At 41.1% G+C, this 127,586-nt stretch overlaps 5 protein-coding genes and 2 non-coding genes across 8 annotated transcripts; all 7 read left to right on the top strand.

Annotated features, from left to right (window-relative positions):
• Window positions 1-13,702: 13,702 nt before the first annotated feature.
• On the top strand, window positions 13,703-23,962 carry mtmr9 (myotubularin related protein 9). The gene is made up of 10 exons (XM_061706908.1): window positions 13,703-13,976; window positions 16,167-16,275; window positions 16,573-16,698; window positions 16,820-16,993; window positions 17,099-17,316; window positions 17,479-17,640; window positions 17,750-17,891; window positions 18,073-18,293; window positions 18,402-18,553; window positions 22,103-23,962. Exons 1-10 carry the CDS (start codon window positions 13,762-13,764, stop codon window positions 22,264-22,266), a joined length of 1,683 nt encoding a protein of 560 aa, XP_061562892.1. The 5' UTR covers window positions 13,703-13,761; the 3' UTR covers window positions 22,267-23,962.
• Window positions 23,963-25,465: 1,503 nt separating this feature from the next.
• Window positions 25,466-35,729, top strand: tdh (L-threonine dehydrogenase). Of its 2 annotated transcripts, none has more exons than XM_061746836.1 (9): window positions 25,466-25,521; window positions 31,588-31,782; window positions 32,058-32,100; window positions 32,214-32,284; window positions 32,826-32,975; window positions 33,202-33,374; window positions 33,536-33,626; window positions 34,270-34,539; window positions 34,626-35,729. In XM_061746836.1, exons 2-9 carry the CDS (start codon window positions 31,596-31,598, stop codon window positions 34,763-34,765), a joined length of 1,125 nt encoding a protein of 374 aa, XP_061602820.1. In that variant the 5' UTR covers window positions 25,466-25,521; window positions 31,588-31,595; the 3' UTR covers window positions 34,766-35,729. The 2 variants fall into 2 exon arrangements, with proteins under 2 accessions (XP_061602820.1, XP_061602819.1); XM_061746835.1 differs by lacking the exon at window positions 25,466-25,521 and adding an exon at window positions 29,938-30,096.
• Window positions 35,730-43,089: 7,360 nt separating this feature from the next.
• On the top strand, window positions 43,090-71,392 carry pinx1 (PIN2 (TERF1) interacting telomerase inhibitor 1). The gene is made up of 7 exons (XM_061746527.1): window positions 43,090-43,139; window positions 45,200-45,309; window positions 47,041-47,133; window positions 47,333-47,414; window positions 48,377-48,466; window positions 54,748-54,830; window positions 70,056-71,392. The coding sequence occupies exons 1-7, from the start codon at window positions 43,121-43,123 to the stop codon at window positions 70,740-70,742; spliced, it is 1,164 nt and encodes a 387-aa protein (XP_061602511.1). The 5' UTR covers window positions 43,090-43,120; the 3' UTR covers window positions 70,743-71,392.
• A 9,692-nt stretch (window positions 71,393-81,084) lies between these two features.
• sox7 (SRY-box transcription factor 7) lies at window positions 81,085-84,521 on the top strand. Its single transcript, XM_061706962.1, has 2 exons — window positions 81,085-81,582; window positions 82,560-84,521. Exons 1-2 carry the CDS (start codon window positions 81,351-81,353, stop codon window positions 83,534-83,536), a joined length of 1,209 nt encoding a protein of 402 aa, XP_061562946.1. The 5' UTR covers window positions 81,085-81,350; the 3' UTR covers window positions 83,537-84,521.
• A 9,718-nt stretch (window positions 84,522-94,239) lies between these two features.
• Window positions 94,240-94,322, top strand: trnal-cag (transfer RNA leucine (anticodon CAG)). The gene has a single exon. It is a non-coding gene; the product is annotated as a tRNA-Leu (tRNA).
• Window positions 94,323-95,464: 1,142 nt separating this feature from the next.
• trnal-cag (transfer RNA leucine (anticodon CAG)) lies at window positions 95,465-95,547 on the top strand. The gene has a single exon. It is a non-coding gene; the product is annotated as a tRNA-Leu (tRNA).
• Window positions 95,548-101,278: 5,731 nt separating this feature from the next.
• rp1l1b (rp1 like 1b) lies at window positions 101,279-122,320 on the top strand. The gene is made up of 5 exons (XM_061746991.1): window positions 101,279-101,471; window positions 104,250-104,898; window positions 108,200-108,365; window positions 109,143-114,398; window positions 116,637-122,320. Exons 2-5 carry the CDS (start codon window positions 104,410-104,412, stop codon window positions 122,318-122,320), a joined length of 11,595 nt encoding a protein of 3,864 aa, XP_061602975.1. The 5' UTR covers window positions 101,279-101,471; window positions 104,250-104,409.
• The last annotated feature ends 5,266 nt before the right edge of the window (window positions 122,321-127,586 follow it).

Below are 127,586 nucleotides of genomic sequence, written 5' to 3'. Positions count from 1 at the left end.
ACTTGAGTAAGAGTACAAATACTACTGATCAAAATCAAAATTTACTCCGTTACAAGTAAAAGTAGCTCAGTCAAAATATTACTCGAGTAAGAGTAGAAAAGTACTTGCTTTTAAAGGTACTTAAGTATCCAAAAGTAAATGCTTTTAAATTTACTTTAAGTAAAAGTAAGAGTAAGAGTAAGAGTAAATTTCTTATTTTCCACATCAGTAAATTACTATATTTTTTCTAAATTAATTTAAGGATCTTTTAACTCTTGTTTCTGAGAATTAACTCTTTGAAACCAGCTGCACTGATGTGCTGCTTTTAGAACCACAATGTTATATAAAACCTGCAGAAACACCAAAAACAAATCAAATGAATGGGATCATAAGAGGACAGCAGATGATGCAGAGTTTATTAACAATCATGAACTGAAACCAAATGAACCTGCACCATCCAACTAAGTCTGGATCCCCCTCAAAGACCACTGCTTTACTGTGGTTTGTCTGTGCCCTCGTTTTTTACTCGGTCGAACTCAAACATTGAGTTAAGATACGGCCAAGGATTTTGTGAAAGTCCCTGCTCCGAGTCCGGCTCATTATCAGACTCAGACAACTCAGCGGATTGTCTTTCTTCTCCTGACGCAGGCGTAGCCATTGTTGCGGCTCTGTCTTTACAAACGCAGGCTACTTTGGCGGTATCGTTTTGAGGAGGCTTGTTGTATTTCTGCTTTACGTACATCCCAGTGGAGAGCGTGCACTGTGATAGGTCTCCTCCTTTGACAAAAAACAGCTTGTGTCCAATAGGATTTTAGGGAAGAAGAAAAAAGAGCAGACCTGAAAGTACCAAGTACTTTTCAGCCTTCCTAGAAATTTACTCGAGTAAAAGTAAAAATATTTGTCTTGGAAATGTATTCAAGTAAGAGTAATAAGTACCAAAGAAATCTAATACTCAAGTAAAGTACAAATCCTCTGGATATGTACTTAAGTACAGTACTCAAGTAAATTTACTCCGTTACTGTCCACCACTGGATGTGCACTTACGTGGTTTGAGGCATAAGTCCTAAGGGATGATGAGTATAACATGGTGTTACATCGTGGTTCTGAAACTGCCAACACGTTGGTGTATTCCACCACTCGTGACCCAGCTCATCCTGATTTTCTTTCTGCACTGGTCCCATTGCTGACTGCAATATTTTATTACAAAAACTTCAGGCGAGATCAAAGCTTCTGCTTTGGGCTGATTTGAATCGTAATTATCTTATGTAAAAAGTGTGTCTTCCACACTTCCCGGAGTTAGGCCTTGTTATGTTGTTCGACCATGCTCTGGGCTTAGATTAATTGATGAGGTACATACAAATGCATCCCCCATACAGTTGTCATGAATGTCAAATCTAACTAAGACCAAAACCGCTTTTTGAACCAGGCTGTAAATATGTTCATGTATGCCTGCAATGTTTAACATTTTAATGCCGGTTTCATGAGATTGACTTTGGAGCCAGTGCCACTGAGCCTAACTTTCAGACTTATTATATCTAAATCCTTTCCTCTGTTCCTGTTGAACCTGAAATATTTATGTAAACTAAATCTGTTTAAGGGGAAAAATAAGAAAACATTTTTACATTTAGCTTTTAGATTGATGGGGGCAATAAGGAGGCATGTTGAGGCTACAGGGAGAAATCAGCTGCTGACTCATGAGGGTTTTCTCATTTTCTTATTTTCAGGCCTTGGTTTTAGATTACCGTAGAGTAAATTCAACTTTATTGTCATTGCACATGTTAAAATACAGGGCAACGGAATGCAGATAGCATCTAACCGGAAGTGCTTGTGCAGTGAAATAAACACAATGTACAGCATATACACATATATACACATATTCAATTCAATTCAATTCAATTCAATTTTATTTATGTAGCGTCTAATACAACAAAAGTTGTCTCTAGACGCTTTCCAGAGACCCATACCCAGAACATGACCCCCGAGCAGTTATTACATAAACAATGGCAGGTAAAAACTCCCCTAGTGGGAGAAAAACCTTAAGCCAAACAGTGGCAAGGAAAAACTCCCCTTTAGGAGGGAAGAAACCTTGAGCAGGACCAGGCTCATAAGGGGGGACCCTCCTGCCGAGGGCCAGACTGGTGGGTCAGGGACGGCAACAGCACAGCAGGCAGGTGGAAGCAGCCACGGGATGACCAGGGGTGGGGACCGCAGGCAGGTGGAAGCAGCAACGGGATGACCAGGGGTGGGGACAGCAGGCCAGCATGCAGCTCCCGAAGCTCCGGCCCAATCAGCAAGTCCCAGGTTGGGGTGCAGGGTCGGGGAAAGGTTGAGAAGGGGCAGGGCCAGGGAGAGGAGTCTTGAGGGACGAACCTTCTCCCCCGCCCAAAAGGGGCCGTTACCCTGCCCCCCTCACTCCCACACTGCAGGTTCCGGTGTCCGGCAAAGGATGCTGCAACATGGACAAAAGAGAGAAAAGGGAGGAGAAGGGGGGGCCAGCACAAGAAACTACAGGAACGACTCTGGCACACTAGAGTTTACACTACCTAGAGATTTACCAACACCAGCTAGAGGTTTACTTAACACTAACTATAGGCTTTACTAAACATAAATGTTTTAAGTTTAGTTTTAAAGGTGGAGGTGGTGTCAGCCTCCTTAACCCAGATTGGAAGTTGGTTGTGTACATATATATAAATATGTATGTACACAGTGCAGATCAATAAATACTGTTGTTATAAGGTGCAGATCAGACATGCATGAGTGATAATATATATTATAAACAGATGAGATGTGATTATATGATTTACAACAGATTTGAGTTACAGTATGTACATGGGTAAATGCAGCATTCCCAGTGTGGAAGTATTTACAGTAGTGCGAGGAGGTAGTTGGTAAAAAAGTCCAGTGCAATTATATTATGTACAGATGTGCAGAATAGTGCAAAGAGTTAGTGGGTACTAGCCCCGTTCACTTCTGGGTGGGTGGAGGAGTTGGTGTGGGGCCTGGGGGGGCAGAGTTCAGCAGGGAGACAGCTGTGGGGAAGAAGCTGTTCCTGAACCTGCGGTTTGTGTGCGGAGACTCCTGTAGCACCTCCCAGGTGGCAGGAGGGCAAACAGTCTGTGTGCTGGGTGGTAGGAGTCTTTGATGATGTTGGTTGCTCTCTTGAGATAACGATTCCTGTGGATAGTATTCATGGCAGGAAGTGAAGCTCTGGTGATGCGCTGGGCGGTTTACACCACCCTCTGCAGTGCCTTCCGGTCAGCGCTAGAGCAGTTACCGTACCAGACTGTGATACAGCTGGTAAGGATGCTCTCGATGGTGCAGCGGTAGAAGTTCACCAGCACGTCTGAAGAGAGGTGGTGTTTCCTCAGAGTCCGCGCTGGTGAGCCTTCTTGACCGGGTTGGAGAGGTTTGTTGTCCAGGAGAGGTCCTGTGAAATGTGGATCCCCAGGAATTTGAAGCTGGTCACACGTTCCAATGCCACACCGTTGATGTGGATGGGTGGATGAGTGATGAGTCCACAATCAGTTCTTTGGTTTTTGAGGTATTGAGCTTCAGGTTATTGTCCTCACACCACGCAGCCAGGTGATCCACCTCCTCCCTGTAGGCCGACTCATCATTGTTCCTGATGAGGCCAATCACAGTGGTGTCGTCCGCAAACTTGATGATGGCGTTGGAGCCATGTACAGGTCTGTAGTCGTGGAAGAAGAGAGTAGAGGAATGGACTCAACACACAGTCTTGTGGTGAAAGCTGTATTGAGCTACAAGTTGATGTAAACAATTTTCCTAGTATTTTCGTGTGGAATTCAAAATTATTCAAAGCACTTTCCATAAATGTTGAATTCCTGTATTTTGTACAGCTACGTTTTAAATGTAATGGCAGACAACAGAGATTAAGCACTCCAGTGAGGTGCAAAGAAGGGGATTCTAGGAACAATGTACAGTATTTGCTTTTGTGTGTAAATGTCTGCTTTGAACATGTTAATGCTGACAGGATCTTTGACTTGTGATCACAAAGTACATTTTTCCATCACAAGAAGGGTGCACGGCGTGGTGCGTTTCTGATTTAACTGCCAAGCACATGGACCTAACAAGTAACATTTTGTTCACTCTTTGCATGCTTTCTTATATAATATAATCAGAAATCATGACGTCAATGTCATTGTTATCCTGTCTCCACTCAGTTTAAATTCTCTCTGAGGTTAAGGGCAAAATCCCCTTTTCAAGGGAATTTTGGAAATATGAGGAAATATGAAAAGATGCAGAAATATGAAAATTAAATATGAAAAGATGCAGTTCTCCTGGAGACTTTCTCCAATGGCACGTTAGTTTCCACTGAGCCCTGGTACCCCACCCCACCCAATCCTAAAATGTCCAACTGTACAGCTTGGTCAAACTGCTAGCGGTCATCACTTTTAGCAGCTTTGGTGAACTTGACTTCTGAGCTGTAAATAAGAACCTTTCGAGAAAATAATTCTTATTCTAAAGAGAAATTGGCTCGTTGTGTTGTTTACTGTACCAACAGACAGTCGAAAAGGATTCTGGGTACGCTTTACAGAGTCCTTGAGCTAAGGTGGTTCTGCAGCCGCCTTTGACCCAACCAAAGACTACTAGGCAGTGTTAGCCAGAGGATAAATAGCATTGGGCTGTTGGCCACATAGACTGTAGAAAACAATGGACGAAGCAATAGGTCACGTGACCCGTTGGTTTCTTTTTTTTCTTTTTTTCTTACCTTGTCTGCACACATATTAATGATTGATACCATGCCGGTAAAAACCTAAGGCATATATATGTGCATTATTACTATATTTAATATCTATACATATATATACGCATACACATACATATGTATATGTTACGGTTAATGTAGAAAAACGGCTATTTTGCAAAATAGCCGGCTAATGTGCAAAATAACCGGCAGGGCAGCTAATGGAGAAAAACGGCTATTTTGCAAAGTACATACATTTTTAAGCTCATGGTGCGCCAGCCTTATAGGTTTGGGAAATGTACTCGCAAATATCAGTGTGACAGTCTTTGTGAGGAAAGATCTATTCCCACCTTCTCTTTGCCACCTCCAAAACAGACAAACAGTTGTTGCGTCTCTCTCATGGAAGGTGCGCTCCTAAACCCGAATCGCGCAAACCTGAAGCGTGCGCATGATGAGATGAGGTCTTTCCTCCTCCTCCATTTGCACAAATTGATGAAACCAAAACAAACTAAGCAAACGTAATTCATTTGGTAGATAGAGTCCAGTTACTACACTACAGAATAGCCTACAGTTCAGTTGAATGGATGAAATTCGCGCTTCAAACCAGTTACTTACAGTCGCCAATCAGTGCAGTTGGTGCGTAACGCAGCCAATTGAAAAAGCCCATATGCTGAACATGCTTGTTGTTGACAAGGCTATTTATGGCTGTTGAAGAAGCCTAACTACACTCCCCGAAAAAGTATCGGGTCTGACACATCCCCAGCATTAACCGGCTACTGCCGTTTTTCTACATTAGCCGTCCTGACGGTTATTTTGCACATTAGCCGGCTATTTTGCAAAATAGACGTTTTCCTACATTAACCGTAACATATACACATACAAACCCAGTGAGTTTTTTTTTTTGGGGGGGGGGGGGGGGGGGGGGTGACATCCACTGCCAATCCAGGAAGCAAGAACACACGGAGGAAAACGTCAAGCACTGGAAATCTGCAACAAAAACTACAAACGAAACACAAAACCGACACGGAGCCGACCAAAACACGAGCAGCAATCGACCCAAATCTCGAGATCCGATCACAGTCTAAGCTAAGCTACCGCTAACTAACCCCAAAAACTACAGAGCCAGCATGCAGGTGAACAACAGGTGTGTATGTCTATGTGTGTGTGTGCGTGTATGTATATGATCATGTGTGTGTGTGTGTATGTGTGTGTGTGTGTGTGTGTGTGTGTGTGTGTGTGTGTGTGTGTGTGTGTGTGTGTGTGTGTGTGTGTGTGTGTGTGTGTGTGTGCGCGCGTGTGTGTGTGTGTGTGTGTGTGTGTGAAGGGAACATGCCCACTGCACGTCAATCAAAGTTAGCTTTGCTCCCAGCTCCCAGCTCCAAACCCCTGCCCAAATGTCTGCAGAACTGCTGTCAGACATTTACAGCAGAATGCACCGTTTAACATGTTGACTCAACAGCAAAATCAAAAATGGCTGTCATGTTTAGCTGACGCTGTGCTAATACAAATGGCTGGTTGCATCAGTAAGCATGATTGTTACGCATGAGGAAATGATAACGGCTAGATGTTGGCTGAGCTGCCTGTCAATCAACCATAATAGAAATAAGATGAATGCCTACGTAAAATCTTCTGGTGTGTATGTGTGTGTGTGTGTGTGTGTGTGTGTGTGTGTGTGTGTGTGTGTGTGTGTGTGTGTGTGTGTGTGTGTGTGTGTGTGTATTGTGTGGGGGGAAATAACAGGAAAATAGCTTTAAAACAAATTAGTTGCCTCCACTTCTGGATGTGGACACTGTGGACTGTAAGAAGGACAGAAGATTGATATCTGACATTTATATTAATTACCTACGCAGAATCTTGTAATTCCTTTTAAACTGAAGAGGCAACAACTGTAGAGAGGCTTGGTGGTACCAGTCACAAATTGGACAGCAGCATTTAGGATCAACTGAAGCATTTTTTTTTTTTTTTTTTTTTTTTTTTTTTTAAAGATTTTTTTTTGGGCTCTAGTGGCCCTTTATTCAAGTGCAGATATGAAGGGGGTAGAGAGAGAGAGAACGGGGATGACACGCAGCAAAGGTGCGCAGGCCGGGATTCGAACCTGCGACCGCTGCAGGAGGAGGACTGTAGCCTCAGTACATGAGCCGCTGCTTAACCCTCTGCGCCACCGAGCGGCCCAACTGAAGCATTTTAATGGTATTATTTGGATCAGTAATCCAGCTTTGATGCAACAAATGCTGGGATCAGCTCTTCTATTTCGTTTCAGGAAAGGATGTTTCTAAATATACTTGACGTATTACACACATGAAAGAGAGTCCCCCTCTGGAAACCTGCTTGTATGACTTAGTCGATAAATCTTTGTTAAATCTGGCTGCAAGGTTTCTCTGTAATACTGCAAACAAAGGTAAGCCCATTAAGAGCGATTCAAATGTTAGATACTAAATTTCTACTTCATATTTACTCTAATTGAAAAGTGTGAAATTATGGGTCATGCACACTTTTATATACCGGTATCTGAGACAGACTTGTAGTTACCTAGAAATGACCAAATGACAGCAAATGAACCTCTTCAAACAACAATGATTAAAAGCTGAGCTCTAATAACCAAAAGACATGTTGGATTCTTCTCTGCAGCCTTTTTTTCTGTGTGGTGGTTAAGGGGCTTAAACATTTGCATAAAAGTGTCACTCTGCGAATGCACATGTTCCCTGGTTGCGTGCGCAAGCAAAGAGCTGGTCAGGCCGCTGCAAAGCTCAGCGCCTGCTACCGTGCCCAGAGTTGCCGTGACGGGTCATATCCAGCATGAGATTGATTGGTTCACGGCGGCTTCACCCCCGCCGCTGTCTGCACTGCTCTGCCTGTTTAGATTTGATGGGAGCTGTCCAGTGCTGAACATCAACAACTTTCTCTGCCTCACTGAGAACCCTTATTAAAAAATGCCCGCTCTTAAACCTACTTCTATTCTTATCTAGCAGAGCCTCAAATGTCAGTATTTCTCTTTAAAATGTTTTATATATTGCACAAGCTTTGGACATCAATGTTGTCAATTTTTGTTGGTAGCTTATTCTTACCATAACAGAAAAATAATTCTTGCACTTATAGGTCCAGTAGAGTCCATGAAAATGAGTTACGTCCTGGCTGCCTGTATTCGCATGCATGGTGTGATGTGACATAAACAGAGAGACAGGAAAGTCATTAGAAATTATTAGTCAATTGTTGTTTCTCCAAGCCAAATAATCTGAAAAAAAACTATTAAATGTGATCGAATAAACATAAGAGGAAATACAGACGCTAAATCTTCTGTCCCAAACCTATTTCCACTTGAACTTCCTTTTCACTCCTTCCTGGGTTGCGCGAAGTCTTCACAAGGCCCTTTAAGCAGCACACTAGATGCAAGCTCAGGGCAGGTGCACGGGTGGTACGAGCAAGCTGATTGCAGAAGTGAGTAGCTTACATGAGAGAGTGAATGGTTGAATCTTAAAGCAGAAATAAAGCCAGGGCTTTCAAGGAAGAGATTAGCACAAAGGCTGGCTAAAGGTTGAGCGTGTATGATTCCCACCCGTAGACAAGATATCCAGAGAGCAGCTTCACTACAAATGTAAGCCCCGCGTCCTCTGAGCACACTTCATGTGGAGAAAATCAGTGATGTAAGGTGGGCAAGGTTATTTTTAGTTTCCAAACCGTGATACACGTGGGCAAGAAAACAACAAAACAGTAGTAGAATCTCTCACACTAACTCAAAGGTAACATAACCTGGAAGTATTATTTGTTAATAATGTGTCGTTAGGTAATAATGTTAAAGGAACCATGTTCCCGTCTCTGAGAAATTTCTCCGGATGCAGCTCTGCGGGGGTCTGTGGTGAAATTACGTTTGTCAGCTGCTGAACCTCTTGTCATTTATTGTAAACATGTACTTGATCAGTCCCAGTGCCACATGTGGTGTTGATGTAATGATGTAATAAATGATTAAAAGTTTTTAGACTTGTCTATTTTTGAGTGTATTTACTTTTAACATAGGGGGTGACCGTCTGGTCAAAGATCCCTGGATCTTTCTCTCCCCAGCCGGCTCCCCAAGCTCTATTGGCAAGACACTGAGGCGTCTCCAATCCAACAGAGGTGCAATCGCTCTATAAAGTCCTTGGTCTGCCCCAATGCCTCTTTCCAGTGGGAAATCTCCAAAACACCTCCCCTGGAAGGCAGCCTGAGCAGATGTCACATCAACTCAGCTCAGAACTCTTGTGATTACAGAGGACCCCAGATACCCCACCAGCGCTTAACCCTGGTACAAGGGTGAACCCTTCGTGGTGAGACCTTTGTTTAAGGAGATGAGGGCGCGTAACAGGAGACAACACACTCGTGGATCCACCTGCAGGAGGCCTCATGGGTCTACTGATGTGCAAATTGGGAAGTAATCCAAGGAAGAGACCTACGTGGTCAGATCAATACCTGTAAAGCCAGATAAATCTGAGGTAATATGTCCAAATGACCAGATACTAACTCCAGTTTTAGTTTTGTGTGTTCTGAAATTTTTCATCGCGCATATAAACTAGACCAGCAAAATTGAGGAGTATCTCTAAAAACAATGTAAAAGGAGAAAAATGTACTGATTTTTAGGCCATATGAACAGTGCATAACAGCAACTAGAGAACCATGTTTGCACACAGCGATGCACAGAAGGCAGGTGCGACTGTACATAGGCTAAAAATGCATGGAGTGGAATGAAACTGGTGAGGAGGTTTTTGGAGAGTTTTCATTGTTTTTGTCTGTGCGTTGCATGACTGCAGCTGCAGCTGTTCGAGGCGTAAAGGGTTTCACTGCAAAGCCCAGAGACACAAACACGGCCACACACATTTACCAAGCAACAAGATCAAGTAGCATTCAATTTAGAAAATCTGAACTCTCACAATTTTATCAGCCCCTCCTTCTGTGTCACTGGCTTGATAAAGATACTAAATAGACTTCCCACACCTTCCGAGTCGATAAGGTAACATTTACTCACAGAGGTGCGCAGCAAATTGTGGTATTCAACCCACTGCTTTATTATTATCTGCAGACTGGTCTGATTCACTGAATATGCCCAAAATAAAACCACATAAACGGAAAATCAACGCTTCGGAACAAAATGTTAAAGGGAAGGCGTGAATCATGGACGAGATTGTTTTAATCAGCATCTGAATGAAAAGCTCGGGTGAGTAATGGTGGAGGTGTGGACCCCAATTATCAGTCCAGAAAATGTATCAGACAACGCTGGAAAATGTTGTCAGTAGATGTCAAAATCAGATGCGTAACATGAGAGTGGGGAGCTGGCATCAACATACAGATCGCCCATGACGGGTTTTGGAAACAGTTTGACAAATTACGTCTATTTGTGTACTTCCTTTTATTTAAAAAAGATATATATGTTTATGTATTAATTATGTTTCACTCAAATCTATATATTTAATCAATTCTTTGGCTCTTATCTTAATAGATACAAATAAATAAATACCATAATATTTGTCCACGAGCCCTGCTTAATAAAAGATAGAGGTTAGGTTTACTGAATTGCATTCATGTAGCTCTAAAGTTGATTTATTCCTTTGAAGCTATTTGTATCATCTTCCTTTTAAGACACACAGTGAAGCATATTTCCAGGGCATTCATTCAGTCTGTGCAGATTTCACTTTCAAGAGAGCTTTGGCATCTCTTCAGCGCTGTCTCTGATATGAGCGGGGAAGGCTCAGAACAAACCATTTATTGGGAAGCTCAGACAGAAACGCAAACACACACTCACTGCTCTCGCAAAAAAAATATGTTTAAAACAAACTGGCTCCCCAAAGCCTCCGCCAAACCATCTGCCTTTTCTTCTCCTCCTCCTTCCAAATGCGCTCACCTCTTCAGGGAGTCGTTCAAGGTCGATGTGGGTCCCTTCATGTACTTTGAGGTCTCAGTGGGCGGGCGTCTTCACTATACCAAGAACTAAGACAATATCTGCAGGCTGCAGATCTTTCCCACTGCTGGCCCTTTCTTTGGAATGAACTCCCAGCTGTGTTTAGGCAGACCAGCTCATTCAAGATCTTTAGGGTTGGAATCAAAACATTGATATTTCTATTGTAAGAGTGTGTCGTTATTCCTTTTTGCTCTGTTACCCAGTATCTATAAAGAGCCCAGGTCATCTCCTTCCCTATTGTCTCTCCATCAAGATATTACGGCCTGGTTTGTCATCACCCACCGCCTCCGGACTCCCTCTCCACAGAAAGGTTATTGCTTCTGTAGGAATGCATCCCCACTCTCTTCCATGGGATTTCCTATACAGCCATCCTTCTCAGCCATTACTACACAGAGATCTAATTGCAGCGATTGCAAAGACATAACAAAGGCTTACTTTCTTTGGGATCAGAAGTCCACTCATCCATTCATTTCCTATACCCACTTCCTCCCCGCAGGGTCTTGTGAGGGCTATCCCAGATGTCTCTGGATGAGTAGCGGGGTACGCCCTGAATCAATCACCAGTCCATCAGGGCAACCTTGAGACTATTGGACTTATTTTGGAACTGTTTCCTTAGGTCGCTCAACAATGTCAAAGATGCTGTTGGTCTCTTCTTCCAGCGTTATCTTGCAGCATTTCTCTCTTTCCTTCACTAATGTCGATCAATATCATACACACTGTTGATTCTTGGGTTTTTCACACACTAACCCTGCATTTTTGCTTAATTTTGAGAAATAATTAACGGCACAGTTTGAAAAAAAGTGTTTGTTCATCTAGAGTTGTGTTTACCTCATTATAATGCATGATGAGCACCACATTATTTTCTCATTAAGCCCTATTATGTCAAACTTTAGAGCTAAAAGAGTGTGTACATTTTTTTCCCATGGTTGTACATGATGTGCTTGAATTTAATGCTAGTAACTTGTCAACATTGTTAGGAAAGAAGGGTGTTTAAGACTGACTTACGTTTCCTCTTAAATTAACATCCTGTAGCTATAAAAAACATGTTTATTTCATGTAAGAATGCAGGTGCTCAACACTTCAGGATCTACTTTGCTGTTTTTCACCTCATAAAGCTGTATGGTTGTGGTCTGAAATGCAGATGGGCCAGTTTAACATCTGGATTGTTTTACAACACAGCCGCACCGTTAATGTAAGAGCGTGAATGTGTGGAAAGTGACTTAGTATTATCTTTCTGCAGTAAAAAAAAAAAAGAAAAAGAAGCTTGCCATGGTATTTTCTGGATGATCAATGAAAAACTTCACAAAGATTGTCAGATTGCCAGAGTCCGTACAGAGATTTTTAATTAATAGATCCAGTCTGTTTTTAATGTTAATATTTTGGGGAAATAAGTTACATGATCTTTGGTGCATGTTAGAATTAAGCCTCTGTCATCAGATTTAATTGATTCTTTTTTTAAAATCTGTAATCTTTTTTCCCTACATGGCGCATACAATGATCTTTTTATTTTTTTATTTTAATGGCACGTGATCAGAATCAGAAACCCCAGAAAAATGTTCCAGTGTCACCACCTAGTGTCCTGAAGGTTGACAGGACCAGTGGTAGAATCTGGGGATAAATTAATAAATAAATACATATAGCAAAGGGCTTGAGACATCCAAATATCTGCTCTCATGGACACAAAAAAATGTGTGTGAGTGCGTGTGCGTGTGCGTGTGCGTGTGCGTGTGCGTGTGTGTGATGAACTCCACATAGTATCAAACAACCATGCAGACACAAGCACCCTCCTATGGTTAATTTAGAAACACTAACTAGCTATCTATGCGATTTCAAAAAAATCAATCCAATTAGTGTAAGTCATCAACTTGGTTTTATGCTTTTTTTTTTCTATCAATTTTGATTTTTTTTTACCTCTTTTTTTGCTTGAAAAATTGTCTTATTTACATGTATTTTATTTTCCTATCTTTCTTATATCAATTTTTTTTTTTATCTTAGGACTATACTGGTGACGTTACCTGAAAAGCACGGTGTTTTATTACTATACAGGAAATACGAAATTTCCTACACCAGCTGTCCGGAACTTCCCCGTCTCTCGTCGTTCGTTTGCAGTCGGTGTATTTTTGCGGACGTACCAGTGTCGCCCAAAAACCAAATAAAAGAACCAGGTAAATATAAGCTAGATCTCTCTTGCATCGACAGAAAACGTTGTTTGCTATTCTCCATATTCACAGTATCGATCATGTCGACAGTCAGATACGTGCATTTGAAGATGACATACATTTTTATACGGCAGATAATTATCCTATTTCTGTTAGCCTGCTAGCTGGCGTTAGCCTCTTCGTTTCCTGATTCAAACTGACTTCAAGCAGCTCGGAGACGCTTCCAGCTGTTCTCGTTGTCATATACCTGCAGTTATTAGTAATTACTTAAGTGCGTTACAAGAATGATTGAGTGACAATAGTAAATCCGCTGTGGATTAAAATTAAAATCCCTCCTCTGTGTTTTTTTTTTCAATTATGCTTTTTATTGTTTCCTTCAGACATTCATCAAGACAGTCCAAAATATAAAATATACAAAATATACAAATAAAGAGGTATATAAAAATAAGTTAAAAAATAAATAAATATACATACGTATCATAGCAGATGCAGCTGAATTCACAAAAGGTTGACATTGATGATAGAAACTAAAGACACAGCGAAAGGAAATAATAATAAAAGATCAAAATTAAATGACTATTCTTCTGTGGTTTTTGATTGATTGATTGAAGTGTTTATTTCGAACACAAGGAAAAAAAATATATAAAATGTTAAAACAAATTCAAAACATACAGAAAAAAAGCAACAACCACAAAAACGTAATACAAACAGGAAAAAAAAAACAGTGTCCGAAAAGGAGCAGGTTGAAGTAAAACTTATTTAACCCTGCCCCTTTGTTACCTCTATCATAAATTAAACATAAATATTAATAATAAATAGCTGCTTGTAGTGGCCACTCACGAGCAGGATACTGTTTAGTTTCAGTAGGTTAGAATTCACAAGAATCTAGTCGTTATTAGACGGTCAGTTAGAAACTAGAGACTGGAATAAACGACACAAGTTTTTTCTTCGTCCACAAAAAGCGTTTCTCTGCTCTTTTGTTCCCAAACTCCTACATGCTAATGGTTGTGGTTCTGTCAGGTGGGATCATGGAGTTCGCAGAGCTGATAAAAACCCCCCGAGTGGACGGAGTCGTGCTGCACCGACCCTTCCTGCCCACCGTGGAGGGGACTCTCTGTCTGACCGGCCACCACCTGATTCTCTCCTCCAGACAGGACAACACGGAGGAGCTGTGGCTGCTGCATTCAAACATCGACTCCATCGAGAAAAGGTGGAACTTGTCTTGTTGTGGGGGTTGTTAGGATTTTATGAAATTGTTTAAAAGTTTCAAGCGTTTTTAGAATTAGAATTAGAATGTCATTTGTACAGGTACAATGAAATTGGATGCTATCTTCTTTAAGGTGCATGGTTTAAAAAATAGATATATTAAAACAACAACTACTATAAAAATAAATAATCTCTAAAAGGACACAAACAGGAAGACAACATACAGGTATTGCACGGTTCGGTCAGTATTGCACATGGAAAAAGTCAGTTTGATTATTTAGCAGTATTGAGTGTAGTTATGTCTCTGGCATAGAAACTGTTCTTGAGTCTGTTTGTGCGTGATTTCAGTGTCCTGAAACGTCTGCCTGATGGCAACAGTTCAAAGAGTGAGTGTCCGGGGTAGAATGGGTCCTTGATGATTTTCCTGGCTTTCCTGAGACACCGGGTGTTGTACAGCTCCTCCAGGGAGGGGAGAGTGCAGCCGATTATTTTTTGGGCCGTGGTGACGACACTCTGGAGTGCCTTCTTATTTGCCACTGTGCAGCTGGAGAACCACACACATATGCAATAAGTGAGGATGCTCTCTATGGAGCAGCGATAAAAGGACACCAGGTCTTTTTCTATAAGATTCTACACTGGTGGTTTTTCTCTATTTGCAGAGTCACCTTCTGTTCAGGAGTTTAGCTATATTTCAGTTATTTTCTCTATTTGCAGGGTCAGCTCCTGTTTTATGACTAGGCTGTTAAAATAGTTCAGATATTGAATCTTCGTTAGGTGAAGACAATGAAGAGAAACAGATTTTTTAACACTGATGGGTCTCATCCGTTGTCTGGGTTGACATCTCAAGTAGGAAGCAATAGACAGGGATATACGGCTGAAGGTCTGATATGTTTGTCAGATGGGGTTCATGTACAAAGAACACCTACCTTTTTAGTATAAATACGACTGGATCGATGACCACCGGGTGCATTTCTCTCCTACCTCTGTGGTTTGCGAAAGGTGTACCTCTGGCTGGAAGATATTGTGCATGATATAATAAAAGCTTGTATTAACATTTCATTCTGTTCACTGGTTTTCTTACGGTGCACCAGACAAACGAACACAGGTGTGACCTGAGAGATGCAGGTCACACTTTGGCTAAAGGCACGGTAGTGAACAGGGAGGGTGCTTAGTGAAGGTATACTCATGATTCGCCTATCCCTATCCCCTCGGGCGATAGTATTTACTATTTCTACCTCATACTGCTGCACCTTTCACTTTTTTTAAATTGTATATATGTTGATAAGAGCCATTTGTCTATTACTGTTTTATCTATTTAAATCTGGGTTCAGTGAGCGAAACAACCGAAGACAAATTCCCTGTCTGGCATGTTCATTCTTGGCCAATAAAGCTTATTCTATTCTATTGTTGGTGAAGTTTGTGTTATAGTTTTCACCCCTGAATGTCCATTTTAATGGTTTTGTTTGAATAGTCAGATAAATTACATCTTATTCCTTAACAGTCTTCTTTGACCATAAAGGCAAATGTGATTTCAAGAACAGATGCGAGGCAAAATTTATAAGGTTCCGATAGTAAGACCAGATTTTCATATTCCTTTCATAAAGAGCTTTGCAGTGTGAGAAGCATTTGTGTTTGTACTTATACATCTCTCTATGGGATACATATTTTCACCTTTTTGTTTGGAAGTTCTTATTTTTAAATTTTTTTGTAAAACTATAGATAAAGATGCAAATGATCCAGTGAATTCTGAGAAAATAAAGCTCCTCTCCTCAGCATTTATAGAATCCAGTCAGGTCCTGTGAAAACTGCCACTTTCACATTCCCAAAGCCATTTCACTTATGAAATAACAAAAAGAAGACATACCATTGACTCACTAAACCGATTAGAGGAATTGAAACAGTTTGACGGGAACTTTAAGCCTCCTACAGAGCTGCTGTTTTCAAGGATGGGGGTGCACAGAAGTAAAGCACAGAGCAGGTGGATGCAAGAATCAGAACAGTCACAGAGTGTATAGTTAGACTGACGGTTATCCAGAGACTCAGGAAAGGATGCACATGTTTTACAGAAAGGGGCCACTATTATCCTCGGCACGATGCTTGAAGGTCATTTTCAGTTCCTATGCGGTCACTGTTTGTCTCACAGTGATTTCCACAGTGATTACCTTTTTGAGCCAATCTTGATTTTGTCTTTTAGATTCATTGGGTCTTTGGGAACTATCATCGTTAAATGCAAAGACTTGAGGGTGATCCAGCTTGACGTCCCTGGCATGGAGGAATGTCTCAACATTGCCAACTCTATTGAGGTAAAGGATTAAGATCATATTTATGCTCAACAAGTGAGGATCTGAAACTGTTGCCAAACATATTCTTAAATATTATTATTTATTCATTAATTATGCATTACGTAATTTGGTTGGTCCGAGGGGAGGAGGGAGGGTGGGGGTAATGATTGATTTGTATTTTATTTTGTTTTTCTGTGTCATACAAAAATATTATGTATGGAAAAAGACTATTATGGTTATCGGTTTTCAACTACTAAACGTTACATACATAAATAAAATAATTAATAACAAAAAAAATATTATTATTTGTCTTTCAAGGCTCTGTCCACGCTCGATTTGGTCTCCTTGATGTACCCTTTCTTCTACCGGCCCATGTTTGAAGTCATAGAGGATGGGTGGAACTCGTTTCTTCCGCAGGACGCCTTTAAAGATTTGGAGTCTATGGTACGGATATGATTAGTCCTGATGGGTTACGATGTCAGAACGTGATTCGTGTTGTCTATGGTTATGAGTCCGTGGCACTCCATCGTCTAATCTCCTAATATGAATCTGTCCCTTTGCTCAGACAGACGAGTGGAGACTGAGTGAGGTCAACAAAGACTTCAGCGTGTGTCAGTCGTACCCCCCTCTAGTGGTGGTGCCAAAAGACATCGACGACGACACACTGAAGAAAGTGGCCACTTTCCGCCACGGCGGCCGTTTTCCAGTGCTTAGCTACTATCACAAGAAGAACGGCATGGTGAGCGCTCAGAAACATGAGCTACTCTCTGGCTCTGTTGTGTTTGCAGTTAGTATTTTTTAGTTTGGATTGAATAAAAGGTCTTCAAATCATTTCTGCTCTAAGGTGATGATGCGAGCGGGACAGCCACTGGTGGGGACCAACGGGCGGCGCTGTAAGGAAGACGAGAAGCTAATCAATGCCACTTTGAGACCTGGGAAACGGGGATACGTCATTGATACGCGCACCATCAACGTTGCCCAGCAGGCCAAAGCCCGAGGTGGAGGGTTTGAGTCTGAGGGAAACTACCCACAGTGGAGAAGGATCCACAAAGCCATTGAAAGGTAGCACCGTTTTCTCTGCATGTTTGATAGTAGGGTTATTCATGAGACTGTTAGAAGTGTCCTTTTATCCGGTGTGATGTGTTTATATGCTAATGAGTTGTCCCATTATACAGTATGAACTACTCAGACTTTTTTTTTGTGCAAAATATCTGTCACTTCCAGGTCTAACATCCTCCAGGAGAGCCTGATTAAGCTTGTGGAGGCATGTAATGATCAGTCCCACAGCATGGACCGTTGGCTAAGCAAATTAGAGGCCTCCAGCTGGCAGGCTCATGTCAAGGAGATCCTCACCACCGCTTGCCTCGCTGCTCAGTGCATTGACAGGTCAGGCAGTAATGTTGTTTTTGGCTTATTGCAAATTGTGCGCCAGTACGTATTGACATAGTAATTGGGAGACTTGTTGACAAACTGCGGTCATGTGCCTTCGACTCAGGGAGGGAGCATCGGTGCTTGTCCACGGCTCGGAAGGGACAGACTCCACTCTCCAGGTGACCTCCTTGGCTCAGATCATCCTTGATCCGACCTGCAGGACCATCAAAGGCTTCCAGAGCCTCGTGGAGCGAGAGTGGCTGCAGGTGAGCTTCGCTTTACTTGTTCTTTTAACACCTTTTATTGCAAAGTATTAAAATACGTTAAATAAAATCCATTTTTGGGAGAGCATATTTGTTAATGAAGTTGCAGAAATGGTTTCTGGACACAGTTGTAGTATTGCTCCTCATGGTTCTTCTCCTGCTTTCCCTTTGACCACCTGCTAAGGCGGGTCACCCGTTCCGGCAGCGCTGCGCCCAGTCCGCCTACTCCAACAGCAAGCCTCGCTACGAGGCTCCCGTCTTCCTGCTGTTCTTGGACTGCGTGTGGCAGATCCTTCGCCAGTTTCCCTGCTCCTTTGAATTCGGCGAGAGCTTCTTGGTTCTGCTCTTCGAACACGCTTACGCCTCCCAGTTCGGGACTTTTCTCGGCGACGGTGCAGCCGAGAGGTAGGTCCACATCTCGAACTCGTGTCACTGTTTGTTTTTCTGTGAGTGTCCAAACAAGCCAGTTTTATCCTCCTTCTTCTTCTTTTTCTTCTTTTTTTTATGTATTAGAGCCAGACTGTCTCTGCCTGAGAAAACTGTTTCCCTTTGGTCGTGGGTGAACCGGCAGCAGGAGCTTGAGCGTCTGACCAACCCGCTCTACGAGGCCAACAGTCTTGTAATCTGGCCCTCCGTGGCGCCTCAGAGTCTCCTGCTGTGGGAAGGTAAGCAGCAAACTGCACCAAGAACCCACAGTAGATGGCAGCAGTTCATTTTGTATAAATTATAAAGCCAGAAAACCTTCTGGAACATACTGAAGCTGAAGTCAATTAAAAATGTAGATTATTGAACCCAATTATCCATATATCTTACTCTAGATCAGTGTCTCCCAACCTGGGGTCCGGGCCCCCCTGGGGGGGCGCCAGAGATCTCTGGGGGGGCGCGAAACTTTGTCTGCTTTGAAATTATGCAGTTGTAAAAATTATATTTGCGAATGAGTCATTCATAAGACATTGTTAGGAATAATTTATGAATGTCTTGAATATTTTTTGTGTTTTTTATACACTGGTGACAAACACAGGAAATTATTTAATTCCTTATTATTATATCATTACTCAACATTTAATCTACTCCGACAGGTTGTTAAAGGAGAAATCTTAAAAATTTTGGTCTCATATTAAAAGAGACATTTTTCAGAAATATTTTTATTTCCTTTTATGTCCTTTTGTGCGTATTTTATACATTGGTGACATTGGAGAAAAACAAAGTCATATGTATACAGAGTAAACCAAAGAGAAATGTATCAAAAAAAAACATAATTAATGTTCATTTTTTCAATTAAAGACTATTTTGGTGCTAGTACGTACGGGTCGGGGGGCCTGGCTGGTCTTAGACACAAGTAGGGGGGGCTGCAAGGAAAAAAGTTTGGGAACCACTGCTCTGGATGATAAAAGTGAACAACATGAGTAACCAATCATGTATGGATTAAACAAATTAACAGGATTAGTGCCACACAAACACTGTCTCAAGAATGTTACATTTGAATTTTATGTCACACTTCTTCAGCGTTTGTCACATTTATTTACGTATTTAAATTCAACTTGTGAAATAATTTTTTAGGTTTAAAATAAACAGACACATGTTGTCTGTGGACGTGGAAAATCAGAGAGGAGGAGTTGTTTTATAAGACTGACTGCATTCCTGGTGTGCCCTCATTCCGACGCACATTAGTTTCATCTGAGAAAGTGTATGCGATCCCCACACCCCGTCACCCGGCCCTGCAGACGTTCCACACTCCTACCAGAGGGAGGCACTATCGATCGTTGCCACGTGCATCCTGAGTTGACCCTGTGAGACGCCAGTAGATACTGCTACATGTGGACTTGATCCCCCTTTTCACGGGTTCTTCTCTGCAAAGTTACAACCATCACGCATCAGAGAGACACAAACCTCTGAAAATATAACATTACTACAAAACTGTGACACTGCCACCATGCAAACTGCTATTTAATGCAAAGATAAACATTTGGTTTGAGGAATATTATAGAATTTGAAATACTCAGCAGCCTAATATCTGACATTTTTCTAACCTCTTGAGCCTTAGTGAGCTTTAATCTGCCTCGTGAGCCTTTTGCATTTTCGCCGTTGCTCCGGTTGCTCTGCAGTTCAGCCTGCCTGCTTAACTTATTATGGGCTGTGTGAAGTCCTCCGTGTCCTCCGTGTCCTCCGTGTCCTCCGTGTCCTCCGTGACGCCTGAGCACGCTGACGCTGGACATTGTAGAACATTTTACAACCAGTCCTCAGCGAGTGGTCACATGCAGCCTAATCTTAGTCCTGTAGCGCGCTCTCAGATTCGGCTGTCAAAACCTTTAGGTAACATCTTCATTTCAGTTTAGCAACATTTTATTCATCCACAAGATGATGAGATGAGATGAATTCTTACTTGGATTCTCAGTCTTTTTTTTGTCATGCTTAGCTTGAGGTCTTTGGGAGGGTGATCCGACCTGCCCAGACCTGCGTGTTAATCTGTTATGTCAGACTTACACCAGCCAGTCTGGGAAGACGGCCTTCAGCTTTGTCTTTTCTGTCCGATTCCCCCCTGACTTTCTCTCTTTTAAAGCCTTGTTTTCCCTCTCGTCTTCGCCACCATTGTAACAGAATATAAAGCTCTTTTTCTATAACTACATGGCTTCCAAAATAAGAAACCTCGACTGTCTGCAATACACTCTAACTACATTTCTAAAGCTTAAAAACATGTGTGTAACCCTGTATGACAATTTATAAAAATGGTTCTATGCAAGTATAATAAATTAACTCGGCATTCATAATGTTTATAATACCCGTCTTAATTTACACAATCTTTACTATAAGGTTAATAGATATGAAAAAAAAAAAAATTCTGTAAAGTATCATAAAAGACTTCCTTTTTTTTTTTTTTTTTTACCTTGTCTGCACACATATTAATGATTGATACCATGAAGGTAGAAACCAAAGGTATATATATGTGCATTATTACTATATTTAATATATATACATACGCATACATATGCATACACATACATAAATATACACATACAAACCCAGTGATTTCTTTTTTTTTTTTTTTTTTTTATTAAATAAAAGACTTCCTTAATATTACAAATTTTCTAAACCTTTTGTACTTGTACTTGCAGACCTATGATCAGCATGTCTACAGCTCACACTAGAACATACTTTGATGTTGTTGTAAATTACGGTTACAAACATTTAACAGTGTTTCATCAAAGCTAAATGAAGCTAATCGAGCGTCACATGAAAGCGATTAAAACGCGCCGTAGGTGTTGACGTCAAAGCGTTCCCGAACTTGTTGAATCCGAGTCGTAGATATTTCATGGACAGAAACTGAATTTAATGTGCTATAGCTTTGAAGGACTAATAAAACTGGAAAAATATTTTGTGTGCAAAAAAAGAAAAAAGCACATAGCTTCTTGTTGGTTGGATTGGTTTTCAGAGGTTTAGTGTGTCAGCGTCTAAAAGTATCCCGGGGGAATCCGTGCTGGGCCATTCATAAAGAAAAGTTGGGGGATGGTTAGGTGTCACCGGGTTCAGGCATTCTTTGTGAGGGGCCTCTCTTGCCGCCTAAAGCTATACACTAACGATAAAGTGGAATCAGACAGTTGAGAACTCACTGGAGCACATGACATCCTGCTTACAGAGCACTTTCCTTAAAAATGGTACAATTCTGGGTTAACTTAAAAGAACTAATGACAGGGCAGATCTCGCTGGCAGGCCCGATGACATGCGTACAATCTTTGCATTTCACTTAAATATTCACAGCTAAGTGGTTTGGTTTGCTGCAAAATCCCCACACTTCACTTTGGCATTTCACCGTATTTACTAAGTATTACCGGTTAAGATATTAACTTATTGTGGCGTTAATTGGTAGAAATTCAGAGAATCGTCATTCAGCTTTTGATCATTTACAAAATCGGCACAGTCCAGCCGTTCGGAAAACTTCTGTGGTTACAGTCGCTCCTCTGTCAGGGTGGCGGTCCGGCAGCCATAAAGCAGGGTTTCATAGTCGTTCACACAATCTGCGCCCTGTTTCAACGCTGCTCAAGTTAGATTCACTATAACACAAATGCGTTAGTGAAACCTGTGGAGTTTCGCATGAATTTCACTCAAATCCTCATCAGATTTTCCTCCTAAAACGTGAAGAAGTCGTCTTCGACACGGACAGAAACGCTGCTCTTACTGTATTACTTACTGTACTGTCTCTTTCTCATCTGTTTCAGGAGTGTTCCTTCGCTGGAACCGGTCCTCCAAGTGTTTGGATGAGGCTCACGATGAAATGGTACATATAATTGAGTACAACAAGGAGCTTCAGAACAAAGTAAACAGTCTGCGCAGGCAGCTGGCACAGCTGGAGACAGAAGATCCTCTGTTGCAAACGCCTTAGAGTGTGTCGGGGGGGGGAAGAACCTGCAAAAGATGGTGGAAAAAAGCGGCAAATGTTGAAATAATTGTCAAAGAACAAACTTATAGGCAACACATTAGTTTTCAGGCTTGTTCAAGATTAGATTATTCTCATATATTTCAAAACATGACATATTTATTTTATTTTCAACACCGTGGCTTACATTAAACCATGTTGCCTCATTAAAGTCTGAGCTATAATGAAGGTGAATGTTTTGTCTCATATTCCAAAAATATCATTTATTTTACCAGGAAAGACAAAACAAAAATCCTTTGAATTTCATTGACTGGTCACTTGGTTTTACAGCTCAGCCTCATCAGAGCCTCTCGCTGTTTTTTCATATTAACTCTACATATTAGACGTGTGTGCTATCTGCCAGCATTTATCTTTTTAAATTAGACATTTGGGAGACATGGCGCGTTATTAAGAAAGGGTTCACACTCTCACCAATATCCTGCTGAATCTATACAGCCCTGAAGCACTGCGGAGTAACTATGGCAACATATGGGGTGCTATAAGACTGCGGCGTGTTGAGATGGAGTGTAGGTTGGGTCAGCATCTGTTGTAGTGTACAACCAGGGAGCTTTGCATAATATACATCTGACCAAAATGTGTTGACCAAATAATCATGACATGATATTCTGGTTAGTCGCGTCGCCAGAATTTACTCACTAATGCTTTATTAACTACATCATCATCACACAGCAATGATCTTAAGATTCCAACCTCTTTGTGTGGGAAAACTATTTAAAAATGCTGCAGAGTGATGGAAAATAATTGTAACGGTGGTACGAAGGGACTGGTTGTCATAGCGATGGTAGAAAGATCCTGTTACAAGGGAACCTTAACTGAGTTTATCGCTTGGAGGATAGGACCAATCTTTATTTTTGGTAAAATTATGTAGTAAATGTTAATGTACATTAAGAAACAAAATACATGCCTGAGGTTTATAGTTTAATATTCAAAAGTAATGCACTTTTTGTGAAAATTTTAAGTTTCCTTTATATGAAATATACACCATGTAGAAAGCCATGCTCAAGTTAATGGAACGTTCAGGCGTTTAAACAACACTATAGTCTATTATTAGACGGTTAGGAGTGAAAGCCTTTGTTAGGAAACAAAATGACTTGAATCAAAGCAGTTTTGAGTAAAGACTGAGGTTAATGTCCATGTTACACTTCTGACAAGACTCAAAGATGTCGTTCCACTGGTGACGTTGTGCAGACTAACCAAAGGGATTTTAAGGTTGTGTGTGATCTAGCTGGACAGAAGCAGAGACCATGAACTCTCATCCCTTCCCTTTTATTGACAGTAGTTTGTGCAACGTCAGTAGTCAGCTTGTATGATTTCACAAGGCTATGACTGGGTAGAAATTCCTGTACAAATAGTTTTTGGGTCCAGTTTTTGTATTCATGCAAAGTTGAAATTACTTTGGTTTGTCTGCAGTACCCTACCCATAGTACTACTTAATTAGAATTACATTTGTGAGTCTTGTCAGAGACTTAAAATAGCTACCTGGTATTTATTTCGATATTACTCCATAGCCTGAAGCGCCAACATTGATTGCCATATTGTTGCAAACATATATATTTTGATTTCACTGAAAACTGCTTTAATTTAAGTTGTTTTGATGCCTACCAAAAGAGTTACCATCTAATAATCAACATAGGAATGTTTAACTCTTCCTTCTAAACACTTTGAATCATATATATATATATATATATATATATATATATATGTATATATTTATATATATATATGTATGTTTATTTAAACAAATATCTGTTGTTAGTCACTACCTGCTGCCATGTTAGACCACATTGAAATGAGCATGCCAACGTTTCAGAGAAAATCACAATGCAGTCAGTCATGGAAATGTCTGTCTTTGTCACCCTCTTGCATTCAGTGTACTAATTTTCTGACCAACCTGGGACTCATCAGAGCAAGTCAGTGGTCAGCAAAGCCACAGAAATATCATAGCTGCGTCAAAACCTTTAATTATACTGTCATCCAGAATTTTAGGCTTGTTTTCCATGATGTCCTTCAGAAAGCTCCATGCAGCACTCTTATTAAAGTAAAATAGCAGGTTGAGGTTAGAATTAAATGCACTGTTGGCCAATTTTGTTTGTTCATTACAAAATGCATCATCTCTACTTTTAAATGTCCTTTCAGTGTGTAAATTGTATTTGATCTCGAGCATTATATAATAATCATTGAACTACTTTAAACTGCATGATTAAAAAAGAAAAGAGGAAAACAAAAGGTGTGTGCTATTGAAGTTGTCACCTTAAGCCAAAAAGACAGCTTACCAAGTTTATTTTTGCGTGCATGAATGGAAATGTCTGTTTAATCATTTTCTTTGTGGGAGCCTGAATGGACCAGTGCGTTCAACTACACCTGTGGTGTGATGCATTAATAATCATACAAATTTATGCTTGCACTAATACCTCTAGAGGATTTTCTTTGTCAAAGTCAACAAAATTCTAAAATATATATATATGTATATGTATATATTACCCCGCTGTAGACAAATGCTTCTTTTGTCTATTGTGCAATGCCTTACTGTAAAACGGATGTGTGTAAGTGTACATTTATCACTGATGATTGATGCTTGTGAAAATCTATTTCTGCTCAAAAGATTTAAATGTTTCTTTTTAAGTTTTCAACCCATTAAAAAACATGAATCTAAAAAAACAATCACTTTTATTTATTTATTTATTTTGTTTATCATTTGAATATCTGAAATATTTTAGTGCCTGTTAATACTTTGTCAACATTTTACAGTGCATCCGGAAAGTATTCACAGCGCTTCACTTTTACCACATTTTGTTATGTTACAGCCTTATTCCAAAATGGATTAAATTAATTTTTCTCCTCAAAATTCTACACACAACACCCCATATTGACAATGTGAAAAAAGTTTTTTTGAAAGTTTTGCAAATTTATTAAAAATAAAAAACTAAGAAATCACATGCACATAAGTATTCACAGCCTTTGCCATAAAGCTCAAAATTGAGCTAAGGTGCATGCTGTTTCCACTGATCAGCCTTGAGATGTTTCTACAGCTTAATTGGAGTCCACCTTTGGTAAATTCAGTTGATTGGACATGATTTGGAAAGGAACACACCTGTCTATATAAGGTCCCACAGTGGACAGTGCATGTCAGAGCACAAGCTCATCACAAAGAAAAAAAAAGACTTCTTAGGCTGCTTTTTTTTTCTTATTGCCTTTTAACTGGTAAGTACAATTTTACAAACCCTCTCACATTTAAAAGATAAGCACAAGCATGAAGTCAAAGGAATTGCCTGTAGACCTCCAAGACAGGATTATCTCGAGACACAAATCTGGGGAAAGGTACAAAAACATTTCTGCTGCTTTGAAGGTTCCAATGAGCACTGTGGCCTGCATCAACCTTAAATGGAAGAAGTTGGGAACCACCAGGACTCTTCCTAGAGCTGGCCGGCCGTCTAAACTGAGTGATCGGGGGAGAAGGGCCCTAGTCAGGGAGGTGACCAAGAACCCATGGTCACCCTGTCAGAGCTCCAGTGTTCCTCTGTGGAGAGAGGAGAACCTTTCAGAAGGACAACCATCTCTGCAGCAATTCACCAATCAGGCCTGTATGGTAGAGTGGCCAGACGGAAGCCACTCCTTACTAAAAAGCACATGGCAGCCCATCTGGAGTTTGCCAAAAGGCACCTGGAGGACTCTCAGACCATGAGAAACAAATGTTTCTCATGCGTCGTGTTTGGAGGAAACCAGGCACTGCTCATCACCGGGCCAATACCATCCCTACAGTGAAGCATGGTGGTGGCAGCATCATGCTGTGGGGATGTTTTTCAGCGGCAGGAACTGGGAGACTAGTCAGGATAGAGGGAAAGATAAATGCAGCCATGTACAGAGACATCCTGAATGAAAACCTGATCCAGAGCACTCTTGACCTCAGACTGGGGCGACGGTTCATCTTTCAGCAGGACAACGACCCAAAGCTCAGCCAAGATTTCAAAGCAGTGGCTTCAGGACAACTCTGTGAATGTCTTTGAGTGGCCCAGCCAGAGCCCAGACTTGAATCCCATTGAACATCTCTGGAGAGATCTGAAAATGGCTGTACACCGACGCTTCCCATCCAACCTGATGGACCTTGAGAGGTGCTGCAAAGAGGAATGGGCCAAACTGCTCAAAGATAGGTGTGCCAAGCTTGTGGCGTTATATTCAAAAAGACTTGAGGCTGTAATTGCTGCCAAAGGTGCATCAACAAAGTATTGAGCAAAGGCTGTGAATACTTATGTACATATGATTTCTTTGTTTTTTATTTTTAATAAATTTACAAAAAACAAAAAAAACTTTTTCCACGTTGTCATTATGGGGTGTTGTGTGTAGAATTTTGAGGGGAAAAAAATGAATTTAATCAAATTAAGAATAAGGCTGTAACATAAAATGTGGAAAAAGTGAAGCGCTGTGAATACTTTCCGAATGCACTGTAGATTTGTAGAAACTTTACTGTTTATTTCAGTGGCATCTCTATTTTTAGTCATGTTACACAGCTGTTTTTAATTAAAAACTGTAAAACCCTGTGAATGTAAGGGTTTATTTTCTTAAAAACAACAAATATTACTAAAGACTTTGATTAAAACAACAACAAAAATCAAGTGAAGTGATCACGCGTTACAGAGGAGCGTCCATTGAGCGTACATGTGGGATGGATTTCAATGTTCTGCCTCCCGTCCTATTATAGTTTGTTCAGGGGTTAGTAAACATCCAACAGATACACTGCTGCTGCTGTGACGAAACAATCATCTGATGACGGGAGAGAATAAATAGACCGAGATCACCTGCTTCGTGGAGGTATGTAATGGCACCCGTGGTGTCCCGGTACAGTTGTCAATTCCTGTTTATTTTCAGTTCAGAATCTGGAAATGTGCTGATTTGTGGCTGAAAATCCTTTAAAACACGCACACACAATCACAAAGCATCCCTGATAACCTCCTGTAATCTTCTGAAAGTCAGGGTTTTTTTTACTCTTTTTTTGTGGGGGTGGTGCTACAGTCAGAGAAAAGCAAGGGTGTGTACACATTTCAGCGCTGACACTGATGTGTCATCTCACTTATCGGGTATCATGTTTTTGTCATGCGTCCTAGAAACGAAAGTTGGAGAGGGCTGGGGTTACCGTAGGTCACACATTCTAATTAGGTGTAATCTTAGTTTTTTCTCATTCTTTTGTGTGCAGTTTATAGATTAACTTGTACTTTGGGTTAATTTTGTCATCTCAACTTTAGTGCAAACAAAGCTCAAGGACAAACCGGGGCTTCGTCCCCTCCCACATCACAATCTAACGTTAAGCAACAAGGGATTCCAGTCAAAAACAGCACACCATCTAGCAGCGCAGTCTGAAAAGTTTGGTTTTTGATCCTCTGACTAAATGACTGACGGGATCACACTTTATCTTGCCTCGTGTTGACAGCAGCTACTTTTAAATGACACACGTGAGCTCTCCTGGTACAAGTTGGTTATTGGGTGCCCTTTCAATGCCTGGGACATTTCTGTTATATAATTTCTGGATGACATTTACTACACAATAATGGTATTATAATTCTTATTTTTTTCTCTTAAAAGTAATTCTTGATGCAATATATTTGTAAGCCTTGACATTTTATCAATATTTTACACAGATTTAGATTATAACTGCATTGAAGTGGCCTGCATTTGATTAAACTGAATAGGAATTAATTTGTACTCCATTACATTAGATTTTAAATCGTCTGCTTTCTCTTTGAAGTCCCTCCATGGGGGTAGTTTTGTTGTCGAATACAGCTGATTGATAACATAAATAGACTAACAAAGAGTGGTAAAATCACAGGCAAAACGGAAATCAATTTTTAAATATTCAAAAAAAAAAACATGCCTGTGCTTTTGTTTCATTGTTTCAAAGTAAAAATATGGAAGATCTGTGTTCCCAACAAATAACATGAAACAGACACAAAAGGCAACCAGTGAAGATTTTGAAGATATCTAAATCCGGCATTTGCATTAATAAAAAAAATAAAAGTAAGTAGGCCTAAGTAAAGTTTATTTATATAGCATATATTATATCGCTATATAATCAGCTGGTTGTATAAAAGCAACAAATCAGACTACTTGGTGTATAATCTAAAATTATTCAAACACATTTGTGCTTAATTCAACAAAACCGTTCTCTTAAGGACGCATTTTGCACTATTATTGCGCTCAAGAGGAGAAACAAGTCCATTAAAATTTATTTTCTTTGATATAACCAATATTTCTGACAAAGGTGAAGCACTGAATGCAGTCCAAACGCTTCTTAAGAACAAAGACTGCTTGCCTTTTCATTGTAAACCCTCCATTAATTCTTATATACCTTATTTAACACTGCCACATCACTGCATGCACACATTAGTCCCCAGTGAGTAAAGTTGTTTTTCAACAGACGCGTGTGCAGGATCTTTGCAAGCGCAACACATGAAAGTGTGAGATTTGTCAGGCATGTATCTTCGTCACCCTCGCTTATCTGGTGGGGAGCAGGGTGACGGATGCCTCTAAACTTCAGCTTTGTTTCACCCTCACAGCAAGAAGCCACCTACCTAAACCCCCCCCCCCAGAGGTGTCAAGTAACGAAGTACAAATACTTCGTTACCTTACTTTTGGTAAATTTTGGTTATCTATACTTCACTGGAGTAATTATTTTTCAGACGACTTTTTACTTTTACTCTTTACATTTTCACACAATTATCTGTACTTTTTACTCCTTACATTTTAAAAACAGCCTTGTTACTCTATTTCATTTCAGCCTTTAAAAAAAATAACTATCCAGTTAAATTGCTCCATCCGGATAGAGTGAATTTGGTTGTGGTTGTTTCAGATGTTCTTGTCCAGTTTTGTTCTTACATCCGTTGCCCTCAGATTCCTGCAACTAAACTTGGATGTACATTCCAATAAAGGTTAGGATAAATGATAACAAGCCTCTGAAATTTAACTTTTTGCACCATTACAATACTTATAGGCAACTAGTCATCATATCTCCTGCTCTCTGAAACACATGTTAATGCTCAATAGTACACATATATGGTTCTTTAATATATTTGCATTATACTAAGATGCATTCATTTTCAATGGCTTTTGTCCATTGAATGACAGAGCATTAAAACATTAAAACATATTAAATCCTACATTAACTTCTCACATAGTCATTTTCACATAAGGTCAGGTATAATTTTTGAAAAAACCCTAACCTGCAATATGCTCTTTAATGGCTTTTTTCCCCCTTACATTACTTTTACTTTTATACTTTAAGTAGTTTTGAAACCAGTACTTTTATACTTTTACTCGAGTAAAAAACTTGAGATGATACTTCAACTTCTACAGGAGTATTTTTAAACTCTAGTATCTATACTTCTACCTGAGTAATGAATGTGAATACTGTTGCCACCTCTGAGCAGGGTGACGGATGCCTGTAAACTTCAGCTTTGTTTCAGCCTCACAGCAAGAAGCCACCTACCTAAAACCCCCCTCACATGTAGAAAGCCAACAATTCATGACGTGGCTTCATGGGAGGGCGTGGCCTGGGAGGGGGGACCGCACCTCCGCGGCTCCGCCAATCAGAGCCGGGGCCGGCGGCTCCCGGAGCCGGATGGCCGCTGATATATAGTTGAAGGCGAGGCTGATGCAACACTGAACGGAGATAAAAGACGCATCACGTCAGAAAGCTGTAAGAGCAGCTCGAAAAGCAGGGAGCCCCCAAACACGAAGAAAAAAAAAAGACTTCTTAGGCTGGTTTTTTTTCTTATTGCCTTTTAACTGGTAAGTACAATTTTACAACCCCTCTCAGATTTAAAAGATAATTTTAAAAAAAGATGCTCTGAGAAAATATGCAGTTTTGTAGCCGGTTTAACCTTCAGTGAGAATGCATTTATTTATTTATTTTTATAAACCTAGTTTATAATATTTTCAATAAGACGTTGAGAATAAACCGGAATAGTTATTATAGTAGGTATCGGGCAATGATGCATTGAATTAATGCCGCGTTCCATTTACCTCGGAAATCGGAACTGGGAATGGCAGCCATCTTTGAATGGTAACTCGGGGGTGGTGAAGCGTCTCCCACTTTCCCAGTAGGAAATCCCACTTCGAGGGTCGTTCCAGTTGAAAATTTTGACTGGGAACTGGGAAATTCCGACTTCCGAGGACAAATGGAACGCGGCATTAGGCCTGGTGCCAAGTACTAGTCTCCTCCTCTGAGGCGCTCACGTTTTCAACACGAGGACGTGGTGGAGATGCAAGGTTCTCCTCCCCCCCTTTTAAAAATATATTCGGCCTTAAAAGGTGTTTCTCATCCATAGTTTTATCATTTTCCCTCCTAGTTTTCTTTGGTTAAAAAATAAAAATAAAATAAGGAATACATTTAAGCCCCCCAATGAGGAGCGCGCCAGTATAAGATGCCACAGTGGCAACGGGGGGGGGTGGGTCTGAGCCGCTATTATGTAACTGCCTCTAGTCACGTTTATGTGGACACAGCAAGAGACCGCACATCTGAGGGGAAGGAGGCTTAAAAATGAAATATGAGCTTTAAAGAGTCTTAAAAGTTGTTTTTTTCTTTTGTTTGCCAGTTTGAGGGAAGGGCTATTTGAGAAGAGATGGCAAAAGTGGACATTTTATCTACAGAAAGCATAAGGATGCGGGCCTCTCTTTTTTTTCTTCCTATTTTCTTTTTTTTTTTGATAGATTATTAATGTGCTAACCCACAAGTTTATGTTTGTTTTTTTACTTTTTATTTTTATTTGTTTGTTTGTTGCACGGTGAATATATAGATCATTTTTGTGATCTGGTAAAAATGTGCAGCTGTAAAAAACTGAAAATCTAATAAACACAAAGTGACAAAAAAAAAGTAGTTTTTTTTCTTCATATTTAAGTTTTATAAAGATTTTATTTTCACTCTTAAGAAATGAGCTTGAGTTTAAGAGTGCTTTCTGTAATTCCTAAATCGTTTCCAAAAATATTTCCAAATCTGGCCACACACCGACGTTGCGCCACTGTACACCCTCCCTGCTGATTGGTCCTCCGTGAAGGCAGGGCGGTAGAAATACTCTCAAATTACAATCTTCAGCTCCGTTTTTTTGGTAATCCTTTAATCCACATATTTTCTGACAGCGCCAACGTGTTTTCATGCAAGGTTGTGCAATTAAAAGTCTCCTAGCCTTTTATGTGTGTGTTTCTTTGGCCCCTGAGGTCTGGACAAGAGCCAAAAATGATTTTCATAATAGAAATGCATATTGTTTTTTTTTCCTCCTATAGATACCAGGATGCCTGTCATCAGAACACTCAGCAAAGTGGGCAAACAGGCCCTGCTCGGCCCCCCAGGCTGTGGCTGTCAGCCCTTAACTGTAGCCGTGCGCAACATTAGTTTCTCCCCTCGTCAGGTTACATCTGATGCGAGCTTCCACTCTGTGTCCTTCTCAGAGACAGATCAGCCCAAAGTGCTCATCACAGGCAAGTACGCTCTGATTTAGGCCATTTGCAAAGCTCAGATATAGTGGACATGGAAGGGTGTGTGTGTATGTGTGTAAATATTTTATACAAAATGTGCTATGAGGTGAAGGAACAGAGACTTTTCAAGGCCACCAGGATTTGTAAGAAATCTGGCAATGAAAAAAAGAGTGGATGTCAAGTGCCATTCTCCATGGAAACCAGGGCCCTATTAGCTATGCCCCATTCAAAGAGTTCAAAGAGTGCCACGTCCTAACATGACTTTTTGTCTTTCGCAGGAGGCTTGGGGCAACTCGGAGTCGGGCTGGCCAAAATGCTGAGGTGAGAATCTGTTTTTTGCTGTGCAGCTGGTGTCAGCTCTTGCGTAAACAGAAACTCAATAGTTCAATAGTTTGCAATGCTTTTTTAGTTATATAAGATTCACTTTCTTGCAGGAAGAGATATGGAAAGGACAACGTCATACTGTCTGACATCAGGAAACCTCCAAACAGCGTTTTTCACAGTGGTGAGTAAAGTCAAACAATTTTCTTTTCCAGCTGGGGTATGTCATGTTATCTGTGTCGATAAAGTCAGTATACACAACTAATCAGTATGTGCTATGGCAAAACACAGTGTTCCTCTGGAGAGTTTATCTCTGACTAATCATGGACTTTTCCCAAATCTCTGTTATTTCACAATAAAGGACTTTATTTGTACATGTATCATAGCCTGTTGCGTCATACTAAAATGATCATATGAGCAGATTAAATCTTTTTTAATATTTACCGTCCTTTCTTTATACTCAAGATGTTGAATTTTCAAGGAAATGACTGTGGTGGTTGTTACAATGTTGATCAGTATGTGATACTGGGTGGACTTGTTCTGAGGGAACACCACAGGAGAGAATATATTTATACCGTAACTACTTGACTGAAACTAAGGATGAATCATACCATAGACAAAAAAACATGTCCACACCTGAATAATAGCCTCAGTTACTGTGAAGACTGTTGGTCTGTAATAAATGGATTAAAACTTCATTTCACAATCATCTCTGTCACCATCAGGCCCCTTCATCTACTCAGACATCCTGGACTACAAAAATCTGCGGGAAATTGTGGTGAACAACCGGATCACGTGGCTGGTTCACTACAGCGCGCTGCTCAGTGCTGTCGGAGAGGCCAACGTGGCCTTGGCACGCTCTGTTAACATCACCGGTGAGTGAACCTTATTACTACTCATTTATTATTATAATATATATATATTTATTATTATTTATTACTCATTAATACCCCACATTTTTATTTGTACTCATGTACTTTCAGAAGCTTTAAAAATGCTCTTTTTCGCTGATATTTTCAAAAGGAAAACCAATAATGACATATCAACATCCTCGTTATAATTTTCCTGACCGTATGGAACGATTATTTTCACATTTGCCAGGGCTTCACAACATCCTGGACATCGCGGCAGAGCATAGTTTGCGTCTGTTTGTCCCCAGCACCATTGGCGCCTTCGGACCCAGCTCACCCCGCAACCCTACACCAGATCTGTGTGTGCAGAGACCTCGCACCATCTATGGTGTTTCCAAAGTCCACGCTGAACTGATGGGAGAGGTGAGAGCGTTTTTTTTTTTTGTTTTTTTTTTTATTCATTTGTTGTGTGTTTTTCTTTTCAACATGGACTAGTTTTACGTAACAGAGAGAATGAATACCTGCTCCATGTCTTATGTGGGTATTTATGTGGTCTTAACAATTGTTGTATTTACCATCAACAGTACTACCACCATCGTTACGGCCTGGACTTCCGCTGCCTTCGCTACCCAGGAATCATCTCCGCTGATTCAATGCCTGGAGGCGGCACAACAGGTGGGAGAGATAAAGCTCAGAACAAACACTATCTTTTATAGAGGGTCATTGAGATCATAATTGACTTTCGTCTTGCTGCTACTTGGATTATTTTATCACACCGATTAACATTACTGTTCTGCTGCACACCAGAGCGTCTAAGACGCTTTCTTTTAGCTGGATCTGTTTTAACAGTCGCTATATTATCTTATATACATTGAATTGCTGACATTACAGACTGGAGGGACAGTGAGTGCCTTATGCAACAGCATTGGTAAACACTGCTGGCATTTAAAACACCACGTAGAGCAGTATTTAAAATTAGCAACTGACAATATTTAGAAACCTCAGAGGCCAGGAAGGTGTGATATGAATTGTGACCTCAGTGGCCTTGAAAGGTTTCACGTGTAATGCATGTCTATTCCTGCATGCCTCGTATCATCTTACAAGTTTGTTATATAACGACTAGTTTCAGAGTTGTCCTGACCTACAGAAGCTTTAAGTTGTCTGAGATATTCACATATTTTTCTAGTCTGAAGAGCCACCACATCATACTTGTCTGTTCTGGGCCTTTTTTTTTCTTTTTTTTTGATTAACTGAGGTTTACGTATTATTATTTTTTGCAACAGGTGTAATAACAATGTTATTTCCTGTCTTTGTCTAGACTACGCTGTTCAGATTTTTCACGATGCGATGAAGACCGGCAAGTTTGAGTGCAACTTGAGACACGACACGCAGCTCCCCATGATGTACATCGACGACTGCCTGCGTGCCACGCTGGAGGTGATGGAGGCGCCAGCTGAGATGCTCAGCATGAGGACGTACAACATCAACGCCATGAGCTTCACACCTGAGGAACTGGCCCAGGAGCTCCAGAAGATGATGCCCGAGCTGGAGGTCACATACGACGTGGACCCTGTGCGACAGGCGATTGGTAAGTCTCGATCGACAGATTTGTCCACCAGCATTGTTTTAAGCTCCTATTTAAACTCTACACTCTTCTTCTCTGCTTCTTTTTAGCTGATAGTTGGCCAATGAACTTTGATGATTCCAATGCACGGAAGGACTGGGGCTGGAAACACGATTACGACCTCCCAGAGCTGGTCCAGACGATGATCAACTACCTGGGCCTGGAAACACTCATGGCTCGTGCCAACTGAGACGCTGCACCCCAGCATCTTCTTTGTACATAATGTAAAGACTGACCAAAGAGAGCAGAGAAACTGTACATAGTCGTTCTCTCAATTCTCTGTAAAACCAGAAGGGCTCTGCTCGACCGCCGCTTCACCACCACATCTCCAGAATGTAAAAGTCGGTGGGGGCTAGACAGTCCTGCCTGTAATCGTCGACCTACCCCCTGCTTCGCTCGCTTTTCTGCTTTTTCTGCTTGGGATATTTGGGGGAAGAGCAATCTCTCAGTGGACAAGTGTAGCCAGTATCATGGGTGCATTAGCAGGACCTTTAAAAACTTCTTAGGATTAAAAAAAAAGATGAGTTACTCTTAAGGGATTGCACAAAAATGTGCAGTATTTTCTAACAAAATCAGTTAAACAGATGGGGAATTTTGCAATGGGCATTTGTATGCATTTCTGTCATGTTTTTTTAAGAAATAGATCAGGTCTTCGTTTTCTTATAGATTAACTTTGACTGTGAAAATTAAGGTATTTAGGCCCACAAATGTTTGGGATAAGATCAATATAGATCTACACGGATGTACAAAGTGTGTTTGTTGATGCACTTTAATCGTGGAAAAATGAGAAAAAGAGCCTGATCGTTGTCATGTGGAGGGATTATCTGTTACGTAATTCTTTAGAAATGTTCCTCTGTTTATTCCACGTAACATTATTTATTCTGTCACTGTTGTATGTTTGGGAGCTTTATCATATGAAAGCATTTCAACTCTCGTTTCTTAGCGCTTCTGTTTTGTTATTTAAATAATTTTTTTCACCGGCTCATGTATGAATTTTTTTTTTTTTTTTTTTTTTTCTAAAGCAAAAAGGGAAATTTGACACCACCAGCCACATCTACACTCAGCCACGTCTGGTGGTGTCTGAAAGAGAAGTGAGAGGCGTCTGCTCTTTCGATCATAAACGAGCTTCGACAATAAACTCTTTTTCTGACGTACCTCCTTCTGTTCCTGTCATGATTTTTTTCCTCCTTCACAGGATAAGCACAAAATATTGAAACAATGTCTTACAACCGTTTAAATTTCTGTTTAATTCCTCTGTTTCAACATACAAATTGAGTTTGAGTTTATTCACAATACCAGAATAATAATTATAATAATAATAATACAATTGAATTGAATGGGTCCCCCAAGGAAGCTAGGAAAGCTTATAAATGTTTTCCTCCACAACTCTATTGTCAACTGTGGACTTAAATCTATTTCTGATATATGTAATATCAGTTACATTAAGCGGATTCACCTCAAATCTAGTCTGATTAAATCATTTGCATCAGATTACAGAAATTATTTGATGTTTTAATAAGTATTGAACATTTTCACTGTTGAACTGGTAAAAAGCATATAAGTCATGACAGTAAAACTGATATTTTAACATAAATACATCCCTTGTAGTCCCTTTAAGAGGAAACTATGAAGAGCCTTAAAAATGATCTTGTAAATGTTCAGACCTGAGCGTGCCTGATGTCTGGAATAATTGATAAGTCTGATTTAGCATGTTTATTTGCTAATTCAAATATTAATCCTCCCTCCCCTGATAACTGACACCTAAATCTCATTCATCAAGTAAACACAAAAAAAACTGACTTTCCTACATGTAGTATTGTTTCAAAAAGGTCTAAATAAAAAGACTTCTAATGTGCTGACAGAAGTGTCCTTCTAGGCACATCCTTGAAACCACTAAGTGGGATCAATCCCAAGGCTAGCATTGTCTTTGATGCCATGTCTCACAATTCCATTTCTCTGCGTCAGTGAGCGCACCTGTTTCAGGTGACCTCAAATGTTGTTTTGCTTGCAGTCTGGCTGCAAAAGAGAGAGGAGACAGATCACCTTGCTGCACACAGAGATCAACTTCCTGCCACTGAGCCGTTCGGTGTTTAGTTTCACCTAAACACAAGATCAACTCGCCATCATTAAACTGAAAGTATTATATAATACCCACCTGAAATGATTTTTCTTTGTAATGAAGCCTTACTGAACCAAATGAACCACGTAAATGGATTGCGTTTTGATACTAAGAGAGTACAACGGGCTGTGGAAAGGAAGTATGGAACATACCATATATATATTTATACATTTGTTCGAGCTGAAATATAAGAGGGACAAAATGTTCCCACACACGTCCAGTTTTACGTGCCTATGTAAATGTGAGAACACGTGAGTGTGCGTGCAGCATTTTCCGAGAAGTGTGGGTGAGTGGAGGAAACGCGGAGGTATCTGAATGTTTGCGGTAGGTAAACCACGCCTCTTACGACCGCAACCCCAAGCCTGGCATACCTGTCAAGTTTTGCATTTAAAAATACGGGAAAATCAACTACTAACTACCTGTCAACCACTTACAGACTAATTATGTGCTCAGAATCTGATAGGCCGACCTTTGTTGACACTGAAATGCTGTGGACACTCCTATGTATGTAATTCCTATAATAGAGCCTCAATGAAAACACAAAAGTGAATTAAACCACACTTTTTTTATATATATATTTTCAGTTTATATACACATCGATTTTCTTCAAGTGAAACATTTACATTTTCTTTTAAAGGGGACCTATTATGGCATCAAATCCCTATTTTAAACAGGCCTTGAATGTCTTGAAAACAAGCTTTTGATTGTTTTTGCTAAATAAATTAGAAATTCAGCCTCTAAACCATGTCTTTATCATCCCATTCTTTAACCTCATTATCTATGTGGGATTCTGAGTGGGCGGGGCTATGATAATGAGGCTCTGTGCTGATTGGCTGCCTGAATGACGCGATACACCGCTACGAAAAAATGGCGGAAGCTCCGGCCGGCGGAGTTAAGCCTGAATTATGGTTCTGCGTTAAATCGACGCAGAGCCTACGCCGTAGGGTACCGTGTAGGGTACGCGGCGACACAGAACCATAAATCAGCCTTTACACCGTGTCATAACTGCATGCGATGCGAGCGAGCATCAGCGACAAAATCAATTCCATTGCTCTATTTTCTATTGGACTGTCCTAACTGGCCGCGAGCGACGCAGTGCTGCGCAGTGCGACACGGCGCGGCACGCCGTTTTGAGCTGAACATTTGTCCGACGCCCTGCTTCTATTTTCTTCCTGTCGCTCACGTTGAAAGACGGTTAAAAGCGCTGTAGGAAACCGTCACGGATGAGGAACGGCTGATCTAGTTAGTTGAAATGAGAAGTTATCTCTATGATACCTCCTCATTTCTCAATCAGCGATTTTCGCTGATTTGCTGCAGCAGAAACTAAGAACTTAGGACGCTGGTGGCTGCATGTCCTGGGCAGACGGCCAACGACGCGATAACGTTGTGTACCACCACAGATGTCATTACCACACGTGCCTGATGTGGCCATGGCACTGACATCACTCTTCTAGCCCCTCCCTCATAGGCTCTGAGGACTTTTACCATCATCTCATCATCAGTCTGCTGAGTCACAATGACGCTTCTCTGTTTCTGACCAGGGGCATTGCTTAAACAAACAAAACAACATGATAACTTATTTGAAGGACTTCTGACAAAAGACAAAGTATTGTGTCGAGATAAGGGTGTTGATTGTCTCCATCCCCGTCAGGGCCCTGTTACCTAACCTCTTGGCTCATGTAGTTTACTTTAAGTGCAATTTTGGTGCAAAATCTATTTTATTGGAGTTGCCTTGAACACACAACAATGTTTTCTACTTACCTTTTCTCAAAATTAACATTTAGTTTCTGATAGGGCTGGGGAGTTGAAAAGCAAGTTTTCTGGGTCATAAGTGAATTGAGGAGGTTCACATATAAGTCTTCACTCACAACTGCAATGCAGCTGATGTGGACTCCACAGTTATCTAGTTATCTAGTTATTATTTAATTATAATTATTCCCTACATGTTAAAGGATTGAGATGATTTTAGGAATTGCTGCAGACCTTAGCAACCACCCAGTCCCACCAGACCAGACAGTGGACGTCCACGGCTGTTGCCGTGGCTGCCGGTGTTTTATTTAGGTTGGGACGCCATCTCTCACACTGAGGACATGTTACATAAGACTTTTGGCATTCATGTGGAATCCAGTTCCTCCACATGGCCACCGCCGCTGTTTACTTTGTGGCAGTTGAAGCTGCTGTTTTGTCAGACTACTGAAACCTCCTCCAATTTCTCTTTGCTCCTTAACTGCACAAGTACGAAGTAGAAAAAAGTTTTGTGTTTTTCTGGATAAAAATGTCTGATGTTGTTCCAGGAATTTAGTGGGCTGTGACCCCAGTTTGGGGATCCATGTACACTGCACCCGTCTGCCGAACAAATATTCTTCTTTCAAGATAAAATGTTGCACGTGGTTGGTTTTATTACCCTGAGTTGCACATTTGTGTTTGTTTTAAGAAATCATTGTCTTTTCTAAAAAATTTCTTTCAAATATTGTCATTAAAACTGTACCAATAAACATACTGTTGATGTTTTGCAAATCCAGCTCACAAACTTGATGATACTAAACACAGCAGCTTTGCTTGATGTTGCATTTTGCTTTGAGGTGTTGTAGACTCTTGGGACTTGTCCAACAAGTTCATATGTTTATTTATCAGTTTTGCTTAAAAAAAAAAATTCAAACCCACTTGCAAGTCGGGGCAATGTGGGGTTCAAGGACATCTCGACATGTGAAGGAAGGAAGTGGGAGATCAAGCAACTTTGACTGAAAGATGGTCCACCTCTTGAACTACAGCAACCCTCTGTCATTTTAAACAAATTAATCTAAGTAGCTGATCTGAAGTAAAAAAATGCTATTATTTAGATTTAAAGCTGTATTGCAGCAAGAGAAGATCAGGTTTCCAGCGTAGGCTCATGGGGATACGTTGCTACAGACACTAAAAACCCAGAGTTGCACCATCACCACGTCGAGCAAGCAGTCGTGCTATGCAGCACAGGCCCCTAAATGTCTCTGTACTAATAAAAATAAAGTTTGAATTTGGCCAATGCTTCTGCTTTTTATAGAAACCCACTGTGAGACCGCACTGGCTGATCCCTGAACTTGGATAACCTAGAACTTTCTTCTTGATTTTGGATTTTATGCATTGACTGTTGGGCTGTAGCGCCCTCTGCTGGAGATAACAACAAGGTTCGGTGGCATAAGAAATAAAAAAACATGACAAAAATAACACATACAGGACTGTCTCAGAAAATTAGAATATTGTGATAAAGTTCTTTATTTTCTGTAATGCAATTAAAAAACAAAAATGTCATACATTCTGGATTCATTACAAATCAACTGAAATATTGCAAGCCTTTTATTATTTTAATATTGCTGATTATGGCTTACAGTTTAAGATTAAGATTCCCAGAATATTCTAATTTTTTGAGATAGGATATTTGAGTTTTCTTAAACTGTAAGCCATGTTCAGCAATATTAAAATAATAAAAGGCTTGCAATATTTCAGTTGATTTGTAATGAATCCAGAATGTATGACATTTTTGTTTCTGTAATTGCATTACAGAAAATCACTCACTCATTCACTCATCTTCTCCCGCTTTATCCGTTCCCGGGTCGCGGGGGCAGCAGCCTCAGCAGGGATGCCCAGACTTCCCTCACCCCAGACACTTCCTCCAGCTCTTCCGGGGGGAGTCCGAGGCGTTCCCAGGCCAGCCGAGAGACATAGTCTCTCCAGCGTGTCCTGGGTCTTCCCCGGGGTCTCCTCCCGGTGGGACATGCCTGGAACACCTCCCTAGGGAGGCGTCCAGGAGGCATCCGGTACAGATGCCCAAGCCACCTCAGCTGACTCCTCTCAATGTGGAGGAGCAGCGGCTCGACTCCGAGCTCCTCCCGGGTGACCGAACTCCTCACCCTATCTCTAAGGGAGCGTCCAGCCACCCTGCGGAGGAAACTCATCTCGGCCGCTTGTATCCGCGATCTTGTCCTTTCGGTCACTACCCAAAGTTCATGACCATAGGTGAGGGTAGAGGCGTAGATTGACCGGTAAATCGAGAGCTTCGCCTTTCGACTCAGCTCCCTCTTCACCACGACGGTCCAGTACATCGACCGCATTACTGCGGACGCTGCACCGATCCGTCTGTCAATCTCACGCTCCATTGTTCCCTCACTCGTGAACAAGATCCCGAGATACTTGAACTCCTCCACCTGAGGCAGGACTTCTCCACCCACCCGGAGAAGGCATGCCACCCTTTTCCGGTCGAGAACCATGGCCTCGGTCTTGGAGGTGCTGATTCTCATCCCTGCCACGTCGCACTCGGCCGCAAACCGCCCCAGCGCATGCTGAAGGTCCCGGTCTGAAGCCAACAGGAGAACATTATCTGCAAAAAGCAGAGATGAAATCCTGAGGTTCCCAAACCAGATCCCCTCCGGCCCCTGGCTGCGCCTAGAAATCCTGTCCATAAAAATTATGAACAGGACCGGTGACAAAGGGCAGCCCTGCCGGAGTCCAACATGCACTGGGAACAAGTCTGACTTACTGCCGGCAATGCGAACCAGACTCCTGCTTCGATCATACAGAGACCGGACAGCCCTTAGTAGAGGGCCCCGGACTCCATACTCACCGAGCACCCCCCACAGAATGGCACGAGGGACACGGTGAAATGCCTTCTCCAGATCCACAAAACACATGTAGACTGGTTGGGCAAATTCCCATGAACCCTCGAGCACCCTGCGGAGGGTATAGAGCTGGTCCAGTGTTCCACGACCGGGACGAAAACCGCATTGTTCCTCCTGAATCCGAGGTTCGACTATCGGCCGTAATCTCCTCTCCAGTACCCTGGCGTAGACTTTCCCCGGGAGGCTGAGAAGTGTGATCCCCCTATAGTTGGAGCACACTCTCCGGTCCCCCTTTTTAAACAGAGGGACCACCACCACGGTTTGCCAACCCAGCGGTACTGTCCCCTTCCTCCATGCAATGTCGCAGAGGCGTGTCAACCAAGACAGCCCTACGACATCCAGAGACTTGAGGTACTCAGGGCGAATCTCATCCACCCCCGGTGCCCTGCCACCGAGGAGCTTACGAACCACCTCGGTGACCTCGGCTTGGGTGATGGATGAGCATGCCTCCGAGCCCCAACCCTCTGCTTCCTCCGTGGAAGGCATGTCAGTCGGGTTAAGGAGATCCTCAAAGTATTCCTTCCACCGTCCGACAATGTCCCCAGTCGAGGTCAACAGCTCCCCACCAGCACCATAAACGGTGCCGGCAGAGTACTGCTTTCCCCTTCTGAGGCGCTGAACGGTCCTCCAGAATTTCCTCGAGGCCGACCGAAAGTCCTCCTCCATGGCCTCCCCGATCTCCTCCCAGACCCGAGTTTTTGCCTCCAAGACTGCCCGAGCCGCGGCCCGCTTGGCCTGCCGGTACCTATCTACTGCGTCAGGAGTCCCACCGGCCAACATAGCCCGGTAGGACTCCTTCTTCAGTCTGACGGCATCCTGTACTTCCGGTGTCCACCACCGGGTTCTAGGATTGCCGCCACGACAGGCACCGGAGACCTTGCGTCCACAGCTTCGAGCCGCCGCGTTGACAATGGAGGCAGAGAACATGGTCCACTCGGACTCGATGTCCCCCGCCTCCCCCGGGATCCGAGAGAAGTTCTCCCGGAGGTGGGAGTTGAAGATGTCCCTGACAGAGGGCTCGGCCAGACGTTCCCAACAGACCCTCACAATCCGTTTGGGTCTGCCCGGTCTGTCCAACCTCTCCCTCCGCCAGCGCATCCAACTCACCACCAGGTGGTGATCAGTTGACAGCTCAGCCCGTCTCTTCACCCGAGTGTCCAAGACATGCGGCCGAAGGTCAGATGAAACGACAACAAAGTCGATCATTGACCTACAGAAAATCACAATATTCTAATTTTCTGAGACAGTCCTGTATTTCCTTATCTGCACAAGGGTATATTTACATCCATCGACTCTGATTAAATATTATGTTCAGGCATTTTTAAGAACCCTCATAAGATTTTTTTAAACATAGTTAAAATAGTTACAATAGTCTTCAAATCTCACAGTACCCAGGTACACTGACAATAAAGTATTCTGATTCTGATTATTATTTATGATGAAGTTTTGGGGAAAAGCCGAAGACATATTGAGAAGAAAATCAAGGAGGGACAGCATCAATGATCATGTAGAAAGATGAGAGAAGAATGCAAAACACAATTACAAAAAAAAGGAAAAATAAAAGAGGGGTAGAAAAAGTTATGATGTAGTCAGGTTAAGAAAAAACCATGGTGAGTGGGCGGAGAGCAAAGCGGCAGCTGCTTGGTAGAGTCACCATGGGCCATGAGAACAGGACTGCAGTAACCACATCACTCCAGAGGGGGGCAGCAGTCGGACTCTTATCGGGTGAAAGCTGCCGTAAAAACAACGAAGAACAAGAACTAGCGGAGCGAGGATGTCCATGCTCGCTGAACGTAAGTTTATCTTTGTCACAAATTCAAAACGTTTTTATTCGTTTGGGAATTTAAGTGTTTCTATATCTTGCCATGCCAACACACCTCCCGAAAGTCACCGAAAATATTAAGTTTTTAGAACCAGGCTTACTTTTCAAAGGACAGTGGTGGCTAACATTAGCTTTTCTCAGTCAGTTTAGACACGTGTTTCCCCCAGCTGTTTAACTGCTGTAAACCCAGTTACTCATTGCATAATAAATACTCTTAGAGATGGCAGTTTTTCTCGATCAGCTGTCTTTTAAATGCACGTCCTGTATCAGTTTAGCGACATCCTCCAGTCGTCATGTTATCACGGATATGGAGCTTGGTTGTCAGTAATTTAACACAAATGTAACATTTAACAATCGTGTAACCGCTTGACAGCGCTCATGAATGTTCGTTTACACTGAGGTTATTATTGTGGTGTGGGTGTTTTTTTTTGTTGAAAATGTATCGTTTACATACAATAAGTTTACATAACAATTAACTTAATTACACAAGGCACATAGAAGATAACAAAATATTGAAAACTATAATTAACATAAATAATAGATAAGTAAATAAATAAAATAAATTCAGGCATAAAATAAATCAATGATTTTTTTTTTTTTACAAGACATCAGTGTGTGTGTGTGTGTGTGTGTGTGTGTGTGTGTGTGTGTGTGTGTGTGTGTGTGTGTGTGTGTGTGTGAATAAGGTGATGAAAGTAAATGCATAAATTGAGAATATTGATTCAAGAGTAAATAAGTTAAACAAATAAATAATTATCATATAGAGTGGTGTAGCACGATATAATATAAATATAGCATAATAATATAGTAATACCCTAATATAACAACATTTTTATCAAATATTATAACATATAACCTAGGGCTGTGCGATTAATCGATTTTAAATCTAAATCGGATTTATTAATCAAGACGATGTTTAAAAAAAGGAAAATCGGAAAATCGATTTTCCTTTTTTGCAGCTGGCTGCATTACAGACGGAGCTCGTCTAGTCATCTTTGTTTGGTCAAGAAAATTGTAAATGTCACTTTACTAAATTCAAGGAGGATTCACGGTATCTTTCAATTGCACTTCATTCCAAATAGGGAAATTTGTTTGCTATTTTTCTTTAAAAATAAAGATAAAATATTTGAAAAAATGTATTCCATTGTTTTTTGTAGTTTCCAAAAAAAATCAAAATCGCCCAGCCCTAATATAACCAAATGATATCACCATACTATAATATATAATAATACTATAGTTTAACATCCCATAAGATTTCATAACTTAATATAATAATACACTATGAAACAATATATCATGATAATGCCAGGAATGATTATTAGAGTTAGAATTGGTAATTTATGTATTGCAATGAGGGGTGAGGTCAGACCGGGGCGTCAAAATAAATCAATGATAAGAAATAATATCACATTAGGGGTCCTCAAATATTTTCAGTTCTTCATATGGTTTTTAGGATTGACAATGTAGTTTTTTTCCTCATTTTCAAAGCATTGAGATGATTGTCCACAAGGTGTTTTTTAAACACAGAGAAGAGTGGTTTCATTTCCCTCCATTTAGATGTATGGATGAAGAATTTCGCAAGGAGAATTAGATTGTTCAATATCAGGTCACACTTATTGTCCTTGTTAATACCAAACACTGTGTTCTCTCTTGTGAGGGGATTGAGTGGTTGAATTTCTGTTGACAGCCAGTCTTGCAGATCCTCCCAGAATGTTTGTGTATAGGCAATCAAAAAACATGTGATCAGTAGTTTCAATTTCAGAATCACAGAAGCTGCAGTTATTGTGATCAATACCAAATCTCTTCCTCAGCAGTTCATTGGATGGATAAATATTGTTTAGAATTTTGAAATGGACTTTTGTCTTGGGACTTACTGGATAATTGATATATTTTGTTCTCTATTACTTAATGTCTGACTCAGAAAATAGTTGATTGATGGAATTTCTATTTGATCGTAATGCGAATAGTATATAATTTAAGTGACCGGGTATCAACTTGTTTGAGTTTCCGTTTGAGCTGCTGTAAATTCAGCCCGCAGGAAGCAGAAGTGGTCGGTGGACCCCAGGAACAGCGCCTGGAGCAAGGATGAGTCCAAGTTTGGCCAGAAGATGCTGGAGCGAATGGGCTGGTCCAAGGGCAAGGTGAGTGAGACCAATTCCTGTTTTTCCCTGTCTCTATTTTTTAAAGCATAGAGCCATGTCCGAGTTAAGTTTATTAATTACAGCAATGGTAAAGCCCCCCTCCCCAAGCTTCTACTGTGTTGTGGCAAGTCCAGGAGCAGCTGATCTGAGACAGGCAAGGGGAATGCAACTATAGCAGTTCAGAGAGATCAGGGGATGAAAGACCATTTAAAGATTTAAAACAGTCTGCCAGTGCAGTGAGAATAAAAATTAGCTTTCTCTTCAGTGTTCCAGTCAAAAGCCATCCAGCAGCACTTTGCACCAGTTATTCAATTAATATAAGTGTTCATTGTAGAATTCTGATTTCAAGATATTTACATTAGAATGAGTGAAAGTACTCTTGACTTTCAGCATTTTGTTTGATTATAGAGTATGTCTTATTCTTTTAATAAAAAAATTGTATATGGTTAAAGGAGCTGTATGTATGAGCAATAATAAAACGAATCATAAAATGACCCCGATATGTCAACAGACATTTAAAAATCATGTTCATTTCAAATACTTATGTCACTGACAACAGCACTCAAGCCAGGATATTCCAGTTTAAAAAGAGGAGTTGCAGCCCTCAACTGATGTTTATGTTGTCATTTTTTGTTTTGGCCTGAAGATCCACCCTCCACCTATCTCCCAATCACCAAGTCAGTATTGTTTCTGAAGCTCCACCCTCCACCTATCTCCCAATCACCAAGTCAGTATTGTTTCTGAAGCTCCACCCTCCACCTATCTCCCAATCACCAAGTCAGTATTGTTTCTGAAGCTCCACCCTCCACCTATCTCCCAATCACCAAGTCAGTATTGTTTCGGCATCCGGGTTGCCAGCTCGGCTCTAATTATCGCAGCCATGGCAGCCTACGTTCCTGCTGCATTCTGCAGCCTTCCTGGCAACCTCTGGTCGGGGGGAGGAGGAGGAGGGTACACGCCGCTCAACAATATTTTGAAAGTGACTGCAGTAACAGTTTTGGCCATTTCTTACAGACGGCTCCTTTAAATGTGGGTTATTCATTTTATAGAAGTTTATACCTTGCGATAAACATTTTTTATTTTTTAATGAGAGAACTGCTCCCAAGTGAAAAACTTTTAAGTATATGTGTGCACAGGTTTCAATAAAAGTTTGTTGTTTCAGCCAATCAGTAGACAGGACATCAGCATGTGTACCGACAAAACCACTGCCAGTTTACTTTTTTAACCCTTTCTGCCTGACATGCCCAGCACAAAAGACCTGTATTACAGATTATTGTAGCTGAAAAGTTTGAAATGCATAAGTCAATAACTTTTGTGGTCTTTAACTTCAGTGCGTTCAGAAGACCACTCTGTAGTGCCACCAATACAATACTTAAACTGTAATTTTGTCCCCCCCAAAAAAGCCTTTCATGCTATAATACGGAGATACTGCAAAATATCGCATGAAGAAACGGCATAGGGGTGTTTGCAGAAGTCTGCATTTCCAGTCTCATCTCCCAAAATTGAAGAGGAAAAGAAGAGTTTTTCAATCAACATGGCCTCCAGAAAATCACAGAGAGATTTAGAGAGCATTTTACGGTTAATGAGATGATATACTAGTGGGAAGAAAACACAAGAGCTGGTGGATTTTGTTGCAGATGCAAAACAGAGGTGATGATGTTCTGAGTTACGAGTTGTGTCAATGTATGAATATTTTTATACTTGACATAATGTTAATGTTTATGCCTCCAGGGGTTGGGAAGAACTGAGCAAGGCTCCACGGACCACATCAAAGTAAAGGTTAAAAACAATAACTACGGCCTCGGCACCAACGCCAGTCAGGAGGTGAGCACAATCAAGACGTAAACAAATTTATACATGATTCTTTTCTGAGTTTGCCTTTTTTGTTTTGAAAGCTGTAATTTAGTTGACTCTATAGTTCCCGTTTTAAATTAGTTTAAAAGTTCCCTTTAAAAACTTAAGATTTATTTATCTGATGTTTTTGTCCAATGTTTTTTGTTTAATATCTGGGATTTTTTTTCAGGATAACTGGATTGCTCACCAAGATGATTTCAATGAGCTTCTTGCTCAGCTGAACAGCCATCACAGTCAAAACACTGGCAGTGGTACGTGCATGCGTAACAATTTTTGAAAGAGTGGTAAAGGAATTTTAATGCACTAATGATTGTGTTTCTATCCTGCAATTGTTAGAGTACAGCAGAACATACAGTATTTATACTCTGGCTAAAGGATATTATCATTCAAGATGCCACGATTGCTTGGTTGAACCCTGATATTGACAGATTTTCATCTTGACTGGCTGTCAGTACTATATACAACTTAAAAGTGTATTTTTCCTCTGTTTATGTGAATGTTTACGGTAATTGAGCTGCTTAGTTTAAAACGGGTCATGATGTTACAGTAGGAGATCATGTACCTTTGCTCATATTTTTGGGTTATGGATATTTGAGTTGTTTTCATTGTCTATTTATCAACTTAATAAAATTATTAGAAGTAGTATGAAGAAGTAAAAATGTGTATTAGAGTACAGAGTCAGTTGTTGGGAGGGATTAGCAGCATTGTAATAGAAATGTAGGCCACACAGCCAAAATCTTTCTTCTTACTGTTCCTGTGCATCCTGTGGCAAGCTGCATGTGTGTTTGGATTAGATAATACAAATAATCAAATGAAAAACAACAACCTAACAACAGATTTTTTTTTCAGGCTTTTTTTTTTTAACATTTTTAATTTCTTTTTCTCAACTCGTTAGTAATATTTGATTCAGATTATTCAGAATTGTGTTGTTGACACATGGTGACATTTAAAGATTTTTAATGATTGTGCTCTCAATATTAACTTTTTTTCTTTTGCCAAACTCCACGTGGCTAAAAAGATATGAAGTGATAGTTGTCCTGCAGAACAGGAGAGGGCGCTACAGTGCAACATTTAGAGCTGAGGCGGCCATACAGTCACCATCACCAGCACTGCACCAGAAAGGAGCCTGTTTAAAACTGTTGGATTTCTGTATACGTTTGCAACAATTAAACTCAAACCTGTTACTGTTTTTGATTTATTTTATTGTTTGTAGAAGCTCATCCAGAGGAGAAGGAAGGCTTCAGCTTGGAAGAAAAGTCCAAGACCTCCAAAAAGAGGGTCCATTACATGAAGTTCACTAAAGGTGAGTGGAGTATGAAGGAACTAGCAGCAGGAGATGGAGGGTTCACAAACACAAGTCTAGGGTTTATATTCATTAAAAAGTAAAAGTCACACCCCCATAATAGAAAATATTTCAAAGCCTTGGGAGCTGCTCTGATAAAAGTATTTTTCTTCCAGCAGTAAACTCAAGTGGGGCTGCTGCTTTCATAGTTGTCTGCCTTTGCACACCTACTATCTAATCATGCAGGCAGCCTCATTGACCCCCCCACCCCTCCACCCCCCTCCTCGATGAGACCCATGTTCTCGTCTCAGACCACAGACGCTGATCAGAGATCTGTGGGCCTGTGCTGGGTCAGTTGACCCGGTGAGTGTTAGGGGAGGTTATTTATAACTCTTCCCACTCCTTTCATTACTCTTTACACGTCAGGAAGTTAAGATTTGCTGGTCAAGGCCAGTATGCTGATAGGTCGAAGGAGGAATTTGGTGTTCAGGACCACTGGAGGCCAAAATGAATAAACAGCATTTTATTGCTGAGTTGTAATACCTGCGGTGTGGCACACAGTGCCACGGCTGCAGAGAGGTAGCTTGATGATGGACGTTGGTTTTCTTTTCGTTTTATTCCTTTGCATTTTTTTTTTTGTTGTGACCCCATCGATAAGTGTGTCATTGAGTTTAAATATACTCCACCGGAGATGCACAGTTGACAAAACAAAATATCTCAACTTTTACCTCACCTGGAAGATCCTTCAATATTTTACGTCATTCAATAGCAGCTTCCTGTTTCCTGTTTGGGGCATCTGGCGTCTCCATTTACTGGTCCCCCCAAAACAACACCTCCTATGACCTATTAGATGACCCTGCCAGATAAGATGTGGCCTTGGTCTCTTCCCCAGACCCTCTCACCCTGTTTTTGTGGTCTTAATTTGGAAGGAGCCAGAAAAAGACCGTTTTCCTGAGAGATGAGATGCACCTTTACAAGCTAGACTTAAAGCTTAAAGGACTGAGATCAGGAATGCGATGAGGACGCATGCTGTTTTGCAAACTTTGCTCCAGATGTTTGACTGTCTTTTCTTTGTATACATATATGTATGCTACCAAGTCTTGGTCAAGTTAAACTTCAGTAATTCACCTAAGTGACCCTTTGCCTCCTCACATCTTCTTCTCTGTCTGAATTAGTTTATTTTAAATGCATTTGTGGATCCTAAAAATATCCCAGATCTGTATGTTGTCATGAAAGTGCATGTCACTATTCACCGGTTTGTATATTTGGATTTATGGCTGTTTTAGCTGATTATTTAATAATACACCTTGCAATTTTGACACAATATCCATTTGACCGAGCTGACCCTGATTATTCCACATAATCAGAAAGACTTCTGTGGACCTTTTATAGGCATATGAAAAATTATTTCTTTTTTTTTTTTGGTCACAAGTTGTCAATCATCTTAGATGTATAACTGCTGTAGTTTAATGCCACACGTTTCTCATGTCTGAACTCAATGTGTTTGTTACAGATTTAACGGCAAAGCACCACAACATCACTGTGGTCACATTGGAGATTTAAGCCAAATGAAAAGAATGTGTGATGACTTGGAAAGGATTTTCCAGGTTTATATCACAACAAGTAGTGGTCAAATGCATCAATAATACCAATGGAGACATTAAGATTAACAAAATAATGTCAGTTATTTTCCATTAGAATGTAAAGCTAATTACAAATATTTTGTCGACTTGTGGGAGAGAGATGATATATGACTGTTTTTCACTTGGACTGTTGGGATGAGGACTATTTTTATACTTTTAAGTTTTAAACTGTTGTATTGTGTTAAAGCATTGATTTTGAGCTTTAATCGGGGCAGGTTTACATCAAGATATTTTTGCGAAAAGTTGCCCTTTTTTGATGTGGCAATGGACCGCCCGTCAGACAGACTGAGGTCAGGTGATGGACTCATCAGTCATTTTTAGGATTTATGACCGGCTGGAAGATGAAATATCTCTCAGTTCAGGTGACTGGCGGAATCTTATACCGCATACCTAAAAACACCACTTTATCAGTAGACAGTATACCTAAACCATCACACAACCATATTCACGTTTGATGAAGTGGTGCACTTGGGGTCCTGAATCTTTTTCCACCTTCAGTTTCCTTTCCCCATAACTTTTTATTTTACTTTTATTTAAGTTAAGTGGATTTTTATCTTTGGCAACACAGCTTCTCCTGTGCCCACGTGGGTTTTCTCTGTTTTTGACCATAGGAGTAAGCACTCATGTTGGGTAATTGAATTGCCTGTAGAAGTGAGCGTCAGCATGCATTGATTTGTCCAGAGTGTACCCCGCCTCATGGTCTTAAGCTGGGATAGGCTTCAATTGACGTTTTTGACTCGTAACAGCATTACGTGGGTTTAGTAACTGGATGGCTGGGTGACTTTTGGTTCATTTGTTTATAGAGCGTCTCATTTAATGTTGAACGTTGGTCTCTCAAATCCTCCTGCTGTTCACTGCATTAAATATCCGTTATCTTTCCGTGTTTTTATTTTGTTTTGACTGTTAAGAAATCGAGAAGGAGACAGTTTAGGGGGAATTGGAGGTGCTAGAATTTCTATAGTCACTTCATGACACTTTTGGCAGTTGTCATGTGGATTAAACTGTCTTTGGCAACATGACACCGCTTCCACCTGTCTCTGCGCAAAGACGCTGCAACTGCTGTCAAGCAACGGGGGGGACGCATGCACAAGATGTAATTAGAAACGTGAGTTTAGTTTCCAGGATTTAGCTGAGAATCTTTCATTTTCAGTGCACTCTGTGCAAGTGTGAGTTTTGAGATATTTAAATGCTCTCGCAGCTGTACATGGCAGCTAAAAGATGTCGTACATGAGTCTTTCTTTTTTTCTCTGGTCGAGATTGCAAAACCGTGGCGCATTTGGACAGCGGGGGTAATTGAGTTGCATGCAAACGTTCTAACGTGCCACGCTTCTTTGTGACGGCACTGATGCCCCTGCGGGGGGGCACCTCTCTGTAATCAGAGAGGTTGTTTCCAGGTTAAGGATTAGTAATAGATTTTCAGTTGCTAAGCTTGTTATGTGAGAGGCTGTACAGGTCAGACCTTTCCATCTACAGTTGATCGTAATGATTGAGTGTAAGCAGGAAAAAATCAACTTTTTAAACATGTGAATTCATATGTAATGGGGTTAAAGTAATTATATGCAATTTGATTACATTTATGACATTTTGTTGGAATTTTGGGACCACGGTAGCATCAAAGGACCGTTCATATGTCTAGCTCTGAGTCCAGGCCCTACTCCTCTCTTCCTTACGTGCTCTCTCTTTTTTTTTTTTCTCCTTTATTGATATCCTGCTCATGCTGGCTCCCTCTGCCAGCCCTGAGGATTGATGGCCTTTGTTTGTGGGGAAAGGTACCAAAATCTCCCCTGCTTAGGTCCAGGCTCCAAGCATAAACCAGTAACCCAGTTCTAATTGCTGCCTCCATCTATCATCTGTCAGGGCAGCCAAGGTGGATGATGCAGAGTTTAACTACAGCTCTCCGTCTGCACCTGTAAGTGGTGGCTTGTTATGAGTTCAACAACCACATAACCCTTTGTATTTAATGTTATTTGGAGCCAAGCTTAATCCATTTAAATCGTGTTCCACCACCTTTTGAAGAACAAAACAAATGTAAACTCAGGTTCAGCTTCTTCCTATCAACACTCTTATTTGCACTTTTCCAGCCAGAAAACATCTGATGGGTGCTTCCTTTTCCAAACAGTAAAAAGGTCAGATTGGGCATAATTTTGTATCTGACCTCAGTTCACGAGATGACAAACACCACAGGCCACCCTCCTCATTTATTTTAGTTTTAGACATACTTTCTTGGTTTTGCTTCTTAGACCTGCATGTGCAGTACCTTTCAAAGCCAAGAGCAGGGGAGATAGAGGCTTAAAAGCAATAAATAACCAAATGTTATCAGAGCCCCGCTGAAGGAAAAGGATGCAGCTGTACGAACAGGACCCGGGCCTGAGACAGGCGACTGCGTGCTTCAGGAGTCTTTGAGGCCCGACTTGAAAATGGGAATCCGGAGGCCTGCCATGGCAGACCTCATGGTCAGTTTATTTTTCTTTGCTGCTTTATCCTTCGCTGAAATGGACCACAAACCTCCCTGTTTCTTTATTCGGCGGCCACCGTCTAACAGTCTCCCTCATGTATACAGAAATGTATGTACTGAGATATTTGTGTAATCTTAAACAAATAATGACACATTCTATAATATTGTGTTGTTTATCTAACGCAGGGCATTAAAATGGACACATCAGACGAGCCAGTAGGTTGTTAAAGCATCAAATATAAGTACCGTATTTTCTGGACTATAAGCCGCTACTTTTTTCATCGATTTGGAACCATGCGGCTTATACAAAGGTGCGGCTATTCTGTGGATTTTTCTTCCACCGCTCAGGGCGCTCTAACCGGAATTAGAATCAAAACTAAGACAGAATAAATGCAAAGAAGAATACGCTACTTCTTCTTTAGCAGATAGAAGTAGGTAGAAGCAGATTTCAAACAGATAAATAGATAAATAAATACTGGTTATTTTCTCTTGGTTCTGTCTCGTTTTAATCAGCAAAGTTGCTGCTGTGTTAAAAGACACTGTTTGGAAAGGATCTATTTAGGTACAAACATGTACATCATTTACAGTTCAAAATCCTTCTGTACATGTAGTAAATATCTAATCTAACAACAGAAATATCTGCAGCTTGCATATCTTTTTTTTTTTTTTAAATAGAGCGGACGCGGCTTATAGTCCAGAAAATACAGTAATTATTTTCTTTGTGACTTTTTGAGGTCCATTTCTTTATGGATGAATTTTGGCCCACTCAGACCGTACCATAATATGTCTATTTGGTTGAGGTTTGGACTTTAAATAGGCCACTGTGACACCTTTATTCTTTTCTTTCGAGACATTTATTGTTATTTGAGATCATTGGATCATATTTAGCAATGCTTTGGTTGTTGGGGAGTTTTTCCTTACCAGTGTTTGGCTCAAGGTTTTTCTCCCACTAGGCGAGTTTTTACGTGCCATTGTTCATGTAATAATTGCTCTGCGGTCATGTTCTGGGTCTTTGGTAAACGCCTACAGACAACTTGTATTGTAATAGATGCTATATAAAAGAAATTGAATTGAATTGGACAGATGAACTGACGTGTCTTTATAGTGCATTAAATAAGGATGGCTGGTTCCTGAAGCTGCAAACAAATCCAAATCATCACTCTTCCACCACTGTGCTTGACAGTTGGAGTGAGGTGATGTTGTACTGTGTTTGGTTTCTTCCAAACATTATCGTCTGCATTAAGATAAAATGTCTTGACTTTGGTTTATTCTGTCCAGAGGACAGAAATGTTGTCGTTGGTTCAGATGCAGCTTGACTTTCTCCTGGCAGCCTTCCAGACATATGCTGTACTATTGAGATGTACTGTAGCTTTTGGGTTTTTACACATTTTCCCACCGGGTTCAAACCGTGTCAAACATTGGTGCTAAAAACAATGGGCAGCTGTTGTAAATGTTTTCCACTTAATGATCTCTATTATTATTATTATAGAATGAGGATTCTCATTGCTGAAGTTTTTCTTAATTGGCATTGGGTTAATCCCAAGTCTGGTTTCATAGAGCTGGTCACACTTGACTGATGTTCATCTAATTCCATATTTTGGTTAAGACTTTGATTAATGATGTAGTACAATGTGAGGTTGTATTTACTTCTTTTTAAGACCTGTTGGGACCATATTATCAACATGAGGGTATACTATGTGTATATAAAATATATCCATCATTTGAGGCAAGTGCAAAAGTAAACATTTGCCAGCTATGACCCAGATGAATGGAGGTTACAGTTCTCATCGCCATATCCCGTCTCATCACTATGAGTAAAGCTACAAAGATAAAGAACAAAAGTTAGTTAGTGCAGTGCTGAAATGATCCATACGTTTGTGGGGGCACATACAGTTGTGTGAAAGTGTTTGCCCCCTTCCTGATTTCTTATTTTTTTGCATGTTTGTCCCACTTAAAAGTTTCAGATCATCAAACAAATTTAAATATTAGACAAAGATAATTAGTTTAGTTTAGTTTGGTTTTTAAATGAAGGTTTTTTTTATTAAGGGAAAGAAAAATCAAAACCTACATGGCACTTAAACATTTAAGTGCGACAAACATGCAAAAAAAAAAAGAAATCAGGAAGGGGGCAAATGCTTTTTCACACAACTGGACGTCTTTTTTTTTCCCCAAAAAAATAATCATAGTATTTTTCCTCTTTTCAGGAAAGGATCTATCTTCCCGTAGTGAGACGGACCTTAACTGTATCTTCGGGAAGAGAGGAAGACCTATTAAAGAGCAAGAGCAGGTAAGATATTGAACTTGTTTTTGTACAGGAGGACCATCAACTTTGGATTTATCAAATGATTTTGGTTTTCTTGTTTAGTATTTTTCTTCTCTGGGAAACGGGTACATTTTGATGCGTCAGATTTTTCTTAACCCGGAAACCACAACAGAGCAGAGTGTACTGAAGCCAGATGGCCTGAGCTTATTTGTCTCCGACTCTGTAATTGCTGGTGACCATCAGTGCTGATCCCGTCATCAGTGGCTCGCTCCTGTATCATGTGATCCTTCTGCTTCTGCAGGGCGCCGCTTCAGAGCAGCCTCTGGTTATAGATTAGCCATGTCAAGGTGCACAGCTTTAATACAGCCAACAGGCCACTGATGGTGGCAAGAGCACCTAAATCCAGTTAAGGGATTTACACTCCTACCCCGTGCTCCTCACTTTCACTCTCCCCCTCTTTTTTTCCTACTTCAGTCTGGAAGCATCACATCAGGTGGTTAAGTATGCCAGCAGGCATTATTTAAAAAAAAAAAGAAGAAAAATAGTGTTGAGGTGAACAGAAATGTGTAGCGATGATGCTTGCAGAAAAGTTGGGTTTGCTCATGGCACCAGTAGTTGGCCACATCAAATGTCACATTACCGGGTGACCTTATGATGGGTCTCATACAGTTGAACTGTTGCTCACAGACTTGGTATTCTGAGCCTGGTAAGGACATTTATCCAGCATATCTATATATATCTATATATTAGGGGTGTAACGATACACTAATCTCACGATACGGTACGATACACGATATTGAGGTCACGATAACGATACAATATTATAGCAGTATTTTTTTAACAACCTTGAATGAGGAACATATGACTGGAAAAAATTGTCTTTTATTTGAAATTCAAAACAATGCTGTGTGTTTGCCCTATTGTTACAGTTTGTAATGCTTTATAACTGTTTAAGTTTGAAAGAGAAAGCCAGGGCAACCATTTTCCACAAACTGAACTAAAAGTAAATGTCAGGTTTGCATTATGCATCTTCAGTTTCATACAAGTAAAAATATTTTGCCACAAACTGAATAGTTTCTCTCATGTATGATTTGACTTTTTTCTTTCTAATTTAACAACTAAAATTAAATAAATAAATAAAAGTAAATAAATACATACAATTTTACATCATAAAAAAGATTGATTCATGCTCACCTTATAAGTGTAAGAGGAGATTTATTTTTGTTAAGAAGGTTATTTTGGTAATTCAGGGTTCATTATTTTATAAATATATTCTTTGGGTGCGTCCCAATACTCCCCCTCGCCCTCCTTTTCTTCCCTAACCCTAACTTTTGCGCGTTCCCGTGAAGGTAGTGGTGTCCCAATTCCTCTTTTCACCTAGGGGGAGGGGGCATAACGAGGGCTAGGGGCTGAGAATAGCCCCTTCAAATCGAGGGATTTCAGATGCTGACTTGGCGAGCGAGGGGGTATGAAAAAAAGAGGCTCTGCGTCGATTTGACTCGCCGACCGAAGGCAAACAGGCAGACTGGTCTCAGAGAAATAGAGAGAAATAATCCTGTGACTCGTCAGATTTGTTTTGGATGTTTCTGATATAATAGTCTTCAGAAACCACAAAGTAATCCAGCTGTTATCTGGGTAATTTACACACTTTCAGATAAAGTTGCAGAAGATCACGCCAGAATAAAGGGATTTATGGTTCCGCGTTACACCAACGCAGATCCTACGGCGGAGGTTACGCAACCTACGCCGTAGGCTCTGCGTCGATTTAACGCGGACCCAAGCTCCGGACCCGGCAGACAGAAATCTCTAAATTTCGGAGCAAATTTCTTAACAGGCGTAGCTACAACTGTTAGATTTAATCTATTAAACCAACATATTCCTAAATGATTTATTTCAGCCGGCGTGATTCTCAACAGAGCTGCGTCCCAGGAGAGAGTGTCTCTCCCGGGGCTGACGGAGCAGCCTGACCCAGCGATCACGTCTCTTCTCGGGCTGTGAGCTGAGGCTGCTCCCCGGGGCCGGCGGCTCTTCTCATCTCCGAAAACATCGGGTCAAATTTCTTAACAGGCGTTATTTGGATAAACTGAGCCCAGGTTGGGGATCTTAAGGTTACCATTATACCTGAAAAAATATTAAAACTTAATAAAGTGCCATATTAACAGCGCTACAGCTGAAATTAAAACAGCTTTTGGCTCTCAGCTTCCTGATCAGGGAAGGGATGAAAACGAGGGGTAGGGGGAGAATTGGGACAGGCACCTGGGCCAAGTGCCCTAGATCTCAAGTGCCCTAAAATCTCCCCCTTCTTTTTTAGGGCTTAGGGAAGAAAAGAAGTGCGAGTGGAGAAAAGAAGGGCGAGTGAAGGAGAATTGGGATTGGGCCTTTATATTCTGATGTAAATCAGGGACTATAATGACACTAGTCAGTTTATCTGTAGTGATTATTCTGTTTTAGATTGGGCGGAGTGATACAGCACTAGGTGCTGTGTTGATGTTCTAAAATCCTACGCTGTTGAGCGGACATTAAAGTACACTGGAACTCAGCAGAAGTTGCCCGCGTGTTTATCCTACTCACGACCCGAAAAAGGTTTAATTTAATAAGGTAAGGCTTAACTGTACACCAGCCTTACATTAGTAAAAGTTCAGAGCTCAAAACGGGACCACAAAATGGGACTAGTTTCTTCTGAGCGGAGTAAGATTTTGGTCCGCAGGTCGAGATGCGGCCGCAGTTGGATGCGCGTTACTAGTCAACACAATAGATTAATATTAATAACCCAATATCGCGATACACTTTGTCACCTCCACGACACGTATTGTGACGTTTTTGTGTCGCGAAATTTCGTGGCACGATATATTGTTACACCCCCTGTGTGTATATTAGGGGTGTAACGATACACTAATCTCACGATACGGTACGATACACGATATTGAGGTCACGATAACGATACGATACGATATATTATTTTTTTAACAACCTTGAATGAGGTAGTCATGAGGACATTTTCTTTTATTTGAAAGACACAAAATACAAAATAATACTGTGCATTTGCCCTATTGTTCCAGTTTGTAATGCTTTATAACTGTTTAAGTTTTAAAGAGAAAGCCAGGCCAACCATTTTCCACAAACTGAACTAAAAGTAAATGTCAGGTTTGCATTAAGCATCTTCAGTTTCATACAAGTACAAATATTTTGCCACAAACTGAATAGTTTCTCTCATGTATGATTTGACTTTTTTCTTTTCCAGAAATGTAACAACTAAAATTAAATAAATAAATACAAGTAAATAAATACATACAATTTTACATCATAAAAAAGTGTAAGAGGAGATTTATTTTTGTTAAGAAGGTTATTTTGGTAATTCAGGGTTCATTATTTTATAAATATATTCTTTATATTCTGTAAATCAGGGACTATAATGACACTAGTCAGTTTCTGTAGTGATTAGTATGTTTTAGATTGGGCGGAGTGATACAGCACTAGGTGTTGTGTTGATGTTCTAAAATCCTACGCTGTTGAGCGGACATTGAAGTACACTGGAACTTAGCAGAAGTTGTCTCCGTGTTTATCCTACTCATGACCCCAAAAAGGTTTAATTTAATAAGGTAAGGCTTAACTCTACACCAGACTTACATAAGTAAAGGTTCAGACCTCAAAACGGGACCGCAAAACGGGACTAGTTTATTCTGAGCGGAGGGAGATTTTGGTCCGCGCGGTCCGGCCGCGGTCGTGGTCGGATGCGCGTTTCTAGTCAACACAATAGATTAATAATAACCCAATATCGCGATACACTCTGTCACCTCCACGACACGTATTGTGACATTTTTGTATCGCGAAATTTCGTGGCACGATATATTGTTACACCCCTAGTGTATATATATATATATATATATATATATATATATGAGTATATTAAATGTACTTGCTTGTGGATATAGCCTGAGTTAATATTGATAGGAAGAGCCCCTCTTCAATTTCTGTCTACATCTTCCAATCAAAATTGTGCCTTTGGGGAACAATTTCTCCGTTTGAGAAATCTGCGTGTTCTGAATGAGTTTCAAGTCAACCACTTGTCTCATTCAGTTGAGTGGAATTACACATATAAAGACACTATAATCACCGAGCTTATTCAATATATTTTCATGCTGGACATTTCAGTGCATCTGCAGCATTATATCTGTTGACTGGATCTACACGATCAGATTTTTGAATAATCATAAAGTATACAAAGAAAACGTTGAGACCAGTAACCCCACATTTCTATCTTCAGTGATTAATTACCCTTAACTCTTGTATTGTCGTTGGGTCAAAACGACCTAATTCTCCTGTCCTTCCTTCCTTCCTTCCTTCCTTCCTTCCTTCCTTCCTTCCTTCCTTCCTTCCTTCCTTCCTTCCTTCCTTCCTTCCTTCCTTCCTTCCTTCCTTCCCTTCCTCTTTTCTCCCTTCCTTACTTCTCTACTCCCTTCCGTGTTTCTTTTCTCCCTTCCTTCCTTCTTATCTACCCTCGTACATTCCTTCCTTCCTTCCTTCCTTCCTTCCTTCCTTCCTTCCTTCCTTCCTTCCTTCCTTCCTTCCTTCCTTCCTTCCTTCCTTCCTTCCTTCCTTCCTTCCTTCCTTCCTTCCTTCCTTCCTTCCTTCCTCCCTCCCTCCCTCCCTCCCTTCCTTCCTTCCTTCCTTCCTTCCTTCCTTCCTTCCTTCCTTCCTTCCTTCCTTCCTTCCTTCCTTCCTTTCTCCCTTCCTTCCTTCTTTTCTCCCTTCCTTCCTTCTTTTCTCCCTTCCTTCTTTTCTTCCTTCTTCCCTTCCTCCTCCGTCACAAGTTTAACTGACTCAATAAAGACCGCCAGAAGAACGGGGACATCACCAGCTTTTGGACACCAGTACACTGAAAAACCTCTTGCTGCCTTCCCTTGCTTATCTCAAGCATTTGGCTGGAAGAAATTGGCAACTTAAAAATCCATAAATTTAACAAACAGACCCCCTCCACACACACACCCACAAACACACACATTTCCCAGTAGGTGCTGAGCCATAACATCACAATGGCAGATGCTCCCGAGTTGATTAACATTGGAAATGCAAGCAATACACAGTGTCCTTCTTGCGCTAATCGTTTGGTTATAGGTTGCTATTTTTTTCAGCCAGGAGGGACACGTTTGACCACATCGAAAACACCAACCACAATTACAATGGCTTCCCATGAGGCCTTGTGTTGAGGCTGGGAAGTGGTTAGAAAGGGCGAGTGACCAATCAAGCGCTCGGCTTTTAGCAGGATCTCCTGAACGTGTTTGTGACACAGAGTGACTTTCATCTCCTAGGGATCTGGTTTACAGTCGTCTTCTGTTGCTGCTATAACACACATTTATTCTGCAATATGCACACAAGGAATAATCCCGACTCTTCAAGGGACTGTAGTCTCATGAGGTACCGCCTATGGCATTATCATGTCTGCGTCCTGACGAGGTGAGGCCTAGAAGACTTGACCAAATCTGGAAGGGGTTCTCCAGCCCGCCCTCCTTCTCCCTCATGAATCTTCCCGCTCCTCACCCGCCACCCGCTGCTGTCTCTCCAGCCTCCTTTCCACCAGTCCCCCCACTGCGGGTGTTTTCCTTCCTCCACTGTGATGTTTCCTGCTCTCTCCTTATCGCTGCTCACAACGCTCCGTGAAACACACACGCGCACACACACACACACCTCTGTTCATCAAAGACAGCATTGCTTATGTTAAAAATACCATTTGAAAACACATGAGAAGAAAATATGTACCGGTATTCGTTTTATAGTCTTAATCTGTAAGTCCTGTCCCTTATTGCGTTTCTTTAAATTATCTTTAGATGGAAACAATCAAGGCAAGCCAGAATCCCTCCTTTTAAAAATAAGATTCAATATTTGACCCATTTTTCATGTTTTATCCAAAATGGCTTTATATCATCATCAAATTGAATTTATTACATTTTTTTTTTAAGCTGAAAGCTGGAGCCGAGTAACCTGAGATGCTTTAACGCAATGGTAGCTGTCTAATTTAAACAAATAAGTGTGTATATTTAGATAGATTATGGGGGAAAAAAAGGTTTTCTGATTTAGATAAACATATTAAGTAATACTAGAGTATGAGGATCTCTCGCTTTTTGGTTGTCGGTAATAGAGAGATTTGCCTCTATTCGGATGTATAACTCAACACAAAATTCTTTAAAAGTAACTGAATTAGCTCTTTTAAACATTTGCACCATGCCAATTATCTTCTGACATACAATTTAACTTACTGCTACAATAAGCCGAAAAAGTTTAACTATATAAATCGATGACCGCTATTTCACCTGCAATTTCATCTTTTATTGTGTAACTACTTATTTCAAATATTTACAGTATTTTCCCGGTGAGGGTTGTTGTGTAGCACCTGTCCATCTACTTGGCTCTCTGTTATCCATCACCCATCCCACGCTTGCGACTCTCTCTATCTCCTGCCTCCTCTTGCGCCCCTCAACACAATTACTCACCGCATGACAAACGACAGGCTCTCGCTGCCGAGGTATCAAAAAGCCCCGGCCACTTCTAAATGAAGGCACTTTGGCAGCCCTGTGCTCCCTGCGCTTATCGGCGGGCAAGCAGTGCCCCTGGCTGTCCTGCTCTCCTTCCTCCCCCTTCTCCACCACCCCTGCTCTCCATGCCCTCCTCAGGGGGTTTAGTTAGGGGAGCCACATGGAGGGCCAGCCCGGCTTGATTTATCTCCCTCGCCCCTCTGCCCAGCCACTCAGGCAGGCCGAAAGAGCCGACGAGGCTCCAGCGGGCCCCGGCTAGAAAGCCAGGCATTAGCTGAAATAAACCTTTCTGGCGCCCAGTGAAAAATGTCCTCTGATTGGCTAATTAATCAGTCAAAGGGGAGCGACGCAGCTTGTGACTTGAGGGACCCAAGCGGGCGACCGCAGTGGGCCTGCTGATAAATAGACTCCCCGCCGATTCATACATCAAGAAAAGTTAGTCATTTTTTAAAGCTGCCAGCTCAGATGAAGGGTGGAAACAAGCTATAGTTTTCTTTTTCTGCTTTTTATTTATATATATATATATATATATATATATATATATAATATTCTTTTTTTGGAATGGGTTAATGGAAAAATAGATAATTTTGTTGAGCATTTATTTATTTGTTATTTATTCTCCATTTAAAAAAACAAAAACACTGTCTACTTCATGTGAACGGGTACTGCTGTTGATCAGCCTTTGCATTATACAAAAAACCTAATGATTGTGATTTTTTTCTTTTTTTTTCTTCTCCCTACATGAGTCATATTATTTTACTTTAACTCGATTTTTAGTTTAATATTTGATCTTTTTTTAATGCAGTAAGGAAAGCCCTTTCGCACGTAGTAAGTTTCTACTTCTGTGCTCGACTGTTCTGTTTGACCACCACAAACCCTGAAGTCATGCCGTGCATCGATCCATTCATTAGTTCTCTCCTCCCTTAAAGTGTCAGGAAAGAAAAATGGTTGAGTGTAATTTGGTACAAGGCTTGTTTTGACGTCTGCACCTCCAGTCAGACGGTGGGCAGGGTTGCACCCGGCTCTCGGGTCAGCGTGACCCCTGCTGCCTCTCCCACTCCCACTCCGGCTCAGGCACAAAGGATGGAGCATAAAGCCTCATCGGGTGGCACCTGTTGCAAGTGTTTGCTGCCCACGCCTCGTCCACATGAAGGATCGCGCGTCAGGAGGTGCTCCCCCAATACCGCCACGTTAAAGAATATGGAGCAGCGGTGACTTGGGCTGGGGGCTTGAGGATTTGGCAGATGCGTTACGATGGCGCTAGGGAGCTCATAGGCACCGTCGAGTAGTGAAACTTTGCTGACAGCGCAGAAACAAAATATCTGAAACCATATCACTAATTTCATATATCTTTAAAGAGCTATCAAGCACTATAAAGACGCATTTAAGAAAATCTGGCTTCATCAGAGGCTTCACTGTTGTCAGTGTATTTTTGTGATGATTCTTGATAATTAACTGAGTAGAAACACAGCAGCTCTTGTTTGGCCCGCTTGTCCATCAGCTTGCTGTGCTGTGTGAACGTGCGTGCTCACAGGTTGGTTGCTGCCATCTGAACGGGCCACTGCACTCACGCAGGGTGCTGGCTCCGTGTGGAGCCAAGAATCTGTGATTCATTCCCAGATAAGATTTAATTGCCTCAGGAGAAAGTGCTCCCTCTCCACCATATTTGTATATGGACCTTTTTTTACTTTTACCACGGAACTTATCAAGATTTGCCAAAACACCTGCCCCCCCTCCACCCAATGTGTGTTTTTACTGGTGTGCAAAACACACACCAAAGACACACAGCATGCCATTTACCTCCCTGGCAGTTCTGTGGACTGCTCCCCTTGAGCAGTGCCAGCTTGCTGACACTTACAGATTAGCGCAGGCAAAAAAAAGAGAAAAAAAGATGGTTCCTGTCTCTTAGTTACGAACCTGAGCTCCGATACAGGAGAGCAGGATAATTACTGCCTGGTAGAGCTAAGCGCCCATAGATTTCCAGCTCTCTCAATCGTTTAATCACTGATTGTTTAATCTAATAAATCACAGCCGGGGAAGATAATCACAGCATCTTCCCTCCCTGGGGTTGGGAACCCCAATATTCACAAGGGGGGCATTGTCGGCAAGCGTTTGCTATGTTAAACAAGCACAGGGCAGTCACACTGCATGCATAATGTTGTCTTCATTTGTTACTTATGATAAATGCTCTTACAATGCGACAAACTGCATTTTTCCAACCCTTTTTTTTCTTCTTTAAACTATGCAGAATGTGTGGTTTTAGGTATTTGTTGATGCTTGTTACCAAGTGTTGCATGTAATGGGCTTACATTGCATCATTTATAGTTTTTAAACTTTGTTTATTTCTGTAAACATTTCTTTTTCATGCAGAAAAGGAAGATAAAAGGCAGAAATGTGACTTAAAAATGTAAATGGTCAATTGAAACGTTTCTCTTAGTTGCCAGGGAGTAAGGCATTCACCTGTTTTTCTGTCCGCCCACATCAGGCTCATGAAGGATGAGCTGCTGGACTGGTGCTCTCATCAGGGAGAGACAGCTGGCTAATCAGGCCCTGATCCATATACCCGGAGTATCACCAAATTTATTATTGTGGCAGGACAATGAGGGCATACTCTCGCAATTATAGACCCAAGCAATATTGGCGAGAAATTATTGGAGGGGAGAAAAAACAACAACCGATAATGCAGAGGCAGTTTTTAAGAAAATAAATGGGCGACTGGAGCACCGTTAAATCCTAATTAACAAGATTCGAGGGTGGCGCTTTGAAACAGTTTTTAGTTATATGTCGCTGTTAATATTGTTCTGTTTAAATAACCTTTAAAGGTTGCAGTACTTGTAAACCTTACACCATGGCTCTTGATTTTCAAAGTTTGTGTTATCGTACATATATAAGGAGTATATCATGTTAATGAGTGATTTATGTTGGACAGTTTAATCCTAAACGGCGTCTGTTCAGTACTGAAAATCCCCAATAAAACAGTTTACTCTTTTCACTTGTTCAGTCACTGCTCCAGGGGACCAGGTCAGCTTAAATACCTTAAATTCTGCTGGATACCAACCACATTAAGCGAAGAATTACCTGTAGTTGGATTACAATGATTTAATTGCAAAATGTCAGTAAAAAGGTAAAAATTGTGGCTTAAATTTGATTGTTTCCTAGCGCATATTAGTGATCCAACATATAAATATTAACCAGTGTCTTCAGCTGAAGAAGCTGCAAATAGTAGCTTTTTGAGGCAACTACATGTGCACAAATACCAGAGCTTGCATTATCTCCTATTGCCAAAGTTAAAAAAAAAAAAAATTCCAGCTGCTGAGCAACACACGGTGCATGTTGTTACAAAACTTGCAGGGAAAAAATTACATCGCTTGATTTCAGGACTATACCCACCCAGTTGAGTTGAAAACAGCTAATCTTTTCTTTTATGGTGCAAATTTAGCCAAAGTATGTCTTTTTTTGTTGTTATTGGGACTGTTCTACCTCAGGTGTACAATGATACAAAGCTTGAAGCTTTTAGTAGAGTAAATTGTGAGAAACTTATCTTTCCAAACTGACATTACTTACAACACACAGCAAATAATTACAGCATTCAAACTAAAACATTAAAACATCGTCAGAACAGTAAATGTTTGAGCTACAGCACCACATTTACTGTATGTCAGTTCAACAATTTTACTGTTTATTTACAAAAATAAATGAGTGTAAAAGCAAACTGCTGAAAATGAAAGCATGGAATCTCAATCCAGTGTTGGAGGAATGTTGTCCTGGGCCTTAATGGTCGTGTGCCCCCCAGCATCTTAAAACACTGGATTTGGACGTCTACATGGCCCTTAACCTTGAAGCTCAGTCACAGTTAGGGAACATGCTTTAAACAAGCCCTGATACTGTATTTTTCATTCAGTTACGCTTTGGATTTGATCTTTTTGTGTGTTGTTTTTTTTTTAAGCGTCTGCTTTCTGTGCTCACTGAACTTCAATAGATACTGTGAGTAGATGTTATGTTGTGAATTGAGAATTAGTTTGAATCATTTCTTGAAAATGTGCTGGATGAACTTGAACTGTTGTGGAAGACGTTAGAATCTTTTGCTGTTGAAGACATTCAAGCAAAAGAAAGGATGCTGGCAAGGTTGTTTTTAAAAATGAAGACACTATAAATTAACCAAATGGGGAGAAAAAGTAAAATAAATTAGGATATATCTAAAAGTATATGTTTGGAACTTTAAACTTATTTTGATAAGGCCTACCTTGCTCTGCAAAACTAATAATACAACGAACAATGTTTGAGAAGTTTCTCTTTTTTTTGATCGATAAGACTGGGGAGAAAAGTTCCACGTTCCCTTCAGTAAACCTTTTGCATCATCTCTCCTGGCTTGATAGACTCGCTGAATGTGTTGGCTGCAGTATCTTGGCACCTTGGCGCGTGTTTTGCGATTGGCTTTCCATTGGCCACATTAGCGGGGAAAGATAGAACTGGAGTGTCTTGAAGGAGGCGGCCTGTTGAATGTCTTCCCACCCTCTCCTTTTCTCTGGGACCCTCTGCGGACCCTCCCTGTGTTCCCTGCCCAGCCCCAGCCCCCGCCAGGGGAGAGAGTGGAACAGGAAGGACCCGATAGCCAGCCAGACCGCTCCTCTGCAGAAGGAGCCTTATCTCAGAGCTGCACACGGTGCACTGAGCGCATCCTTTTCCTGGGGTTCTGCGTCTGGAAGGAGAGGAGGAGGAGGAGGAGGATGAGGAGGAGGTGTGGGAGGAGAAGGCGGTAGACACGACTCGGTATAGGTGTGTTCTCCAACCCTCCAGTCCTCTGTCTTGCCTGTTTTGCCATTCTTTAAAAGTTGAGGAGTTATGTAAAATGACTTTTTGAGATATAAGTGGAGGTTTATTCCTGCAAAATAGTGTCGTATTTACGTAGCTTTCCTAGAACATGGAGCGCTATTAACACTACAATAAGGTCTTTCATTGTCTTAATGTGCTCTTACAGTATAAAGTGGTAATAATATGGAAATAATATACTTGTGTCTGTTGTAAATTTAAATTTGAGATGTTGACCTGACCTGTTCACTGAGTGCAACTACTCGCTGTCCAACACGGGAAATTCCACACGCAGATCCACCCTGGAAACATGTTGGGGGGAAAAAATCAACTATGACAGAAGGCCCTTAGTACCAAATTTTTATTTTTATGAAACACGGTCTGCAAGACTTAACCTTTTGGTCGGGGTTTCACCATCCAGCGTTTGCTTAGAGTTTGGAGAAAACTTTGACTTACGTGTTGTATATCAGAGCACGACTTCGTATCGTCAAACTGATTAGTAGTTTTTAAACACCTTCAGTTGGAAACTGAACTTTTACATTTGGCTTACAATGGTACTGAAATTATGGGATGCTATGTATTGTATGGAGTGGATACATAATGTTTAATTTTATTCAAGTGCAGCATGTAAAGTTATCAAAAAGGAGATGACGCACTCCGACAAAAAAGTTACAACTAAACAAGGTGTTAGTGTTGTTACACGTATAAATGTAAGATTTATTCTTTTGACACTTTGAAATGATTGGATATTGTCTCACATAACATTCCTCCAGGGCTTGTAGATGGTCTACCTGCACATTTTAAGGTGTTCCTTTAAGCAAATCTCAGTGTTTCAGTTCAAGCATGCAGCGATGTTGCTCATGTCCTGTTTGATTATTATATCTGTTCAGATGTTCTGTCGAAGGAAGTGGCTGGAAAATTAAACCGTTTCACATAAGTAAGCAAATACTTTAAACATATTCTTTATAGATCTTTAAAACAAAAGAACCAAGCAGAGGTTACAAACTGCTGATGGGATGGAGGTGAGTGAGAAATACCTGGCCAAAGGTTGGGAAGATATAACATGAAGATGTATTAATTTTACTAAACTTAATATTTGAGCCATAAAAGGACCCTGAAATGATACTATCATCACTATTTCTTGTCAACAGAATTTCTAATTTTTGTTTTAAGTATTTATTAGGAGTAAAGTGTTATTTCATGCATTCTGAGAACTTGACTGCATGACGTGTCAAAGAAATAACGATCATAGGCCTGAGAATGGAAGAGCAGTGTGGAAGTAGAGAAGCATTACAAACATTACTGCCATGCAGTTTTCAGTAACATGTTGCCTTCAATACTCCACGCCAAGGAAGATCTCCAGGGCTGCCAACAACGCTGACCACATCTGTATCTTATATCCTCACGATGCGTGTGTCCAGCTTCTGCCCCACGCAGCACTTCTCCCGCTGTCGGATCAGAGTCTAATGGAGATCCCCAGGCAGCGCGAGAGCAGCACATACCCGGCTCCGGCCACTTGTGCTTGATGATGAAGAAGACGTTTCTCTCAGTCACTCTCCCCTCTCTCTCTCTCTCTTTCCCTGCCCATTCCCTCTCTCCCTCTCCTGAGAGTAATTTCAAAGGCAGTTCTAAAGTGGCCCCCAGCCATCTTCCCAAATCCCAGTTACATGTTGTTTGGCGCTGTCAGCTCTAAGCCCCGTCTCCACTCTCCCAAGCAGAGAGGATGCCATTGTGCTGTAACAGGGAGTATAGATTTTCTCAGGGAAGTTGAAAAGTTTTCTTTAATGGCACCTTAGCTAAACGGCCTTATCCTGCTTGTTAGAAGTTGCTAGTTTTTTTTGTTTTTTTTTTTCTCTTCCCCTAGTCAAGGTCTTCAGTGGTGGAAAACTTTTGGCGTCAATCATGCTTTTCATCAGCTTTTTTTTTTTTTTACTCCTTTTGATGTCATCTTGTGTTCTTCCTGCATGTTGGATCTGTCCCTGTCCCCCTATTAAAATGTTGTTCTTTTAAAAAAAATATTTGTAGAGAAATAATTTCACAGTATTTAAGTCGGTATACCATACCTCAAAGATGATGGATGTTCTCCATAAAAGCATAAACCTTTCAGGTGGTTTGAACTTTTTGAATAATAATCAATAACCAAACTGTGTGTACGGTACAAAAGCCGGGGGGAAAGTTCAGCACAAATCTATATAAGCAGCTCTCTTTATTTGACTACATTTTCATTGTTTTACATGAACATCAATTAGCTTTTGTATCTCAGTCGGTACCGAGGCTCAAGAGTAAAGGCTTAAAAGCTAAACCACGAAGCGACTCCACATAACTCAGTGTTTTCAGTTTATCTCTAATCGGTAGTCTGAGAATGCGTTTCACTTCAACATCGCAGGATACATGGAGCACTAGTATTGTTTAGTGTGATCCTCCAGAGGAGTGTCTGTGTTCTTCTGGAGAAATCATTATGCATTGAGTAGGTCATTAGGAAAATGAAGATGAATGGGTCACAGGGGTAAGGTGACGAATTGTTCACGCTGCAGAGTTAAAATCTGCTGCGTGTTACGGCTAACAGTTGTAAAGTTGGCCATTTCTAATTTATAACTTCAAGGTTTGGGGGAATGACTTTGGAACAAGACTTAATCGTATTCTGAGACAAAACAAATATAAGCAGGCTGGTGATTTTTATTTTTATCTACTTATAATTCTTTACAATTAGGCCTCATTTTCAGATTTGTATCTGTCAGCTTATTCCGTCCCATCAATCCCTGACGAATGTGTGAGGCTCAGCTCTAGGCTTTGTTCCCCTCCATCATTTGCTTAGTTTAAAAATGTTTCTTTCATGGTGGATGTTGGTGCGAGACTTGGTTGTTGGCCTGAAGCTGAATCTGGCTACCAGGCCAATAGCTTGGCAGTCAAACTGATCAATATGTTTTTGAACGCCTTCAGGTGGAAACTTAACTTTTACGTTTGGCTGACATTGATACTGAAATGTTGGGGTTTTATATAACGTATGGAGTGCATTCATACTGGGTCGTGCATTTTAAAATATTTCACAAAAGGAACACCTCTTTCACTTACGTGACCACTTCATTATCAGTATCATTATTCTTGATGGTGATAATTCAAGCAAAAGCAGCTCTAGTCCAAGTCTCCCAAATGACTGAACTTCTCACCTGATCTCTAACGGAGAGTCCAGCTCTTGGATGAAACCCATTTTAGCCGCTTGTCTCTGCCATCTTGTTCTTCTGGTCTCGGCACCTGCTCATGACCAGAAGATCTCAAGTTCCTTGATCTCCTTCACTTGATGATGCACAAACTGGATAGACCTTGCAGTTTTTAATCTCTCCTATTAAAAAAAGTATTTCCTTAGGTTGAACACTGGATGGCATGAAAAAAATAAAAGTAAATCACTTTCTACTTATTTTTTTGATCATTTGTGTTGAGCATCTTTATTGACAGACACACAATACTGCACTTGTCAAAATGTGTTAACCAGCACTCACCACAATGTTGCATTAAAGGCTACAGTCTAAATGACTCTTCAACAAAGACTTTAGATTAGATATGATTGGTTGGAAACACTTGTTTCATTTTGATGTGAAAATCCATGTTTCAGCTATGATGAGATGAGGAATGACACAAAAACCAGACTTGTATTACTATGAAGTGTTTTAAGAAACGGATGATAAATGTCAGAAATGTTTGGTTGATGTTGAAGGTGTGCATTTTAAGGCTTAAATCCTGTTGTGTCAGCATTCTATTTTGGTCTTGCGATCACTTAAGGGACAAAGTGATCTTTGCATGGTGATTGACAGTTAAGCTCCGTGGTGCAGCATTGTGTTCCGTCTTTGTGCGTGTAGTTTCTGTAAATGGTGCAAAGCATAACAGTTTCCTTGTTTGTGTCTTTCTGGTGCAGGAAAGCAGCAGCAGTGATTCTCAGGGTGAAACGGAGGAGAATGGGACTCCTGCTGCTCCCGTACTGGACACAGAGTCGATCACGAAGACTGTAAAAAGTAGCCTGAACATGCAGGAGTATTTTGCACAGCGAATGGCTCAGCTGAAGAAAGGTCGTGGAGCCCAGAGCACAGCAGCGTCCCCCGCTGAGGCCAGCACGTCGCCCGGTCCACCTGAGGAACCTTGTTCAGTCCACAGCGAAAGCAACGATACAGAAGAACCCAAAAAGAAAAGAAAGAAGAAGAAGAAGAGCAAAAAGCCTGCAGAGGAAGTGGAAGAGGAGGAATGCAGCACACCCGTTGTTGTTGTGGAGGAGCAAGAAAATCCGGAGCAGGAAAAGTGCTCAAGGAAGAAAAAGAAGAGAAAAATGGCCGAAAACCACTGCGATGCAAATGAGAACAGTAGCCCCACTGATGTTCTGGAGGTGAACTGCGAACAAGTGGCTCCCTCAAAGAAAAAGAAGCTTAAAAAAAACAGAGGTGAAATATTAAACGGACACGATCTCGCCGAGGATGAAACTGCTGAGTTGGAAGTTGTACCGAACACGAACGTCAGCGAACAGGAGGACGGTGTAGTAACCAAAGATAAAGACGAGCCGCGGGAAAAGAAATGTAAAAAGAAGAAAAAGAAGAGAAAAAATCAGGATTAGGGAAGAGTTGAGGGCAAAGTTAAATCTTTGAGCTGTCCAGACAACTATGTACGCCTTAATGGAGTGTGAAGACAGATAACTGCTGCATGAAACATGAACTCATCTGTTAAACCTCAGAGCTGTTCATTCCAGTTGTAGAATTATTTTATTGGACTCTGCGAGCTAAGTGCTAAAATGAAATGAACTCTTCCTTTAATCTACTTGAAGAATTTGTATATTTCCACATGAGCAAAACTTTATTACCAAACATCAAAGTTCAGATATTACTCCGACTAATGCTTTTTTTTTCTTTTTCTTTCCAAGTTGTGAAATTCATTCAATGATGTCTGATTTTCAATGTTGTCACTATAGACACCTACACCTACATTACTATTTGTTTAGGTGATATATTGCAGTGGATTTTTGCCCTGTTCATTAAACAGATGATGGATAATTTTTGTCAGTTCTGCAAAAAAAAAACAACCTGAAGCTTACAGAATTAAGTGGGACTTTTCATTCTTTAGAGAAAAATAATTCATGTTAACATTTCAAGGTTTTGGAAATGAGATGCACTTTGGTGCTTCACCTGGATCACACCTAAAAATGTTTTTATTTTAAAGAAATCTATGAAAATGCAAGTTTGACTATTTCTGTTCTCAGATGGGAAATAAAGATGAATTTAAAAAAAAACATGATTATTGTGAAAATGGAAATAATTTGCAGTCTTCCATTGAAAAGCATGCAGAGACCCTTCCTTTATCCCCCGTCTCTTTATTCAGGCTCTGGGGGGTCAGCTAGTTTCTGTCCCAGCTGTTTTGGGTGAAATGTGGGGTTACAGTCCGGACAGGTCTCTCAGACGAACAGCCACACATGCTGTCATGTAAAAATATGCTGGGAAAATCTAATGAGATTGACAGTTCGAAGGAGTTTCATAAGTCACCTTTTGAATTCAAGATGTGACGCACAATGTTGAGCAATGATTTGACAAGCTTTTAAACCCAACTGACTTAACATTGCGTTGTTGTGAGTCAAAGGAGCTACAAGGAAACTTGTAGGTGTCCAGTCTTGTTAAGAAGCCACCAGTAGTTCCTGCACACTGTTTTGGGTCTGCATGTTTTCAGATGATCAGAAAAAGGAAGGCCTCATCATCAGCCTTCGACAAAGGAAAGTCGTAAACCAAATAAGTAATCCCCAAAGTGTATAGAACATTTAAAAGCATTAAAACAAGCAATCAAGCTTATACCCGACTGAATCAGCTGACAAACATTTGGAAGTAGAGGAGAGAGAAAGGTGTGGTTAACGTTTCCAGAGATGAGTATGAATGTTTTGGGTTGTGTGTTTGTAACCTAGCAACAACAGATCTGTTGGGCCACGTGCAGTGCTGGTCAGTGGCAAAAGTGAGTTCTTACGGTGCACAGCATGGATGGGAACTCACAACATCTGGGGTTCCGGTGTCCACCATCACACCGTCTGGAGCTGCCAGTCCCTCCTTCACCCATACCACTCTCTATCTCCTCTTATAGTTTAAAGTTTTGGAGTCTTAAATATGCTGTTGTGTCCGTTTTCAGGTTAATCAGTTAAAATTAGGGTCCATTTCCTAAAGCTCGCTCAAAGCTTGTCCAGTTTATTTTCCAGTAATCTTACATTCTTTGAAGATCCTGGAAGAAATGGTTGAACTACCTCATCTTGCTCTGCATTCGGCTCCTGCTCCGTCTGCAACATCTCTTCAACTTGTCTGGATTTGGATCAGTCTGCTGTTCCCACACGCCCATAACCTTCTGCTGTTATGGTGTCAGGAGCCAAAGAAGAGCCAAAACAATCACCTGAAATCCTGAAAAGCAACTCAGCATGGAAACTTTTTCAAAAATCAGTTTTAACTCTGGCTTATTTTTGCACTTCATATAATCGGAAGTCTTTCAAAAAAAACAATTATTGGCACCCTTCCTTGGTATTTATATGCAGATTATTTTGAGCAACAACTCCTTCCAAATGTTTCCTTTATCCATCTAAATGCGCCTTGCATCAGTATCCCGGTTCAGACACTCTTTTCACGTACTCAGCTGAGTTCTTATGTAATTGTGGATCCTGACTGCCTGTAAAAGTTTTCCATGAGCTTCCGGGTAAGGACTTTTGTCTGGCCAGTGTGAAACAGTCCGTCTTTTCCTTGTGAGCTGCTCTGTAGTTGTGTTGGATGTCTACTTCAGCTCACTGACTCTGGAAACCCACGACCTTCAGGTTTCTGTCCAAAATACCCGGTTAATATTCTGATTTGCTTTTTTTTACTTGGATACATTCCTTATCTAGTAGGAGAGCAGAACATCTGCTCCAAACAACACAGAAACTCCACCATGTTTTTCATAAGTTATGGCATGCATCGTATCCTTTTATTGCCTGTAAATAACGACATTATCAGACACCTTTAATTTGGTGTCCTTTCAGCACAGAACAATATCTCTATAAGAATGTTGCTTATGAGTGTTTTTTGCAGTTATTTCAATAATGTTCATACTTGATGTGCACAAAGGCAGCTCTGCTTTCCGGCCCAATTCAAAATTTTTATGCAGATTTTAAGTAAAAGGAAAATCAGGAATACAAATTAGTCAGCATGGGTTGTGCGGGAAAAAATAAAAAACTTTGGTTAAAAAGGAGGGAAAAAGGAGAAGATGTTTTTCATGATTATTTGGACGCCTCTTGGTTCAAACGGACATCCATCTGGACTTACATTTCTAGAATTAACAAATCACATCCAACGACTGACTCTTTTTATAAAGTAAATTTATTAGTGGATAGCCCCTTGAGATGAATCATCTCGTTTTCGAGGGGGTCCAACAAAAAACATACAACACAATACAAAACAGTTACATACAACATACATAATACATAACACATAATACATAAGGCTCTCACACACAAACCTACCCAGACTCCAGTCCCCAAGACCTACCACACCTGAAGAACACAGGTAAATACTGCATTTAATGCAGTAATAGCAACAAAAACAACAATATTAATATTAATGGTAGTCATTGTCATCATCATTATGATACAATATATATACATTATATATGAAATAAAAAATAAAAAAATAAAAATAAAATGAGAAGGCAATACCACTAGAAACAACTACATGGTTTATTGAGGTTGGAATATAGAGAGTTTTTAAAGGTGTATAATGAATTAAGTTTTCTTATGGTAATGGGTAAGTTGTTCCAGTCTGATGGGGCTTTAAACTTAAAAGCACGTCTGCCAATTTCTTTAAAGGTTAAAGGAACGAAAAAAAAGGGTTGCTGAGTGTTTCTGAGAGAATATGAGGATGTATATGGAATCAGATATTGTTTTAAGTAAGATGGATAACTGAAGTGGATACATTTGAATATGAGTTGGAGCCAGTGGTATTGTCTTCTTGAGCTGAGGGGTAACCAGTTTAATGAATGATACATGGAGCAGTGGTGAGTTCGATATGGGCACCTTAACACAAATCTACAGAGACTGTTGTAAATGACATTGAGAGGTTGAAGATGTGATTCATAAGTGTTCTGGTAAACAACATCAGCATAATCTAAAATGGGAAATAATAGTTGTGTGACAATTCTTTTCCGTGTTGGTAAAGTAAAACAGTTTATTGAACGGTAAAGGATGCCTAGGTTGCGATGTAACTTGGTTGTGATGGACTCAATATGATGTTTAAAAGAAAATAATGGGTCGATCCAAAGGCCGAGGTGTTTGAATGTGGTGACCTGCTCAAGGGGTGAGCCATCATTGAAAATAATATTAAGATCTGGGTTATTTCCAAGGCCTAATCTGGTACCAAACAACATTGAACATGATTTATTTTTGTTTAACAAAAGTTTATTTGATGCTAACCAATACTGAACAATAGAAAATTCATTTTGTAAGGATCTCTCAATTATTGATGTGTTATTACCGGATGTGTATATTACTGTGTCGTCTGCATATAAGTGTATTTTACAATGGGAACAAGTTTTTGGGAGGTCATTAATGAAAATGGAGAAAAGGAGTGGTCCAAGGGATGAACCTTGTGGCACTCCTTTCTCAACAATTGTATATTTTGATTGGATTCCATTAAGGCTGACACACTGACGTCTGTTATGGAGATAAGAGTTGAACCAAAGAAGAGAGTTTCTAGAGATGCCAATTGAGTAAAGTTTGTCCAGTAGAAGGTAGTGATCAACAATGTCAAAAGCTTTAGTGAGATCCAGAAATATTGCACCAGTGAGTTTACCATTTTCAGAAGCAGTAAATGTATCATTTGTGAATTTTAGAAGAGCTGTGGTTGTTGAGAAATTTGATCTGAAACCGGACTGGCATGGAGACAAAATATTGTTTTCAGTAATATATTGTGATAATTGAGTGAATATTAATTTTTCAAAGATTTTTGCAATGGAGTTAATAATAGAGATTGGGCGGTAATTATTGACTTCGTTTGGATCACCTCCCTTGTGTAGTGGAGTGACTATGGCACTTTTCCAAGCAGAAGGGAGGGAGCAAGTTAATAAAGAAAGATTATATAAATCACAGAGGGGATACATTAAAATATGGGCTGCTAATTTAATAAATTTTATCTCAATGCCGTCTGGACCAGATCCACAGTCATTCTTCAATTCATAGATTGCGTTTTGAACTTCAATAGGGTGTAAATTTTGGAAAGAAAAACATGAGCTACTACATGGGGAGCCAGATGAGGAGATGGAAGCTGCAGATGGACCAAACACAAGGGAGTTACCTACAGAGGAGAAATGCTGATTGAAAATGTTGGAGATAGTTAGGGGATCCTGGATTATTTCATTATTGTGGCAAATCTTGGTGGTAATATTTTTATTGGGTTTGTTAAGGACATTATTAATGTTTTTCCAGAACTGTTTGGGGTTGTGCATGTTTTCAGAGAGTTGATTTTTATAATAATCTGATTTAGCGTTACGTGTTCTTGTCTTACTTGAGTTTCTTAAAAGTCTATACTTTTCCCAATCAGCAGCATCTTTAGTTTCCCTGTATCGCTTCCACAGTTTATCCCGTAATTTGAAAAGATTTACCAGATCAGAGTTGATCCAGGGAAGATGTTTACCTTTAACTTTAATTTCCCTCCATGGGGCGTGTTTATTGATAACATTTGTGACTTCAGAATAGAAATAATTCCAGGCATCTTCAGTATGAGGTATGAGTTGAAATCTGTCCCAGTTAATTGTAATTAAATCAGATATGAAATTATCAGTATCAATGTTCTTACATTGCCTAACTCTTATGAGTTTTGGAGGAAGCTTCGGAGACTTGATTTTCCACACACAGTAAATTGCTGAGTGATCACTAAAGCAGTCTGAGAGAACGCCGGATCTAATAATTCTATCAGGGTGGGTAACAAGGATCCAGTCAAGTAGTGATTTAGATCTGGCGTCCACTCTGGTGGGTTCATTTATTATTTGAGTTAGGTTTATGCTTTTAATAAGACTTTTATCAGTGGAAGATGAACGGTCCAGCCAGTTTGAGTTGAAGTCGCCTAATATGATTGTCTCACAAAAGTGTTCCAGTGAGGTAAGAGTTGATAGGATGCATTGGGTTGAATCAGGGTGGACAGGTGGAGGTCTATAGATGCTGCTGATTATAAGATGCTTATTTTCGTGAAGTTTTAACTTAACAAAAATGCACTCAAAAAATGATGGGGGTATTTTAGGAGTTACCAGTTCAGAGATAAAGTGTAAGGAAACATAAATAGCCACACCTCCTCCTCTGGTGCCCCTGTCAGCTCTATAAAGCATGTAGTTGTCCAGTTTGATCTCATTGTCACTAATGTTACTATGCAGCCATGTTTCAGAAAAAGTAAGCACATCAGGTTTATACTGAGAGACCCAGACTCTAATTAAATCGATTTTAGGAAGAAGGCTCCGTATATTTAAATGTGTAATTTTAAGACCTTTGACTGTGTCAATTATGAGTAAAAATAAATGCCACTAGGGCATAGTGAGGCTTGAGGAGTGTCTGATGGAAGGAGGCAGGAGAGCAGGAGAGCCATAGGATCCACACAAGCATACCAATACACACACATGTGGCACACATACAGACATGTACAGATACACACACACACACTAAGACACACACACACACTAAAGGAAAAAAAAAGAGAAACATACAGAAAAATAGTCAGGCTGCGCCATAGGGCACACAGCTCAGTCTGCAAAGCTCATAAGCGAAGGTAAGATAAGGTAAGATAGGGTCCAATATGAGAAAGGGAACAAAAAAACAAAAAAAAAAAGACACAAATGGCGGAAAAGTAAAGGTTAGAGAATTACAAATAAAAATGTATACATGTAAAGAAAAAAGGCATCTGGTCAACAAGTCCACTCCAAAGTAAGCTCAGATGCTACTATAACTTTATAGTCATACAATTTTTATTCATTTTTAAATTTTAATGTTCACCATGTCTTCATTTGGTTTCTTTTCACCTTTTAGAAAAAAAATAAAAGTTAGAGAGAAAAAAGGACAAAGAAAAAAATAAAAATAAAATAAATAATAATAATAATTTTGCTCTGTGCAGTATTTTCCTCATCACCGCATTTTACAACAGTTGCAGCTCCATTGCAGCAAAAACAGTCCCCAAAAAAGAAAAAAAGCACAATAGCTGCTGCTGGAAAAGTGCTGAGAAAAACAGGCGATCAACATCTCAAAGTAAAGAAGTCCAAAAAGAGACCGTAGAAGGAAGAGGAAGAAGAGAGAAAAAAAAAAAAAAAAAAGAACTCAGGAGAGCACGGAGCAATTGTCATTGATTAATGCTTATGCTACCGGCGGTAGCAGAGTTATGGGGAGTCAATGGAGAACTCATTGAGGAAGGCTTCAACCTCATTAGGGGAGCGAAAAAGTTTGGTCTTACCGTCATGGACCACTCTCAGCATGGATGGAAAGATCATGGAGTATTTCAGCTCCAGGTCTCGCAGCCTCCTTTTAACAGGGTCAAACTGTCGGCGTTTCTGGACGAGTGCAGGGCTGAAATCCGGGTAGATATGGACTCGTGTGCCGTTGTACACAAGCTCCCTCTTCTCCCTGGAGAGCTTCATGATCCTGATCTTGTCCTGGAAGTAAAGGAACTTAACCAGGATAGGTCGCGGTCCAGCTTTGGAGGTTTGCTTGAGGAAGGATGGTGAGCGGTGGCAGCGCTCGATGACAGGTGGAGCGGGGAAGTTCTCCTCCCCGAGAAGCTGCAGGATCAGACGATTCATGAACCCGAGGATATCCCGACCCTCTGCTTTCTCCGGGACATTAATGAAGCGCAGGTTGGAGGCCCGGCTGCGGTTCTCAGCGGCCTCAGCTCGTTCTTTCAAGTAGTAGTTATCCTTCTCCAGTATTTTGATTCGCTGTGTCAGGTCCTGCAGATTATCCTCGTTGGCGCTAACTCTCTGCTCAAGTATAGTGACCTGCTCTCCAAGAGTGGAGAGTGAGCCCTCAATATTAGTGAGACTGTCTTTGATGGTTCCCAGCTTTGAGTCCATATGAGAGATCATCTCAAACTTAATTTGTTGCATCCCCTCAAGGATGGTTTGAAGGGAGATTACATCTCCAGTCGTAGAGAGGCCTGCCGCCATCTCCCTTTCACAGAGGTGTTGTGAGTTCAAAAACCTCTGTTAGTAGGTAAAGTTACTTGGGCTGTGAGTCTTCAAAGAGAATATTGAAACTATAGTTCTCCGTGTACAAAAGTTGGGAAAAGACAATCCAAAATATAGATTACAAGGACCTTAAAAGACAAATGTTTGAGCCTGCAGTCTTAAGCATGTGGCAAACACTCACACCACGGCAGCCATCTTGGATAGACTTTTATGGAGGTTATTTTAAACCATGTCTTTGTAATTGCTTTCTTTGATGCCACGAAATGGAAATAAAGGTCTTTCACATGAGCTTTTGGTCACTCCATCGGTCACCAAAAAAAAGAAAAACTCTGATTAGTTTCAAACCAAACACTGACACTGTTTCTGTCTGAATTATGGGGAAGTTACAAAATAAATGAAAGTGGTCAATCATGACAAAGTTACATTATCTGCAGCAGTTCCCAGGCTCTGGTAACACATTCTGCACATATTTTCTCCTTTGAGTAATGAAAAGTCTGATAAAATTCTCCCATGAAAACGCTCTCCGTTGGTCACGACTGCCACTGGTGGACCAGTATCACCTATCCGCTCCTCCTCCACCTCCTCCACCCACCACTTAATTTTCTCCTAAAAGTAAAATTGTCTTTTGCTGGAATATATATGGGAATAATTTCTTGGAATAAGTCTCTTGTGAATAATTTCTTTGAGCATTAATGCAAAGTCTGCTTAAATTGATTTAAGTTCCTGTCCCTATTCTTGTTAAGTTAGGGCCGTCACTCAGATGTTGAAAGCTCCTAAACCTGTGTCAACCAAGACTACGCAATGTTAAGTAATGATTTTCACAAAAGAAAAAGAAATCCACAAATTTAGATCTCTGCAAGTTTGAATTCTCTAGAATGATCCCATCTCATCAGCCTGCAGTTGTCTCAGTTTTTACATTTCTACATTCTTGTAAACAGTTTGAACAGGGACAAGCATCCTTCTACTGTATGTAACATCTCTGCATGTGTAATCTTTATGCTTTTATCTTCCAGTATAAGCTGGGGAGAGATGTCCAAATGACTAAAATCTTCTATTTTTTTGCTGAAGTCATGATTACACGAGTAAAGCAGGTACTATCAGTGTTGCTCTGCAAATGTCTTTGACGTCTGATTCCCAGACTTATTGGACACTCTTATTTTGAGGCATCTTCACTGCTTTAATAAATCATGTTAAAATAATAGACTGTTAATTTTTAAATAGCTTGTGGTAGGAATTACACTTTTTACAAAACCATTTCTGATGCTCTCAGTTCTTAAGTTGCAGGACAAAAACTGAAACAGAAAAAAAGGTTTTGCATCACTAATCAGACAGGAGTGACAGATGTTTAGTATTTTGGTCATTATTATTTACATATGCTTGTTTAACCCCCCCCCCCCCCCCCAGCCCTTCTCTTCAGACCCTGGTAGCCACATGCCTTTTGAAGTGAAAAGCTGAGCGACAGCAGGCAGGTTCAGCTCCCGCCCACACGGTGGTTAACACATACAGATAGATGCCGTTTCAGAACCCCCTCTGACTCTCATATTAACTCCAAGTTGCAGATATGATGTGAAACTCAGTCTCACACATATCAACAGCGTGGCCCGTGTCAGAGCACCAAGAGGAAGTGTGGCCCTAAATATCACCGATGTGCATGCACCATGCACAATCTGCGGCTTCAGGTGCCGTATCCTGTTCCTGTGTGGAGTAAGCTAGAGCTGACACTTCACTTTGACCGATGGGAGGAGGGGGGTCACAACCAAGCAAAAAGATGTGTATTGCAACTTAAGCTCCCCGTTGCCTGTAAATCAAACCTAGATATTCCCCCGATTCTGTCGTCAGTTCACTCCCTTCTCCACAGACATTGCAGATAAGATACTATCTGACCTGTGATCAGTAGCTCTGTTTGAGCTGTGTGAGAGCGTGTGGGAGTGGGAGCTACTCCGTGGCTGCAGCCTGTGAGTATCCTGTCAACAGGAACTCCTGAATTTGATATGCACCCGCTTCTGGCTGCAGAAGGAAACTGATTTGTTTGTAGTGTGTGAGGTCAGTGATTTTATTCCTCTAGTCAACCACAAATCTGTCCAAACCAGCCATAACTGAGAGGTTTGGATATTTTCCTTTAAAAAAAAAAAAAAAAAAAAAAGTAGATGAAAGGAGTAGGGGATTATGAGGCTATAAAAAGCAAGCTGAAATGAAAAATATACGTTTTTTTTTCTCAAATACAAAATGCTATGATTTTCTTGGCACGCACGTGCGTGACAATAACCTGACACATGAAATACGAAATCTCAAAATCTCACTTAACCAGTGCAGTTTTCTGAAGAAAAAACTGTCTAGTAGACTGCAAAACAGGTTTGGTAAGTTGGTCCCGTAAACTTCTTGTTACCAAGAAAACGAAAACTACAATGACTACTAGAAAAAAATATGCATAAAAAAATGCAATCTCTCCTTTGACATGTTCTCCACTTTTAGAAATGGTGATCAGCAGCTCTAAAGAGTCAAACCCTGATGTGTTATGAGTTGTTCTATTAGTTAGATGGATATGGGGTCAGAGGAAAGTGTTGTTTTGTTGTGGAGCCAGTTTAAGGAGTTGGTTGTGTTGAAATGTTGTGAAATGTTGTGCTCTCTCTCTTCCCTTTTACGGGGCTCAAATTGCAATCAAGGAGGAGTCCAGAGTCCTCCGGGGTTTCTCCTGGAACCTGGTCCTCAAATATAAAGCGCTCCCCCATCCACGAGGAAAGCCTGAACCATAACCCACGAGGAGGAGCCTCCACGCGTGCGCATCTGCGCCTTCTCCCAAAACCTGTATTGACATCCTTTTTCCAATCACATCCAGAGAGGGGAGTAATCGCAGGATTTTTCAGTTTGAATTAAGTCTCTTTTTCTTGTTCTGCTCTGGCAACACACACGAGAGACGAAAAGCAACAACTTATTGTCTGAGAAAGTGGGAGAGATTGAGAGAGTTGGGGGGAGAGAGTCCGACGCGCTCGTGAAGTTTGGAGAGGAGAACGCGCCGCAGATGGCTGCTCTCATCAGCGCGTACTCGTCGTGGCCGGAGTCCTTCGAGTGTCCTGCGGGAGACGGGGACGGGGCCGACGGACCCGGCTCGCACAGGACTCCCGCGGACAAGGCTCCGGAGCCGCGCATCAGGCGGCCCATGAACGCGTTCATGGTGTGGGCCAAGGATGAGCGCAAGCGCCTGGCGGTGCAGAACCCGGACCTGCACAACGCCGAGCTCAGCAAAATGTTGGGTGAGAACAAACTTACTGAAAAGTTTTCATTTTTCTACTCAAATAATTATCATTATTATTGTCATGATTGCTTTTATTGTTATTATAATAATTATTCTTATTATTAGTCCTGACCATTCCCTTCAGGCCTCAGCTGTTTAGAAAAAGTTGTCGCAACTCAAAAAAAGACAAATGATTCAAATCCATAGCCTGATATAACAATAAAGGAGGTAAAGTTCTATGATATCAAATGTTTTTATTGGCAGATATATTATTTATCTTGCGCCCAATAAATGAGTCACAATTCATGGCAGTTAAAGTGGCCTTAAAAGTGTCCGCCCTGGACTCGAAATTCATTTAATTCACAGTCACCGAAACTAAGTTCATTAAGAAAACAGATTATTCAGTTAAAAATATTTTTTTACATGAAGCATACTTGTTTGATGATTAAACTCCAATTCTCGCAAAACGCGCAAATTCGGAGTTCGTCTGTGATCCAGTTCCAGAAGCGCAACAGCCCGAAAAATGTTTTAATGAAGATATTTACAATTTATGCTTGTCAAAGAACATGATGAAAATGAATTTCTGAATGGCTTAAGTTTCCTAAATACAGTTTAGAGTCAAACAGATATTATAACTGAGCTGGTGTAAGTTTTAACGGAGGCTTTTAGTCTTTTATTTTCTCTCCTCCTAAGTTTTGATTTACTGAAAAGTTACTAATCAAAATAAAAAAAACATATATTAATTTCATGCTGTTTAGTCTTAATTTTCAATTATTGGAAAATTTAACAACTTATTTACCAAATAGAAATGCTGGCATGAAATGATCCTGGAAGATTTTAATTTATTTAATCAATATGTCATGTTTCAGTATTGTTTTATCTAAAGTAAAGATAAAAAAGGCAAGAAATATGAATGTATGTTTAACTTGGATACTTTTTCCAAGATAAGATTTTCAGTTCAGCTAAAAGAACTCTTCTGTCTTTTGTTTTTTGCAGGCAAGTCCTGGAAGGCCCTGACTCCCCCTCAGAAGAGGCCTTACGTGGAGGAGGCAGAAAGGCTCCGGGTGCAGCACATGCAGGACTACCCCAACTACAAATATCGGCCTCGCCGGAAGAAACAGCTGAAACGCATTTGCAAGAGAGTGGACCCTGGCTTCCTCCTGAGCGGACTGGCTCCTGATCACAGCGGCCTTCCCGAGCAACGGGTCCTTTGTCACCCTCTCGACAAAGATGACCCCAATGGACTCAGTGGGTTTTCCGGCTCCAGCTCTGCTCTGCCCAGCATGAGAACCTTCCGAGACCCCGCTGGCTCCAACAGCAGCTTCGACACCTACCCCTACGGCCTGCCGACCCCTCCGGAGATGTCCCCCTTAGATGCCATGGACCACGAGCATGTTCCCCCCACCTATTACCCAACATCTGGGAGCTCGTCCGTCTCCTGCTCTTCCATAGCGTCCTGTCCCGAAGAGCACCACCAGAATCAGACACACTTGGGCAGCCCGCCCCCGTACCACCCTGACTACACTCACAGCCAGATCCACTGTGGGGGCGCACACTTAGGTCACATCCCTCACATGCCTCCGACTGGAGGCGGCGGTGGACTGATGCCCGGCCATCCCTTGTCCTACTACAGTTCCTCATCCTTCCAGCAGATTCACCACGGGCTCCAACAGGGCCACCTGGGTCAGCTGTCCCCCCCACCAGAGACACAGGGTCAGCTGGAGACGTTAGACCAGCTGAGCCAGGCCGAGCTTCTGGGCGAGGTGGACCGCAACGAGTTTGACCAGTACCTGAACTCCACCGGGAGCGGGTTCCACCCCGAGCAGGGCGGCAGCATGACTGTGACGGGACACATTCAGGTGGCGTCGGCCGCCACCGCCTCTGCGTGTACCAGTAGCACCACGGAAACCAGCCTCATCTCCGTGCTCGCGGACGCAACCGCGGCCTACTACAACAACTACGGCATCTCGTAAGCCTGCCAATCAGTTGAGTTGAAAGATTCGGGACGATGTTGCACTTGGGTGCTGATAAGGAAAAAAAAAAAACGAATTCTTCTCACCTTTATGAGCACCTACAAGCAAATTCATCTGACCGTTAAAAGCTGAACTACTTACTGAGCAATATGATTGTTTGGAGCTGGGGAAAGAACAAAAACAAGATGAAAAAACTAAATGAAGGAAAGAAGATGGACACCTCAGGGAAGCAGACACAACATACAAGAGTATGCCACTTCCAGTTGTCGTGAACCTTTCTAAACCAGTAGAACAACGGTAAAAGGCTTGTTTGTCCACTTGTAAATGCCACCACTTACCACTGAGACATGTACAGATGCTCTATAGAAGCTAATTTAAGTCCTTTGATGTTTTGCATAAATGTAATGCTATTATCCATCCGAATGTTTGTATCATATGTTTTTGCTCTCATCACTTTGGGAGTCTTACCTCAGTAGCTGTATTTGAATGAGGTTTTAGCGGGACATCTCCTAAGAACATGGTGTATAATGAAGAACGACAGGCATTTTAGACTTCTTCTCAAGTACTTCGTTATGTATAATCAACCTCTACAATGAAGAATAATAATGGTAACTAATAAATGTATGCTGATTTAGGTTTATGAAAGACAACATTTGAAAATAAAGGTGAATTTTTATAATGACGCCGTTGCTACTTGGATGATGCGCCCATCAACATCACAAAAGACCATTTGTCATTACATTGTTATTAACGGGAGATGTTGGTAATAACTGATATATTGAAACACCACTGACTTGCAGGAGTTTAAAACAACCAGATGCCTAAATAAAGAATAGAAATAAAAAAAAAAAATCAGGAGTTCTGCTAGTTTTTGTTAAGATTTATGCAGAAACTGGGGAAAACATGTATACTATTATTTTAAATTATTTGGTTGATCTTTGAATAGAGTGTTACGCCATGTATTGTTCTGTTTGGGGTTTTGTTGAGCTGCGACAAGCCCGTTCTGACACCCACTTCCACGACGGTGCTTTTCCGCCCGCCGTCATGTTTCCCCATCGTCTCCTTTTTCTTTCATTTCATCCCTGTTTAGAGGATTAGTGTAAAGCAGGCGCATTCGTCACCAACCCACCTCCATATCAAGCGTCTTTTGTTTTCCCGGAGCCTTATTCTGGGTGCCATTCTAAGGCACGCTGGAACCCCACCGCCCCATCCCTTCCCCGCCCACCCCCTCAGCTCATGATATATCTTGCTGATGCAGACCTTTTCTAATCTGTGCAAACTAAATTAAAAGAACCGGTATTTCAGGGCCTCGCCGACTGTTTTTAGACCCTCCTTATTTTTCTCCCGCTCCCTTCTCTCTGGTCCTCCCCTTCTCACCCGCTCTTGTTCTTTTGAAATTTTTCTTTTTCGATAAAAGGAATTCAGGGGGCTTTTGACAAATCCTGGAGTCTGGCTGGCCTTCCTGCATTTTTTTGGGGAATGGTTGAGTCGTGCTTCTTGTAAAGAGGATGTGGCGGAGAAGCGGTGTTTCCTGACTGATAAGGGAAAAGCCTCTCTCCGTCAGGATGTTTGGGCCTGGCTGGGCCCTGCATTAAAGAGCCAGAGAGAGGGAAGGGAACCCGCTGTTCAGCAAACGGGAGGAAACACTGCCGGGCTGATTAAGATCTTACCTACCAGTCTTTTATCCACCGTTTTCCAAGATAGGCTTAGTCAACCTGGCCCTATGTACCTTTACCACAAAAATGCAGGTGGTTGTGGCAAACCCATGTGCTAAATGTGATCTTCGTTGGTCACCACGTCCAGCTTTGATCCTGTACGTTTGACATACATTGCAGTGGATGTGATTAAACTGACCAGAATGACAACATCCATCATGTGGCAGTTTTTGCAGCTGGCCGGGGCTGCGCTCATTTCTTTGGGGTTAGATCATTACCCCGTGTGCCTGCGGGGTGTAAAACACTGCAGAGGGTCAATCTGAGCACAACCACATTTTGAATGGGGGAGCCGGACAGTGGAGCCCCGGGCATTCGGGGTGCGAAGGAAGTCTTTTGATGGGGCATCGGCCCCAGAGTTGTCGAGGGGTCTGCTCACGGCGCAGCCACGGACTCCCTCGGTAAAGACGGCCTGCGACATCGAAACAATCACACCCACCTCCTCCGGGCAGGGCATCGCAACACGGACAAGGACAAAGGCTGAGGCGTCAATGAAATACCGTCACAATAGACTCAGATTGGTACATGCGGGAAGTTTAAATAAGGCATGAGGAGAGGTTCCTGAAAATGAATCAAATAACGTTTTTAACTACCTTATTATATCCATGTTTGATGGAGTATTTTACTGAAATATAAAAAAAAATCATTATGCTCAAGATTTAGCATCAAAGAATTACCACCCATGAAAAATGGACTCCATCCATCCATCCATCCATCCATCCATCCATCCATCCATCCATCCATCCATCCATCCATCCATCCATCCATCCATCCATCCATCCATCCATCCATCCATCCATCCATCCATCCAGGATCTCCTGGAACTTATCCCAACTCTCTTAAAAGGCAGGATTTCACCCTGGACAGGTCACCAGTCCATCAGAGCCACATACAGCTAGACAACAACACACACTCATGGGGGTAATTTAGATTCATCAATAAACCAAACGTACATGTTTTCTGGATGATGGGAGGAAGCCCACTTAAGTGCAGAGAGAACCTACAAACCAGCCAGGAATCAAAGTAGGAACCTTCTTGCTGTCAGGCCACAGTGCTGACACTAAGCCACTCTGTTGCCCATCCGGTTTTCCACTTATTCCTTTTTATTTGTTGTTGCTAATGTTTCCTATAACTCACCAGGTAATAATATGTAATAATAATGCACGCAATTGCGCGGTATGTGGGTTGAAACTAAGCTGGAACGGTAAAGGAGACGGTAAGAGAGATCCAAAATCAGTCACAGCAGCACTCCTAAGAAGAAAACACATCTGCCAATATTATACCATCAAAATTGATCAAATTTATTTCCACTTATGAAGGACTTCAGTGCTCAGACATTTATTAGAATATCTCTGAAGGAAATCTTAATTGACAATGTTGGTAAACTGCCTTTTATTTATTCTCAGTACCTCAACACATGTCACTGCAACGGAAAGATCTTCCTCTTTATAAGCAATAATAGGGAATTTATTGACTGTAAATGCACTCATACTCGTGCTGTAATATAATATTTTAGCAATGAAACCATTTGAAAGAGAAAAGCAGCACTACTCGTGTGAGTAAGAACAATATCAGTACCAAGCACTGATAACAGACTATGAACAATTATCGTAAAATCGCGTTAACGTACACTCTGTCGTGAGCATGCTGGGAAACTACACCCAACAAATACCAACACTACATGATTAAAGGTTCTTTTAAAAAAAATAAAAAATGTCCCGACTGGTGGCTCGAAAGGCATTGGGTTGTTCACATCCACGGCTATGCCTGACCTAATAACAACTATTAATAACAATCTTTACAGTGCTTAACTTATCAAGATGTTGGCAGTTACTGTAGAAAATAAAACCATTTTTAAAAATCTATTTGACATTGTATCTGTTTTCAGTAACAAAGGTAATGCACATGTGAAATGATCCCCAGATTTCCCAGGATCATTTTGAATATTTGTGCAGAATAATTTTTCTTCACTGATATAGCATCTTTGGATAATAACCACGCTACAAAGCCTGTCACTGTTTATCATTCACACACACCCATGCCATGCACGAGCACACCAGGAACGACTTTGGGCTCAGATGTTTGGGCATGCCGAGAAGCAGGAACCAAACATTAATCCCATGATTAGTGGACAACCAGCTCAACCACCCGAGCCAATAGCTGCCCAGAAAAGTACCCTCCTGTGAAATACCTGAAAGTGCCACAAGGAAGTGTTTACAGAGATTTGTGGACCTTGTAACTTTTACATTTTCTGGAAGTGAGGGCAAAACGCTCAACGTGTCAGCCCGAATTTTTTTTTCTGCCTCAGAAGTTGAGTCATCATCATCATCTTAACCTTTAGTCAGAGCCTACCACAACAGCCAGAAACAGCTACTGCTGCTGCTTCAGCTGCAATAAATCAACAAGAACGGAAAGAGAGAATAATGTGACAACAAGCAGTGGCATGACATTTCTGTGAACTTTAAAAAAAACAACTAAAAACAACAAAACACTTTATACCCACTGGCACCATTGTGAATGATCTCTATAAGCCGTTTTCCCATGAGAATGGCGTTTATAATAACGGAATGAATTAATTTTTTTTAGCGCAGGTAGGGGATCACAAGATTTACAATTTTTGAAATGTTAAGGATATAGGCTGAACAAACAAAATAGCCTCCTCTTGTTATTTTTCTCTGATTGCTGACTGGCTCAGTTCCAGTCTCAGGTCAAGCCTGCGGAATGAGTCTGTCAGGTAGTCTGTTATGTTTCCTATTTCCTCCTCTGTCGTCATGTCACTTCCTTGGGCAAACAAACAACATCGCTGGTTCTAATGCAACGGCAAACTGTCATAGTAACAACGCGGGGCTGGTGTGTGAGGACAGCAGCCGGAGCAGGAACAGCTGTGTAAAGTATTATCCATTCGCTGGAGTCGCGCGCTGATCACTGATGGCGTTCTCAGGAGGCACCGAGGAGGCCGACTGTCTGGTTGGAGCAGTGTCCATTGTGTAGCTCGGGGAGGGAGCGTCCACTCGCGTCACATCTCGAAGCTGACTATTTCAGCTATATGACGTTGTTAATGTATTAACTGTAGGTCAGGAGGAAGTGGCTGATTTGAACTACGTGACTAAGGCAAATATCACCCACTGAGACTCAGATGTCCTTTAAATTTCCTGTTCGTACTATGTTACGGCGCGTTTGTGTAATATAACTCGTGTTCCTGCTTCACCAGGGTGTGTTCTTATTTATTCTTACTTATTTATATTTTATTATGCAGTGGAGCGAGGCTAACATCTCTGGTTGGTTTGAATGAATAATAATGACGAGAGACCATTACAGCGGCATCATCAGACTGAATGTGGTGAACTTTACGCCAAATTAAACTTCTCTATGTGACGGATAAAGACACATTAACATCAGTAAACACTAACTGTTGTTGGAGTGCATATCCAGTTGGAGTGTGTTACAGCAGCATAATAACCTGTTTACAATTTGTACTTGGCCCTAAATCTGGCCAAAGGAATAGAAGAAGGGAAAACACACACACACACATACACACACACACACATAGACATTTCACAGCAAGGGATTATGGGTGCAGCTATTCTTCATCTCATTGTGGCTCAGAAACCGGCAGAGTGTGGGGTGGCAGGCAGGCAAGTGCGTCGCCGGACGAATAATGGACCAGACTCGTCGAGGGACAGGTGCCATGTGGCAGTGGATGTGCGGGGACACAGATGGGGACCCCTGGAAAAAACTCGGGCAACTGTGCGAGCGGCCAAGGGCCTCCCGGCCGTACCTGAGCTGTGAATGCTGCAGCTGAACGGGATCTGGCACCTGTTCTGAGCAGATACAGGCGGCCAGCGGAGCGCGGAGGGAAGCCAGCGCACGGCTGCCAACCCAGGGAAGGAGAAGGCTAGATTTCCATTTACCCCAAAGTGCAACCTGCATACCAAATCTGCACAGGCAGTAAAGCATTTGCTGTATATGGCAGAATGTGCAATAAGAAAAAAAAAAGGACTGAGAAATGTGCTTCTGCCAGAACAATATCACCAAACTCCACCCTTTAAAAAGAGCTTTCAGATTGCTTCTAAAATGTTTAAAAATAAAAGTTCCATAAGTGTGTTACTGCGATGCATCGTTGCAGAATATGTTATATTTTTACAGCCTGCTCTGCTTTCGTGTCTCTCTCTCTCTAACAACGGCTGGCATTGGTCTACTGCATGTGTGCTGCAGTGCTATTTGACTTGTTTTTGACTGCTGCAGCTTCTCCCTTGGGCGGTGTAACTCTTCACCTCAATGTAGAGGAGGATGTTCCTATTGTGCTTCCTAATTGCAATGTGGTTGTTCCATTTAAAGGATAGAACATCCTTATGTGTTCCCCGTGTGATCTCATATTGTTGGAATAACCGCAGAGGGCCCGTGGATTCATGTCTTTCTGTTATCTGCAGTGTGTAAATGAATGCTTTAATTTTCTAACAAATAAACAAGAGTGGAGCACAACCATGGGATGTGCAGTTGTATTTTAAACTATATTAGTAATTCCAGCTGCAAAATGTGGAAATGTTTTCTTATTCACGTATGGAAAACCTTTTTTTTTCAAATGAAACATTTAGAGAATTTGGACACGGCCCTTTCAAAGGGAAAGGCGACATGTTTCTGATCTTGCGTCATTGCCGGCCTTTTCCATTTTAGTGGACTCATACTGCCACCGTGGCTCTTGCCCCCGTGTCCTGCACTAAGTATACTCAGCGTGCATCCTGAAAAGCAGACGGAGTAATGATTTAGTTGAGTGATGTTATAAGTTCGGCGGTGTGAGAAAGCCCCTTTTAACAGCTACTGTGGAGGATAGACAAAGCAAACCGCCAGGAGGCCCGATGACAAACTCTGAGACACACCGGGGGGCCATTAAGAGTTTAGCAAATACAGCTAATTCATGTAGCCACAGCATAGCTGCAGTTATTGTCAGGTTTATGATATGATTTACTTTGTTTCCTCACTGATCACTTTCATTGTAAATTTAAAAAAAAAAAAAAAAGAAGAGAAAAATATAAAAAAAACAGTTGCACAGTAAAAAAAAGAGAAAAAGTTGGAAGATAAACATGTTAAACTTTGTGTTACATCAACCTTGGCTTTTATCACACTATTAATTGTTTGGAAACTGAATTGTTACAGTCTTACAAGAGGAACCTGTGTCCATTCTCACTGAGTACAAGGGTTCTGCTGCTGAAGTGACTGTGGCTGTCTCTTCTTCATGACGCCCCATGCATTCTGAAAAGGAGACACATCTGGACTCCACCAGAGTCAAGCACACACACACTCCTGCTGTTATAGTTAGAAGTCACTCATTTTAAATTTTGCAAAATGAAATCTGACAATGTCCTGCAGAAATAGCCATGGACAGATTATTTCCTCCCAAGATCACATGGACTTACACCAGAAACGGTAATCAAAATGCAGTAATGGATCTGTATTACAACTCTACATTATGACTGATGTTGGTTTCCAAAAGACTACCTTTATATTTTCCTTTCTAACCGATTTGATTACATTTTGTGATCATTTAGATAACAAGGAAAAGGCCAAAGCAGTTATAAAGTATTCTGCGTCATGTGACTGAAGTTTAGATTTATTAATGCATAGCTTTCTAACAAAGGAGTAGATATTAGGTTTTTAAAATCAGATGTCAGATTCATCCATCTCCTTATAAATATAATTAAAAGTTTTATGACGAAAAAAAAACCCTTATAGAACTGGGTGGCATGGATGGATGGATGGATGGATGAGAAAAATAATAAAAAAAGGGATTTTACTAAATGTTAAGCTTTCTAACTAATATATATTTTCTCAAATGTAATCATATATTTGTGGTGAGCTTCTCCAGCACGCTATACAGATTAATCTCCGAGACTTCACTGGAATTCCTCTCCAGAACATTCTGTACAGATCTCCTTTCATAACAAAACCAATGTCCATCTTGAACGTGAAACCTCTGACCAGGGAACAGATATCAGGTGAGATGCCTGTGACAGCCCGCTGAGGGCATTTGTTTTTACTCCTACAACGGTGCTGAGGGTTATCTCTAGCATAAAGCTGAACGAACAACCTTAAAACCTTGAATCCTGTGTTTTTGGACAGTCGGGATACAACATGTCTTTTGGCAGTCCGAAACTTTTTCTATCTGTACTTCTGGAAATGTTTCCTTGACACTAAAATTGATGCTGGGACTATATTCCACTGTGGCGACCCCTCAAAGAGAGATGAGGCCGAAATGCTTGATGATGCATCGAAATATATAAAATATAACGGTTGCCCTCAGGCATGTTCATGTGGCGAGTGAAATCAGTGCTGAAAGATACATATGCTCTTCTGCTGTTTTATCTTCTGCAAAGGTTGTATGTAAAATAGGTGTAACTTTTTTTGCCTAGACTTAACCAACAGCGACAAAACGTGAAAGAAACTATTTTCTGACACCACTGAAGTGGACTAGTAAGAACACCCCCAAAACTCACTCCCTTGGATTAATACCACGCATCATTTCATAATAGGATTTGTGTTTTTAGTCAAAGGAGGGAAGAAGAGTGGCCCTAAGATCCCAGCAGAGACATGAGGAAAGACATGCATTATTCTTCTTTTCCCTTAAAAATATGTTTGAAAGGAAAAAACATAGAAGTGGTACAGTAACTGTATCATTAGGATGCTTAAACCAAAACCTGTTGGTCAAATAAAATTGTTGACTAGTTTTAACGGATGTGCATAGTTTTTTGTATTCTACTAGTTATTGTCCATAAAGAATCTATAAAATGAAGACAAAATATGCATTCATTTGAAACAAATAAAGTTCTGTTGTATCTATTTGTAATGACGTCTCTAACTGATTTCCAGTTTGCTCACCGCCAGTCAGACAACATGTGTCAGAGGACTACCCAGAGATCCGAGTTGCTACCAAAAAAACAACAACCTCAAACCTAATGTTCTTGTATTTATTCAGAGAAAAAGTACGTCAGTTATGACACACTTTATTTCCTGTGCCTTGATGTGCGCTGTTTACGCTCAGAGTTTCTGTGTAAGAATGCTCCTCACTGACCTTGGCATCGGATAACTCTGGCATCATTTCCATGCTCGCTCCCCATTCCTCCAACCTGACGTTACAGGTTTAATATCTGGGATGTTGTTGATGTCTGAGCTTGGAGGAATCCCTTCCTGCTGGATGCTTGGCCCCATTTCCTTAAAGACTCAACATCAAAAATGAGACGCATGGAAATGACTCACATGGTTTTCCCAAGAGTTCAGACACTTCAGCTAAAGTGCCGTGTTGACAGGTTCAAAACAGGATATGAGCTTGATAGGCCGATGTTTATTACACATGGCAGACTACTTAAAGAGCAGTGATAGCTGAAAGCTCTGATAGCAAATCAAGCAGCCACAGTCACGTATCCACTATGGTCCACGTCACTACACATAAGCTGCTGCAGGCCACAGTCCATTACTTACCTCTCCACTTATATTAGGAGTATCTATTAGCGTTAATGTACTAATACAGTATATTAAACTCACATTCAGGTTAACTATATAGTTATATGGCGGCATCATCCAGAATTACACAGCTCTTCTTTAGTGTACCAATTTTGAGACCGGATTCTGTAGCTTGGAAAATTTGTCTTCTACTCCGTCAAAAGGCGGATTTTATTAGGTGTTTAAAGACTTACAGAGAGAAAGAGAGAGAGAAAAGGAATGACCTTATTATTGGTTTACAAGTTTGTCAATTGCAACTTTGTAGTGTAATCTAGGAAAAAAATACAAATAAAAGAATAAAGTTTAACAAACTGTTGTAAAGTCGGAGGTGTTGAAGAAGGAGACGTATTGTTGTAATCTACAGAGATCGCCATAAACGCATTGGGCCGTTGTGTTACAAGCTGGGTAATAACTAAGACGATGGTGATGACGACCCAGTGTTGCCAGGTGACGTGGATGACCTCTCAGGGTAGAAAACACTGCTAACTAGGCATAAAAGCTGGAAACCTTATGATTACAGCTATCAAGGTAATTGTTAATATGTGTATAAAGACCTACTATTTACAATTATCCTGGTAGATAGTAAAATGTTGACCATTGACCAACTAGACGGCTGGAAAGTTGATATAATGTTGACCATTGACCAATGAGACGGCTGGAAAGTTGATATAATGTTGACCATTGACCAATGAGATGGCTGGAAAGTTGACGCGCGTTGTACCCCCGAAATAAACCCAGAGAGAAAGCGTGTTAAATTCTTCGGAAAAATTATATTATCTCATGCTGGTTAAAGAGCACAGGTAGGCTACATGGTGGGATTTTCGTTTGGAATTGGCTAAAATAAAGGGGTTACAAGTTGTCATTGTGGGTTAGTGTTATATACTATACAGAGTATGGGTTCTTTTTGTTATTTCTCATTTTTCTTTTTTGTATTGTTTGTTGCTTTTGTTTTGCGGTTTATTTACATTACTCTGCATGATTTTGTGCAACTTCTGAAAAATTAAAAAACTTTCTACAAATGTGCTTGTTGGTCTTTTGCTTATGTGCAAATGTAACACCTGTAATGATCTGTGTTGTGCATGAACGCATTCAAATGAACGCGTTTATTGAAAACGTTAATTTCTGTGAGAACGTTGAACTGAACGCAACATATTTGCAAATAAAGAACTTGAACGTGAACTTGTTCATTCTGCAGATCATGAACTGGAATTTGAGTTTCAGCTTCACAGTTTAGGTCCAATTATTACGGAATAATCCTTCTCATTTCACCAGCGGGCAGCTCGCATATTTAAAATACTCGACGAGCCCAGTGCAGTATATATATATATATATATATATATATATATATATATATATATATATATATATATATATATATATATATATATATATATATATATATATATATATATATATATATATATATATATATATATATATATATATATATATTTACTATTATTATTTTTTTTAATATACATGTTTGTGGTTTTGTATGTCAGGATGGCCGAGCGGTCTAAGGCGCTACGTTCAGGTCGTAGTCTCCCCTGGAGGCGTGGGTTCGAATCCCACTTCTGACAGCTGCAACTTTTGTGTCTGTACTGAGAACATCATCTTAAAATCATATATGGATGTACAATTTCAGATTCAGACGACTTTATTAATCCCTTTGGGAGATTCCCTCGGGGAAATTTACATCTCCATCTCACTCAGCACTCTCCTATACAAATCAAACACCTCAAAACAAAAAACCCATATAAAGATAAAAAAATTAAATAAAGATAAATAGAAAAAAAAAATGCGGTGCCATAAATAGTATTATATGGATAGAAAAGATCACATCTATACATATCTATTATGTCAGTAGTTCGTAGTTATAATTTAAGTATGCTCCTTAAAAGAATACCATACCACCCGGTAAATAAAGCGAGTCTGGACTCAAACTTTCGGTTAGTGACAACATGAATATAGGATATATTTACTTATTAATTTTCTATTATATGCTGTGAGTTTGCACTACTCATTTCATGCTTAGAGGACCTGTTGTAGGATCATGTCCATTAGCCCCAACCCTGTGTATTAAGTTTAACATACCTTTGAGGGAGTGCATCATACTTACAATGTTTTTTCTGTGGGTTCTCGTATGTTTTCCTACTTTTATCTCAACAGTTTATCTTTAAAGTGCCTGTGAGATAAAGGAGACACTAAATAGTTCATGTTTTACCTGGTTAGGAAGTCATTTCCGAGGCGGCAAGCATCTAGCGGGGACGAGAGGAACCGCAGGCGGAGGGATACGAGGGGAGCGTCAGGACGGAGTGCACCGCAGCTGGAACTAAAGCCTGATTTATGGTTCCGCGTTACACCAACGCAGAACGTACGGCGGAGGTTACGCCGTAGGTTCTGCGTCGATTTAACGCGGAACCATAATTCAAGTTTAAGCCGTCATCAGATCCCCACACAGAACCGTAAATGTGCTTATTTAATTCCTTCCCTTGTGTTTAACGGGAGAAACTCAGCGTGACTTTCCCTTTCCGTCTTCTGGTTCTCCGAGTTTACACGGAACTCCGGGTATATAAGATTAGATTGTCATATTTTGCACCTGTGGTTGTTAATCAACGTGAGAATGGAAATCTAAAGCAGTAAAACAATAAAAAATTAGGTGTCACTACGGTATCATGCGGTATTAAACTGTGAATTTGCCAACATGTTTGTGGTTTTGTATGTCAGGATGGCCGAGCGGTCTAAGGCGCTACGTTCAGGTCGTAGTCTCCCCTGGAGGCGTGGGTTCGAATCCCACTTCTGACAGCTACAACTTTTGTGTCTGTACTGAGAACATCATCTTAAAACAAACCTTTATGTGTTTACTCCCTCAAATTGTATTGAATTTAGAGAAAAATATTTTGATAAAGAACGTTTTCAAATATACATATATAATTTTTGTTTGTGCTAAAATGCCACATGTAGCCTATCAGGTGTGATACATGAATTCTGAGATCTCTGAACCACCCTCTAAAAAAATAGTTTTATTAAATCAGTCAATAAAAATATCCAATACTTTCTTAATGATAAAAAAATAAATTGAAACTGTTCACGAGAAAACTGGAGATGTTTATTAGTTTCAGTGTATGTGCGTTTTTACTAAAATTGTATTCAATACTTTGTAATACCTTATAATCACTATTAAACATAATGTTACTTTTACATGGCAAAGTAACACAAAAGAATGTTTAATTAACTAATATTTATAAAAAAGAAAAACTTGGATGTTTTTTTTCTGTACCTGAAATATAGTTTATCTGTTAGTTAAGTGTATGCCAGAACTGTCAGTTTTAACCACATCCGACGCAGGGACATCTGGCAGCAAACATCATAACTGATAAGTGCTCCCCTCTTTCTGATGCCTGTTGTGATGGCTTGACAAGTAAATACATTTAGCTCCAGAAGCATCTGGACAACAAAAGATTTTTTTACCCTTTTGAGTAACATCACAGTGGAAGTGAAATGAAATAATCAACATGAGGTCAAAGTGTAGACTCGGGGTAGAGATCAGTCTGAAGCTATCAAACACGACCACAGCTTGTTTGAATGTACAGCAGAATAAGCTGTTCAGGTACTTTTAGCTGCCACTAATGGGATTACTGTGCAGTAGTCTTATATTGGTACACCCCTGCTGAAGTAGTGGTAAATGCCAGTGTACCATCTATCACATTTGCATCACCACAGACCCCAGACCCAACACGCACGTGATGTATCTGCATACTGCACTTTCCATTGTTCATTTACTGAGCACTTAAACACGTAAACACTGCGTTTTAAACATTTGCTGTAACAGAAAATGCATTGCGAATCTTAAAGCAAATAGTTAATCACATTCAAAATCTATTTCAAGCTTAAATGTAAGTAAATTGAAATTACTACAATTGCACTGTGACTTGTGTGCCAGGTGAAGGTCAAAAGGTGAGCCCAGCTAAAGCCTGTCTGAACACATTGCAATGGGATTGTGCATGTTTGACATGTACAGATTAACCTTTTCAAGGAATGAAACATTGTCACTTTCACTAATTTGAAATCTTTTACTGCCATCCGTCCTTACATGCCTTATTTCTAATCCCCTTCTTCCTATTCCGGGTCATGGGGATCAGCCGGGGCCTGTTGCAACTCTTTGGGAAAAAAGCAGGGGCATGTTTTCAAAAAAATCAATATGATATATTCTTTAAGTTTACCCATGCTGTGTAAGTATATTTGTGGGTGTGTTGCAGCATAATCTAAAACATATTATAAGTAAAAAGAAAAATGGTGTTCTTTTTACAGGAAAGAAGAAGTACCTTAACCTGGATTAAGGATGTTTTCTCCAAGGCTGCTTTCTCACATTGGAAACATAGCTGACAGTCTGGAAAAATGATTCTTCATTTCGGCCTTTGAAGAAAAATATAATAATAATAATTTCATGATTAAAAAAAAAACATTTGTAGTGACCTTGAAAAAGAATAAATTGGAAAAATCAAGATTTTACCAGCTTGTCATCTAAAGTACAAGTACCTCTTGTGTACTTTAGATACGTTGTTTCACTGGTTACTTAATAACCTATTGTGAGAAGTGAGGTTTTACTGTACCTGTCCATGTCTGGGATCATTTATCAGTGCCTCAGGCTTGATTCTGAATATAGCAGGAGTCCTGCCGCACGGCAGGCTGCTCACTAATTAGTGCTTATATTTTAACCCCGACCAGGAGGAGGGAGTGCTAAGCCTGAGCATCAGACCCACGTGCGTGCTTGGTGAGTGATGAGCTTCGGTGTGTCCTGCTGTGACCGTGATCCCAACTGCTTCCTCATGGCACAGGCTAGACAGCTAAAAGATCATTTCATTTTATTTTTGCATTATTGTTATTCTTTTTTTGGTGTGTTTTAGTCCCCATGTGACCTAACAGAACAGTAAAAAGTAATTTCCCTCATAGCTGTGATTGAAACCTATGAATACCTCTTGGTGCACCCCCCCCCCCCCCTCCTACACAGGAATGTCCATTGTCAAAACTGCATCCTCCGCACTTCTGAAGTCATATTCACCGCCATCATGACTCAGCGGGAAGGGGAGGGGTCTCTTAGTTTGCCCCATGAGTCAGGATTCATCCAGTCAGACCACCTTGAGTCAGCTCCCCCATATCATGATCCATCAAGCTGCTTAGGGGAAGCAGACAGATGGCACGCGAAGGCCCCCCCCACCGGGTGCGTGACTGCATGCGTAGGCTTCGTGGGAACAGGTGCCCATGTGTGACAAATCATTTCTTGCAACTCCTGCCATCACTGGGTGGGATTGGCAGACGGTCTGAGAGCCTCTGATAGGGGGTAAACACTCATGTGCTCCGGGGCAACACCTTTGTGCTTTGAGAAATTAATCAGGCCTAAATGAAACAAGAGATAATGATGAATAAGTCCACTTGAATGAATTAATGAATTGTTTATTTCGGTTACATTACATTATTTGCAATTCAAACTGTGTGTGTTTGTGTAAATGACAAAACACTTTCATACAAGTTTACACTCATCAGTTTCACACAAAAAACAATAATAAACTCTGTAACCGAAAAAGGAATAGGCTGAAGCCAAAGCTTATATTTGCCTACCCTGTACTTTCCAACAGAAAACCCAGATTATCTGCAATATGAAAAGAAACAAAAAGAGAAATTTCCCTTTAAATTGTTCTGCTTAACCAAATTATACTCCAATCATTTAGCATTGTAATCCTTAATTATTTTACTTTTCAATATTTTTTTTAAAATTCAACAGAGATTTACACAGTTTCACTTCATCACTAAGTTGATTCCATAATTTGACTCCCAAAAATGAAACACATCTATATTTAACATTAGTCCTCACACGACATCTTTCAAAGACCCACAGCCTTCTTAAATTATAATTTGTTTCTCTTAATTTAAAGAAATGCTGAAAACAAGCAAGAAGGCTATTATTCTTAACTCGAAACAAAATTTCTAATGTTTTTAAATATACAATATCTATGAATTTTAATATGCATGACTCTACAAATAATGTATTAGTAGTGTCACGATAAGAAACTTTATTTATTATTCTTACAGCTCTTTTCTGGAGTTTAACTATAGGGTCTATATAAGTTCTATACGTATTCCCCCAAACCTCCACACAATATGACATGTATGGCATGATAAGAGAGAAATACAGTATGTGCAGACATTTTTTATCCTTTATCTTAATATAATATATAATGCAGAGTCACAATATAAGTCACCTGAGGGATCTTACATTTTAAGATCAAAGGGTTTGCATTATATTAGAGAAAGAGTCAACTATTCTTTTCAAGCAAGTACTTGGCTCAACTACCTTTTAACAAGAAGTCTCCCGGAGAACAGGAGGCGCCCGGCACGGATAAACAACAAACACTGGAAGCAAGCAGCCTGCATCAGAGATTCCAGGGGAAAGTTGAAAGTACAGGAAACAAAGGACCCCAAGTCATGCCGACCATACTCGAGAGGACTTTGCAACAACCATCGAAGATTTCCAAAGATCATCTCACATCTTAGAATTTTGGGTCAGAGACTAAATAATTTTCAAAGATTGGGGATCTTGCAGGGGGTCACCTTTTACAAGACGACATCAAGATTTCTTCTGTTGGTTGTTGACACAAATCCTGCACGAAACAAGACGAAAGACTTAGACGAAATACTGAACATGTTAGACTTTGTTATAATGCAGAAACACTTCCACCTTACATGCAGTACTCGAGTTGAGGGGGGATGAGGGGGGATGAGGGAGGATGGCATCCCCCCCTGAAATAAAAACGGTCAAAATCATCCCCCCTGTAAAACTGCCATCCCCCTTTTCCATCCCTTATGTCATTTCATCAATGAATGTGGTTTTACTGCTATTTCAACATTTAGAGTCATCACCAGAAAAATAACTTATTTGACAATTTTGACCTGTTTCAAGTAAATTTTCACTTGAAATAAGTAGAAAAATCTGCCAGTGGGACAAGATTCATCTTCTTATTACAAGCAAAAAAATCTTGTTCCACTGGCAGATTTTTCTACTTATTTCAAGTGAAAATCTACTTGAAACAGGTGAAAACATTTTTGTTTTTTCCAGTGATGAGTCTTGTTTTAAGTGTAATGAGATATTCTTTTACTAAAATGAAACATTTTAACTAGAAATAAGACAAATATTCTTGTTAAGATTTTGAGTTTTTGCAGTGATCCATTTTACTTATCCTGTGAAGGACAGAGTCATATTGATAAGTTCAGAAAACTGTTTTTTATTGTTGTGTTTTGATGTATTTGATGTAAGCCCAGTGGATATTTAAAGCTTACAGAAGGCTGCATTTAACTGCTGCTATGTCATTCCTGCAGTATTTCTGCAGGTGTTTTGGTCAGTGCTATTATTTGTAATATATTATATTATTTGTAATCAGCACAAATTATCCGTCCCCATATGATAAAATCCACCATCCCCCCCTGATTTCTTTTTTTACAACTCGAATACTGCTTACATGTAACAGTTAAGATCAGGGGGGACATCCCCTCATTCCACCACGACTGTAAATGATTGTCTTCTGACTGGAACATTGACAGTTCTTGTAGAAATCACAAACTCTTAGATCAGCATGAATGACATGCAGCAGCAGCCTGTGAGAGAATGAAGACTGAGAGAGGTGATAGATGATCTGTAAAGGAGGCTCCCCTTTACCATGAACTCAATCAAAAAGTACTTTCTTATAATTGTTCTAAAAATAGAGCGCGTCTTCTGTCAGAACGCAAACAGCTCCTGACAGAGCTCCTGCCGTGACATTTGGGATCAGCTAGCGGCTTCTCAGCCCATCATCCGGATGTTCTGATAACAGGGAATAACATTAGCCCAGTCCTGAGTAACAAGTTTCTCTGCATTCCTCGAGACAGGAGGCTCCTGAGCTTGCACTTTTAAATTGTGGTTAGAATTTAAAAAGCAATCCACAGAAAAGTCATAAATCTCTGTTCTGCAATCAAGACATGCTGAGGAATGCATTTTTTGAGAAATATAAGGGAAGTAAACTGTCTGAACCTTAGAGATCAAGAGTCAAATGAAGAGAAATGTGACTCAGAAGAAGCTGTGACTAAGATGGTTTGTTTGGGTTTGCTTGAAAAAAGAAAATAAATCTTAGTTAATAGTCAAACTAATACAGCTTTGAAATGATAGACAGGTCATTTATATTCATGTTAATATTCTTAATAAGTTGTTGCCGTGTCATGCTCGGGAAAAACCCGTAAAACAAATAGCCAACAAATAATATTCAGTCAGACACTCAAATACGCCAGAACATGATCGTGGCTGAAGAAATAAAAAAAGGTGAGAGATGAAACATGGAATTATGCTTAGTCATGGGCTCTTACTTAGCATGCAGCTGCTTTCTTAAAGAGAGTTTAACTCCCTTTATGCAATACTAAGGTCCAAGTCATGTGTCCAAAGCCTCAGCAGATTTCAGTCCAATCTCAGAGTGATTAGCCAGGCTTTTCAGTCTATCCTTAGCCACCCATGTATCTGATTAGCAGGTAGGGCCGCTTCTGCAGGACAGCTTCTGGACTGCTTTCCCATTTCCTCTGCTTGCAGTAGTTCTGGTGTTTTTTTTTGCTTTAGGAGTTTGCATCTCACATTCTACAGTTTTGGGACTATATTTTAGCCTCTTTTTTCCCCCCTTTCTTTAACTGTCTGGATAATGGTTGCGTATGATGTAAGTATCCTTCTTCTGGGTGTTTGGTGTGTGTGGTTGGTGCGTGACTGCTGTATTGTTGCAATTATTGCAATTTCTAAAACATGGAATGTTAACATGAAAATTGACTTTTGCTCTCATAGAAGATCAGCCAGACACCTTCTTAGTGTGATTCTTAGTGTGATTCCAGCAGAGAAAAGATGCAATAATCTTCTTAAACTGGGAAACCTCTGACGACCTGTGTGCTGGATGCAACTTTAACTGTCACTGTCAAACATTTTAAATGCATTCAGGCCAACAAACAGCAATAGGTGTTAAATCAATGTTGACTTATGGTCACAAAGGTTGATTTTTGGTTAAGGTCAACGATTGATGGTGGGTCAAACATCAATCAATCATCCAATTCTAATGCCAACGTGTAATCAATGTTTAATCAGCATATTCTGTTTGTTGCAGACATGGCTTCAACATGGATTCAATGTTTCTGCCTAACCATATTTAAACGTTGAGTCACAGATATTTTGCTATCAGGGACAACTGCTCACACATAGTCTAAAGGGATTCAAGGCCAGATAAATAAAGACTATTACTAGACTAATACTTTTTAAATTTGAAATTAGCTGCACATCTTTTACATCTCATTAAATGTCAATGTTGAAAAAACAAGGCATATGCACTGAAATATGTGCAAACTAGACCAGAGAACTCTTCATTGTGAATTTGCACCCACAGTCCAACTTCATAATAATCCAGCTAACTCATTATAATGCATTTTTATCCCCTCATTTTATCATTTTAAATTCTTCCTTGTCTCCTTGCAAACATTCACTCTCCATAAGTGTAATTAACAATAACAGGCCTCCTTACGACCACAGGAAGAATATAGGACATTGTAAACCGTATACTACAAGACTTACAGTACAAACCCCGATTCATGGCTGTATTAACGATTTTTACTGAAGGCGCTCAAATGCATTTCTTTGTTTCAATGTATGTAGGTGTTTAGGTGCAACCCAAAGGTTGGTAACATGATGTACAGCACATGCAGTATTCAATATCTTTGCCAGCACATTTGACTTCAAGGACAGTTATTATTTTACTACTACGTCTACCACATAGCTAATACTAAAACAAGGATGGCAGCCAAATCTGCTCTTTATAGGAGTCAGTCAAGCTTAGCCTATTTTACCATTTCCACAATTTCCAGCTTTTTATTTGCATTTCACGGCGGGCTTGCATCCCTGCTCATCAGGAAACAATGGGCTGTCTTTACCTCTACTTATTGCCACATTGAGAATGCATTGTGCTTCTTGCAGATATTTTGGATTTTTGTAAGTAATCCTTGCGTTTTAATTGCAGGAGAGGCTGGAAAACAAGAGAATGTAGGGACAATCACAGAGGTAGCGTCCACTTCCTCTGCTTACAGACTTAAGCTTGTTATTTAAAGTCACTTGGCAGATTTATTTGTGGCTGTATCCTTATTATCCCTGCCTTCATTTGCTGTTTGATCTTCCCAGTGCTCGGTATGTGACAAAAGCATCACGTGTATGGGGCTTTAGAAAGATACAGGGAGGTGCAACGCCGACCTGTTATAACATGTAGATTAATTTTTACTCTGCAAAGAAGATAAATGAAAAATGAAGTATCATCACGGCAAAAGTCACTGTCCTCTAGGTGAAGATCTGCTTAGATTTGCAGACACGCAAGTAGCGTGACATCCAGAACTGAAGAAGATTCTCAGAAGAGCAGCTTCCAGACACTTTTCACTGTCTCTCAGTAGAGTATAAACCTGGAACATGTTATCCCGATTAACTCAGAGACTAAGAGCTGTGTCTTTGCAAGGATTTCATTGACCGACAAGTCTTATGTCATCCTTTTTATTTTCTGCATTGTGCTGCTCTGGCTGTTTCTCAATATGCATACCTGTGTCTTGTGATCTCTGGAGTCACAACCGAAGTACTGTACCAATTTAAAATTTGACTCTAGTCAAGCACAGTAAAAACCTCCCGACCCATTTTTATCCAGACGAGGTTTGTGATGTCAAAGTTTCTCTGAAGGCATTTTGAGAAAGGAGTAAATGAGGACGTTATAACGCTGTTTTTGTGCAACGGCAAATTTTCTGATTTTAGTTTTTTCCCTTTTTCCCCCATCAAACTTTTTTTTACAACATGGCGGGACAAAAAGTAACAGATCTAAAGACTTTTGCCAGAGGAGTCTTTGATCCGGTTTGAGTCATGCAAATGCTTAGTGTTTACGTTCGGATAAACTGTAGATGTTTTTTGAATACGTCCTAGCTCAGCTGCGATGCCTTCAAGTACACAAGTGTGATGATTTTCCAAATGGAGAAAGAGCCAAAGTATATTCTTCTGAGTAGTACTTGCCAAGTATGAACTACCAAGTATGGAAGTCCAAACTTGTTTGTCATGTTTGTCTGACTATAAGAGGTTTAGTTCAACTGATATCAGACAAAGATGCATTTTGAAACTATGATTTTAGTCATACTACATCTGATAAACATACTGACTTACTGAATCTCATTCTGATTCTTATTCTGACTTAGGCTCATGAGAAAAGCCTAAAATGGAAGTGAAATGCAGGAAAATGAGGATAAAAAGCTGCATCTGTAGCTAAAATTATTGCTTGGATTTCTGTAAATGTTTTTGTTTCTTTTGCCTTTACACCCAAACATCTCATTTTAAATAGATGAGATACTTTTAGTTGTAGTTTTCTAACGTAAATGGCAATCATTTGGATCATTTCTGTTTTTGTTTTCTCTCTTATTTTCCACCTCTCTTCTAGTCTTGTGTGAGCCATGCGGATGAATTATGCAACGCTTTTGCATAAGCATCCCAGGATAAACATGACAAACCTCTGTCACTGTTTGCCGCAGCTGACCTCCCACCGCCTCCTGCTCACCTGAGGTCCCAAACCTAGCCGTCAACATCCCAACCCACCAAAAATGTCCTCCCACAAACGCAACTTCCAGTGCTTCAATGCTGTCGGGGGAGAGGGCAGCCACAACCCTTCCCTCCCCTTCAAGCATCACACCCCCCAGCTGCCCAGGATCTCCCAACATGGCATGACAGCCCATCACGACCTCCTGGATGAATGCTACCTCTGTGCCGAATACAGACACGCCCAGGCCGTGGAGGCAGTGGAGAGCCAGTCGTTACCTTTCTATCACGCTCACCCACCGTATCACCACTATCATCCGCATCAGTATGTCCTGCCAAGCAGACCCGAACAGGCACCCTTGGGGCACGAACGCCACAGTCACCATCACAGACATAACAAGAGGGTGGTGCTGGTGAAGAACAGTGACCCCTCCTTCAGGAGGACCATCATCTTGTACCGCAGGAGTCTGCGCAGCTTTGGTCTTTTCTTGGAGGAGGTTTCTGAGCTCATGCAGTTCCACATCAGGAAAGTCTACACTCAGGAAGGCCGCAAGGTGAGCTCAAGAAGATCTGGTAGTCACATGCAAAGTTTTCATGTCTTTCTTTTTGTGGTTCTGATCGTAAATAATTATTCATGCTTTTACTTCTGGTGCTGAAGCGTTTATGAACAGAAATGACTCTATCCCCGCTTACATTTGACAAGATCCACATCCACTTGATTTGCATTTTCTCCATTTAGTCATCCCGTCAGTTAATATATGGAGGACCAACGCTGACATAATTACAAAATAAAGGCAGGGAAAGGAAACGGAAAAACGAAATATATACATGTTTTCACGAGAATGCACATATATCCATCCATCCATTATCTTACCCGCTTTATCCCTTGCGGGGTCACGGGGGTCTGCTGGAGCCTATCCCAGCTCATTTTAGGTGAGAGGCAGGGGTTACACCCTGGACAGGTCACCAGTCCATCACAGGGACACATATAGACACACAAACCATGCTCACAATCACACTCACACCTACGGGCAATTTTAGAATCATCAATTAACCTAATATGCATGTTTTTGGACTGTGGGAGGAAGCCGGAGTACCCGGAGAAAACCCACGCAAGCACGGAGAGAACATGCAAACTCCACACAGAAAGGCCCCTGCCGGGCCTGGGAGTCGAACCGGGGACCTTCTTGCTGTGAGGCAACAGTGCTAACCACTAAGCCACCGTGCTGCCTAATGCACATATAGGAAAAACAAAAAATATCTCTATATTTCTGCATTTATTTTTAATTATGTCAGTTTTGGTCCTGCATACAGTAGATTTGCAATCAATTTAAAAAGATCAACATTACTGCTATAAGCACAAATTACGTGCATACAACAGGCATATTCAGCTAAGCTTTTAAAGTTTAAAGAAGATGAATGAAGGTTTTCATTGTAATAATAATAATAATAATAATAAATTTAATTTATAACGCACTTTCCATTCGAGAATCTCAAAGTGCTACAAGAAAGTAAAAAATAAAAAAAATAAAAAATAGAAAAATAGAATAAAATCATTTATCATAGCTGGCATATGCTTTCTTAAAAAGGTGGGTTTTGAGCCCTCTCTTAAAAGAGTCAATTGTCTGCGGTTCTCTCAGGTGGGCGGGGAGGGTATTCCATAGTTTGGGGGCAACGGAGCAGAAGGCCCGGTCTCCCATTGTGACCAGTTTAGTCAAGGTGGGTTTGAGGAGGTTGTTCTTGTTTGCTGAACGGGTGCGAGTGGGGGGCTGAGGATGGATCAGTTCCTTGAGGTAAGGAGGTGCGTTGCCATGGATGCATTGGTACGTGAGTAGGGAGATCTTGAATTCAGTCCGGGAGGAGATGGGGAGCCAGTGCAGTGAGTGGAGGATGGGAGTGATGTGGTCATATTTGCGCACTCTCATCAGGATCCTAGCAGCACTGTTCTGAATGTATTGAAGCTTTTTGAGGCTCTTGCTTGGGATCCCGATGAGAAGTGCGTTGCAATAATCAAGCCTGGAGGAGACGAAGGCGTGGACCAGTTTTTCTGCATCTTTCGGGGATAGGATGGGGCGGAGTTTGGCGATGTTTTTGAGGTGGAAGAAGGATGTTTGACGGAGGTGATTGATGTGGGCCTCATAGTTGAGGTGTATAAAGCAATGGAAATGGGGACCCCCCCTCCCACACACACACACACAGACACACACACACACACACACACACACACACACACACACACACACACACACACACACACACACACACACACCTACACATTCAGAGTGTGGATCTCTCTCTAAACTCCATTAATCTTGGTCAAATCAGAGCTATTTTTGAGCGAGGAGAAACAGGTCAATGTTGAACCTCCCTCTGTTTTGATACCAAGGGTGTCTCTGAAATGTGTCTTCCACGGTGGCAATTAATTATCTTCACCTGGGCTTTGTGTGACCACAGGTGAAACCATTCATCTGCCTTTTTTTTTTTTTTTTTTTTTTTACGACACAGGGTTTTTAAATTCAAAACTGCACTGTCATCAAAAGCTGCCGCACATGAGCGGGACGAACTCAACAGAAGACTCAATATTCCAGGCTTCGTCTTTCCTCACATTTCATAGCTGCCAATAGAGAAGACAAGCAGATTCAATATTAGAGAGCACTCTTGAAAAAACACTTTCTAAGTTCAATGATATACAACTTATTTAGTATCCAGTGTCATGTTAAGGTGCCCATCACAAAAAGTGTTGATATTTTATTTGGTTCCTTAAGAACAAAGGCAAATCTCTGAGATAAATTAGTACATTTTACTGATGTGTTTAATTTAAAGCCAAAATTAGTGGCTCTCTGATACTTCATTACCAATAGTGTGGCCTTTGTGTCTTAAAAGCGGCAACAATCTCTCTGGCACATGTCTCTTGAAGGATCTGAACATCTTGGCAAGTTCTTCAAGCTCATCCAAATGGGCATTAATCTTGAGCTCACTTTATGAATTCTTGATGTGACTGAGACCTGGTCTCCAAGGGGGTGTTATTCAAAAGATACTGGACAAATTTAGATGCATGTTTTTGCTCACTGTCTTGTTGGAAGACCCAACAACGACCTAAAGCTGGACTAGCAGCAGATTTCTTTACATTATTCCTCAGAATAACAACATAATCCTCTTTTTTCTTTATCCCGTGCACCCAAACAAGGTTCTGAGTGGCTGGAGCAGCAAAACAGCTCCACAGCATTATCCTTCTAGCACCGTGTTTCACTGTGGGAGCTGTGTGGTTTTTTTTTTATGGGGTTGAAGGCATCTCTCCCTTATTTGGCCAAACAAAAGCTGGAATCCCTGTACACTGACAGCAAAAGTTTATTCTTATCAGCAAACTCCGATCAAGTATATACAACTTATTTAGTATCCAGTGTAAAGGATAAAGGACAGATTTCCTTAAAAATTCGAACTCAGATGTTCATGTTTTGATATGTTGCTGTGTGAGCAAAGAACTGTTTCATGGTGATATAAGTGAAAAAGAAAATAAGTGGGGTGCAAACAAGGCATTTAAAACATTCAATAGCTGAGAATTAAAAAGTAAGGTTTCAAAAAGTTATCTAACACACGTAAAGTGGATTGAAAAGTATAATCTGTCCTCCTGAGTTTATCTCAGTTCCAAAGAAGAGCACTGACGATGAGACATCATGGTCTTCTTGTTGCTTCTTGTTGCACTGTGCAATGAAAAGACTTGTCATACTTGTGCTATAATTTGTTCTCTCTCTAATAGTTTCTTGTGTCACTGCACATAAAAAATAATGATTAAAAAAAAAAAAAAATTCTGAACAAAAGGTTTCAAAAATGGCACTAACTGCATCTCTGTTTCAGATCGACAGCATTCAGAGTCTCCTGCAGTGCCCCGGTGTTCTTGTGTGTGTGGGACGGGAGCCCACTCATCCTTCCATCATGGAAAATTTCCAGAAAACATCCATTGACAAACTTCCAAAGCTGAGCGTGAAGCCGCGCTCCACTGGCTGCAGCGATGAACACGAGAGTAGGAGAACCAGTTTATTGTTCCTGACAATTTATTGTTCTGATATCTGTTAAGTTATTTAAATGATCAAAGCTCTGGAATCATAAACCTGTTCAAACCACACATAACAAGTACCGTATTTTCTGGACTATAAGCCGCACCTGTATATAAGCCGCATCTGCTCTATTTTTAAAAAAACAATAAAAAAAAGATATACAAGCCGCACCTGTGTATAAGCCGCATCCGCTGTATTTAAAAAAAAAAAAAAAGATATGCAAGCTGCAGATATTTATGTTGTTAGATTAGATATTTACTACATGTACAGAAGGATTTTGAACTGTAAATGATGTACATGTTTGTACCTAAATAGATCCTTTCCTATCAGTGTCTTTTAACACGGCAGCAACTTTGCTGATTAAAACGGGACAGAACCAAGAGAAAATAACCGGTATCTATTTATCTGTTTGAAATCTGCTTCTACCTACTTCTATCTGCTAAAGAAGAAGTAGTGTATTCTTCTTTGCATTTATTTTGTCTTAGTTTTTATTCTAATTCCGGCTGGCACTCCCCCGAACGGTGGAAGAAAAATCCACAGAACCTTTGTATAAGCCGCATGGTTCAAAACCTATGAAAAAAGTAGCGGCTTATAGTCCAGAAAATACGGTATCTTTATAGAAAAATGTATTGCTCTGTATGAAGTTTCTGTAAGATCCCGCATTTATAATTAAATTTTCTATTGTCTCTGTTCTTTTTTTTTTATTTCTTTTTTTTTTTATAAATGCTGGACGATAAACCAAGGACTCACCACAAAGCAAACCTTCATCCTTCCAAATATAGAGCCTGACAACAGAGCCACCAAGCAGTCCGTGTCGTCCGACAAGTCCGTTCCGGATGGGACGGACTCCCCGGACGCCGTTGATTCCTCCCCGCCCGCCGGTGACTGCGCGAAAGAAGAAGACATACAGAAACGGGTTCGCGTTAACAAGGACGGCAGTTTGTCCATGGAGATGAAAGTGCGCTTCAGACTGCAAAACGACGAAACTTTACACTGGTCGACTAAAGTAAAGAAAACTGCAGGTGGGACCTGCGAGTACGTCCAAGGGCAAAGTGACCCCTATTTTTCGCAGGTTAGTGACAGGAATTCGGAATCTGAAAACGTCTCTGCTGACGAGGCGTACGTCACTCAGCGCTATCGAAGGCATATGGAGGAGCCTCACTGCCCTCACTGCTGCAGTCACTGCCAGGATTATGACATGTGGAAAAACGTACCTGGGACACATGGTGGAAGCCGCCGTATTCACACTTCTAGCTCGAGCGCATCCTCGCATACGATGGTCTCTCGAAAGACAGTGGTAGAAAGGCAGACGGTGTCCAGATCAAGTGAAGAGATGGCAGATCAAGTAGTGGAGCGGCAAATGTGTGTGAAGGAGACTATCGAGGCAGCTGAAACTGTGGAGTATTGCACCATTAGGAGTGAGATGAGCTCATCAAAGTGCGATGTTCAGTCTGTTGGATTGTATGACCCAAATGATCAGCGTAATTTGAATGCTGCTCAAACATCAGAGCAAGAAGACCAAGCTGAAGCTTCTAAGAATAGCAACTCAGAAACAAAAGAGACCACTGAAGGTGGTTTGTTGGACGCAGGGTCGCCGATGCCGCAGCCGTCCACCAGCCCCACAGGCTCTAGCAAGTCCAGAAATTCAACAACATCCCACGTCTGTCAGTGTGGCAGATCTGTGGACCAGGACGATGAAACAAATGGAGAAGCCGAGACACAAGCTGAAGAGGAGGGTGAGATACAATCAAGTGCCATGTCTGACAAATCAAATGCCTCTTGCTCATCAAATGAGTCTGCAGTGCAACGATGCAACGATAAAGACGGGAGGGGGTCCAAAAGTGCCATGTCAGTCCGCTCGAATGCCTCAACAAGATCCAGATCTGTTGTTTTAGAGGTTGCAGCAGAAGGAATGCAAACAGGTGATGATGAGGAAACACAGGAGAGGCCATCTAGCAGCAAGTCTGCAAAGTCTTATGTGGAAACGGAAAGAGCGTTGAGCTCTATATCAGCGAGATCCAAAGTATCAATCAACTCAAAAGCATCAAGAGTATCCTCTGTTTCAGGTGAAAATCAATCGGAGTATGAATCAGAGTCACCCAGTGCCATGTCATCAATATCAAATGTCTCTGCAGAATTAAAACACATCACATCTGAGGCATCTGAGGAAGAAAGCAATGAAGAAGATGAAGAAGATGAAGATGAAGAAGATGAAGATGAAGAAGATGATAGTGAAAATGAGCTGAGAGCACAAAGCGCAAAATCAGAGATGTCCAATGTTTCAGGAAAGTCAGGATTGTCTGAGGCTGCACCTAAAGAAAACTTAGAGGCCGATCTAGATGAAAATAAGGCGGGTGAAAGAACACAAAGTTCATTATCTGCTAAGTCTGCCAAATCAAATATATCTACAGCTATAAAATCAACAGGCCAGGAAGAAACAACTGTAAGAACAACTAGTGCTATGTCAACTAAATCCAATGCATCTGCAATATCTAGAAAATCCAAGAGCCCTCAGCCTCACGCTAAAGAAGCTGCGGATATGTCCGATGACGTAAAGATAGAAGCTGAGAAGGAGCAGAGACCACAAAGCACGCTGTCAGTAAAATCAGCAAAGTCTGCAAAGTCAGATAAGTCTGCAAAATCTAGCAAATCTAAAATATCCGATGTTCCAAATAATGAAAATGATGAGGATATTGAAGATGATGAAGAAAGTGAAGGAAGAGAAATAAGTTGTAATGATGATATTGAGGAAACAGTAGACACCGCTGAAGGCAGGTCTAGTGCCATGTCAGCTGCGTCAAAATCATCGGCGTTATCGAGTAAGTCAAAGGCCCGCTCAGATGGGCTCAGAGAAACCAGCAATGATGAAAAAGCAACAGAAAGAGCGGGGAGTGGCATGTCGGTAAAATCTGCTAGGTCAAATACTTCTGTACGGTCCACAAAATCGAAAGCTTCTGAAGTTCCCCAAAAACACAGTGACAATATCAGTGATGAAGAAGATGCTCAGCAAGACACCGCCGGGAGATCAAGTTGCATGTCAGAAAAATCAGTCAAATCAAACATTTCAGCAAAATCAAGCAAGTCAAAACATATCAATGAGTCAGACGGAGAAGATGAAGCAGAGGAAGAGGAGGAGGAGGAGAGGGCACTGTCAGTGAAATCAGCAAAGTCACATGTGTCAGCAAGGTCAACGCGATCAAATGCTTCAGCTAAAACTAATCAGTCAAAGCCCGGTGATGTTTCAGCGGAAGGACATGATGCTGATCACGGAGAAAGAGCTCCAAGCAATATGTCCAGCGTGTCTGCAAAGTCTTCAAAGTCAAACACTGAAATCGTGAAATCAGTTCCAATTGTAATCAGTAGTGATGCTTCTGAGGAAGGAGTTACTAAAGAAGAGGCGGACGTGAGATCAGTCAGCTCGATGTCTGCACAGTCTGCTAAGTCAAATGTGTCTGCAAGATCAAACAAGTCACGTGGCTCCACTCGTCCTCCAGCTGATGGAGACTCTGAGGTCCCTCCTGAAGAAAACGATGGAGGGCCTGAAGACAGAGCAGCGAGCAGCATGTCAGCCAAATCAGCTGAGTCACATGCAGAGAGAACGCCGAGCGCTCTGTCAACTAAATCGTCAAAATCACAGGCTTCTAGAAAATCTGTCAAATCAGATACTTCTAAAGTTGGTTCAAGCAGAAGTCCTGATGAAAGAAACAATGATGAGGAAACTCCGGAGAGAGCGCAGAGTGCTCTGTCAACCAAAAGTGTACGGTCCAATTATTCTGCAAAGTCCACTAAGTCAAAAGGACAGGATGGTCCAGCGGAGGAAAACGTGTCTGATCACGAGGACCATCTGGAGAGATCTTCAAGTAATCTATCAGTGAGGTCTGGAAGATCAAATGTCTCGACAACATCTAAGAAATCCAAAGGTGTGGAAAGTTTCTTGGAAGAAAATCCTGAGGAAAGAATTGTGGAAGGAGAGAGTGAAGGCCGACCGGTGTCCGCTCAGTCGGTGGACTCCAGTGTTTCTGCAAAATCCAACAAATGCAAAAGATCGGCTCATGCTCCACAGGAGGAAGGCTCAAGGAACCTCGATGAAGGAAATCTCAAAGCGCAAGCTGAGGAGAGACCACCAAGCTGCATGTCAGTCCAGTCAAATGTTTCAAAAATCTCAATAAAGTCTGCAGAACGACCAGCAAGTGCTCTGTCAGCGAAATCAGCAAAGTCACGCGCTTCAGCAAAATCAGTCAAATCAAATGTCTCTGACCTTAAATCTGCCCTAACCCCTGGAGAAGAGGATGCTGATGAAACTCAAGAGAGAGCACAGAGTGCTTTGTCAGTCAAAAGTGCAAAGTCATCAAATTCTGCTAAATCTACTAAATCTAAAGGAGTGGAGGATCTGGCAGAGGGAAACATATCTGATGAGAAAGAGCATGTGGAGAGAGCTCCGAGCAATTTGTCAGTCAAATCAGGAAAATCCACAAAGTCAAATATTTCAACAACATCTAAGAAGTCAAAGGTTTCTGATGTTTGCTCGGAGGCTGGAACAGAGGATCTTGAGGACAGAATTGTTGAAGGGGAGAGTGAAGAGAGATCTAAGAAATCGCAATCCTCAACAGATATTCTGGTGGAAGGCGGCTCGGCAGCCGATGATACAGAGAGTAACAAAGGTGAGGAGAGACCATCGAGCTGCCTGTCAGCCAAATCACTCCAGTCAAATGTTTCAGAAATGTCAATAAAGTCTGCAGAAAGACCAGCGAGTGCTCTGTCAGCGAAATCAGCAAAGTCCCGTGCTTCTGCAAAATCAGTCAAATCAAACCTTTCTGTTCGTTCAGTCCAAGACCCTGATGAAAGTAACAATGAGGAGGAAACTCCCGAGAGAGCACAGAGCGTTCTGTCAGCAAAAAGTGCAAAGTCAGCAAATTCTGCAAAATCTGCAAAATCAAAAGGAGGTCCGGCAGAAGAAACCGCGGCTGAGGACAACAAACATGTGGAGAGAGCTCCAAGTAATTTGTCAGTCAAATCAGGAAAATCCACAAAGTCAAATATTTCAACCGCATCAAAGAGTTCAAAAGTTTCTGAGGTTTGCTCAAAGGGTGGGGTCAATGATTTTGATGAGAGAATCGTTGAAGGAGATAGTGAAGGAAGACCTGTGTCCGCCCGGTCAGGCGACTCAAAAATGTCAAGTAAGTCAAAGCGCTCCTCTCGTGTTGAAGTTGAAGGAAACTCAGATGACATCTCCGATGAAGAAGAGCCCGACAAAGAAAGACCATCGAGCAGCATGTCAGGCAAATCAGTCGAGTCAAATGTTTCAGAAATGTCTATAAAGTCTGCAGAGCGACCACCAAGTGCTCTGTCAGCGAAATCAGCAAAGTCCCGTGCTTCAGCAAAGTCAGCCAAGTCAAAAGTGTCTGATGTTAAATCTGTAGTAACTCCCGTTCTTCCGAATGAAGAAGATTCTGAGGGTGAAGCTAAAGAGAGGGCAAAGAGTGCCATGTCAACCAAATCTGCTAAGTCGAGGACTTCTGCTAAATCTACCCGGTCAACGAGACTTGATGGCCCAGATGAAGAAACTGGAGCTGATAGTGAAGAACACACAGAGAGAGCTTCAAGCCATCTGTCAGTCAGATCAGGAAAATCAGCTAAATCAAATCGATCAAAGGCATATGCATACCCTGATACCACAAATGAAGATAGTGACGACGAGCTGAGTGAGGAACGAGCATATAGCTGCGCATCGGACAGATCAGCCCAGTCTCACGCTTCTGAGAGGTCTATAAAGTCTCCAGGCCGACCACTAAGTGCTGTGTCATCTAAATCAGTGAAGTCACGTGTTTCAACAAAGTCAGTCAAGTCAAATGTTTCCACTCATCGGTCTGGCACTGCTGCTGAGCATCCTGATGAAGACGAGGGTGCAGATGAGAGTGAGGAGAGAGCACACAGTGCTCTGTCAGCCAAAACTGCAAATTCTACCAAGTCAAAAGCACCGGATGGTCCAGCAGATGAGAGTACATCTGATCCCGAGGAACATGCGGAAAGGGCTCCAAGTCATTTATCTGTACGATCAGCAAAATCAACAAAATCAAACTTTTCTACGGTATCCAAAAAATCAGGAGTTTCGGAGGCTGCAAGTGAGCTCCTATCTGAAAAGGTAAACACTGAGAATCTTCAGGACGAAGACGCTGAAACCATGTCAGTAAGTTCGATGTCAATGTCTTCAGACAAGTCAAATATTTCTGCAAGATCATGTAGATCAAAACGCTCAACTGATGTTCCAGTCGAAGAAAGATTCACCAGACCGATGTCAGGCGCCTCTACAAGATCTATGAAGTCAGATGCCTCTAGAGCTCCTTCTGATATTGAGGGCACAAATGATGAAGAGGAAACTCAGGACAGATCAGAGAGTGCAGTGTCTGAAAAGTCAACTATTTCTGCAAAGTCAAATCCACCGCCGGTGCCGGAAAGACCTGCAAGCATGATGTCAATCAAATCCACAAAATCAGCAAAGTCATTTGTTTCTGAAGCATCTAAGAAATCAAAACCCTCTGGTATCTCATCTGAGTGCACTGATGCGGATAACGAAGGGAGAATGAGCTCCTTGTCCACTGACACCAACAGGTCAAACATTTCTTCCAGGTCAAAAATGTCCAAATACTCTGAAGTTGCAGCTGCGCAAACCTTCGACAGCCTGGATGAGGGCCGCGATGAAGAGAAAGACAAGGAACGTTCAGAAAGCTGCATGTCAGTCCGATCAAGACAGTCTCGTGTTTCTGAAAGATCCACAAAGTCCGGAGCCTCGGGTGTGGCTGATGGAGGTGCGGATGAACATGAGGGGAGAGCTCCGAGTGCTTTGTCAGCTAAATCAGCCAAATCAGCCAAATCAGCAAAATCCACACAGTCAGCCAAGTCTGTGAAATCAAGCGGGTCAAAAATCAATGATGAGAAAACTTCTGAGGAGTCAGATTTGGAAAATACAGAGGAAGAAACTGATGGGAGGTCACAGAGTAACATGTCAGCCATCATTAACAAATCAAACACTTCTGTATCCTCGAGGGGTACAACGCCATGTGAGGCACCTTGCGACGAAAGTGATGCAAATGAAGAGGAAAATGTACAAAGACCGTCAAGCACCTTGTCAGCAAAATCAGCAAAATCTGTCAGATCAACACAGTCAAGTGTTTCTGCCAAATCTGGAAAAACAAAAGACAATGATAGTGAAGAAAAAGATGTGGACAGCCTAAACCGAGTACCAAGCAAGACCTCAATCAAATCAAATACCTCAGGAAGGTCAAAGAAATCCAGAACCTCTGAAGTTTCCCCTGAAATTGGTTCAATTGCTGCTGATGAAAACGTAGAGGATGCTGATAGATCACCGAGTCCGACAGCTGCAACGTCAGAGACGTCACACATGACGGAGGATCAGAGAGAGAGGACTCCCAGTGTTTTATCAGTGAAGTCAAACATTTCCACGAGAACCACACAGTCAAACAGGTCCCGAACCACACAGACTGGGAAGACCGAACATGAAGAGGAGAGTGATGATCGAGTACGCAGTCCCATGTCAACCAAATCAGCTAAATCAAATTACTCAACAAAATCGACCAAATCAACCAAAGTCATTGCCCCTGAAAGACCTACTGATGGAAGTTCGGATCATCCTGATGATGCCGAAGAGCGACGTGAGAGAGCAATGAGCACAACGTCAGCAAAGTCAAACATGTCAGTGAGATCCAAAAAATCTAAAGTCTCTGATGATCCAGCAGATGAGAGTAATAATCAACTGGAAGGGAGCGGACTTTGTTCCACGTCAGCAGCATCAAATCAATCTGATATACTCAACAAATCGGAAGTCCCCGCTGTGAGAGTTGAAGGAAGCGAAGACAGATCACCCACAGCCATGTCCTCAAAGTCCAAATCTTCGTCACGTTCAAAGAAATCGACGACATCTGAGAAGCAAGGACAGAAAAGGGAAGGAAAGTCCCAAAGCTCTTTAAGTGTGCACTCTCATCTGTCTGTCAAAAGTAAAAAATCCAAAGTTAGTCAGAAGTCTGAAAGCAGTGTTTCTCCCCAACGTGCAGCGGAAGCTGTAAATCCCCCAGAAAAGAGTACACCCCGTTCACATGACGACGACCAACACACTACAACTGATAAAAGCAGTTCGAGGCATTCGAATGCAAACGAACGTCCAGTCCTTCGTCACACGCCGTCAAGTGATAGTGAATTGTCACAAACTCTCTCCGGTTCAGATATCATCAAGGATTTTTGTGAGAGTTCGGCAGCCACAGAGACAAAGTCAAACTCGTCAAAGAGGATGGTGAACGGTCAGCTGGAGGTTACGGACACGAGCGTCGCTGATACGAGTGACAAAAGCTCCACGCACAAGACAAAGGGTGCTGATGACTTTGATCTGGTCCCATCCATCCTCCCCAACGCATCCCCCACTGAGGTGGTAAATGAATGGCTGAAAACAATACCAGCCGATGGAGAGATATATGACATGGAGGAACTCACGGAGAACTGTGATGAGCAAAAAAAGGGTCCCACCGCAGAGGAAGTCAGTAAAGAGGAGGATGAGAAGAAAGACGAGTCGGCAGCTGATGAGTCAAATGACACAGGTGAAGGAGATGGGCTGAACAGTGTCCCTAATAATGACTGCCAAACGAGCGCAGAGGCCCCAAATGAAGATAATACTCATGGGGATGATACTTCAAAAATATTCCACTCCTCCATACACGTCATGAAGGTGCTTTTAAATCCAAAGCTTGACCGATGCAACAGTTTACCAGAAATCTCTCCCGTGTATGGACGCAAGCTGAGCACCTCGGCCAGAGGGCTTTTGGATTGCCTTGTGAAGTTACAGTTAATAGACCATAATCCAAAAAATGCAGATGAAAAGGATGCAAGATACCAAGAGCTAATGGGCATCCTTCAGTCTCTCTGGCTCTGCGATCCTCAGAAAAACGAGCAGGTGCAAAAGAACACTGGTCACCCTTATGGGGATGATGAGTACAATCAGACATCGTCCTCTGGTGTGGATGTCAACAGCGGCTCCACAGGCTCCGGGAAGAGTAGTGATGGACTGAAGAGTAGTAACGGTGTGAATGGTGATGAGTGTCAACCTCAAATTAGCACAGACATAAAGACGGTGCCCAATGAAACAGAAGAAGATGCTGAGAGAGAAGGAAAACAAGAGGAAGACGCTCAAGGGACGGATGATACAATCAGAAGCGAAGATAGTCCGAAGGAACCACCTGAAACACCGTCCTCAGACAAGAGTTCGGGAGATTCCAGCAGCAGTGGCCAAAAGCTTCCAGAGGAATACGAAACAGACTGTCAGATTGACGCCAGTTGCAAGAAGATGACCCAAGACCTGGATCCCATTTGGGTTTTAACCTTATTAACCAAAATACAAAAGCAGTTCATGGCACATTACATCAATGCAATGAAAGAGTTCAAAGTCCGATGGAATCTCGGAGATGACGATCAGCTTGAAATGATGATAAATGAGCTCAAAACAGAGGTTAATAAAAGAATCCAGACAAGCATAGACAGAGAGCTGAGGAAAATTCACGATCGAGGGGGCCTGCCGATTCCTCCCAAGGAAGCAATGTCCAGGTCCTCCACGACACAGGCAGACAACAGAAAACAGAGACTGAAGATCATGCTCCAGCAATCAGTGGATTCACAAGCAGAAAAAAGTGATGAATCTGCAGCAGAAACATCTTACAGCGACCAGCGCGGCGAAAACATAGATGAATTCTGCCCGTGTGACACGTGCACAAAGAAGAAAATGTCTTTTAGGCCAGCTATTCCAGCAGAAGTCAGGAGTGTTGCACCTGTTGCTATGGAATTTGATCTAAAGAGGATTCTGCTGATGAAGACTGGCGTGTCTGTTAACGCAAAGGTGGAACTCGACTGTGCATCTCTCTCTGGAGATGACAATGAAACAAATGCAGTAGAAAGTCTTGTGGAAAAAGTTATTGCTACAGCCATACAGGAAGTGCAAGGCGATGAAGTACACCGAGCCACTGAGGTCGCTCTGGCGTCTTCAGCAGATGAAAAGGAAGAAGATGATATGTGTCAAGGTGTGGCTCAGGAAGATGAATGGTCAGCAGCTGAGGAGTCAGAGAAAATACTTGCAGAAGATAAGAATGCGGAAGAAAAGAAAACAGAAGATGAAGGTGAGTCTAGAAGCGAAGAAGAAGGCAAAATTGAATCTGAAGTAGAGAAAGGTGAGACAGAGTCCGAGGAATCTGTGGCTGTTAGATCAGATGAACAACACTCTGATAACGAGGATGATGTTGAAGAAGAGGCAAATGTTGAGAGAGATGAGACTGATGCCAACACTGAAGATGAAACTGAAGAGAACATTCCCAAAGATGTCACCGAGAGAGATAATGAATTGCAAAACTATGAGAATCGGTTAGATCTTGGTGAGGCTGTAACAGTTCAAAATATTGCCGGCACAAGTGAAGATGAGCCGAAAGAAGATGCTACAGAACTTTCAGCTGAAGAGAGTTCTTCAACTAAACATGAAGCTGACAGTGAGGAAGAAAAGGACACACAGGATGATGATACAGCTGTTGTTGATGAAGTGGTAAAAGAAGAAGCAAAAACTGAAGAGGACACCACAGTGGAAAGAGAGGATGCAATCTCAGCTGAAGAAGAATTAGAAGAGGTTGAAAGTGAAGGCCCCACCGCTGAAGATGACGATACAACAGGGGAATCTGTGGCAGCAACAGCGGAAGCTAAATCTGAAGAAGAAGAGGAAAAAGATGAGGAAGAAGAGATGGCTGATAACAAAACAGTATTTTCTGTTGGAAATGAAGAAGAGTCCTTAGTTTCTGCAGCAACCACAGCAGAAGACAAGGACGCCGCGGCTGAAGCAGCAGTGACCATGACAGCAACAAGTGAAGATGCATCTGAGAAAGATGAGGCTGTAGATGAGAGCGGTGATGGCGAAGAAGAACCATGTACTGCAGGGGAAGATGACTCTGCAGAAAATGTAGATGCTACCACAGATGAAGATGAAACCCCTGACGAAAAGGAGGCCACAGGTAATGAATTATCAAGTGAAGTGATTGAGGATGCCACTGAAGACGAGCTTGAAGTGGAGAAGGAACCGGCACCGACAAGCGATGAGGATCTTAACAAAGACACAACAGAAATCTCTGCAGATGAAGATGGAGATGCAGAAATGTCCACCATGGAAGCTGTGAGGGAACATGGATTTCAAAAAGAACAGGTTGTGGAAGAAGGGATGGCCAGCGAGGAAGAGCCAATTCCTCCCACCAGTGGAGATGAGTCTTCGGATGGGGCAGACATGGTCGACGACTCATCAGCAGAACCCACTGAAATGGCGACAACTGAAGATGATGAGGCTCTAGAAAGACAGTCTACTGTCACTGGAGGAGATGAATCAAAAGATGACTCTGCTGACGATGAAACTGCTGCAGAAGATGCTGCTGTGGCAGCCTCCACCGATCACGAATCGGAGAATGAGGAAGCAGGGACGGCTGACGAAGGTGTCACTGGAGGAGATGAATTAAAAGATGACTCTGCTGACGATGAAACTGCTGGAGAAGATGCTGCTGTGGCAGCCTCCACCGATCACGAATCGGAGAATGAGGAAGCAGGGACGGCTGACGAAGGAAAGGAGCCCGTATCTGCCAGTGAATCGGACTCAGAGGATCTTGAACCTATTTCTGAAGCAACCACAGGCGATGATGAAAATTCAGCAGCAGAGACCTCTGTAGCAGCTACAAGTGAACATGAGTCCCAGAATGATGATGCTGAAGAAGAAGAAGAAGAAGAAGAAGAAGAGGAAGAAGAAGAAGAAGAAGAAGGAACAGCCACTGACGAGGAGAAGCTTCCTGCAATCAGTGCAGAAGAATCTGTAGATGAAACCAGTGGCACCCCCACAGCTCACGAATCATCAGAAGAACCAGACGAAGCGGGAACAACTGAAGACGAGACAGCTGCCGACAAAGAGATTGTACCAGAGAATGAGACTGCTGAAGATGAAACTGCAGCAGAAGGGAGTGAGGATGAGGAGGACGGAGAAGAAGCCAGCGCTACCAGTGACGGTGATTCTGAAGAAGATATAAATGCCACCACAAATGAGGACGAAACTGCAGAACAGAGTGATGTCATGTCAAATGAACAAGCTGAAAAGGACACTGAAGATGAGCTGGCGGTTGAAAAGCAAGATGGAGCAACCACAGCTGAAGATGAGCACGGAGGAGAAACCACTGTCGCAACCACAAGCGAACACGAATCTGAAAAAGATGAAGGTGTCGAAGAAGAAATGGATGAGAGTGAAAAAGAGTCAGTGACAAAACAAGTTAAGGATGATCTTGCTGTCACGAGCGAAGCAGGAGATGAGAGTGGAGAAGATGAAACGGGCGCAGCTACAACTGAATTTGAATCGGACAAAGATGCAGTTGCAGAAGACTCCAGTACAAGAGAGTCTGACTCCGAATATGCATCAGCTAAGGGCAAGGAGGTCACAAGTGACGATGGTGAAGCTGTTGGTGAAGCCACTGCGGCTGAGGAGGAAGATGAGACAGCTGGAGATGGGAATGAGGCTACTACTAGCAGTGGGGATGATTCTGCAGAGGGTGGCGATAACACCACGTATGATGAAACATCAGCCACAGAAAGGGAGAACTCAGGTGGAGAGGAAATCAACAAAGCTCACGATGAATCAACGGAAAAGGAGAACGAGGAAACAACAGATGGAGAAGAAGCTGATCAATGTGATGCAAAGGCTGATCGTGAATCCACAGGAGAAGAAAACTCCAAAGCTGGGACGGAAAACGAATCAGAAGAAGAAAGCCACATATCAGCAGTAGATGAGAATGAATCTGAAATGAATGAAACAGGACAAGAGGATACATCAAAGGTTACAGATGACGATGAGCTGGAAGACGAGGATTCGGAGGCTAAGCCTGAACTTGAGACAGTAGATGAGACTGCACACGACTCCACAGATGAAAATGATGCTAAAAATGCTGACGTGGCGTCAGATGAAGAGCCCCACGAGACGGAAACATCAGAAAAAATTGCAGAAAGCAGTGCTACTGAAGATTTTCAAGATGGAGAAAAAACAGAAGATGATAAATCACAGAATGAGGAACTAGCAGATGGTGAAACGCCTGGAGAAGAATCTGAAGAAGGGATGTCTGCTGAGAATGAAAGTGAAGACTGTGCAGAAGTTGTAGCAACAGGAGATGAGGGAGAACACGAAACTCCAGGAGAACAAGAAATAGAGAATGAGATTTCAAAAAGTGATAGTAAAGACGAATCCAGAGTAGAGGAGCTCGGAGTTCAAACTGAAAAGGAAGAATCCACAGATAATATAGGAGATGAATCTGTTGAAGATGAGACGCAACAGCTTAGAGAGGATAAGGAGGCGGTGAATGATGCTGTTAGTGAATCTGAGTCTAATCCTGATAAAGTTCAACAATTAAGCAAAGAAAGCGATATAACAGATCAGCATCAAGAAGGGAATCATAATCTAAGTGATATCTGTGAGGATGATGAAAAAAATCCCGAAGTCACTGAAAAAGAGGACGTGGAGACTGAGACGCCCATTGAAGACTGGAGTGAAAACCATGGGGATTCGGCTGATGGAGAAGACGAAGCAGAAGAGGATTCAGATGAACCAGAAGAAGAAGCTCATGATGAACCGCAGCCTCTTGCTGCAGGCAAGACAGACATCCATCAAGATACATCTCACAGAGCAGCCAAGGAAGCATTGTTAATGCCTGTTGATGCTTTAATTAAAGAGTGTGCTGAATCAGATGGCGCGTATGCGGATGCTGAAGATTCTGAGACAGAAACAAACACCCGAGAAGACACTACAAGCCTTGAGTCAAACAGTTCGAAGAAGACTCTGCCAAAGATAGGGAGAATTATTAAAGACTGAGATGCAAAAGGTTAAATGAAGGTCTCAAGTTAAATACTGTTAAGTAATAGATTATTAGTTATTCTAAATCAAAAATCATCTTTGAGAACAATCCTCGTAAGTCCTGCCAAGTAAAGCAAGCACATGTAATAGTCTAATATTACTCTTAACTCTCTGTAAGTACTGTATAATTAGTTGATGGTGAACAAGAATAAAAGGTGCATTTTGCAACATCATTTCTAATGTTGTGAATGCACTCCTGCAAAATTGTTCATGCATCAAAATGAAAAAGGGATCTTAAATACTTGAATGTATATAAAGCACATAGGAGGGTTGCATATTTTACATGCAAATCTCACTCAGAGCAGTTGTAGATGTTACATACTGTAACTTTGAGGCATAGTCTCAAAGGTAGGTTAAAGGATCTCTGGATGATGTCACATTTAACAAATACATCAATAAAGTGTGGAGGACTAACTCGTCCCTCCCACTTCCAACTGTGCTCCTCCAGAAAACACCCCCCAACATGAGCACGAACCCTCCCCCTGTTGGTGATTGGCTGCAAGAATGTTTGTTAGTTTGGATGGCAGGCCGCCTCCACTCTGTTTGTTTTCAATGAAGACCAGATTTTTTTTTAAATGATGTACGCACAAGATGGACAGCTAACAGCTGGTGAGATATTCACTGATTGTAACAGAAAATGTTCTGGGTTAGAAATAGTTCAGAATCACTTACCCTACCTTTTCGTTGTTTACTCTGTAGACTGGATATAATCTCTGACTGTTTTAACAATTTACAAAGGGAAAACATACACTTATTCTGTAGTTTCATCTTTAAATTGCTGCAGTGCATTAAAACCGTTCTTGCTGCTCAGCATGTTTTTTGTAGAATTAAGAACTTGTCTGGTTATATTTCATCTAATCCAAATACTTTTGTTGGTGTTAAAGTAAGAATTATATTTATATATATTTTTCTGATTGACATTGCACTCTTCTTGGACTCCAGAAACACTAATGGTATTCATTTTGAACGTATACTGTGCTATTGTTGTGCAGGTTCAGTGCTGTTCATGGCAATGATTTGTGTTGTCCTAAAGAGCAAAATGATTAACATCAGCGTGAGCTTCTCTTCAAATCCACCAGGTCTCATATTATGGTAGACAAACATCTTTAAAATGTAGCCAAAGTTGATTCTGGGTTATATATCATGGCCTGCTGTCTTATTGTTCTGTATTTTAGATAATTCAGCTGTATTTCTCAGTAATAACATACATTATTCTCTGTGATACAGAGCTTAATGTTTTTGGCACATGTACTGCACACATTGTCTCTAAAAATAAAATGTACATTGAAGTCACCTTATTCATCTCTTTTTTTGTCATCTTAACAAAACCCGAGGATATGGAAACGATAATTGAGATTTATGTCAACAATCATCAACACCCATGAACCGGTTAGTCTTACTGTTAGGTTAAAAAGTCATCACAATATTAATAACTTTAGAAAAAGACACCGGAAACTGTCAGAAATGATTTTCAATGGCCTTCTGCAGAAGGTTGGAGAGGAATCCTGAGAAGCTTTAGGCAACACGGCCCTTCTCTTAGCTCGTCAGAACTTCTCTCAACTGGCTCTCTGCAGAGCTGGCGCTTTTATTAAGCAAAGGATGACAGGAATGACCATATTTGGAACAGTGAATGTATAGATAGACAATTGACAAAAACAGATGGTCACACACACATGACTTTTCTTAGTATGAAGAAACAAACAGACATCCTCAAAACACAAAGAGTCAAGAGGTCAACTAAAACAGGACCTCTTGTTGGAGGTTTGAACAGATGGTTTTTAAAGATACTGGGTTATTTACAAACCAGACGTCACCAGGCCAAACTTCATGGGGGTCTCGTGTTATCAGATGGTCCAACTAAACCTAGCTAACCTTTAAGTCAGCTTAAACGTCTTGAAACTACATGAAGGGTCAATAAATGAGCACCTTCTGGACAAACAAGAAACTCTGTAAGGCTTTGCACAGATGTGTCTAAAGACACTGCTCAGCTGTTAACAAAGCCATAAATACCTAAATACCATCAGGGAATGGCCTGTCTGTAACTTCTGTTAACAATTGTAAACTTGTGAAAAACGCAGCAGTCCATTTCTCTGAGCTTACCTAATTCTGTTGCGTTCATAATGACAATTTAATTCAAAAACGTTGATTAACTTCACATTTCCCTACTCTTGTCATTTTGAAACTTCACAGCACCCAAAATAAAACACTCCAGTGTCATCGTAAACATACAGGTAATGAAAACACAGAACAGTACAAAGACAGTAATAGTCGGAATCGGAATCGTAATCTCAGTCATTATGTCAGCATGACTCAGTAGTGAAAAAGTCTCTTCCATTCCTCGGACTCCTCTCCTAATTTGTTGTCGCAAGTCAGTTTGGCTAGTCATATTCTTCAGGCTGGGCTGGCGAGTAGGCATCAGATGATTACTTCGGCGAGCAAAGGTTGTGGTACCGCTCGACTTCCCGCACTACTCGAGCCTGGCATTTCTCTGCTAGCTTTCACTGCAACTGGTGAACACAGTAGATCATTCAGCAGCCTTTACTGCTGCCGGTGTCCTGATCTGGACAGCAAAAAAGGCCCGTCCTGACGGAGTGATGACGTTTCACCACTCGACTCAGGATCCGGTTACCCAGTTTCAGCAGTTCCTGCTTTAGGAGAGGGAAGAGGAAGAAAACAGCAGCGTACAAGAAGACGATTCTCATGTACAGTTCGGCTAATGGCCGTCATTCAGGCCATGGCTTTATTGAGCCTTAACTTAACAGGCTATTAGTTCACTCCAAGAACGAAATCCATATGAACAACTTCAAATGGATAGGTCCTCTCATGTTGTATCTGCAACATGTCGGAAAACTCCTACTAAAAAATTTTAAAGGGTATTTAGTATTTAATCCTCATGATGTATCATATGTACCCCTACATACTCCCACTCCCTCCTGTTGAGCCATAGAAACTCCCTATGGCTCAACTTAGCCACCAGGGGGAACAACTTCCTTGGAAGCACTATTTCGCATGCCAACAGGAGTGGGGGTTACGTGTCATTAGACCCCCTCCTTGTTGACTTTTCCCTGGAAGAGTCAGGCTGCCAGAGTCAGGCTCCCCAAATAAGTGGCCCTCCCACTTCTTGACCTCTGCATCCTGGCAGGTCGGCAAGTCTGACTTAATGATCCTCTAGGGTCGGATATCTATGTCCCTCAGAGATCCCCCCTCCCATCACCAGATTAGAAGGGGCAAAAACCTTTAAAACTCTGTCTCCCACCGTAGATTAGACTACAGAATTTCTCATTGAAAAACGTTCTTATTTCAACCCAGGTAGGTTATGATCTTATTAAAGTAACACCACACAAAAACTGTCAGTGCAGCAACTTTCCTGCAACGTAAACAGTAGTCTTCAGTGAACTTATATATATATATAAACAATAAGTCATTGTCACAAAACATCGGACTGAAAGGAGCATTCTATCAAATAATTTCTTCTCAACTGTTGTTGAACTCTATTTTCCCCAAATAAAAAGAAATGCCAGAAAATTGTCATAAAATTGTCAGAAAAATTGTCAGAAAATTATGTCCAGATAAATCATGAGTACTTATAAAAGTCTTCAGGAGATTCTTAACCTTCTGTTTGCATGCTGCAACGCAAATGCATGCTCTTCTATGAAAACTCATAGAAGTCTTAAGAAAATTGTGGGATAAATTCCCATGTGTAAACTACACATAGACAAAAACCCACTAACATTAAACACTCACTTCAGATCATCTGCATGTGGGTTTGTGTATCACTGCAAATGTGTAAATTATTTCTCCTCAAACTACACTAACCAAACTCAATTGGTGCATTTCAGATGAACTCCCAAACTAAATGATAGCAACACTGATCACAAATGTACACATTTTCAGTGTGAATAGGCTAGTATGCACTCAGAGTTTTTCTTTTCTAAAAAGATTGTACAACGGGTTTGTTTCTCCTGCATACAATCCGAGTCAAATACAGTATTACAAAAGTAATCTGCAAATTAAATGGTGAATTAACCCAATTTAAACATTCTATGATTCTATGCCCTCATTCAGGGCTTAGAATGATAGAACAAACTATATTATTCCATTTTTCTATGTTTTTTCCAAGAGGAGAGCTGAACACCCCCCTTCTTCCCAACAAACACAAAGAGTTCTCCCTCAGACACAGAGCCTTACAGCCGCTCGTAAAGCGGAGCATGCTTTCACACACACACACAGAGACACACAGCTGCCGTCGTTTGTATCATTTTAACAAAACCTTCGACAGAGAAGCTCATACGAATTTAAACTTTTTACCTCTTAACATATTATCTTATAATATCCAAATATATTCTAGCATGTTTCTTCTATTCAACCCCTTTCTAATATTTTGTGCTACAGGCAGACCCAAACAGCCCCTCCTCTCTCTATTGGAGGAACAGGCTGCATCTCCAAGCACCATAAAATCTGCTCAAAGCAGATCACGATCTGAATGAGGACTTTCACGTATCTCACCTTTCTGTCTTTATTCAATTTTTCATTTTAACGCACAACTATGAGGTCAATAGAATCATATTTCTCTTTCTCTTAAAATGACAGAAACTTTCAGCTGTTTACAACGTGTCATGAATACACCCACAAAGACAGTGTCTCTCACATACACACACACACACAGAGAGGGAGAGAGAGAGAGAGAGCTTGTCACACACACAGAGAATCTCATCCTGCTGCAGCCCCGCAGCTGCAGCCTTCTGTCCTCCCAGTCTCTCATCAATACCTCTCCCACCCATTTTTACTTCTTGTTTTTTTCTTTTAGTCTTAAATTAGTTGATTTAGTTCTTTTTAAGTTTCGTGTATTATTATTTCGCAAGATTTGTCTCCATTTTCTTAAGTTTGAGGACGTCTCCCCATCAATTAAGCATCTTTTGAGATTCTTTAAGCATACATTTCAGCTTAACCACGCCTCTGCTATTTTTCGTCAGTTATTTTCTTTCCTAAGTTTCTCTCAGAACACAAGTTTCCTTTTTTAACAGTTTGGTTTTAGCCTGATATTTTAGTGAACAATTAAAATTTTTTCCTCTCAATTTTGGAAACCCCACATTGAACAGACATAAACATCAGACAAACATTAGACAAACATAAAACACGACCATTAAAAATCATTTCCAAGAAACCTCTCCTCGTTATCCTGTACTTTTAAAGTCCCAGACTTCAAAAGCCGGTCCCCGACCGA

The sequence above is a fragment of the Cololabis saira genome, chromosome 18, assembly GCF_033807715.1.
Source record: "Cololabis saira isolate AMF1-May2022 chromosome 18, fColSai1.1, whole genome shotgun sequence".
Taxonomy (NCBI): domain Eukaryota; kingdom Metazoa; phylum Chordata; class Actinopteri; order Beloniformes; family Belonidae; genus Cololabis; species Cololabis saira.
Note: the sequence above shows the minus strand (reverse complement) of the source record. Positions and strands in the feature narration are given on the sequence as shown.

Bases quoted from the DNA above. Each gene is read 5' to 3' on its own strand.
- mtmr9 (XM_061706908.1), top strand. From the start codon at position 13,762: ATGCTAATGGTTGTGGTTCTGTCAGGTGGGATCATGGAGTTCGCAGAG. The intron at 13,977-16,166 runs GTGGAACTTGTC...TTTGTCTTTTAG, and splicing joins ATCGACTCCATCGAGAAAAG to ATTCATTGGGTCTTTGGGAA. The intron at 18,554-22,102 runs GTAAGCAGCAAA...CATCTGTTTCAG, and splicing joins GAGTCTCCTGCTGTGGGAAG to GAGTGTTCCTTCGCTGGAAC.
- tdh (XM_061746836.1), top strand. From the start codon at position 31,596: ATGCCTGTCATCAGAACACTCAGCAAAGTGGGCAAACAGGCCCTGCTC. The intron at 31,783-32,057 runs GCAAGTACGCTC...TGTCTTTCGCAG, and splicing joins GCCCAAAGTGCTCATCACAG to GAGGCTTGGGGCAACTCGGA. The intron at 32,285-32,825 runs GTGAGTAAAGTC...TGTCACCATCAG, and splicing joins AAACAGCGTTTTTCACAGTG to GCCCCTTCATCTACTCAGAC.
- pinx1 (XM_061746527.1), top strand. The intron at 47,134-47,332 runs GTGAGCACAATC...ATTTTTTTTCAG, and splicing joins GCACCAACGCCAGTCAGGAG to GATAACTGGATTGCTCACCA. The intron at 47,415-48,376 runs GTACGTGCATGC...TATTGTTTGTAG, and splicing joins CAGTCAAAACACTGGCAGTG to AAGCTCATCCAGAGGAGAAG.
- sox7 (XM_061706962.1), top strand. From the start codon at position 81,351: ATGGCTGCTCTCATCAGCGCGTACTCGTCGTGGCCGGAGTCCTTCGAG. The intron at 81,583-82,559 runs GTGAGAACAAAC...TGTTTTTTGCAG, and splicing joins CGAGCTCAGCAAAATGTTGG to GCAAGTCCTGGAAGGCCCTG.
- rp1l1b (XM_061746991.1), top strand. From the start codon at position 104,410: ATGTCCTCCCACAAACGCAACTTCCAGTGCTTCAATGCTGTCGGGGGA. The intron at 108,366-109,142 runs GTAGGAGAACCA...CGATAAACCAAG, and splicing joins CTGCAGCGATGAACACGAGA to GACTCACCACAAAGCAAACC. The intron at 114,399-116,636 runs GTACATCTGATC...TCTCCGGTTCAG, and splicing joins GGATGGTCCAGCAGATGAGA to ATATCATCAAGGATTTTTGT.